Genomic DNA, 129742 nt, shown 5'->3' with positions numbered 1-129742 from the left:
TCTACATGTCTGCATCAGCATCTGCTCGGTATACAGAAGAACTACTCTGGTCCTTCAACTCTGACATTAACACTAGACACACACACACACACACACACACACAAAATCCTTATGATCAGCATGTTCTTGCTATGTGATCACATTCATTTGTATCCCTTTCATCAAAAAACCTCCTCACACTCATGTATGCAGACACACCCGTGCATCTCACTGTCACACACACACACACACACACACACACACACACGTACAGTACATGCACAACTAACCCTAACTGTTGCTAAGTAAACCTGCAATCAGAGGCCTCTGCAGGGCTCCTGTTAGAGAGTAATGTCTCATTTGATTGGGCACTCTATTCACACAGGACCTTCATGCTGTGTGTCCAGCCAGCTCTCAAGGTTAACCGCAGAGATTCATAAGCAAATTATTGCACCCTATTTACCAACAAATCAGCAGTAACTTTACTGCAGTGGCAATTAAACAAGTAGTATGTCTAATTAAGAGTATAATTAGAGGAAATGGATGTAGATAATCCTGTCCCCCCCCCAAAGCCTCAAAGCCCACTGTCTTCTGATTGGCCAAGACCTGAAACATATTACCAGGCTGTTGTCGCTGAGCGGTAAGACAGACTGAGCATAGCTGTGGAGAGCAAATGACCATATATGGAATAGGCTCCATCTAGCTCCCTGTTTCGTCAAACGGAGATGTTGGTAGAAAAAGCTGTTGAAAACAGACCATTCAGAACAGGAGGAAATCTGAGGTTTTGGCTCACAGGGGTTTATTTTAAATACTTTTACCTCATTATTTGAATCTTTGGTCATGTTTAACATGAACATCCAACATTGTAACATTGTAGATAAGTCAAAGCATAATAGGTCTTCTTTAACTTGCACTGTGCACCTAGTGACAAATATTGAAAGTGCAAAACAGTATGTTTATACATAAAGATAAATGTGTGATAGAGTTTTGTTTGGCTAAAAGTAGGAATAAAACACCACAGGGCCATTGTGAAATGCCATTTTATGCTCTGTATTGCTTAATTTGTAGCACTTGGTATTTGTTTACTTAACATCAAAACAATTCCTACTCATTAAGCATTTCATTTTTTCTTTAGCATTGTGTTTGTGAAAGTTCACCAGTTTAGAAGCTCAGAGCTGTAAAACATCAGTCCCTGTAATTATTTTAACACATTTCAACACAGTGAATTAAATGCTACACACGTTCCAGAAAATTGTTGTGCAACTTAATGATAAAATAGAATTCAGCAGGCAGACCACACTGAGCTCAGGATACAGCGGAAGAAAGACGGAGTCTGTGAGTGACCTTGGAGTCAGGCAGGAGGAGCGGTTGCAGAGGTCATTGATATGCACAGCCATCGCACGGACGCTCACTGTGTGTGGTGGTGTGTGTGGTGATGCGTTTCATCCTGTTCTCCGCTGTGACTTGCATTAGAGATGTAATTGATTATCATATGAATTCCATTCCAGTCATCAAATCCCAAGATGATTTAGTTCTCTAATATTATATATCCACAAAATCCTCACAAAGTACCACATTCCCCATCTTGTGTCCCTCTGTCTAATCTGTAAAATCTGCCTCAAGATAGCAGCACCGCAAGAGCAAATTTGGATCAATCTCAGGACTCAATTATCCCACCATTTGGTGCTTCACGACCCGAATAAACATTTTGTCACCAATCCATATGTTATTATCATCTACCAAGACTATCATAGACGCAAGTAAACACACACATACACACACAGCAACACAAAACAGCAACAGCAGCTTCTAATTGTTCGACTGTAGACTTGACAATGGCCTGCAGGCAAAATGTACGCATGTGTGCCAACTGTCAGCTCAGAGAGAGAAAGTAAGGATGTGACAGTAGTCTCTGTCACGATGCCATCAGATACACTGTATGATGTTTATAACTGTGTCGATCAAATGAAATTCATCCTATGAGAAAGCACGTTTGAGGATGACAAAGTATTTCAACCTCAATAGCATGAATGACTTATATACAGGTCAACATGTCTGCATGAACATGCAGTATGTACTGAAAATGTTTGGGTTGAATCAGATTTCATTCGTTTGGGCTCAAATTGAGCAGGAACTCCATAATATCACTGGAAAGTTTCATAATCAGGCCAGACTTTATTCATATTTGGGCCCAGAGAAAGCCATTGGCCCTCGAGCGAGGTTGAGGCTATAGTCTGAATGAACAGTGACTTGCAATTTTACCATCATATATTGATATTGATCAATGAATTTCAGCACTGACATTAGTTATATATTATCATGGCTCAAGGAAATATAAGAGAACATCTCACTATTTCAGATATTGCAAATTGGATTACAGTATATTCTTTGGCGGGGACGAAGAGCAAAAGTGAGAGGATGAAATCATATTAAGAAGTAATGATAAGAAGAGAAGAAGAAACTACCTTGTGCCTTCAAAAGTCCAAGTTCACAATTTAAACAGTAAGAGTTGGACTTGTTGATGAATATTTAGACACATTTCATGTCATTAATCCCCAAAAAATATCAATCTACATGGTCAAACTTGCACTGCTTATACCATATTCAACTTAAAATCATGCTGTTTTCCATACAAATTTAAGTGTCTTGACACACAAACACCAGCATTTCCACATACACGACATACTGTTAAGCAGTGACTGTAATCTTTATGAATTGTGTAAATCAGATTTTGAAGGAGGAGCATCGAGGGAGGGACATGAGGTAAAGATACTGGGGGAGGTGAAAGGGACAGGTGTGTCAAAAATTGTACTCCTTTTCAGACTGATAATTCTAAGTCTACTGTATGTGAATAAAGGTCGATAAAGCCTCTTAGAAATCAGAGAATTTCAACTCAGAATTTGCCAGAACTTGCCTGTGAATTATCACGTTTCTACGTTTTCTTTAGGATCAAAGTAATCCAGTGATAGTTTTCTACACAACCATGGGTATATTGCAAACAGGAACTCCTAATAGCTTGGCATACTTTTAAAGCTGTGATCCTTAAGATTTTAGTCCCGGTTGATTTAGCAACTCCTGTGGTTACTGCTGGTAGGTCTAACAGCAAGTACGGTTTCATACTACAGGTTACAGAATTCTTGGGCCAGCAAAAGAACTACTGTCATAAAGGAGTCAGGCAATAATTGGATTTTTTCCATCATTCTGTAAGCAACCATTATCTGATTTTATGCTGCACACGACATGAGTCTGCGAAACAGTTGGTTACCTCACTGAGAAGTTGAAGGTGTATAGTCCATCACCTGTAGCTCTTCATCTAACCCCTAAAATCCCCTGACTCCGGCTACAGCCCTTGCCGGAACTAATTGCGGCCATTATAGTCAATGCTTTTGAGTAAGCCAGATGCGGCCGTAGCGCGTCCCAGAAATGTCCCAGAAGCGGCTCTCCACTCCGCTCCACAGAGAATAGGTAGCAGGACTACTTTTACCGCTAGCCGCGTCAAGCAGCACAGAGCAGATCAAACCAGGCAGGAAGTCTGACACAGAATGGCATGGACAATAAATTTTCAAAATAATTACCCTGTAGGGTGTATAAACACCTTGTGGAGACTCCCGATCGTAAAACAACAATAAACATGGTTAAAACACACACAAAAGGAAATCCTTTTACTATGTAGCCTACTTAATCACAGAAGCACAAAATGCAAATACTGATTACCAAATCAGCAAAATCTAAACATGTCAGCAAAATCAGGCAGGCATAATGCTCTGATTCTGGAATGCAGCCTGAAGTTGACGGAACGAAACAGGGTCACAGAGAGCTGTGAAGAAGGTAGTAGAAGCACAAAAATGTCAAATTAATAACAAGTAAATTATGTGGGGCAGGCTACACGGTCCACTGCTGAAACGCTTCTTAGACACCTCCAGTGGTCCATACCGGGGTATGGACGCATCAAATCTGTGGCGCAGCCGTAATTCCTGGCGTAACAGTTCACTGTTGCTGCACCTTTTTGTTCCATTACTCCCTGGAAACTGGTCCGCTGTCAAAAAATGTTGACCATTGTCTTGATTACTACATGCATTTTTTAACAACAAAATGCATTGTGTTTGTCAGTTCTAAGGTCACTAACAAACACGTTACATTTCCTCTGAATACTTCATAAGAAAGGTCAACGCCTGTTTTGCCAGTTAAATGCTTTTAATGTTAAGCTGCAGCAGTAGGAAATGTTTGGTTTGCATTAGCGGTAACTTGGTACAGCATTTTTTCCAGGAATGTCTCCATCGACACCCAGTTCGTAGTACTGTATAAAGTATGAAGATTGCAATACTTAACATATGTGTACATAATGCATTTAAATACATTAATTTAAATTAAAATATTTGTCTTAGTTTGAAAACACTTGGTGTAGATAGAACAACACATTATATTATGTTAAAATTTATTTAATTAACAAATCTGAATGTAGTGTGAAGTGATAATTCAAAGTTTAATTAATCAAGTACAAATAATTGATAATTGCTCACAACCACTGTTCAATTTGTGTTCCCTTTTATAAAATTGTTGACACAGCAAAGCTCTGTGTAGACCAAACAATAGATTATATTGTCATTGCTTAAACTCAAAATGCATTTGACCAACAAAATAACTGTATCTATTCTATCTTCTATCTATCTATCTTGCTCCAGTTCAACCACCAGCAAAAAGGTATCTCCACATAGTCTTATCTTAGGTATCTTATGAATCTTTCTAAAAACCCTAACACACGAAATTCCAGACGATATCGGCTTGCTGATGAACAAATCCTCTCAGGAGTCTCCCCAGAAAGCCTCAAAATGTATATTATATGAGATTATGTAGCCACCTTGAAAGTAGAATGATGGGGCTGCAACAGAGTATGATGGTGCAGTCAGTGCCATTAAAACACTGTCTATCAAACTGCTTTCAAAGCCCTATAAACTTTATATTCTTTGGGTTTGGGGCTGTAAGTAGGATAAAATATTATTTTAAAGATTTCAGCATGGGATTTAGGAAATTATAATGGACATTTTATTGACCAACTGATTAATAGAGAAAATATCTGCCAGATTAATCGCGAATAAAAATAATCCTAGCTGAAAACCTTAAAATGCAAGTGCAACTCTGAGTGTGTGCACTTCTACAGACTGTGACAGAGCATAATAAAGCCTTTCGTTTGTGCCTTTGTTAACAAAAGAGCTTTTCTTTTCATAGCTCATTTTAAGGTTTGGCATGTTTTTTGTTCACAAAGCGTCAAGTGTGTACGTGACTGTGAAAAACTAGATAAAACAAGAGACAAAAGAGTTGGAGACAGAGGCAAAGTCAAGTAAGGGAAACAAATCCAGCTTCAAACAAGCTGGGAAACAAAGCTTCGGCAGCTGCCCAAACCAGGCATCTAGTAGCCAATCAGCCTGCCAGGCCTCTCTCCTCTCAGTCTGAGGCTGGCAGCAGGAACTGGCCAAGCAGAGAGATAGAGAAAGAATGAGAGACAGACAAAGAGAGAAAGAGAGATGGAGTTTTCATTACACAAAAACACTTCTCCTCCCTCTCTTGTTTTATCCCACCACAGAGCGATACTGTGGGTAAAGGTGACAGACATAGATAACTGTATCTCAGGCAGACTGCACAATTACTCTGAATTGTATTATTGCTACTGACAGCCACATATTTGTAGGAGGAGATACAAAGCAAACGCATCAGCTATCACCACTGTGTGTCGTGTGTGTGTGTATGTGTGTGTGTGTGTGTGTGTGTGTGCATGTAGGTGGGTGGGTGCTATCCATCTGAAATTACAGGAAGATTAAAATTAAAGCTTGTCTCCCTCTAGCCAGCAAGCTCTCTGTGTCTCTTTTATGCTCTGTCATACGCACACACACATACACACACACACACACACACACACACACACACAATGACAGCACTAATCAGCCCTCTGTCAAGCCCATTAGGTCCCACCCTTAATGGGGAGATTGCCCAGCTTGTGCCCTGAGTCGGGCCAACCAAGTGAGCTAATGGTGTGCATGAATGTTTGTGTGTTGTTTCCCTCCTCTGCGTTGTGCTGCATTGAAATGACAAATGTCAGACTTCCCAATGTCTCTACTTAAAAAATGTTTCTATTATGTTCTCAGGGTTCAGTCAGCTGTGCTCTACACTCATCAGAAAGCAGTGGGCTTCCCTGACAATCTGCTATTCACTGGAGCCCCACTGTATCTTTTTGGGGGGGATTGGCAGATGAGTCACCACTCCACAAACACTTCTCTTTAAAATGTCTCTCTCTCTGTGTGTGTGTGTGTGTGAGTGTGTGCATGTGCGTGTGTGTGTGTGTGTGCGTGTGTGTGAGTGTGTGCGTGTGCGTGTGTGTGTGTGTGTGAGTGTGTGCGTGTGCGTGTGTGTGTGTGTGTGTGTGTGTGCGTGTGTGTGCGTGTGTGTGTGTACTTTCATATTAAACATTATATTCTCACTTATGACCGAATGAGTGGTATATTTAACTTGTGAAATTGCTTTTCAGGATTTCTTAAAAGTGATGTTAATTGGGCCTCCTCTTTGCCACGCACGTGCACGCACATGTGCGCATTTATGCACAGAAAGAAGAAGCTGCCAGTGAGATTGGCGCTCCCCTGTGAACACAAACAGGCAAGGTCATTGTAGTAAAACTTAATACCGTTTCTCACCACAAAACAGTGTCAGTGTGATAGTTAACAGCAAGGTGTTTGTTATTATCTTGTCTACTCCTCCACCGGGAGAGCCACCCTCTCCCTTAGTGCAGTCAAAATATCCTGCCATTGGCAGGCGCCTCATTCTATCACGCCAATGTGACCACGCACACAAGCGCGCGCGCTCAAGCTATATGTGCCCAATGGGGTGAAAGTTTTGTACCAAAAAAGCACAATTGTCAACTTTTTCCCTAACAATCACATTCTCACACGCTCTCTTTCTATTTCCCTCTCTCACACGCAAACTGGCACGCGCTCAGCAACAACACCACCCTCGCGCAGGTAAGTCCCACAAACTGCAGTGCGGCAGCGGTTCGCTATTTTAAGAATCATTTTTACATGAAGTGGATAAATATTTAATTCCCGTTCCTTTCCCGGCCCCCAGAGCGAATAAACGACGGATGGTAAGTTGTTACAGCGGGACCAACAGTCTACTCAGCGACTCCATTTAGCAAAAAAAAAAAAAAAAAAGACTCCAAGATTTTTTACCAACTCACATACACACACACGTCGACACCAATAAACAGCTCAGTCACACGCGCTCCATGCCATCAGCAACAAAAACAAGTGAATCCCTCTTTCTCTTACCTCGCCTAAACATATTGGCAGCGGCTGTTTGGACAGTCTAGTAGTGTCTGTGCTGAAGTAGCATCCTTGTGAGGATCCAATCCTGTGCTGCTGTTGACTAAATTGTTATTTTGATTCCCTTTGACCGCTGGCAGGCAAGCTGTCGTCTTGTCTCCTCGTCGGCTGTTGTTTTATCAAGTGAAGACGGCTGGAGGAGGAAAAGGAGGTGGTGGAGGAGGAAGAGGAGGAGGCGGAGGAGAAGGAGAAGGGGGTCGGATATGAGGATGAAAATAGAAGGTCCGCCACCGGTAGAAACGAAGTTTTCTCGTCCGCAGTTGTTAAGAAAAAGGTGAGGAAAAAACACCTTGTCCCGTCCCAACACACTCAGATGTGTTTTAGTGATATTTCAACTCACCGCCATCTGGCGTTGGTGAATAAATAACATGCATTCTGACTTTATCTGATGCCCAAATATTAAGAGAAATATGCTGCCAAGAGAGGATTCAAAACAACCAATAAACCAGTTGAAAGTTCCTTTATGTCTTCATCATCATCCTCCTGTCAGGTTGCAGGTCAGGGAGAGTCTAAAATGTGCTGTGTGTGGACCGTCAGTATGAGTCAGTGCCGTCTACTGTCTCTGTTACCGGAGAGCTCCGAGGCAGTCGCTTCAATCCCCCTCCCACAGCGAGATGTGACTGATGAAAGCAAAGCCAGAGCATCTCTCTCTCTCTCTCTCTCTCTCTCTCTCTCTCTCTCTATCTATCTATCTCTCTCTCTTTTCAAAATCAAATAGGCTATGCTGTATTGGTATAACAGGCAATTCGCCTATATGTTGATGAAGCAGTTAAAGGTTCCCATTAAAATCCTCCTTGTTTCATTTCTGGCACCCTCTCGCTCTTCCACTCATGTCCAAGTCTCTACCGCTCTTTTATCTCCCTCATTCAATTTAACTTCAACAATTCAGCATGCCTTAGGAGCGTGAGTGTTGCATAAACAATATTACCAAAGCCTCAGTTACAATTCAATTACTCCCCTTCCATTCTGATCCCTCTTCTCCTCCCTCTTGCTTTCACTCATTTACCTTTACTCTCTCCCTCACTGGCTCTCAAATTCTAAATTGCTTTATTTGGCATGGCCATAATTAGATTAAGTACAGTATTTCCAAAGCATGTGTACAAGGTTTACAATGTAAGTATAATAGTTAAGAATTAGAGAGCAAGATGGTAGCTTTCACCATAATGAAAGAAAAGAATTTGCTGCAAAGAAATCATACCAAAAAAGGAGATTGAAGTATTTGAAAATATAATGGTGCCATCTTAGAATAAACGAGATATAAAAATCAAAACGAGGAATTTTGAAGAAGATCAGTACAGTATTGTGTAACATTAATTACATTTACTCAAGTTCTTGTGAGTTTACCCATTTGATGCTACTCTATACCTCTACTTCACCACATTTCACAGAGAAATATTGTACTTTTTACCCCACAACATTTATCTTATAGCTATAGCTTGCAGATTAAGATTTTACATACAAAACCTTTATGATCATCTTAAAAAAATACTTTGTATTGTTATGGATTGAACTACAAGGCACAATATAAAATAGTTAAAATGAGCCCCACCTCTGCCAGATGCAACATTAAAATGTTACCGTAGTTGGTGTTAAGCTAAAATGTTATATAGCTCTCTGAAAGGGCACATTCTTAATTTCACTTTTTGGGGTTTTAGTTTGGTAAACTCAGTAAAGTTGTGTCTTTATTGGGTGTAGTAAAGCAAGAAAAGTTGCTTGGTCTCTACTTCTTATTGTTGACAGCACTGATGCCGGCTGTTGTCTCTTGGTTGCCAGGTTTGTCTGTGGCCACCAGTCTCAATGGCCAGGTTGTGGTCACTCATTCTGAATTTACTTCATGTCTTTCTCAGTTTCCGGTCGCTCACCGTGGGCAGATGGTATTGTCACTGCCATTCTGTATTGTCTATTTAGTGCTAAATAACACTGAAGTTTATTTTGAATTTCAGCAGGACTGGCTGATATACTTTTCTTTTATCTTTGGCTATAATTTGGTTGGTTCAGATTGCGCGAGGCTTGTGTTTTCTCATTCTATCATATCCAACGCTTCCATCTGTTCTCCAGTTTTCATCCTAAGTTTAAAATTTAATGAACTTTACTATGAAACTGCCACAGCAATTACCCGCTGTCAACTCATATTTCAGTGATGTTGACACCTTGTATCAGGGAGTGCTCCTGATTGTGTGTTTGTGTGCATTTGAATGTGTAACAGAACAGTATAACAAAATTGTTGCAATCATGTGAGGAGTCATGAAAACGAAAACAAACAGGTTGATGTTGATCAGAGTAATTAGAGTTTTTATGTGTTTCTCAAATGGTTTCCCCTTTGGTTGTGGCACGCACTGATAAATTTAGCTGTCTCTGGGGAGGCTTTTTTCTCCAAGGAGGCATTGCATTTTGATTTGGTTGGAAGAGGGATCATTCTCTTTAAATTTCAATTTTATTTTTGTGAAGAATTTGGTCCCTTTCTGTATCATATTTGCTACACTGGAGCAGAAAATGTTTGTCATCTCATTTTGAGGGCAGAACTGACACATCCTGCCTCCTCTCAGCTGCCAGCTTTGTCTTTGTGTCGTCCAGTCTTTATGCCCCCTGTCTGCTTGCTCTCTCTCACTTTTTGTTTGTCTCTTGATGAGTGGTTTTATTGTGTTTAAGTTGGGACAATAAAGGTTTTAGAGTCCAGCATCTATTCTGTTCTCTCCCTCTCTTTACTTCTGTTGTCCCACTCTGTTTTCCCTTTTCTCTGTTTCTTCAAAAGTGTTCACATATTAATACTGATGTTTTAACTGATGTGCCGTTGCTGGAGTTCATCAGTTAATGTCCATTTCCTCATAAATTGACACTTTTACCTGGCTGTAATCCTGACGTTCATGCCTTCTTTGGACCATCCATCAAGTCTTCTTGACCACTTAATATTTATATATGTCTTTTCACAGAATGTATGCAGACATGAAACATGAAAGCAGAAAAGCAAGAACAATAATGAAAAAAACACTGAGACTATTGGTCTAGGACATGTGTACCTTTTATGTACTGCCCAGACAAGGGGTTTAGGAGTAAAAGACACCTACAGTTACCTATATGATTGTCTTTGAATCATACCTTGTGTTCAGCATCAGATCTGAAGTGAACTGTAAGAGATGAGAGAAAATCTCACAAAATATGATGAAACTGTCCCCTCTACACATTGTATCTGTTTTTATGGAGCGAATAATTGAACTGAAATCAAATGTTTTCAAAGATTCATTATAGCTCATAGTGTTACTGGCTAATGTCAAATCAACCGCAACTTACATTTAATGAAGCAGGCTGATAACATATATTCATCTATCAGACTGAGCCTTGAACCCTAGTACCTATAAACTATCTGGCTCCTCATCATGCAAACAAGCAGAGAGAGCATGCCTTGTAAACTCATGTTACAGCAGAGAGCTAACATAATAATAATAATAATAATAATAATAATAATAATAATAATAATAATAATAATGATATAATGCGAAGTTAGCAAGTTACCATTGTGACTAAAGTGTACTGGATAGTCAAATCTGTGCTGTAAGGTGCTTTAGTGTCACATTCTGTCTCTCTGTCTCTCTCTCCAGCCAGACTCCCACTTCTATTCATGGCAGTTCTTTACCTGTCCCCCAGATGCCCTCAGACTTTTCCACCCGCCCCAGTCACCTGACTCCCTCATCCTCCTGCTAACCTGTTTTCACTTTCCCTTGTCAGCCCTGCAGTACATACTCTGGTTTTCACCAATTCCCTGCCAGGTTGTTCCCAGTCACACAAGTTTCTATGTTGCAAAGTTGCCATGTTTCTCATGTTGCCTTCACCATACCTGCATGTACATATCTTCATTGTGGCAATAAATCACTGAATGGGGCCAGTCTGCCCAGTTGTCTGCATTTGGGTCCTCCTTACTTTGTTGCAGAATATCACTGCCCATGCCAAATGGTCTTTGGCTGTGGTCAAAAAGTAAAAAAAAACTTCCTTTCCTAACCACTTTTCCTTGACCTCGAAGAAAAACTTCACATATAGGGCACATAGGGTTCATTTAACCATCAATTACTGTATAGGAATAAACAACAAAATAGATGGTTGTTAAAAATGAAAACAAAACAAATAGGGTTGAAATGTTAAAAAGAATAATGAAAAAAATCAATATACAGGAAGAAGAAGTTGAGCCATTTAAATAATAATTAAATAAAAATAAGGAATTGAGCAAGGAGTTTCCTGGTATGGTTGCTTTGACCTTTTTTATACATTTGTGAAGTAGAGAAAAAAAAAATTCATTCCAAAACGTTGGGGGTTCAGTGAAACAACATTTATGTAGCCCTATATAGTAGTTTGTTATGATGCTGATATTGTTAACTAGAAATTCAATATTCTTTTTTTTTCATGATTCCTCCTAACTGGATGGATTTGACAGAGAAGAAATCTCTATTTGTGGTTTTGGAGCTCAGCTAATCATACAAGGATTTCCATACTTTATTGGATAGTGTCACATGTATAAAATAAGTGCTCTGTTATTTCTACATTTAAGTGGATCTGCTGTGGTGAAACTGCAATGGTGCGTTGCTTTAAATGTTGCTGCTGCAAGGAACTGTGGGATGGCCTTACCTCCTTTTCTTTGATAAAGGACAAGGGGGTAAGCCAGATATTGAGCAGTGAAGCCAACCAAAGCCAAAAAAAACCCTGCGACACCCTGTCGTACATGAGAGATGTAACCGTATTGCTTAGATTATAGCTCTCTATGAATCTAAAAAAAACTATTCGGCCATCAGTGACAGAGCGTTGGTGTTTTGCAGGTGAGCCTTGTAGGTGGGCTGATTAAACAGTGATGATCCGTGTCAGATAAACACACTGAGCCAGAAGACTTTTGTTTGTGCAGCCGTGCAGCGACCAGGACTATGTTTTTTTTGCCTGTGCTTTACATCATTTAATGATGCATCATCATTTAATGATGTAGAGCACAGGCAAAAAAAACATAGTCCCGGTCGCTGCACGGCTAACCATGGTTATTAACCATGGTTATTAACCATGGTTAGTAATATACTGTCTATGGTAAAGGATGATCTAGTGTACCCTATGCTAGGTAAGAAAGACACATTGGAGAACCTTTCCTTAGCTTTTAGAGAATTCGACCAGCTCTTATCATGGCTGCCACTTAAATGCTTCCGAGTCACTTCACTCAGTTAGGAACCTTGCTAAGCAAAAAAACTATTGGTCTGGTGATAGCTGTAAATGTATTTAAAAACAACAAAAAGGGCATGGTCCCCATGTAAAAACACTAATAACAACAATGTACTGGATCAAAAACTATAGATAAAGCATCTGCTTTCGTTCACCAGGACAAGAGAAAACTTGAATGAACCTTTACACTGACCAGTACTATTAAACTGTAGCTAACCATACAAATAATTGTTCAGAATACAAACATGTTATTATTAAAATCAGTACAATTGTTCCCTTGTAAATGTGAGTGGTTGATTTCTTAAAGGCTATGCACACATCCATCGACCCAGGTGTTTTCAGTTACCCTGAATGATTAGACCTCTAGTCAGGTGGAGGTTGGATGGAGCTTAAAGATCAAATAACGATAATTATATCTCAGATGGGAATTACGTGATGTCTGTCAACTTTGTGTCCCAATAAGAATGATAACAGCGTAGGCTGGTCTGCCTTAACAACCACTCCCTAGGTGCAACAAAACCAATTGGAAAGTGAGGGAGATGTCAATCAACCACACTCACACACAGTCTTGGGAAGAGAGCTAATCAGGCAACATGAAGATCTGTGTGGGTGGGCGTGTGGGTGTGTGTCAGAGCCCCATGCTCTCTATTCTACCCCTCCCATCCCCTCTTTCCCTTCTTTCTTTAAAGAATGATTTTGGTATTTTTAAACCTATGCACTATTTTCACATATTTTGGTGTCAAAATGGCTAGTAGGTGCAAAATGTTCTGGAATCTGTGCAGTAGATAGTAGCAGTAGCATCTGCAAACCAGCTGAACTGGCTGCAACAAATTCCTTCAGGGCAATAGTGCCCATCAAAATTACATCCACAAAAAGGACTTTTTGCCACTGAAAGGCTCAGACTGTTATACGAGATGTACAACGTCAAGGATCCCTACGACTCTCAGTGACAACCTTTGTTTTTAACAAGAAACTGAAATCAGGTGAGTTGTGCCAGGAAGACACTGGTGGAGACATGAGGCAGAGTTGAAAAGAGGATTTTGTTGTGTTAGAGTAACGTTTTAAAGTCTTGCTAGCATCTCCTCTATGTACACAACAAACTCCTTCTAGCCATCTTCTGCAGGGATTCCAAAACTTTTTGTAGTATGCAGGTTAAAAAATGCAGAAATTATCCTTTCATCATTCATTTCATTCCTCTGTATCTCACCTGTTTCCCACCCCCCTCATTCTGAGACTGGAAATCATTTTTCTATGTGTGGAAAGAGTTGAGCTTCATTGGTAACAGCAGTTGGATGTTTGTGTCCCAAATACTTCATTCGGAGTGATTTGGCCTCAATGAACATGAAGTTTCTCAATATGGCAGCATGATACTATAGCCAATTTTAAACATAGATCTTTATAAACTCAGTGTGAACTGGCACATGAAAACAGTCTGCTCCTAAATGGAAATCATGAGTGTTAATTCAACTCTGAGATATAAAAATAAACACTTATGCTGTGCTTGTATCAGTCCATGCCATCAGATTTAATTTAACTTTGCCCTAGAGTCAAATCATCTCTAAATGGACAAACAACTCTGCAATCAACAAAAAAAATATTGTTACAGGAAGAAATTATACTAGCAAATTTACTGTTTTGGAGCATAACTGCGTTTTGTTTTATTCTCGTTTGAGCTCACCGCAGAGTTAATTGATTGCGTTTATTAGAACAACCTTAAAATTTTAGGGGAAATTAATCTTGAGTTTAGGTCAAGAGACCCTCAGCTTTTCATATTTTAAGATTAAAATATCAAGTATTTATTAGTGTACAAGAAGAGGAATATACTTCATGTAATTTTTGTGTAGTGCTGCAGCCAATTCTCCAGTGCTCCAGTCAATTCTCAAACCTCATTAAGTCGGGGCTCTGTTTATTTTATAGCTCTCATGATTTGTTGTTTCTTTGGACATTATAAATGTAACACTATTGTAAACGGCAAGTTAAAGCATGCAAGAGTATTATAAGCACTCTCGAATAAACATGGGTCAAACATGTAAAGCTAAGATCCATGTGATACATTTATTTTGATTTTCCTATAGTGAAATAAACATGTATATTGATTGTATAAGTGACCTAATAAAATATGTTCTGTGTTCCCCTAATTATAATACATCTCTGGAATCATTTTCAGCATTATACAGCCATAAAAAGACTGACTGTGTGTAAAACCTAAATTCCATGTGTCCAGGTTATAATGTTATACAAGTTCGGCAGCTCATCATGAGCCAATGGGGAAGTGAAAGTGATTTGTATGGGTACTGAATACTTGGCTTAATACATCAATTTTATACTTGAAAGTAATGTGCTTTTGGGTCCTATTAGAATAAATATGCATATTTTAATGAAATTAAGATGATGACAGAATTGAATATTTACTTGAGTAATGTAATATCTAATGTCTGATATATAGTTTTCAATACTTTATTCATATAGTCCAGTACATTGATACTGATACTGATATTGCTTAAACACATTTCTTGAAATTATGCCTCTTTTTCTCGAAGCTCTAAACACAAATCCACAACTTTTCACCCAATTCCCCAAACATCCTATTCACAGGTTAAAATGAAGCTCTCCACTCAAAACCATTCAATCTTGCAGAAAAAACAAACTTTTCCCTCAGACAAAGTACACACTAGCCCTCAAAAACACACACTACAACATAGTCTTACACACTGGTGAGATAAATTCAAAACAATACTACAAAAACTGGTTATTAGTAATGTTGCTTGTGATTCTCCCCCTCAAAAACCTTTTCACATGATGAACACAAAATAAATATGCAAATGCATACATTTGTATTATTTTTATTCCTTAGTGTTCTGTACAGTACAACACACTAAACAACAAATTATTCTTTGGTCTGGGACAGGCCAGAGATTCTTGTTCTCCACCTACTGCTCATCTTCCTCCTATCCCATCTCCTCCTCCAACTCCTACTGTTCCTCTTCCTTCACCTCTTACTCCTCTCCATACTGCACTTCCTCCTCCTTCTCCTCTCTGGTATTCTCTGCTCTTCCTTCAGATTTCTCTGGATCCATTGTTTCAAAACGGAATGAACTGACTCTGGCCCTTTTATCTATCTATTGAAGGTTCAGATTGGTGTGTTATCAATTTTGACTATTTGTGTTCCTACCTGGGTAGCTCTGTGCTAACTGAGCTCAAGATTACTGACTTGAGTGAACAATATTATTCTCAATGACCACATGGTGCAGGCAATGAGAAATGAAGGGATTTGTGTGTAGAGTTTATGGAAATGGATGTGCAATTGGAAAAATGAAGTTTTGATAGTTTCGATATTTTAGTTCAAAAGTCAGGTTATAGTGTTTAAGTAATTCAGAAAAACTGTAATGAACTGTAATATACTATTAAAAAGTGTAATAATTGTTCAACAATGTTTTTAATTGTGTGAAAAGTTGTCCATGCACGTTTGAGATCGGGATAGGATACATTGGAGGACTGAAATATCAGAAATGTAGTCTGGGTTAGAGTTGCATAGTAAATTTATAAAACAAATGACTGAATTTGAAATGAACTATGAATATAGTAGAAAGAATTATTTGTTATGTAAATACCTATGAAGCGCAGAATTTTACACTTAAAGGGGACTTTAAGTGTAAAATACTGCGCACTGAACATACACTAAACATATGAAAAAAGTTGCATAAAAACAGTATTCGGCTCCAGAGGGAGACGCATGAACTCTGAGATATTGCCTCAAGTCAGCATTGGTTGGGGCTGCAGACTACAAGTTTGAAAATGCAGTTTAGTTAGAAAGATGTGAGGTTTACCAGACCTCTGTAGCCTGATCCTCGTCTGTGAAAGGCTACATTAACTGCTACTAGCATAACAGACCCGAAACTCTCAAACTGTCAGCGGTCGAATTGCATTGTGGGTAATATATACGCCAGGTGTTCACAAGGAAGAAGAATGCATGGAATAAAAAATACTATATCCCTAGTTTAGCTGATTGAAGGTTTCTCTGTGCTCAGGTTAAATCTCAGTTTAACACGTATGAGCATGTATTTGTAATTAGTTTTGAAGGCTATCCTTGTCCAATATGCAACTTACAGTGGTGGAAACTTGAAACCTCCACTGCACAAACACTCAGAATAGACGTTTCAGTGAAGTAGGAGACAAAATTTGAAAAGAACAGTATTAGTGTTATTAATAGATTCTGGATTTTTCAATGATGGAGAAGGAGTAGATGTAATATTAAGAAGTTTCACCATATTACACACTAATTGTAATTCAAAGCATAGTGTTTTTAAATTTCTTAAAACATATCTGGAGGGGATCTTTAAACATCCACTTCTTGGTACCTGACAGTTAAGCATCAGTCTGTCAATAAAGTACTTCTCATATAAAAACAAAGAGATCATCAACATCCACACCTCCTGTCGACAGCTATTTTCTATCAAAATCAAATCTGCAGTTATGCAACATTATAAAGTGAATAAATTATCTCCGAACCAGGTCTCACTCCTGTGTGTGAAATCTTCTGGCCAAATGTGGTCTTTTTCCTGGGTTTGATGTCAACACCGGTCACCCACCATCTGTCCATCCAGTTCAACTCATCTGCCAAATGTTGTTTAGTTTATCTACTTAGTGGTAACTCTGGCAGGTAACCAACCATTGTTTGGGGATTGTATCCATGATTAAAACGGGTTGGTGGATAGAACAATCAAAATCTTAAGTAAATACCAGGAAATATCATATCCTGATCATACAAGGCTTTTTATATATTCTCTGTCAGAGAAATGTGGCCTTTTGCTCATTAACTGTAGCAGTTGCTTGTAGCGCTGTATTATAGAGGTGAAAAGGCTCATCTTGGATCCTGTTTCAGATTACAATCAAAGTCCACAAGCCTCTCAGTTTGTCAGTCTCATACACAGCTTCATCTTCAATCCAGTTCTACTAACAGGCAGTTTGTTATGCTCCTGTTCATCTTTCCTGAAAAAGTTAATATTAGATAATGTGTCTGTCTGAACTCAGATAACATGCTGGGCAAAAAAGGACTGAGCAGGGCAGTCATTTTTTCCCAGCATGTTATCTGAGTTCAGACTGTCTTCTTGATTTGTTTAATTGCAAACATATTTTCCTTTTGCCCTCCCATGCGTCTTTCCAGCATCCCTGCATTGCTGCTATAAATGACTTGATTCCCTTCTTGTTATCTGCTCTTGTGAGGCTAATTTCTTTCTTGACCAGATGAGCTGTGCCTATTTTCGGTAAGTGGAGTGTAAGTCTCTCCTAAGCGAAATGTATGCAACACAGAGACATTAATAACTCCTCTCTGTCTCTCTCTCTTACTCACCTTGCAAGGATAGGTCATTCACAGAGATGATGGACAGGTGATCTGTGCAGGGCTGCTGTGACCTCTATAACCTTTTAGTGACCTTTCACGACCTTCTGACCATCCGATTAGTGTCCACCCCGTCCCTCTCTGATTAGCCTGAAAATTGGAGCTATTTGGACGACCTTTTCAGCTGAAAGGTCCACTCCCTACTCTGCTTTCCCTCTACACTCGTAGTCCTTTTCCACTACCTTCATTTGCAGCAGTCCCCCCCCCCCCGACACACACACACACAAACACACACTCCACCTCAAGCAGCCCATCTCCCATCTCCCCTTTTTGCTTTTGAAGGGTAACATGATGAGACTTATCGACCACCAAGTTGTTAACCACAGCAAATTTGTAGCTGCGTTCTCCTACATTTCACTGTGTCCTCACTGTGGACTCCATCCTGAGCATGTCCTGCAATTAATTTTCAGTTCCCGTTGCTGCTGTCACTTCATACAAACACCGTCATGTCTTTCTTTGTTTAAAAACCACAATTCCATCATAAAACTGTCACTAATTCCAGAGACCGCAAAGAGGCAGTGAGTCACTTTTGCTCACTAAATGACTCACTGCTAAAGGGGGAAATAGAGTCTGACGATTTTTATCAAACAATGATGAATAGAAAGGGTGGTCAGACAATATTAAAAGACCACCAAGGGAGCTCACAATGCAGCTTAGTCCTCTGTGGTCAATCGACAGCTCAGTTGGACTTAATTTCAGGTGGGAACAATGCCGCAGCAGCAGACAGAAATGTTCAATAGATTATATAAAGCTGTTACTATAGGCTAGATTGTAAACCGTCAGCAGTGCCTGCCCACACACTGCATTTATTCCTCTGAGACTCACCCCAAATGAAGGAGTTATTTTATCTCCCCAATCCATATCTTTCACTTGTCCTATCGTTTATCTTTCTCTCCCTGTTGTATTTTATCTCTGTCTATCTTGTTTTACAGGGTTAGGGGAAATGAGATACAGAGAGAGAGAGTGTGAGAGGGAGAGAGGAAGACAAAGTGGTGTGTTTACTGTGGAGCTTCGCATATAGCCTCCACCTTGAGGTGTGCACATACAGACAAACATGCTGGTGCTTACACAGTAAGTGAAATACATGTGTATGTGCATGACTGATTTAAATTCAGTCATACACATTGTACACTTCAATCTAGAAGGGCTATTGTTACTTAAAGCGGGTGTAATCAATATTTATATAATGACAATGTGAAAACAATGTGACAATCTGAAAAGGGTCCTCTGTAGTGATGAACCTACTGAGAATTATCACCTGAATCTGCAGCTCACCTCGTCTTTATGGACCTTTATTGCTAAGTTTCAGCTCATTGTTTAGCTGTCCGGCCCACACCTGTACTCTTATGGTTCGCTCTCACCGCACTCCATGTCACTTATGACACTAAGCAGACAACTTTTTTTAGAGAAAAAGTTATCCCTGACATTTGCTGTTACCACCAGTAACTAGGTGTCGCCAAATCAAATTGAGGACCGAAAATCTTATGCATCACCACTTTAACTATGTGTCTACTTTTACAAAGTCACCTGAGAGTTATGAGTTAACATTTTAAAAGGATTGATGATGCAATCCAAAAATTTCCCATATAAAACCTTTATTACCTACAAAAGGAGGGTATGTTTTCAGTGCTGTTTGTTTGTTTGCTGTCTCTCAGGAGGATTACAGAAAAAACTATTGCTTGATTTTCATGAAACTTGGTGGATGGCTGTAGCATGGGCCAATCCAGAACCCTTTAACTTTTGGAGTAGAATCACAGGGTGGATACACAAATTATTTTTCACATTTGTTAACGTTGTGAGATAGGTCAACTGTAACACCCCAGTCTATGACAAAAGTAACTGAATTCGTCATGTATGCGCAAACCCATCCTAATTAGAGTGAAGGTTGTGAAGCGACCAGACATACAACATCTCCCTCCTAAAACAACACTGTAGAAACAAATGCAGTCGGTATGTAAGAAATAACCTATAAGGGATGTGATTTTTGAAATCGGAATTCTGACAAAATACATAATAATTGCACAGGAGAGATGAGACATACTGTCATTCTAATAGTTTTAGAAATACATCCAATCCTACAAAGTGGCTGTGCTTATAGATTTGCATATCATAGAAGAATGCACTATTGGCTTCAGAGTGCCATTCTAGTTTAAGCAAAATTTAGCTTATTCCATTTGAATGTTACAATCATTTAAAGGGTAAGGCTGGCATATACTGTAATTTTGTTGTGTCACCAAATTACACAAGTCCATTTGTTCCTACTAAAAATGTTGGTTTTGAAAAAAGGGGTCACTAAGTTTAATTTTTAAAAAAAAGTTTCCTAAAACAACCGGGCACTCTAGTGTTTTTGCTAAATGCTGAATTTGTTGGGGACAATTTTTTCACCTGCAACATGAATATATGTACTGCCAAGGTGTGACTTACTGATATGTTTTTAATAGTTTTTGGACTATAACTTTGTTGGGGCTTGCTAGACATAATGTAGTCCCATGTATACATAATGGAATACGTTCTTTGTTGCCCTTGTTTTTTTTAATGGGAGTTGTTCACCAGACGTACCATTTGAATATTTTTTTAGGATTTTTTTAAAGCTTCCTTTTATTAAATTGATTATATCTTATCCATTGTATTTTCATGTGTCTTGGAGCAACGTTGGAGGCAAAGATGAAGCTCATGCAGATTCATTTTGACTTTATATCTGTAATTTCACCACCCTTCCTCTTTTATGTGTACATTCTGTCTACTTTTGTTCTATCCTTTCTGGAGCACCTGGTAAAAACACTGCTTGAAGGCCAACAGTGTCACCATTAAAGAGGAAGCTGAAACCAGTGTGCTGGACGCAGTTATCTAACTGGTATTAAAACTGCAAGAAAACATTTGTGAGCTGAGTACATCACCTGTCACAGAGCGCAGGGCTTTCCTTGCCAAGCGAACATTCTGCTCCTCAATGCGCCACACATTTATTCTACTCATAAACAGAAAAATATCACAGACCAGAGCAAACAGCTATAATTCACATAACTCCCATCTCCCTCCAGTAATTAGCCATCCTCACCATTCCCTCCTCTGCAAGTACTCAATATTTCGAGAATGCAAGGCTGTCTCACAAATTGTTTTAAATAGTGCATCTCATCCTCAACATTTTGAGCTTTTAAATGTCATTTTCACGATTCCTAAATAATAAGATAATAGTCTTCACTCAAACATTTTAGTAATAATAAGCTTTATGAATAATTGAAAAGCAGAGAGATATATAAATAATGTTTAATTGAATCTCACGGGGAGAATTACAAACCAACAATACCAAACAAAACACGTAATAATCTCCTTGATAATTTCTATGTTTTCATTGCACATTCTTTTGTTCTTTTGTCATAATTTTGTAAAACCAATGAACTGATACTTTTGATAAACAGTCATATACAGACATGGCCTTTTTAAAACAGAATAATTATACCAAAATGTATTCCCAAAATGTCAGTACATGTTTTGGTGGTGCACCAAATATGTTTGGTACAAGCATTAGCTAATCAAATTTGCATATTTCCTTGTGGATAAGCTGTTAAAATATCCCATGCTCTTTTTTGGTGTATTAAGCAGTGCTTTGTTCCAGCTTTGATCCATGTTATTTGTTTAAGGGGTAAGCGCTGGAGAGGGTGGTTGTTAGGAAAATCATTAGAGATCTGATAGTGATAGACAAGCGAACATGGAGCTATTCATGAGAGAGATCTGAAATGTTAACATAAATGTAATGTTCCATTCAGCCGTCAAAACAATAGTTTGACAGTTTTGTGTCAATTAGCTGAGCATAAAGACTGGAAATGTTTTGAGATTTTCTTATCTGTGGACAGAGCTAGCAGCCTCCCCCTGCATCCAGTCTTAATGTAAAACTAAGCTAACAATCTCCTGGCTGTACAGACAGAGTGGTATTGACTTTCTCATCTAACTGTTGGCCAGAAATCAAAGAATCGTATTTCCTAAAATGTCTCAGCCATTTAATTTAACTTGATCCATCATATTCTTGACTGCTGAGGACATACTATGTTTGTCTGTCACTCTGATTGTCATTAAGGACATCAATATCAAGATGACCCTGTAAAGCGGTGAAAATGCAAAAGTCACATTTCTGGCAATTAATCAATAGGTGAAAGGACAATATGGAAAAGGGCACATATTAAAAGAGTCGCAGTGAGAAGTACAGTGGTAAGAGAAGTGTGGGGACTAAATATCAGGTGTAATAAGGTGTATGGAGACCCCAAGGAAGAGAGAAAAGTGCTGGGCAAGCTAAAAACGCAGTTGTATTGACCCAGTGGCACCGGCACCAGATCTGTATCAAATTCAATGTAATCAACACCGTGTTTTCTGTACAGTGCATTTTGAATACAGATAGACACCAAAATCACTCTGGTGGAACCCAGAGATGGTGGTGGAGTAGAGCTAAAACTTCCAGCAGCGAAACTATACAAGTCCCTCCTGGCTGAGGAGCGAGTCCTTTGTGTTTCATCTCCTCATTGTCATCCCATACTTTTACTTATTTATGTTTTAAAGTGAACTGCATTGGCCCTCGTGAAAGAATAAAGTTCACTCAGACCAGGGGAAGAGCCTGTGGGGAGCACTGCAAATGTTTTGACTCATGGCTTTCTGCCCAAAAATGCCATTGGACTGTCTTTAGGTTCAAAAATATACAAGAGATGGTTTTAAGTCTTCATTTCAAGGGTCAAGTAATTTAACACAAGTCCAAATTAAGTCACAAGCCAAGAATAACCATTTTTATTTTTCTGAATGTGACATGTCGGAGGACTTGAAAGGCGCTATAAAAGTGCAGTCCATTTACCATTCACTATTTGTCTCACCCTGTCTAAATATGTTTTCTGCCCTGGATAAAGTGAAAATTAGTCATGAACACCAAGTCAGCAACATCTCCATTGCATGTAGTCATATAATGAATGGCCACTCCAAACTTTGCTGCAACAGCAGCGCTGGACAACACAATACAGGAAATATGAACATGTGAGCCTTCCTGTTTTCTAGAGTCAACAAACTTTAGAAAACACTTCTCTCGCCAAAAAATCAAATAAAACCTGAATCACCGTTAATTTTCTTTCTTGTCTGCTTTTGGATCCATTGAACTGAAACCTCACACTGGCTCTTCAAGGGAATCAAATATGTCAATGCGTCATACACATTACCACAGGGAATCAGCAAAACATTTGATGGAATATTAGAAGCTACTAGCTTCATCTTGCACATGCATGTTCAACATTTGGTAGTCAGTCAGTCAGCAGGGACATCTATTCTTCATGGCCCGGCTATTTGGTGGTCTGGCAAAACTTTTAAGAAAATTAAAAATATAAAATGATGTGTAATAGTAAAATGAGCAGTAGCTTTTGTAATGTTGTGAGTGAGATGGTGCAGTACTGGTTAGGGAGCCTGTCTGGTTACTGAGGTTGTACTCGAATAATAACATTTTATGGTAATTTATAATTAAGTAACTACAACAGTTATTAATAGTTTTGTGGTAACTGCGACAGTTGTGGCTTATTGGTTCAACCAGAGGCACTCGAGTGCTTACTACTTAACGGATATTTATGGTTTATCTGATCTTATTTTCAGTGTTTTATCCACCATTACCTGCAAGAACAGCTCATCAACTTACTTACTGAGATCTGAGAACCCAGCGACATTGCTAAAGAGAAGTTAATTTACGGTTGTACTATGTATTTTTATTCAAGGACCCCTCCCTGTAATGATTATTTTTACAGCCTGTTAACTCTACTTTTAGATATAAAAGCATCTGAGTACCTCTTCCAACACTTGATTTAACAGACACACTTGTCATTGTGTACTGTGTCTGTGTGTCTCTGGTATGAGCGGTGAAAGAAAAAGTAGGTAGGAATATGCTCTATGCATTTCTCTCAGTCTCTCTCTCTCTCTCTCTCTCTCTCTTGTTTTATAACCATCTAACCCAATCTGATAGCAACTAATGAGTGTGATTACTTTAGAAGCTGCTAATAGCTGTGGCTAATCCCCCCTCTGCCCCCTTTCATTTCATCTCACTCTGCTCCTCCTGCATCACTCCACACATCTCTCAGCTTTCTAACATTGCATGCCAACATTATTAGATGTGTGGCCCCAGAATTTCCCCCCTCCTCATCATCACCTATTATTCATCACTAATGACAGGAGGTAATGTTGTAAATGTTCTACTTGAAGTTGAATTAGTTGGTGTGTGTGTGTGTGTTTGGGGGGGGGGGGCAACAGGAAGCGCGTTAATGTCATCCTGTTCTGTAAATGGGAGTAGTACACATGAACCACACCTGAGTGGGAGTCCGAATGGCCAACCTGTAAATGACAATTTGTCCTGCCACCGCAGCACTGAAAGTGTAGTCTCACTCTGTGGGAACTAGTTCACCTTTTTTGTCAAACTTGAGGAGAAGTCTGTCTTCCTTTTCATGGTTGGCATTTACATCCTCTCTCTTAACTGCAAACAAGCAAAATGGGTCTAGGACACAGAGTTGAAATCACATTGCCTACATTCCTTGCTACAAGTTTTCGATGAGGTTTTCAAAATGAAGGTGAAAAGGTGGTGCTGACAAGACGTCCCCAGAGCAGCCCGTGTAAATGAGTTGCTATAGAGTTATGTACACTAAAAATGTAAATGTTCTGTCACAGTGGAAGATCGATTGATCTCATGGTTCTTGGTATTCTCATTAATTGAGATCAGTAGGAGAGTCCCATCTGTGTACACTGATACCAATATTTCTTTTTGAAATATAGTCTATATTATTTTGTGTTAATTAAAATCTTGGAAATGCCATAAGCTCTCATGGTGCAACATACTTGAAGCTCATATATATCAATCTACCCCATAGCAAACCAGTGGGTATACTGTACATAAATACATTAGTATGTATGTATGTGTGTGTTTGTTGGGGGAGTTAAATGAGACACGTGTTGGTGTGTGAATGAATGTGATAAGGGTGTGAGAGAGGGGATGCAGAGAAATACTTCAAATAGGAAAAGCACGGAGAGTCACATTAAGAAACCTTCCCTCAAGGTTATCACTCTTTCCACGCCTTCTTCCCTTTCTCTCAGTGCATGTTGCGCTGTGATAAGGTTAATTAAAGCCAAGTAATGAGCAACGGATACATGTGCACACAACTGTACTGATGCATGTAAAGCGCAGACTTAACCTGCACCTACTGTACTAGCTGAACTTGTCAGACAGGAAATACCACAGAGAAGAGCTGCAGCTCTCACTCTCAAATAAAAAAAAGTATGTCAAAGTGAGATGCTCAAATAAAGTTTCCATTTTTATTCTGGACCTTTATTCAGAATTATAAAGTGACTCGTTCTCAAATGCAAGACACAGAGTTTAGTCATCAATGCAAAAATCCATAAAGAAGACTATTTACAGCACAGAAGTAAAGCAAAGAAATCCCATGCATTTAAACATCCTGACGTGTTGTTACTTCATTTCCTTACGCATGGGTGCGTATATGCACAAGGACACACACTAATATCAAATGCATACAGAAGTGGTGTGTAGGTGCATATTGTAGATCAGGAGCAGCATGTGTCCACTTCTTGTTTTGATATAGTTTCCTTTCTGGTGTTGGCTTGTATCAGTTTTGACCCTTTGCCTGACTTGTTTTTCTTAGACACACACATAGACACACTTTAAACCTCCCTACCTTCCTCCCTTCTTGCTGCCATTTCTCTGATTCGCGGCAGGAATATTATAATACCTTTGTTCCTCATAAATCACTCTGACAGGGAAGGGCCACATTACGCATGAGTATAGGAACTCCCCACTTTCTTACTTCTTCCCTACCTTTTTATCATACCCCCTCTTATTTGCACTTGCTTCTTCTCTCTGCCTCCATTGGGGATCAGCACATGGCTCCTCATCAACGCAGGAGAGTGTCAACACAAGCCTTGTCCCCTGGGTGTGTTTTTTAACTCTTCCTAATTGGCATGTGCATCACGACGCAACAGTAGTAGACCTGTGTGTGCTTTCACAGCAACAAAAGAACTTTAGTAAGCCTAACTAGCACAGCCCATATGTGACACATATCCAAAACTAGTGTCATATCCTTAAAGATAAAAAAATAAATTGAAATAGAAAAAACACTTAGAGAAACTGAGAGGAGACAGAGGAAGTGGGGAAAAAACTCTCATTTAGAGCTGCCTCCTCTTGAAGCAGGTCCATAGCTACCAGGTCCCAGTGGGGCTCTTTGATAAACTGTAGATGCTAACAAGCCTCTGGGTACCTGAAAGATGCACCTGGCTGGTCAGTGATGTATCTCTTACAACATACAAGCATTAATTAATCATTCTTACCATTTGAAGCCTGTTGACAATACATATAAACATATATACATTTGAATAATATAGAGACATACACTGAACAAAATTATAAACGCAACACTTTTGTTTTTTCCCCCATTCATCATGAGCTGAACTCAAAGATCTTAGACTTTCTCTATGTTCTCAAATATTGTTCAATACCCATGCTGTCTGATCAGCAACTTGATATGCCACACCTGTGAGGATGGATTATCTTGGCAAAGGAGAAGTGCTCACTAACACAGATTTTGACAGATTTGGGAGCAATATTTGAGAGATACTGTATATGCCTTTTGTGTAGATAGAGAAAATCTTAGATCTTTGAGTTCAGCTCATGATGAAGAACACAAAACAAAAGTGTTATGTTTATAATTTTGTTCAGTATAGTATGTAATACAAACAGCGTTGAAAATCATTGCAACAGTAGTGTTACAGACTTTTCCCCCACATCTATATGCTGTATTTACAAAACACATTCTCTAAGTAGGCCTAAATATGTACATATCAGGTGCTAAGTTATAATATTGTTTGAGTTCTGATTCTATTTCTGTGAAGACGGTAGAAATCATTTTAGAAATTAATGTTTTGCTCTGGAAAATGGTCTACAGTTGTTTAAAATATATGTGGTTTGTAGTTAATGGGCTATGACTGTAAAATCACAGGTCCTTCAGTTCTGTGAATCTACAAGTGGGATTCAAGTTGACATTTGCCTTTTCTTTCTAACTCAGAGCTGCCGAAGGTAAAAAACTCTGTGGGTTGTTAAGGAGCTCTGATAAGGTTCCAAGACAATGTGAGAAAGTATGTAACATTTTAGTGCCTCTTCTGTGAGCCTCCATTAAGTTTCCCATTTACTCGAGGCAATTGAAATACCAGAAGACCTTCCACCAGAAGTTAGACGGGGATGTCTTTCTCCATTGTCTCGCTGAGAGCACTGATACAGTACCTCTGTGTTCATCTTTTCAATCTTCATCTTCAGTGTCCACCGTGTCTACCCGTCTTCCTCCCACAGGACACTTACCCTGCTGCAGGCTCTGTTACAAAATAGGGAAAATTCTCTGCACAACCCAAATGCTCTAAAATACAATTCTGTCATTTGTCTCTCTGAATGTTGGGGCCTTTGTCCAAAAACAACAGATACATTTTTTTTTCGAGAAGATCAGCAACACTGTGCTCAAATCATTCCTTTTTTGCTGACAGAGGAGTGGTACTGGGTTAATGTTTTATAATATATGCAGTGGTTGGATTTCAATTACTTGATCTTGAAATGTGTAACATAAAATTAAATAATTAAGCCGCATGTGAAGCAGATGATGGTGTGAGGGTAAAGAGTGGGATTTCCTATGTTCAGTGTTTGATTCCCACGCGTCTGATCATAAAATTTAATTTCTGGTGGCGACATGGTTTATTCCCTACTTCTAGACTTTTATCAATTTGATCTCTTTGATCTATTTCTTAATGAAAGCCTGCAGCCAAAAGCATCGGGACCATTTGCAATGCACTGAAGTTCTGCTAGCTCTGAAGCAGGCAATGGACTGTAAATTTGAACAGTGATGCATCAGTGCATCATTTTGAAACGCACACCAGAGAATATTGCCAGACAACTTTCTACAAGGGAAAAAAAAATAGAGAAGAAAAAAGCTAGAGATTTTCTAGCTCCCACATGTGAGGAAGAATAATGTGAGGCTCAAGTTTTTCTTTTTTCTGACTCTCTTAAAGCATAAGTTAACATGTTCTCAAGTCTTTCTTAATTCAATACTCGTATGCCCGAATGTACATATGCCCAAATGTACATTCAGTCGAGAACAATTCCTTTACAAGCATGATTCCTATGTTAAAGTAACGCAAAATCCAATGTTGTCATTCGCTATAAAAATGTTTTCTAAAGTATAGTGTGGTGGTAAAACTGCTTAGATCCTTTACTTTAAGGGAGAGTCTTCATGATCCTGGCCTGAGTTGTTCTGTGCATTGAATGTTGTTTCAGTGGGATTCCTGTCTTGTTTCGTATTGGTCTGCTTGTAATTAGTTTTACTTGTCTTTGTGTCTGTGTTTTGGGTTTATATCCTGTTTGTTTCTTGTCTTGTGTTCAGTCTGCCTGTTTGTTGTTCTCTGTTTCTCTCTAGCGTATTTTAGTCATGTCTGGTGATTGTTCGTTACTTCTGCCTGCCTTATTGTATTTTTGGTTATGGTCTGTGTCTGCTTGTGTTTATGATTATTTTGGTATATTCATTATTCTGACCTGTTCCATTTTAGTTTCACGGTTTGTCTTGCTGTTCCAGTTTTGTTGGACTTGTTTGAACTCTGCCAATCTCAGTAAGTGTGTATGCTTTTTGTTGTTAATAAATATCTGGAACTGTTCCTGCTCATCTCCTGTGTCCTGCATTTGGGTCCTCAACCTTTCATCCACATCCCCAATCCTGACAAGAGTAAGTGATTCTACAGGATTCTTAATTTTTTTAATCAACTGACAAACAAATACACCCCTACCTTCAGTGCTCCCTCAGAATCTCTGCCCCCCAGATTCCAAATTTTGGATTGAAACGTCTTCGCTCTTGCCTGGTCATATAACTTTTGTCTATATTTATAATCTTCAGACCTTTTCCCCTTTGTTTCTCGTCCATCTCTACTTCTTCACAGTGCCTGGAGTCCAGCACGTTCAAATGCACATAAGTATTATTAGTAAAACATACTAAAAGTATCACAAAAATACTTATTATGCAGAAAATTGCCCCTTTAAGTATTATATTACATTATTTTGGGATTCTTAATACGGAGCAGTATTTTACTGTTTATTTATTATTATGTATGCACTGTTGGTAAGCTTAATATATAACAATGCATCATCTTTTAGAAGCTAAGCAAATTTTTAATAGGCTAAGCTAATTTATAGAAACATGTTTATTCTGAAGGTTGGAACTATAGCTATCAAATGTATAATGAAGCAAAAAGTACAATATTTTCCAGTGAAATAGAGGAGTAGCTGTACCTCAAAATCTTTAGTGTACAGTATAGTAGTAGTAATAGGCTTCAGCAAAACCTATCCTTTAACTTGACCAGCTCTTTCGCTCTTACTGAGTGAAATATGTGCCTGTGATTCCTACTAGTTGAGTCATATAGTCCAATTTGTTCCGAGATATTACCATCTGAGCTCACAAGAAGTCCCTCCTGTATGAGTCAATCAGAATCATACTCAATGCTTAAAATAAACACTAGTAGCTCTTAGATTTCAAGGCTGCTAAGACGAAATAGTCAGTGGGTAAACTCAAGTATCATCTTGTATCAGCAAGGTGTGAGCTTGCTCATTCAGAGCACTGAACACATCATCTACTGGAAAGGATAAGAGGCTCTGTAACAGACCGTACTGTGACTCAATGGAGCTGAGAGCAACATCAAATATTCCAGAGATTTTACTGGAAGGCACTACAGATCAGCTCTAGTCCATCCATTATCTCGCATTGACCTGGGCAGATTTAATGAAACCTAAGGAAATGATGCGTCCTCTCTGCATTTTTGACTTGCAATTTCCTTTGAAAATTGCACCGATTAGCCTAAGTGGAGCACTACAATAACTGTTTACTTGCATTTTGCCAAAACTATAGTCTCATGCCGATGAGCCCAGCTGGAAAGCCCAGTGTCGTTTTGTTGCTCACATGTGTCATGCCGGATATCCCAGACACCAGCAATTCAACAAAAGGTGAATTCATGAATGGGAACGTGTGGTCAAAGTACATGGATCAAAATGTGTTTGATTTTGACAAAGGAAGGGAAATAAGGTTTCCGCAAACAGGATTCTGCCTCAGAAACACATAATAACAAATGAAACTTTTCAGGAGGGATGGAAAGATTGCTGTACAATGGACGCACAAATTAAAATAATGCTTTCACACATTGTGTAACACTGACATTTGTGGTTACAAGTCTCCAACTTCTGCTGCCTCACCTGTCATCAGTGTCCCACCCCGTGATAACATCTGTCAGCTGTCAAAAATATAACAACAAAACAGCCTTTTATCAAACTGTTTTTGCACTACGATCTTCTTGATAAGAATCATAGTGGTGTCTCCCTGAATAAAACGTAACACTTCAAGAGACACACTCTCAATAAGAATAAAGATGCATTTTCCCCTTGTCTATCTGCTTTTCTTCGAGGGCACTCACATTGTGTATGGCCTACATTGCCAACCCCAGCGAGGATCCAGAGCAGACAAGACATTCGTCATACTCTTCTCTGTCCTCCTTTAAGTGCACACAGACTTCACAGATTGTATGGCAGAATGACAGGGTCTCTAATAATGTCGCTGCAGAGGACTGCAGCACAGATCTTGCACCTGAGGATGCAACCTGCAGGCCATTCTGACCTCTCTAAACATGACCGCTCCCACTATTTTGGTTCTTGGCTCTGGCTGTGAAGCTTAACCTGTGTGTCCTCATAATCTGTGCAGATCCTGCTGTGCCATCACAGTCAGCAGCTGGCTTTATAGTGAGAATAACTATAAGATTGTTTTATAATAGATCTTGTAAATCTCAATCTGTAGGTTGGATTTGCTGTTTTTAATTTGAATGGTTTCATTTTGAATCGCAGTGTTTTCTGAATTTCATAATTACAATATTATGCATGACTCCACTCTTGATCATTATTCTGTGCAATTACTTGCTGTGGATTTGCTTTCTCGTAAACTCAGGTATGTTCAGCTTGCTAGTAGTATTTTGCTGCCTGCTCTTTTACAACAATAAATCTTGAGCTTATGGTGCACCACTGCCCCCTTGTGGACTGCAGTAAAACTTTCATCCTACAGCCATATACTACCTACCTACTATACTATACTTTTACAAGTTGTCTTCTGGTTTCAGTATCTTGACATACATTATGGCCTCATGTTATATTTATAGACTATGCACGTTATGATAATATGTTCATTATGTTACCATTAATGGTTGTTTATTATATCATGCTACAATAAGATAATTAACATCATGGGTGGTTCATGATTAGATGCTCATTTTGATATGTTAGTTATTTTTATATATATATTATGATTTGAAGCTGCAAATTATGATATGTTTTATGATCCACATGAATGCTCAGGATACTATTTATTGGAGCATTGGATAACAGGAAATGTCTAAGTGTGGAGCTGGGAGTGCAAGGGATAATAAGCTGCAGTAGCCAATTCTAGAAGGAAGTTCTGGAAGGAAAAATGAAACGGGATCAGTTTGCCTACACCAGCAAAGGTGTCTTTCTCTGTCTCTGTCTCTGTCTCTCTCTCTCTCTCTCTCTCTCTCTCTCTGCCTCCCTTAGGATCGACACATGGCTCCTCACCAGTGCTGGAGAGCATCAACAGCAGCCTTGTCCCATGGGTGTTTTTTTTTCTTTCAGTCTCCCTAATTAGCATGTGCGTCATGGCAAGGCAACACGTGCGCTTTCTCAGCAACAAAAGACCTGAACTAAATCCAGTTGACAGAGCCTGTATGAGACCAATCTAAAAACTAGAGTAACATCATCACAGAATTGACAGAGACCTTGAGGGGAGACAGAAGTAGTAGAAACCTTGCCTTGAGGCCACACCTGTGAAACAGTCAGTGTCCTCCTTGCTGAATTACAAAGTCTCATCTGGGTAAACCCTGACCCAGAGCTCATATATAACACATAAATGCTCATAAGACATCTCAGTAAAAATCTAAGTAGGTAAGCCACATGAAGTATTTTTTTTAATCAGTGAAAATTAAATATGTTCAAGATGAGAACAGAAAAATGACATGCTAATACTAAACACACTACGTGTGCATATTGGATGCACAGGGATTATAGAAGAGGATGGCCAGTGCAATAATGTGTTCATAGAACTCAAACCTGGTTAAACTTTTTACCTTTTGTCCCCATCCTTAATTTTCCCTTTTTTGAGCACTAGGCTTTTATGGCTGTCACTCCTTTGGGCCATCCCCAAACCCTTAGGAGGACTGGTTAAATGCCAACTCCTGCACATCACTCTGAAGTGAGAATATGGTGTTTGGGATATTGCCTTCATATGTTCGTCAAAAGAGAATCTCGATCAAAGATAATGTCTATATTTTTGACGGAGTCTTTTGGGAGAACTGTGCTTCCACTGAAGTTGAAAGAGAGTCTGATAAGTGAGTTCCTGTGGCCTAGAATTAGCATTTAACTTTTATCTGTGGTGAAAATAAAGTTCTTTGTTGGTTTTGTGTGTGTGTGTGTGTGTGTGTGTGTGTGTGTGTGTGTGTGTGTGTGTGTATGTGTGTTGTGCACAGAGATGAAAGATTTGGGTACTCAATGATTTCATGATCACCTGGCTTGTCTGAGGTGTCACAGCAAGAGACATTCTCATCAGTGTCTTTAGGAGTCAGCCTCCCACCAGCTAGCAATGATTCCATTGTTGTGGCCCAGAAATGCAAGCTCACACTGTAACCATTAGTACAGCATCAGACAGTGAAATTAATCTGCTATAAATGGAAGGGAATTTGTTGTTGTTTGCTCATTATTTTCCCATTTCGCGGAAACATATGTTAAAGATCACTAGAGCCAACTAAGTTTTGGCTCTATTAATCAACAGGGAACCATTAAACTGGGTATTACTATGAGTGCTGATAAATGCAGGTGAGTTCTGTCTAGCTCTGGGCTTTCTGTACGTTTAGCTCATTTTTTCTAGGAAATGCATGTTGCAAAAAGCTTTCTGATGTCTTCAAATAAAGTATCAAAACGTCCACCAACTTGTACTTCTCTACAGAATGTGTAAAGTTATATCATGCAATAGCCACACAATTAATTTAAATTAACAAAAAAGTAATGGATTAACTGTCAGTTAATCAATCAATCAATCATTTAATTTAGTAGACATTTTAGAGAAGAATCCAGTGCTGAATAACTAATAATTCAACTTAATGCAGCATTAATCTACTTAATTAATCTGACTTAATCTAAGTCTAACCCTGTGTGTTATGAAATGGGATGTAAATGTCCAAGATTGCAGCATGTAATGTAACTGGTGTGAATGGCTGCAGTGTCATCAGTATGAGCCATATGTTTAGTAGGCTGATAATCGGAGCTACTGCTTAAGGAAAGAAGAGCAGGGAGGCAGTGAAGAAGTTTGATGTGAAGGACTGTCAAAACTCGGTGGAATGGAAAATGACTGATGATGTACTTTTCCTGTACTTAAAGTGTGATTTAACTGGACGACTAGATGTGCTTAAGCTTAGTATATCGATAGTTTTAGGCTAAGAAAAACCTTCTTTCCTCAGGCCATCAGGATGTTGAACTCTGTGCTCTGACCTCTTATTATCCACAGCCTACACGTGCATTTCTGTAATACATATATTTATATAGTTCTATCTTTGATTTTTTATTTATTTTTCCTAATTCTGATTTTACCCTTATTCCAAGTCTTATTATTCATTGTACCCTAGTATCTTAGCACAGCCTTGAAAAAAAACTTTGAATCATGGAATCAAAGAACGATCTGAAAATAAGTGATATCTGATATTTTAATAAACTGTTGCATTAAAATTTTTTTCCTCTTTACAGGAGTGCCATGTTTTGGGGGAAGCTCAGGAAGGGTACAAGTGAATCAGATTTATTTATTGTAACCATTAGTACAGCATCAGACATTGACATTAATCTGCTATAAATGGAAGGGAATTTGTTGTTGTTTGCTCATTATTTTCCCATTTCGTAGAAACATATGTTAAAGATCACTAGAGCCAACTAAGTTTTGGCTCTATTAATCAACAGGGAACCATTAAACTGGGTATTACTATGAGTGCTGATAAATGCAGGTGAGTTCTGTCTAGCTCTGGGCTTTCTGTACGTTTAGCTCATTATTTCTAGGAAATGCATGTTGCAAAAAGCTTTCTGATGTCTTCAAATGAAGTATCAAAACGTCCAAAAATAAAACGTTAAAAATGCGTTCTGCAAGTGTTTATTTTGATTTACTGTATATTCTCCTTTAAATGTATTCTTTATTGTTACATTGGTACATAAAGAGAAATATTACAGTCTTCAAGGATTTTACTTTGAAAAGAATAAACGGAACGGAAGTAGTTTTCATTCATTCCGGCTGACCTCAAGAGTAAAATTCGTCTGTCTCCTACATTTGCTGAATTTTCGTTATATTAATAGCAAAGTAACTCTTTCTCGTCGTCCAGATATCCGGCTGTGTATTTAATCTGACCCATTAAAGTGGTGTTCTATTTGACAACGACCTGTTATTCTTACATATTAACTTTAATATCCTCCGATCTGTAAGTGAAACTAACGTTAACTTCTCTGGCTAATTTTGCTAGGCTAACTTCTGCATGGCACCTCTCCGGGTCCTGTGCATTCATGGTTACCGTCAAAACGGCAACTCGTTCCGTGACAAGACGGGAGCTCTGCGGAAACTGTTGAAGAAACAAGTGGAGCTTGTTTACCTCAGTGCACCGCTCAGTGTGCAGCAAGCCAGCAGTGAAGGTGGGTCACCGTCCACGCCTGCCTCCGAACACAACACACCGAAGGGGAGATCAACAAGTTTCATGTTATTGAAAGTATGAGGCGGAAATAAGAAGCTTGCTTTCACTTTGTAGATGGCTTTGGCTTTATTCTACAATTACTTCTCAATAAGGAATATGGATGTTGTTACACATGCACAATAAAACTAGATGAAGTAAAGAAAGTAAATAGGCTAGCTAATTGACTACTTGAATGGATAAAAACAAATTTAGTAAAGTTGGTAAAAGAAAACTCAAATATGATATTTTTCTAATTCTTTAGTGTCTTTTAATTAAACTTATATGACACAACAGTATTATATTCTTCAACTTGATCACCTGTCATACATTAAGTACATGACATGAAAAATAATGATGCAGATATATATAAAATTATGACTACCACAATTACTGTAATGTGTCCTTACATGAGTAGGCTGCATTATAACATGGGAGGCACAAAAGGTGAAAATTACTATTTGGGCTCAACCTGTCAACTTAAAGATACTAATGTAACATATTATAGTTTGATATAATTTTGTTTCCATAGCAGCTAAACTTTTTTAACCTTAAAAGATTATGGGAACAGCAAGATAATTTATTAACTGAATATCAATTTCCTTACCTTAAATTGTCTGTGGTCTGAAAAGTCATTAGGTTGAAAACAGGAAACTGCACTTGCACAGATTTACATTCTACGAAATATTAAGAATACTGAATATTAAAACTACAAATAATTATGGGAAAAAAATTGACCTGCTTTCATGCACTATTAAAAAAATCCAGATTGTAATATATACAGTAAATATTTGTATTTATGTCCTAATGTAAATATTAATTTTCAGAGTCCTCCCTTTTGAATTTAGCACAGTAGAATTACCACTTTCTTTTTCTGTCCGTTCAGAAGCTCTAGAGAAGGAGAATGGTTCAGGTCCTGGACCTGGAGGTGACGAGGAGCCCAAGGGTTGGTGGTTTTCTGACGTCCAAGCTCGGAGTTTCAGCGCTCACCAGCAGTGTGAGGAAAGCCTGGGGCTCAGCGAGAGCGTGACAGTTGTGAGAGAAGCAGTGAAGGTTCAAGGTCCGTTTGACGGGATTCTGGGCTTTAGTCAGGGAGCAGCTTTTGTGGCCATGCTGTGCTGGCTTCAGGAGCAAAAACTGGAGCCAGAGTTCAGCTTCCGCTTTGCCATCCTTGTTGCTGGTTTCCGCAGCGCGTGTAAAGAACATGAAAAATTCTACAGCGCTCCCCTACAGATCCCCTCTCTGCATGTGTTTGGACTGGAGGACAGAGTCATCCCTGACAACATGAGCCGGGAGCTCCTGCCCTCCTTCCAAGACCCTCAGGTCCTGATGCATCCTGGTGGCCATTTTGTTCCTGCCGCGTCTGCTCACAGACAAACCTACCAGGACTTTCTCAAGAGGTTCCAGTGAGAACGAACGTCAGGTGCTGGATAAGTGAAGAGATACAATCCGTGAATAAGGCTCACGTGCTGAAATATGGCCTGGGAATTATGTTTATTTAATGTTCAAAAAAATATTGTGGTAACATCATTGATTCCAGAGTCATGGCCTTTGTGCTCTGGAAGATGTTTTTTCCCATCCAAAACAGTACAGTGACTGCTGTCCTTCTCAGGGAAGATGTCTTGTAACAGACAATAAATCAAGTGACAGTTGTATATTTAATGTGTTCTGGTCTCTGTTTCTTTTCTTTTTTGAGCTGTGTAATAGCTTTAACGCTACTATAATGTGTAATTAATAACATTCTTTAGTGGCAGACCAAGATGGGTTTTTCAATGTTCGAGGCCAATGGCAATATTTAAAGAGCAGGGCGGCCGATGTTCAATAAATAATGCTGATATTAAAACAAAGAAGTCAAGTATAATTCCATTATTCGATGCAGAGTACAATCTAATATACATTAACAGTAATGTGTTGCTTTAGATATAATTTTATTAATTAATGAAAAGGAAAAATACACTGGGTTATGTTGTAGATCTCACTGACTGGTGGTCAGTAAAGTGTTATTTACATCTGTGCTTTTCCCACACATCTGTTGTGAAAATGACAAATTTAAACCAAACCTTTTAACCCTTGCATCTTCTCCCACATGGGCTTGGGGATTAATAACTAAATAACTGATAGTGTCATGAAGGTTTCAGCTCCAGCTGGTATATGAATTCTATATATATATATATATATAGTGGAATATTTTTCTGAACAGAGAATCGATCGAGATAATGAGATAAAGGCCTCAGTATGCTTCCAACAAAGTGTCTCTACCTGTGTCTGAACGCTCCCGCTGGAAGGCAGGACTGAAAGCCTGCTGTCATAGCCTCCTCCCGGCTGCATCCCTCTGTAACTCGCTCTCTCTTTCTTTTGCGTTCCTCTCTGCCCTCGCACAAGAAATCGTACAAATCTCCTTGAAGGCATTCATGGTGTTTCACACAATTGTTCTGCCCTGTGTGAAGATACGGAAAAGGAGAGCTGCCTAAAGTTATCCTCCTGTCAGAAAGGGCATTTCAGACACTGTAATACGATCCAACCAGCGCTTTGTTTGAAGTGTACTGAGGCCTTAAGACAGACTGGCAGATGGGAACAATCAGGATATTTATTTCATTTGTTTGGAAAGTAGATGAACATTAAGAATGATCATAAATCGCCATTTTACAGGATGCAAATGTATTTACAGTTCTATCCCTGCAGTAATCTCAGTAGTCAAAGCTAGTAAGTGTTGTCCCTTTTATAAAAACAACACTATGCCAGGCGCAGACTGACATTTTTAGGTTCTGGGAACATTCCGCCATGATTGTGGAATGTTATGACAAAAATTTTATATCAGAGCCACAGTGGAAACCTTGATCTAATAAGTTTTTTAGTAACAAAGAGTTACTCAAATTGTCTGCCCCAAAGTGTATACAAATGAAGGTACATGAGGGGGGGGGGGAATCAAACTTAAACATGATAATAATAATGATAATAAACAATAGTTGAGTCATCTTTACCATCATTATGTGGTTGCTGAGTTATTTTTCGCCATTATATTTGCGTTTGAAATTATGGCAGCATCAGCTGTGAGGAGTAATGAAGGGTTGCTCTGCCCTTCTGAGGTGGTGTATCTCAGTGACCGGTTTAATGTGTTCCCTCATATGCGGTTTGCATAGACAGGTTTACACACGCTCAAATGCACAGGGTTCAAGGACATGTTGTTCTTTTATAGTTGAAAGCATGTGCACGTCGGACTGCACTGTTTCGATTGTTTCCAGATGTGGGCTCTCTCCTCTCTACCTCTCTCTCTCCCTTTTTGCTTTCATCTCCCACTGGCCTCTACCATCCTCCTCCCTTCCACATCCTGTGTGTCATCAGCTTTTGGGTGCAACATACCCTATCAAATGTCTGCTACATTAATGACATGGACAAGAGTAGTTTTGTTTATCTGCACATCTCAAAATCCAAACTACATACATGCATACATACTGTGTGCTGTTGTGGGTGGTTATTTGCCCTGCTGAGATGAAATTCCACAGTGAAACAGCTTCTATTCAGCTTATATCAATTTCCTGTCTTGTAAACGCACAGTCTCGCTTACCTAAACAATCCTGTCATAATGTTTATAACATGTCACCTGTTTCGACGTCTAAGTGAGCTGCAGCTGCCGCTCACATATCATGGCTATGTGGCCTTGTTTCGCCATCATGGGCTCTCAAATTCATTCTCTCCTGTGCTCCCCCGTGGCCCTTGTGTCCCTCCAAGACCTCACAGCAGACACACACAACACATGGTTTTGATAACGACTAGAGACAAACGGAGCAAGTGAGTGAGCGAGGGAAACAGTGAAAGAAAAACACAGAGGGTCACTCTTGCCAGTAAGTTTTACAACAGAGCCGTGACTCTCTTCTCAGGAATCCGTTCCCCCTGTTGCACAACAACCGGGAAATAATGGAATCAGAGACAGGGACAGATGAGGGTGGAGTTATCTTCCCACCCTCCCTCACTCGCTGCCTCTCTCCCACCCTGCCTCTCTCTGGCTGCTGCGGTTAAAGAGGGAGAGTGAGGGCACATTGAAGTTTTTGCCGCGTTTGAATGATCACTTTTTCCCTCCCCCTCCCCCCCCCGGTGGAGTGTGGGGAATGGAGCAGGGGGCAGAGGGGTGTGTCGGAGCACAGATGGACTCTATTTTGATTATGGAGCGTTTGTTGTTATGGGAGACAGAAGGAGGGGAGGGGCCACGTGGTGCTGTGTCTATATAAGACTTGCACTTAAACTCCAAAGAGCCTGGTCATCCCATGGCCCGGGCTCGTCCAGACACTGACAAACTTGACCAACCCTGCCTTGTTACTCCAGCTTCCACTGCTGAGAGCTCTCACTGGAATACTTGGAAGACTTGAGATTACCTGGCCTTCAACTTTTGGATTAACATACTTCTTTTGTTGTTGCAACTATTCACCATTATTTCGATGTTTGCCATCATTGTAACCTGCAATGTTCTGATCCCAACAAAGAGGCGATGCTGAAGACAGAGGGGCTGTTGCGTAGTTTGGATATTTAACCTGATCTTTCACAATTCTGTGAAAAGATGGCTACTGACCTGATATTATCAATTAATTTAAGCCTGCGCATGTCTGCATGTGTTCATGTGTACTTGCACTGTTAAACTGGTGTGCTGGTGCGGGTGGATGTGATGTAACTTCACAGTGGATGTTTTCCAGAGGTATGGCCTGTGTCCAGTGTATCATGGGATTTAGCCATGCCTCTCTGCTTCCTGTGTTTGTTTGTGTGCGTGTTTGTGGGTTGGTTTGTGTCTGTGACTAGGTGTGAACGTGCGCTTGCATACTTTGCATAGAAAAAGACAGCAACCTCATGTTACGAGAGCTGGTAATATACACAGTGTGTTTGACGCGTGTGTGATGTGTGTTGACATGTCAGCGAGGGAACAGAGGGAGTATATTTAGAGTTGTCAGTCAAATTGCTATTTAAAGAAACGGAAAAGGCAGGGAAAGTGAGTTGATGTCAGATAAAGGCATGAAACCACACAGTGAAGAGCTCTATTCTGCAGTTTAAGCGTGGCATCCAGGCCCAAACATCGGGCTGTGGGTGTGCATGTGTGTGCTGTGCGTGGGTATGTGTCTGCATATTTTTTCCTCCATATGGGTGTGATTTGGTCATTTCTTATTCCGTGCTTGCGGACTAACACACTTCTGATTTTCTTCTACCCTACTTTGTGGTTTTCTTGTTTGTGTGGACTAAGTGTACTTTGGCTGGGGCCAAAACCTGGTCTGGTTTTTTCCCCCGCCCAGCCATCAAATGTAGCATTCTTTCAATCTATCCCTCTCACTGTTTTCAGATATGCGACATATTGTCATTTATTTGTTTAATGGCTAGATGCCGTAAACAAACTGTAACAGATTTGGTCATCCTGTCTGTGTTTGGCCACTCAACCTGTTCAGTGTAGGAGTGCCTGGTTAAAACTGTCCCTTTAATACCAGATGTAAATATGTCCAAAGGTTGTGTGGATTGTTGACTGAGGAGGTACAAAGGTGAACTGAGGACAGAGCTGAAGCAGTCTGAAGTTGATGTCATCTGCAGTCGCTGGTCTGTGCTTTACTGGACTGTTTTAGAGGCCGTGCCTGGGCCCTGGCAAGGAGAGCTGTGGTTTGGCTGTCCTTATAGGTGCCTTACTGACACTACTGGGGTAAATATTAGTCATCGTGACTTTGGAGGAGGACTGTGGTAGAGTGTGGATGAAACAGGCCGAGAGAGAGAGAGAGGCATGTCTTGGCTAACATATCTAAAAAATGTGAACACTGTTGCACAATCTTGTTTGGTTTCAGACAGTTATTAAGAGGTTTGGAGGGTGAAAAACAGGCTTTGCAGTAATTCCATCAAGAGCCTTTGCCGTGTATCTGTAGCTCAATGATCATTCAAAATTTTATTAACAATAGCAAAATAACTACTGAAAGTAATGACCATAATAAAAGTCAAGCAGCTTTGATGGGTGTTCAGTAAAGCCACTGGGACCTAATGTGGGAAGGTGGTGTGGTAGGACTCGAGACCGGTGTTAACATCTTTACTTTGATTGGATGTAAAACTTATTGGTTTAAATGCAACCAATAACGCTATTTAAAAATGTGTTGTTCCCGTTAACAACTGGCACCCCTCCCCACAAAGCTTACGTGGATTGTATGTGGGTGTTTTAATGGGAATGTGGATCTTTCAGATCAGTTTGAGAAGTACCTATGATCTCGTTCCACATTTTATTGTGTGTCATGTAATGTGGGGAGCTGGTTTTGGTCTTGAATCGGTCTCGCCCTCCATCGGTCTTGGTCTGAGTTTGGGTGATCTAGACTACAGCACTATGGGAAGGTTTATTTAAGTTAATTTTGATAAATAGTAGAGCTCTACAGTGGCTAATCAGTGGAATGGTCTCTTAAATTGTACTGGACCTGTTGTGATGCTTTACTTCTCAGCCCCGAACAGTAAGAGTTTATGTGCTGCTGTTTTTCTGTCAGCACATGAGCTTTTACGGTGCAGGGAGGAAGAGGATAAACAACTGTTCATCCAGCTGATCTTAGAGTAAAATACTTTTCTCTCCATAAACTTCTGTAAATCCTCAGTATCCACTAATTTCTCCATGGTGCAGCCACACTCTATGTGCTGTGCACTCTTTTTGCCTGCATCACTATACTTTTTACTCTACTTCTTTTTACTAACTTTGAAAAACTCCAATCATCTATGATATCTGAGAGTTTGAACAGCTGCCACGCATGAGAAGTCTACCTTTTTTGTCATGCTGGAATCTCGAGTTGCTCCAATAGGTATTTGTCTTGTTTTAAAACACGTTTTCTACTCAGACCTCAAATAACACCCCTATCTGTTGCGTCAGTTACAAACTGTAACTACAAACAAAAGGCAGCTATCTTAACAAGGATCCACAAAACATGTTTTCATTTATTTAATTTATTTGATTAAATCAGGCAAGTTTTGCTCCAAAATGTTTCAGCTTTGAAAAAGTTTACTACCTCTGTTATAAGCAATTCTCACCTGTAGAGGGCAGAATAACTATGGTTATGATTGAGTGCTAGAGGACGCATGGCACAAGGACTAGTCCGTTCTGTGTGTGTGTGTTTGTGTGTGTGTGTGTGTGTGTGTGTGTGTGTGTTTGTGTGTTGTGAGCATACTCTATGTGTATATCTGTGCATGCATACATGTGGATTAGCCCACCTCTGTAGGTCCCAGTGTGTGGTTTGTGTTTGTGCCTGCAGGTTATAGCGCTACCTACTGGGAATTCCTGGCTGTGCTGCTTTGAAGTGAGGCCGCTCTTGTCTGATAAACAGAGAGCGGAACAGGTGTTGGAGCTGGCTGACTCATCCGTTCAGCATGTGCTATTTGCATTCATTACCGTAGTCAGTGCTCAAACCATAAAGAAACACATTACACCTAATAAAATGAAAGAAAGTGAAAAGCAACATGTGTCTGAATGTGTCATTGCATTCTTGATTGTTAAACTTTGGGTGGCTCATCAGATAAATTACGTTATGTGTGTTATTGTAATATTACAAAGAAATACAACACTATATAAAATACATTTTAGCATCTTATAAAGGAACTCACACAGATATTTGCAGCCATGAAAAAGTCAAACTGACAACTCTGCAGGTATGAGTGTACAACCTCTGACCTACTTTCCAAGAGAATTTCAACAGATACATCTAATGCACACTTAATTATGAGCTACAACTCAACTTTTCCCTTTCTTTTTTTCTTTTCCTAGCGACACCTGCCCCTAACGACCATGGCTGTAGACTGTTACCATGGTGCTGCTGCTAGAGTAACAATCTAAAGCCACGGTCGCCATGGAGACAGCAGGGGGGATGAGGAGGAGCTGGAGTTGGCATGGGAACAGGAATTGGCGAGGTCTCATTGGTGTTAGTGTGGATGTTACGCACATACAAGGTGTGGGACTCCCCCAATGCAAGCCCACACAGGTCCTTTCTGAGCAGGAGAAAAGAGACAGAGAGAGAGAAAAAGAGACATCTCTAACATACATCATCACATCAACTATTTCAAAAGTACCGAACAGTATTTCCATGGTGTTTTTGTTTCCTTGACATCGACACGGCATGGTCTCTTCATGTCCATGTTGCCTTCACTGTAGTGTGTTTGGTGCATTGCCAGGCTTCAGTAGCCATGACTGTAGACTGTTACTGTACTGTGACACTGTATAAGCAGTAAGCAGTCTAAAGCCAAGGTGCTGATGCTCTGGCCAGGTTAGGAGGATAGGGAAGAGATGGTAAGAAGGACAACCAACACCTCTTTTGGAGACCTGCATCAGCAAAAAAAAAAAAAAAAAGAGGGGATATAGATATTAAATTACTGGAAACACAATTTCCAGGAGGAGGATGCTGATTAGTGCAGTGCTTGTTGACTAGGGGCATCCCAGTGACTTAAAAAGTTCTAATGGGAAACCTTTGCTGCAACGGTAAGATGCTGCTACTACTTTAACCATCATGGTAATGTTTTCTTCAGTTAGGGCTTTAGGTGTAGTTCTAGCACCATCTCTGCACCATTATCTGTGACAACATCGTGTTGCTGACTTGTCCAGAAATGTTTGACTACAAACTGACTTTTTTTTATATAAAAAAGAAACAATGTATCCAGGTGATCAATTAATCATCTATGCATTTGACTGATCAGCCAGTCAATCAGTCAAGCAAATGTTAAAAACTGTAAGGTAAAATTAATGAAATGTCTACAGATATCATGTGTCATCCAGCTCATATTTTTATCTGAGAGCTTAGAAAACTTTTTACAAAAAAAAAAAATCTTGGCAAGATTGGCACAAGGCATCATCCACCCACTGTTTTTCCTGCCCCTGACCTAGTTAGTGTTTATATGCATGCAAGTGTGTGCGAGATAGTGAGAGAGAGCATAGAGCAAGTGAGGCAGAGGGACAACTAGAGAGAAGGAGAGACAGATCTAGTAAGCTGTGTTTGACTATTTTGATGTAATGAAACTGTCACATCTCCCAGAGGAGAATAAGAATCTTTTGGGGGGGTGTCCTCCAATACTGTACACCAACAACTCTTCCATCAGGTTGTTGGTTTATTGAATATCTGAATGATTATTGCTTTGGCTGCCATATCTTTATGCAGTCCCAAACAAGGCATTGTTGAATATTTCATTTTTCAGGATATTGACCATTGAGCACCTAATTTGCTAGAACTTTAAACAACTTCAAAACTAGAAAAATAAACTTTCTCTCCCCTTCTTACCCTCAAAAACCTTAAGCTGTTGTGCTTTTGGCCCTTTAACTTGGACATTTAAGTTGTACAAATTCAGGGGAAATTTAACAGCTATGCAATCATGTTAGTATGCTATAGGCGACTAAAACCAGTCAAACTTTAAGAACTATGAAAATGATACAACAACTGCAAAGCCTGTGTAGCAAGGTGATATATATAGTGTATTTCTTTGCATAAGCAAAGCCGCTCTTGTTAGTGAGTTTGTCTCTGCAACAGGTTCCGTTTCATCCCGGTTTCAGCACTAAGGCGCTGGGACAGCGACACAGCAGCGCTGTGGCTCGGCGCTGTCCGCGGTGCTGAACTGGACGACGGTGACAGCAGAGAGGACACATTGTAAAGAGTCAAACGTCCAGAATCTTAGTCTACTGAGACATCCTAAGGATACTTTAAAAATCTAACTCTAAACGTCTATCTAGCTTCCTTTATGCCTACTTTACTATAGCACCCTAGTTTCAACGTAACCATGTCTGACGTGGACCACAGTCTCTGCAGTCTCCGCTCTCATTACCGAATAGATGTTGGTCAGGTGACGAGCACCGTCACGCCTCTCAGTGCTCTACAAGTCACATGCCCGAGGGTACGGCCATGTGACGTCACGTCGCGAGCCAACCAATAGGCTCTCGCTTCATTCTGCCGCCTGGCTTATCAGAGCGCGTGGGCAGTGGCTTGGTCTGGCTCGGTTTCCATGGCACCGGGGAGAAACTGCTTCGACCGTGTAGGTTGACTTGACGTGCACGCGGGTCCCTCCAGTGACATATGCACGGAATCATAAAAAGTGAGCCGTGAACCTGAGCTTGGACTTCACTCTTGACTTTGTATGACTTCTAAAGATTTAAGCATTAGACTGCTGCACCACAGCATTCAGTACAATGATTAACTAGATTGATTGCTTTATCATACACAATTCAGTTGTAGCCTACATAGGCTATATCTACATATCTATGATAATATTACAAGGTAGTGTAATAATATTTCAGGTGGCTTTGCTTTACTAACTCATTAACATTGTCTGATCATGACAAGTTGTGAATGAACAAGGGGTTTCATTGACTCCCTACACCCACTCCTCCCTCGTGTTGCCCGTGCACGAGCCTCTCACATTGCGCATTCACGCCCCCGCACGCCAGAGGATCACACTGCAGTGTGCGCGCGCGTGTGCTCGCGATGCCTTTAAAAGGGTTATAGTAGGTGAATGCGTATCATCTGCAATGTGCGCAAGAATGACGCATGTCTGACTTCACTGGCTGACGACGTCACAAAACTGAGAAAGGGGGGGAGAAAAAAGTTAAAGGAAACGCCGGCCGGAAGTGCATAGAGGGAGGAGGAGGAGGGGGAGAGGCGGAGGCGAGGAGTGTATCGCCACACCGGAAGAAAGTGATGCCTATAATGTCATCACTATCACCGGAAACCTCCCGGTGCCACGCGCTCCCGAGAATGTAGAGGGGTTCGTGAGGAACACACCCACACCTCCACACTCCCTGTCTCCCCCTCGACACGCACACACACTCATACAAAAATCTGCGTACACACACACACACACACACACACACACACACACACACACACACACACATACACACACACAGGAGACGTGTCTGTGCACCTGTCAGTGTACATTGCACGGTGGCATTTGCACATTTTAGATGGACAACACAGAATCCGGTGCTGCCTGAGTGGCAACCAAAACAGCGTCTACCTGTTTCCTTCTGAAGCAGTTGCGACCTGCCTGACAGGTGAACATAAATAACTAACATGGTGATTTGTAGCCTATGTGTTTAAATTGATAATTGGAATAGAGTGACCCAGACTCTGAAAGAAAAGACACATTTCGAAGGCGATTTGTGTCTGCAGTTTGTATTTATCTGTGACATATCAGAGCTTCAGGTTGCAGGCTGAATGCTGCCCACATGGGATAGAAAATGAGTCACACTGCAGCAACTTCCAACCGGAGAGTCAAGATGAGAATAGTGTCAGTTAAAGCAGACTACGGGGCTTCTTAAGGGGGGTGGCCCGCCCAATACACACCAGGTTGGATTTCTTTTCTCTCGCGATTCAGATAAAATAACACAAAATCTGGTATGTAGAGATAGCAGTTTAACTTACCTCAGTCAAAGTCCCCCTGTGCGACCATGGCTGCGGCTCCTTGCGGTAGAAATATGTCTTTCATATCTCTAAACTCGCTGTCTTCGTCAACATGAAACTGTCAGGGCAAATCTGTGCCATGCTGTCTTCGATCACAGACGCTGTCGTCCCTCTTCTCCAAAGTCGCTTCCCATACAGACCGGGCTCTCCCATCAACCGTAGGCTTTTTATAGAGATCCCGTAGTAACTAGTAGAGGGGAGGGGGTGAGGGAGGAAAAGGGAGAGCTCATTCAAAGATTCACCTACACATGTACGTGCGTATCCCACGTCATTGAACGGAGTGCAGCTATTTATAAAGGGGAGGAAAAGTATAGCCTGAATCACTGTGCACGAGGATGAAAATAGCATGCTTGTTGTTTGTGCGCTCTTTACACCGAGACGTCAAATATTAAAAGCTCTAGCGGGAAAATTCCTGTAATATAAAGACATTTAGATTCTCCGAGGTACTCATTAGTGAGTTGTATCATATTTCCATCTCCACATATTCCTATAATAGCCCATTTACTATACATAGGCCTAATTATCTGTTGTTAAATTTCGCAAAGTATGCATTTTAGATTCTCACTGTCTTTTTTTGGCAAGAAAACATGATGTCAGAGGATTTAGCCTATTGTTGCTTCAGTGATAATATTGTGTTTAGTTCAAGTGGACACTTTGAGGCATCAATAAATATGTAAGTATGTATGTACGAAAGTATGTTCAAAAATCAATCTGATCATCCTAAAACGAGTCTACAGTTTCAGCTCTCTCGATGCAGTATATTTATTGGAGAATATTAAAAGCGACTTATTGTTTCGAGAGAGAAAAAAATAGCTGAACGCAAGCATCCAAATCTGACACCTGTAGTCGCATATGTTCAAAAAGTGTTTTACCAAGTGATCATAGCGATGAGCAAATCGTGATGTATAGATTAGGTGATGAATCACTGCAGCTGCCTGCATGGAGTGACTGAGAATGTTTGCTGCAGTGCACTGCTTTTTGTGGCTTATATTGATGTAATTTAAAAATATAAAGGCTATATAAAATGATCCAAATATTGAACAACATATCTGTAGAAACCTCAGGAGAGATGTGACAGGAGTCGTGCGTAGATCCATCTCGACACTGTTGAACTCATTCGGGGAGATTTGGGGGGAGACCCTCGTGCGTAAAGAAGTGTGTCAGACATACGTGGGCGTGCGCGGTGAGAGACTCCTGTATATTAGACGCACTGTGGACACCAGACAAGCCCGTTTTTCTGTTTTTTTGTAAAGTTTCTTTATGTTCTCTTAAGTTGAGAAAGCACTGATTCACGCCACACAACAGTGGAAGAGAGAAACGTGTATGCCCCTGCACTCTCCCGAACACTGGAGGGTAGGCCAGGTGTGGATTATGATCTGTCGCTTCCATAACCCACCTCCATTTTTCAGCAGCGACTGAATACACTGGAGATGATTCCCGGCTGACCAACTGTGGATTACAAAAGAAAATTCTCTTCAATGATAATTCTACTCACAATTTAAAGTAAAGTCCAAAACAAATCAATATATATTTTAAATGTAGCCACTGCAATCTGGAGGGAAACTTTCTGCTGTGCCTCTTTTCATGCTTTATGATTCAAATGTAGCCAGATGCTACAGGTGAAGGTAAAGACCTACAGCAACAAATGTAGAATAATAAAGGTGTAATTTTAAACATTTTCAAATGAATACCCCTGTTATTACATTCATAGTGTAATTCTTTAATATTTCTGAACTTTCCATTGAATAACACAAACCCATTGCAGCACTCATAAAGGGAAGATACACCCTAAAATCAAATTGTGTCAGTTTGTGAATTTGAATGAACTCCCAATTGAGCTGAACAGCAGGGGGACAGCCTGTAGTGGTGATGTGCTGTTTGAGATCATCCTCCTTTGATCACCACCGCTACTTTGTCCTTTCCCTCTCTCTGTTTCTCAAGGTCTCAACTGTACTTGCCAGTACTCCAAATCCAAAGAATTCCCTGTGCATGGAGATTGATTTTTAACATTGAGAACAAACATATGTGCTAAAATATTAAAAACTCAAGGTCCATTTAGTTCTAGTTTTACCAGAATTTCAAGCGTATCACACAGCATTTCTTTAGTGAATGTACGCAGATGAATACAGGTGTCAAAGTCATCAACCAGGTGTCAATGAAAGGCTGGAAAAAAAGGTCAAGGAGGCCATCTCAACACCAGAGATCATCCTCCACCAGACCAGCGTTACAATCTCCTCCCATGCACCTGTTATTATGTTCTGTATTTAAGTCACGTGGTGACAGTTGAGAAGGTTTCTTTCACTTAAGACGATCATGGTCTATGGTCAAAAGCTAAACTTTGAGAATGTATTTCACCACAGAGTTTCTGATTTCAATCGGCTCTGCTGCTGATTTTCCTGAAATTTTTTGATTCATGCGGGGAACCTTGCAATCAAATAAAAGAGAAGTAATATCTTAATCAAAATCTATAATCCCACATGGTAAGTCTGTAAATTAAATATCAGTGAACTTACCCCAAAAAGGTACACCTAATGACAGGAGACAGTGGTCTGTGTTTGTCATTGTGGTTCAAGGACAAAGCGTTGCAGCATGAAGACATATAATCGTAACGTCCCCCATTTCATTTCTACCAGTGACCTTCGTTGTATGTCTTACCCCTCTTTCTTCCATTGTTTCCTCACTGTATGTTGAGAAAGAAAACACCACATGGCCATCTGTGGATAGGTCCAACCTTTTTGAGGTTGGACCTATGAACCTTTTTTTTTTCTTTAATGGTTTGGTTTAGATGTTTCAAACGTTTGAGAATTGGTTGGAAATGTCACATAACTGACACCTGGTTCACTTTGTAATGCAAAGTATCACACGGATGAGGTCAAGAATACAGCGGTTTGTCCAAAGTAATGACATATAATAGACTTGTTTGTTATAAAGCATATGAAGTGTGCCTCTAACCGAGTAGATCTATGATCCCTTTGCTTGTATTGATGTTTGAAGGATGTCACAATATGAATAGATGTGTCGACTGTTGCTCATGCCAACAATGACTTTAAAATCCACATTCATATCCCCACTAGAAGCAGCCCACTGGGACGTATGCTTATCAGCTAACAGGCAGCATGATAAGAAATCAGTACAACAGTACACCCACCAAGGCAAGTACAACTTTTGATTTTGTTCACTCTGTTTTGGTCAGGGCCTGTGCTCTATTTTCTTCTTCTTTTAGTTTGAATAATGTGAATGAGGTTGTTCCACTTACTCCCTCCTTAATCTTCTTAATCTTACACTCCCTCTCATTACTGGGCCATAAACACACGCATGAAATCACACACGTGCACACACACACACACACACACACACACACACACACACACACACACTGCTACAGTGTAATGTTCTTTTTTTAACATTTTCTTTTTTTTAATTTGATGATTCTGGATGATATATTCAGTTTGTAAACCTTTTGCGTCTTGCTTTGACACCAAGTCATCAGCCTGCAGGCAGTCCGCCTTCGACTTACATTCAACATTCACCTTGCATACAGTATATACATCGAGGTTTGATTGTGAATCAGGATGCAGATTTATTTCCTGTTCATATCTCTTATCTGTCTGTCATGCCCAGTTGTTGGCTCTCTTTTTATCTCCTCATCTGTATTCCAAACAGAGAATGCAGTCAGACAGTCAGAGAGAAAGAAAGAGAGGGAAAAAAAGAAACACATCCCTCCCATACACTCTCCTCTCTCCTCACAACCGCCTACCTTGCCTTCCCACCTCCCCTTCTCCCATTCTGACTCATACTGAAATCCCAGTGAGCCCCCACCCCACCCCCACCCCTTCGCGCTCATTTGTGTTTTTTCTCTCCCTTTGATTGCCAAGCTGGCTCGAACACAACGAGCAGGGCAAGAGAGAATGTGCAAATGAAAAAGACAGAAAGGGAGAGAGGAGCAGAGGGATGGAGACCAGGAGGGAGAGGAGGAGGAGGAGGAGGAGGAGGAGGAAGACTCAGTGCTGCCAAACGTGCCCATAATGAGGATTCTGTCAAAGGAGAGCCGAGGAGGAGAGAGAAGTGTGTGTGTGTGTGTGTGTGTGTGTGTGTGTGTGTGTCGGAATGAGATGGAAAGAGTGGGTGTATATTAGTGAAAACCCTCTTGCCCCCACGTCGTTCCCTCCACTGACTCTGTGCTCTTCTTGCCTACAAGATTTGTGATGTCGCAAACCCACACTCACACACAGTAGCGACTCCACATCCACCCCCACACACACACGCACATACCTAAGCAGAGACAGTTATTGTGAACCCATCTCTTCAGAAACTTTGAATATGTGTGTTTTTAATGTTGTGTGGTGAAGGGGGGAGGAGGAGGAGGAGGAGGAGGAAGAAGAAGAAACGTGTGTAATGGAGCATGTACTTTCTCAGTGACATGTGTTTCTCGGCCAATTAAATGGCTCCAGCAAAAATGGACTCACCTGAGATGGCATGACAAGATTATTCCCGTGATGTCATTACATTTAAAGAGCATCTGTGGCAGAGGATGCCTAGACGGGCTGTCCTTTTGCAAAGTCATATGCCGTCTCTGCTGTAACTCCAACAGTGAGTCACCCAAAACTTCACAACATTATGCCAAAGTCATATGCTGAATGTAATTAACGTGCAATGCCAGCTGTATGTGTGTGTGTGTTTGTGTTTATACAAGCGTGGGCAATCGTTTGTGCATGTGCGCATGTGTTGGATAGGGGGGTGTCAGTGTCGGAGTGAGTGAGTGCATCTGTTTGTACGAGTTCAGCATGGGGAACGTTGGAATTTCCAGTGCGGCTCACCGGGAATATTTTAATATTAATATATTAATTTAATATCATGTATACTGCACATCCATCTGGTGGACATGAAGCAGGCGTTTCCAAGTATGTCTCAAAATCAGCTGTAAAGAGTTAACTCCTTTAAACTCACTGACATGCCAGTGTTCCAGTCATTATGAACTCATGCTGTACAATCAATTTCAATTTAGTATATTTTGGTATTAACACTGCTTTCCAGGGAGTCTTTGGATATATATATATATTAAAGTATTGTCAGTTAAAACACAACAATTACATTCTTGTAGACTAGATTGTTCCCATACAGGCCAACTGGTTCCAGATAGTGGCACCATGATCCTGAACGCAGCATTCTTAGCTTAGCCAAACATTGTTCAAAGTTTCCTAAAGGCACTAAATGTGTCAGGTTGAATTCTAGCACAAGAAATACATGATGTTTCTGTTTGAGGGAAAAGTGCAGCTTCACTGAAGAGTTGGAAGCTAATACAAAGGATACTGTACTGGATACTGTCAGACAGTGTGGAATAAAATGATATTAACAATCCTGATGCTACTTAAGGGGAAACTGTATAAGTTTAAGAAGTGACATTGTTTGCACACTGCATATTCAGTAGTAATGTCGATATAGTTTTGGTCTTTGATTCATGTCTTTAATGAAACTTTAATCGGATGAGGTCTTGAAATGCAGTCAATAGCTTCCACTGCTACAATCTGTGTTACATTCTGCCTTGGACTTCTTTGTTTAAAATTCTCTATCTTCTGTTTGGCTCCTCTGCATTGACACATCACTCCATGTACTCCATCTCATATTGTCTTTTCGCTCACTCCTCCCTTGTCACTCCCTCCATCTCTTTTTGTGAATTATACATTAAAGCCAGTTGCAATGGATAAATTCCAAACATTGAGTGCCAGCAAATATGCGTCACACAAGCCTCTGGCCTCAGTCTCTCTTTCTCTGTGTCTTTCTGTCTGTCTCTCCTACACACACACGTTCGTTCATTTCTGCCTCTGTCATACTTGCGGTGTGGATCCCATTTCAGCAATCTCACTTTCATCTCCCTGCCATTTTCGTTTTCTTTCATTTGTTACCCATTTTTTGTTTCAACCCCAGCAGTATTTTCATTCGGCTCCATCCTCAACCACAGTGTCCCACTCTTGTCTCATCTCTTTCTCTGCTGACTGTATTCTCCCATCTGTCCTCCTCCTCCACTCCAGTTATCTCTAAAAGTCATCTCCTCCCACCTCCCGGTGTCCCAGTGGGGGGAGACAGAGAGAGATAGACAGAAAGAGAGAGGGAAAATAAGATGGGGGCAGGAGAGATCAGGATTTGATTGGGCTGGAGAAACCCCCTGGTGTCAAAAATTCACCTGCAAAAGCTCCCTGCTTCCCCCGCTTTTCTCATCTGTATTCATACTCTCTCCTCGTGTTCTCTCCTCTCCTCCTGCATCATGTCTCCTCACCTCTCTCCCTCGCCTCCTCTTTCTCTCCATCTCCCTCCTTCCCTGCCTACCCCCCTCTGTCCTTCGGTGTCTCTTATCATCCTGCATTGCTCCACCTGCACTGTGGTGCAGCACTGACAATCAGAACTCTGCACACATACACACGCGCACGGAGGCACACAAGCACACACGCTTACAGACTCACACACACACACACACACACACACAGGGAGACACACGCCCACCACTTCCGGCAGCCCCCCTCCCTCTCTCACACTTCTCCACTGCAGACACAAAACATTCTACAACCTCTGGTGTGCCAGTGTTTCATCAAGAGACACTGCCAGCACTACATCAAAACAGTATTCTGCACTCACACACAATGTGGCTTATTGTTTATACAACTAAAAATAACTGCAATAACAAAATGAAAAACAGAGAGTGAGTTAATGACTGGAATAAGAGGATAATAATCATCATCAGCATGTCATATTAATTTAACTTTAAAAGAAATTTTTACAAACATGCTAAAAGACAACAATAATAAAATAAGACAGTCCCATGAAAGTAAAACTGTAACAAATTAATAAATGGTCTATGAAAATGTGTATTTGAGTATATTAGCTTTATTCTTGCTGCTTGCATTTTCTTTTTTTCTGTCTGCCTGATTTGTGATTTGGGCATGTACTGTAGCAACTAAGTTAGATAAAAGTAACTTCTATAACAATAAGAAGTAGCCTTATTTCTTCACACACATAAGTTTGTGTGGACATTCCTGATTATATGCCAAAGGAGAGCCAAGCACCTTGGATAAATAATTTAGTGACATAATCAAGGAAAGTGAACAAAAAAAGAGTGTGTGGGAGATTAATAGGAAGGACAAGAGACTCTGGCCCTTTAATTTGGTGTTGCTAGGGAAATGAAGCTGTTTACTCTAGTATCAGCCACACCGATGATGTCTGCAGGAACTCTCCACATACACCAACTCATATGTGCATACACGCACTACCCAGTCTTTCTGTGTGCCATTTTTTTCTGCAGTCCCACAATTCCCCTCCACACTTTGTCAGTGCACATTAAAGTCATAAGTGGCAGACAGGAGAGAAATGATGTGTCAAAGAGTAGATGTTGCAGTATATTAATATAAATTAGATGGGAAACAAAAGTAGATGGGGGGGAAAGTTTGTTGATGGGGCCAATCCAAAGGGTTGGACAATGGGCAGATAGGCTAAAAATGAGAATAAGTAATCAATCCTGACATCTAGTGGAAATTGTCTGGAATTGAGGGTGTGTTTATATGTAGGATATCTGTCTATTTCTTTGTATAATGTGCAGACCTTTTCAGCCCCCTTCCCCCCATGTAGGTCAAGGCCTACATAAGAATTACATCGCTACACATTTTAGAATGACACACATTTTGTAAAATAGTAACATAAAATGAAAAAATACAATTATATAATTATCAAACACCCTTTTATCAAGTAATATGTCTGCATAAGCAGAAGTAGGGAAAAGCTGTTGTGCCTATTTGTTAATCAGAGATCTATAATAATGAAGGGATTTTGATTTAAAAACGTTAAATTATATTGAATGCACTAGGCTGATACATAGGATACGAATAACTAGATCTTCACATAACACAAAACCAGGAATTACTACAAAAGACCATATAGTTGAATGACATAAAAGAAAATACACATTAAAAGGCACAATAAGTATACATACATGTATAAATATAAATAAAATAAAACTGCCTATGGAAATATTAGCCTAGATATATTAAGGGTTAACATGAGAATTTTATGTGTATCAAGGCAGAAATAATAAATTAATAATATTAAAACATTCGTGGTTCTTCATTTGGCTTAAAAAGTGAATTTAGTAGTAGTAATATAGTAATAAAAAGATCTGATAAACCGTGAGCAGAGACTAAATTGTGAGGGGACCATAGGAAGTCGGTTTGCAGGTATGCGAAGGCTGCTTTCGCTTAAACGTCAGCTGGTGAACATGTTTGATCCCGCTTGGCCACCATACTTGTTGTGTTTGTTTTCAAGTATATCAAGCAAAGATGGCGAACGAGCTGGACCGAGTGAGAATCTCAGCTGCGGAACTCCGAGCTCAAACTTCGAATTCAATCAATATTTCTGACTGTCAGAAAGGCGAGAGGAATCGAACTGGATACATGGAAGGTATACATTCGTGAAAAAGTCGATATATTCAAGCGAAGAAAGTTGAAACAAAAGCTGAAAGTTAGTCTACGGAGTTGCTAAGTTTGTAACAAGCTAATGTTGTTAGCTAGTGTTAGCTAGCTGTTCTGCCTGACCATTATTTGGTCCCGCGCGGTCAGTTTTGAACGCCCCTTTCAACCACAGTTACACCAGATAATTTATGGCACAAATGAACCCCGTTAGTAATTGTCTTCGTACCGTTTCTTATATTTACTCCCTATATTTAAGTAACGTTAATGTCACATTTGTAGAAGAAATGTGTCCTCAGTATTTGAATGTAACGTTAAGGTTAACGTTTGACCTTATTAAACGTTAGTTAACGTTAGAGAATTAGCTAACGTCTACTAAACTATCAGCCAACAGTTACATTTTCTGTAGAAGAGACCGAAAGGTTTATGTGATTACTGAATATAACAATTAGTCAGTAACGTGTGTTTCTCATATTGTGGGACGTGTTGCAGGTTAAGTTAGCACGCTGTGAATATGTAACTTTCCCATTCGTAATTACTTTAGTGTTTAGTGGGTAGCATTAGTTGGTGAAAATGCACACGTGTAAAATGTTGAATCTCCAGTGACTTGGTTACGAGCAGGCAGAACTTCAGCTGTTGTGTCTTTAGAGGATATGGCTGGTGTGAGACACTATTTGTGTTATTATCAACAAATCCCATAAAAAGAGCGTGATGTAGCTTATCCCTCCAGTTGTCCAAAACCTGGCACATCAATGAGACACTACATTGACTGGGTGACATGTTTCTTTACTATGATGAACAGGAGGACTGTAATTTATTTTTAGTCAATCTAACATACACCATTTGGCTGCCATCAGTACTTACTAGAGTAAATGGTCCCCAGCAGTTTTTACTCCTATTTAAGTATCGTTTGCTAAAAACTACAGTTCACATCTGATTAAGTAAATTACTGAGCCCTTTTTAGAAATTAAACTATGCATTTGAAACCTATTCTAAATATTTAGGTCTTTAGTGGGAATGAATGGGCTTGGAGCTAAGCACAAAACAGAATATACTAATCACATTCTTTTATACCTGTAGTCCATCTGCTGTGATGATTGATGACTGATTTTGTCTTTCAGCATCTTAATTTCTTCTGTCTGTGTGTTTTTATTTCTGCAGAAGAACATGAGCATCACGTACACAAGCAGCAAAGGAGGCGGGAAGGAAAGCGTCCGGATCAGCAGCGCTTCCAGACGGTAGCTGGACATGTACGCCGTCCCCATGACAGTGAGGAAGGAGAAAGTGGTCAAGGTTATCCCATGGCCGCTGATTCACATAAGCATGATCAGCCATCACAGAGTGAGACAAAGGGTGTCTCTGAAAAAGTTTTAGAGAGACATGGGTGCACAGACGGTTGGACGATTACCGACAAAAGGGACTTAGACGGGATGAAAGGTGACTGCAGTAACACTCCGAACTGTAGAAAGAGCAGCCACTTACGTGCTAAAACGGAAGCAAGTCAAGCAAAAGGCTTTGTTGAAAATGACAGAGAACACCAGGAACCGTCTGGAGCTGCTAAGCCGACAAGGAAAGCCCGCAAACCAGACAGAGAATTTTATCAACCTGGGAGCCGGAGGAACATTCAGGGAAAGGACTGTGGAGTTGGAAGAGAGCAGGATAAGCCTCCCCCTAAGAAGCATGAACAGAAAACTGAATCTGAATCCCAGTTAAGTACAGGGGGAAAAGAGGGGAACAAAAAAGCATATACACAGAAGCAAGGTGGGAAAGATAAAGAAGTAAAAGGTATACAGGAAAATTTAAAACTGTCTAAATCTGGTGAGCCAGACAGAAAGCAACAAAGCCGCGAGGTGGAAAATCCTCCATTACTCTCTGATGCTTCGGTGGAGAAAATTACTTGCAAAGTAGAAAAGCTCAGTGTGAAAGAAAAGAGTAAATTGGGATGTGAAGGCCAAGATGTTGAAGAGTTAAGTTGCAAGAGAGGGGAAACGACTGAAAGGAGAGGCCAAGGGGGAGGAACAAAAGAGGAGGAAGAAAAGGTACAGAAGAAGAGGGAAAAGGGAAATCGCAGAAGAAGAGGTGGGGAGAAGGAAAAAGAGAGGAATCCAGATTCCAGAAGAGGAGGTGATGAAGTCGGTGGTGGAGGAAAGAGTGACCGGGGGAAAGCTGAGAAGGGTAGAGATAGGAGAGCTGCAGAATCAGATAGGGATAACAAACCAGTTAAGACAGGAGAGACACACCAAAGCAAAGGAAGAGAGAATCGTGCAGAAAGCAGAAAAGGTGACAACAATAACAACCGGTCCAGAGATACTGAGAAAGATGCCAACACACAAAGAAATGGAGAGAGGGCTATTGAAAGAAGCGATAGAAACAAATACAATGCAAACACCGGTGTCACAACACCGACCTCAAAACGCTATTCCAAATCAGATATTCGGCGCTCAAGGAATCGGACTTACAGCAGTAGCTCAGCCAGCAGTGTGACCAGCCTGGATGGTCCTGGACTAAGAATGGATATGGAGAGTACCAAGTGGTCCCGCTTGGAGCCTAGGCACAATAACAAAGGGGGGATTGCTAATAGTGGAGAAGGACGAAGGAGTCATTTACAAAGCTGGACAACCAATGGGGAATCATCAACAGAATCACTGGAAGGGAGTGAGATGAGTGACATAGCAGAAGATAGAGGTAGGAGAAGAAGAGGTGGGGAGGAAGAGCTCAGTACAGAGAGGCAGAGGGAAGAAAGGAACAGATCAAAGGGAAACAAGGGTGGAGGTCGGGGAATCCTAAAGGTTTCTCTAGAACAGTCAGGTATCTTGTCACCTAGTGGGGTTGCACAATATCACAAGCAAGGCTTGGTTCCTCGTGGCAGAGGTGGAGGTATTTTGGTGCTTCCCGCCCGTACAGAGATCTCCAATTCACCTGAGGTTGGGCAAAGGCTTCTTTTTGGTGGAATTAGGGGAGGAGCAGCTTGCAGGAGTAGAGGGGGCAGAGGAGGAGGAATGAGACGACTCTGGGATCCAAATAACCCAGACCAGAAACCTGCTCTTACCAGCACCCAATCCTCACAGCATTCATCTCTCCAACAGCCTATATATCTTCAGACGGGGACTGGGTATGGACAACTTCACTTTCTGGACACAGATGATGAGATAGCAGGCAGTCCTCCAGTCCCGCAGGGTGAGCACTTTCGATCCAAGCAGGCTGCTGCCATGGCCTACTACAAATTCCAAAACTCTGACAACCCCTACAGTTACCCCATGTCCACCAGCAACCCTCATAATCCTGGCACCACCACAAGCCAGCGCTATCCATATCCCTATCATATGGGGCCCTACCAAATGGGTCCTCCTAATGGAATATACCCCAGCCCTGGTGTGGGTCAGTTCTGTGGGAATTACCGGGGAGCAGGTTATTCCCAGCCAGGTGCAGGCGGTTTGACATATGAAGAGGTGGAGCAACAAGCTAGAGGGGAGCTGGGGAGGTTGCTGAGGGCTGCAGATGCACAGGAGCTCCAGCTCAGTAACCTGCTGTCGAGGGATAGAGTGAGTGCTGATGGACTGGATCGCATGGCCCAGCTCAGGTAAGGATTTGGGGAGGGAAAGATGGAAGTGTTATGTCTTACTCTTTTTTTTTTTTGTCAAACTACTTGTTGGGCTGTTGGTTTCCCTTGGGACTATATTTACTTATTCATAATAACAGAAGTGAGCCATGTGGCATATTGAAAAAGTACTATCCTGTTTATGCCCTTGTGTTTTCTAGAGCTGACCTTTTGGGGCTGTATGAGCAGGTCATCCTGACAGACATCGAGTTCTCAGACTCTCAGAGCGCAGATCAGGCTTTGTGGAAGAACGTCTTTTACCAGGTCATTGAGCGCTTCCGGCAGTTACTCAAAGACCCCACCTACGACAACGCACCTCATATCAGAAACATGCTGCTCACGCTACTTGACGAGGTAAGGAATGTGTGGGAACAGGGCACAGCTCCACCAAAAATAGGTTATTGCATTGGCAATGCGTGTCAAGCATCGGAGATCTGTGTGCCCGATTCATATTGCTTGTGGATACATCAAGACATATGCCTAGTAACAGTGTCTTTAGGCAGTCTGTTGGATATGCAGTTGTGACCTTGCTTAGTATTTGGGTAAGCACTGGGATAAATAAACCCAAAGCATTTATATGTTGCCTATAAATCTTGGAAATATTTGTGTCTAAAACCATTTTAAAACTTTTATTTCTTGTAGTGGTAACATAATAAATTCTGAATTCTTATTACTCACTCACTCACTCAATTAATAGTAAAGCCTGTAAAGTTTGTATGTGTGCAGGCATACATTAAAGATGACTACTGAGAAAAAAATCAGTCTTTTTTTCACCGTAACTTCACTTGTCTGTTGTGGTCATTGTGTTTTACAGGGAACAGTATTCTTTGATGCGCTGCTTCAGAAGCTGCAGGCAGTGTACCAGTTCAAGTTAGAGGATTACATGGATGGCATGGCTATCAGGGCTCGGCCATTACGAAAAACGGTACAGCAATACTCCCTTTAGTCTGTTTGTGTGTGCAATTTTAATGTGTTCAAATATTCATCAAATAATAAATCTTACAGATAATTGGAAATATATATACGATATATATCCTTGCATTAAGCAATAAAAATGCAACTTGAAGCTTTGATATAGTGGCAGACCACTTCTGTTTAGAGATGAAACCGTATGAAAATTTCATATCACGATTATAGTGACCAAAATTATCACGGTTATCAGTATTATCACGGTATTGTAAAAATGTCCCAAAAAATATTAAAATGTACTGATGCACACACTGAAACCATTTCAACAAGTTTTATATTGAAAACTACAAATACAATTGCCATTTTGTTTGCATAAAAAATAAAATAACAGCAAATACCTTTTGTAAACAAATGAAAATTATGCGTGCATTATCAAGATTTTATATTTTATAGGTAATAAGATGACCCCGTGAACAATTACATGAAAACAAATAACTCTTTAGAAGGCAGTGATAGTAACTGCAATGAGCACAAAAACTGACATAAATACAGAGGAGTCTGTAGCGTTTCTAGATATGCTGGTTGGTTGACTAAACAGCATAATGTGTTATGTGCAGTGGACGAATAGACTCTGCCGACACACGACCCACACAGCAACAGAACAACGTGTAGTGTTTTTACAAGAGCAGCTAACACTGAGAACTTCAGTTTACACGCTGTTAGCAAGTCAGAGAGACAAACTAAAGCTAAAAGTTAACTCACCCTGTGTTCACTATAAGGTTATTTTCTTCAATCAAGTTTCCCTCAGCACTCTCAAAAAAACTAAAATACAACCGGACTTCAGAGTGACTGAAAAATCTCTGCAGTGTTGTCTTCCGCCCTGTTGTCATTGACCCAAACAAACCGATGTTGCATTCTGCGCATGTGCGCCTGCTTCTGGGAGACACTGGACAGTGTTTGCCGTGAGATTATAACAGCACGGTTAACTGTACCCAGTTATCATGGTAATTAAAATTAAAACGGTAATAATAACCATCGGGAATTTTACCATGGTTTACCATTAAACCGGTAATCGTTTCATCCCTACTTCTGTTTAAATGTTAAATTTAAGGAGCCTGTCAATTATCAGATTACCATGTTACTAGCAATATACTATCAATGTTTAACCAAGGATTTCTTTCAGGGGTGGGTGGTAGACACTACTAATGTCGCGTAGCGGGCGTGTTACAGGTACTAGGGGTGGAACTCTCCGGGCACCTCACGATTCGATTTCGATTCAGAGGGCTGCGATGCAATTATTAAACAATTATCGATAAATTTATTTCTATGCAGGATCTCTGGATAATTACTAAGCATTTAATTTGTGCATTAAAATAATAATAAAAAAAACATCTCCTAATTAGTTTAAAAGGGCTAATTTGCATCCTTAATTTACATCATTAACCTCAGCTACATGGTCACCACCTTCATTTCTTTAACAACCAGTTGTCAGATAAATATTATAAAAATAATTATCAGGTTGTACAGTATGTACACAGGACAGAGCTGTAAACCAGTTTAGTCTAAGCTTTTACCTGATGTTCTCAACCCAAGTAGGTAAGTTACTACTAATGGCATACAACTGTGCTAATTAATATGACTTTGTTACTAATTTAACTAATGTTATAAACGGCCAAAAACTTGCTGTACAGGGGAGATGTTAGCTAGTGCTAACAGCCTTCACTTTTCCACCAGTTGAGGAAACTACTGACTTTTATTAACGGACACAAAGTGACCTACACTGCACAATTACTGCCAGGCTGAAACATACTGCTAATATTTTTCATCGCAAACTTTCACCGTCTCCCTCTCTCTCATTCGCTCGGCCTCACTCTTAGGATAAATAGAGATCTGCCAAGCGTTGAGTGTCACCATGCCCGCACACTGTAATTTGCATTTGCAAAAATTCTTTAAGAAATATCACTTATTGATTCAATATTAATGAATTTTAAGTATCATGCAACATGGAAATACTCAGTTGTATGTGCAGTTATTTATGGGGACAATTCACATTAAATGTATTGCAACAGTAGGATATTAAAATACTATTATACTATTTAATAGGGACAATTCACAATGAATGCATTGCTGCAACACCTGTATTGTGAATTGTCCAATATCAAACATTACTTGAAAGCCTCCACATGCTGCTGAACACAGTTGGTGTGGTTTGGAGGCTACTCTCACTACTCTCAGGGCATCGCTCCTCCTTGTTTACAAAGCCTGACCGGACTTAGCTATTAATTCTTTCTAACAGAATATCTCCAGTGGTAGGGGAAACACTGACTGCAGTTGCTTACTACTTGTTAACTGGGTTTAGAATTATGTCCTAACTCAACTTTTTATGTAGTGAATTGTTAAAAATGTTTCTGTCTTTTTTTAGGTAAAGTATGCACTTATCAGTGCTCAGCGCTGTATGATTTGTCAGGGAGATATAGCACGTTACCGGGAACAAGCCAGTGACTCGGCCAACTACGGCAAGGCTCGCAGGTAGGCTTAGCGTTCTCTGGGTATCGTATAATGTCTTTCATACTTCCAAGAGCACGTGTATTGGCATTAAACACTTTTTTTCAAGAACAACTAGACGTGGGATGATTTTTACACCTGTTTAATTTCTCACAGACAACTGTGTTTCATTTTGTCCTGATTATTTATGAGAACTGCTTAACAATCATACTAGGTTTCGAGCAGCTTGTAATTTGAAATACTTAATCTTCCACAAAGTTTCTCTGATAGTATCTCAGGACTACATATTTCTGCCTTTTTCTTAGCTGGTACCTGAAAGCCCAGCAGATTGCCCCCAAAAATGGACGACCATATAACCAGCTGGCCCTGCTGGCAGTCTATACAGTAAGTCATATGTTGTTTAGGTAGGGATGGAAGGTTGGAGTTGGATATTCAGCTGAAAAAGGTCTGTGCCAGTATAAATAGATAATTTGCATTAAGTTACTGGATTTTGACTCTCTTGGCACTGGCACTGGCATGTCAAGGAGATGAAAAATGCAACTGTATTTTGAGTAATGGTGCGTTTGCACACACATAGTTGCGTTCTTTTGTAGATATGTCCCTCCTCTTACTCTCTTCCCGACTCTCACACTTACAGAAGCGGAAGTTGGATGCTGTGTATTATTACATGCGCAGCTTGGCAGCTTCCAACCCCATCCTGACTGCAAAGGAAAGCCTGATGAGTCTGTTTGAGGAAGCCAAGCGTAAGGTGAGACACACACTTCGCTCATTCACCTGATGTCAGATGATTGACGTTTTTATGATGATAAATGATTGGCTAAAATGAGTACACTGCCTTGGCTTCTGGAACTTTGGAAATGAACCGTCATTGTTTGTTAGCAGTAATTTTAGAGGATGTTGATTGTATTACTATGGCAATGTTGATTCATACCTGCACAAGATACAATAACCTATTTTATCATATAGATATTAACATGTATTATATAAAACAATTATAATGACTTGGGTATATTAGTGTGTTAATTCAATAATTAGCTTATTAGAAGTAATTACCATATTATCATAACTGGTCAAGTTTCCTATAATCTGGTGATAATGCTGAGACTTTACAGACTCTGTTCTTGAAGGCAGAGCAGCTTGAGCGAAGGAGGAGACAGGAGCATGAGGGAGGCTCCAGGGGTCCAGCAGTAAGAGGAAGAGGAAGAGGGGAAGATGGAGCACGTGTGGAGATTTGGATTCGCCCCAGCGGACAAGCAGCAAACTCATCCTCACAGAGAGGAGGCAGTGAATCCAGCAGAGACTCTGAACAGGATGGAGAGCTGGGCAGTCTCAGCGCTAGTGATGTAAGATCCTATTCATTCTTTTGCTGTCTCTCATACACACACGCACATCGAGTCCTGTGCGTCATAAGCCTTTACATGTCTCCACTCAAAGATGATGGTCTGTGTGCGCATATTTTTTACCAGGTATTTTTGATGTTAGTTCTAGAGAGATTTTTTATTCATTTCAAAACACTAAGAGACACTTGTGCCTGCAGACGTCTCCCACACGGATTTATAGAGTTTTATTTCCCCTCTCTTTTTTGTAATCTAACTTATATTATCCTTTTTGCTCTTGTTTTTCCTCTCATTCAGTATGTCCTCTGTCATCATTTCATTTTTATTTTTATATTTCCTGCACCTTCATTTCTGTTTCCTAATGTTTTTAAGGCTGTTCTGTGTTCAAAGATGTTTCTAACCCCTTCATTCATCTGTTGTTATTTGGCAGTTTTTCAGGTTATCATTTTTGCTTGAATGATTCATCAGTGGAACGGTTGTATTCTCAAGTATGTTACAGAGTAGTTGGGCATCCATCCATCCATTTGTCTGCCGTGTATTCTGTCAGTTGTCACAGTGACATTTGGGTGAACAGGATGCATTATATATATTTTCCTGGTAATCATCTGTCAGCAGCTTCTAAGTGATGTTGATGCAGATAGAGATCTGAGAGCAGAAAGCTGGCAGATGTCCTAGGTCCTTCCGGGAATGTCTTCCCAGGTGTGTGCGTCTAGTACCCCACCCATGGGAGGTACTCAGGTCAAACATGCATCCAACCATATCAGCCGGTTTGGTTTCTGTGCTAGAGTTATAGTTTAAGATGTGGTTGCTGTGATCTGATTCATGATTGAACACTGAATAATGTGTTACTCTCAGGAGGGTTTTTTTTCTAGTGAAAGATCACAGTTTTTCACACCGCTGTCTGTCCTTCCTGATTACTGTTTGACTTTATTTCTTATGCTGTGTGCTTTAAAAATGGTACCAGTTTTTTAACATACTGTATCTCAGTCCCAATGATTTTACTAATAGTCACTTTAAATATCCTATTACAATGTGATAAGCAGCTTTGTGCCATTTCCATTTTACTTTCTTTACTTTGGTCTCTCTCCAAAGTACTCTTGTCAACTATTTGTCAGTGTATCCTGTTGGAAGAGGGATCTGTATGTGTATCTTCTTTGTTCTGTACGGCCACAGTAGCCTTTCAGTCTATTTCCTTCCACCGCTATTGTTCAAATTCCCGGGTGCATTGAAATGGTGACATCAGCTCCTATCCTCTCCTTGTGCTTTATCACTGGATGAAGACATGTGTTTTCTTGTCATGTGCTGTGCTGAAGGGTTTATAGCTAAGTGAAACGGGTGCCCAAACAGAGTTTTTCCCGGATTTATTTGAGACAAAGTTGCCAAGCTCTATGGCACATATACATATATTTATGGCACTATCAACCGATAATGTTCCGTTTGTAACTTCAATCACAATATTTTAGAAATGTGTCTAAATATGAAATATGTAGCCTGTATTTTAAGAAGTCAGAAACTATCTGTAGTGTTATAAAGAACACTGTAAATGAATTTATTAGCTTTTGTTAATGTTCAAGTCCAGTGTCTAGTGCGCTTTATTATGAGGAGTGAATTATGACTATACCTTCTTACTGTAACTTAAAAATACATGCCTTTTTTGCTATCTATTTAAAAATATAAATATTTAAAAAACATTGTATAGCCACCTTCTCATTGTCTAAAATCGAATGGATTAAATGGGGATGTAATCCTTCTTTCCTTCATGTCCTTCCCATCCTTCACTTTTACATTTTAAGATGGTAAAAGACATAAATTAATCGACATAGATCAATTCATCAAACATGCTGTTGTTGGTGATGCTTCATTTAAAAGGAATCTTACCAGTGACCCTACCCTTCCAGAGATTAGTAATACTTTCCTTTTGTTCTTTCGACCTTGTTTTTTCTTCAGCTAAATAAGAGGTTCATCTTGAGTTTCCTGCATGCACATGGAAAGCTCTTCACTAAAGTGGGGTGAGTGATGTCTCATGTATTCCAGCTCATAAATTCATCATCTAAAAAATTTATTTTTGAGGGTGCTTTTGTGTCTGTTTTTTTGTGTTGATGTTATCAATGTGTGTGTCTTGTCTACACAGCATGGAATCCTTCCCAGGAGTGGCTAGCCGTGTGTTGCAGGAGTTCAGGACGCTGCTCCAGCATGGCCCTTCCTTACTGGGCAGCACGCACTTGCTGCAGATCATTACCATCGACATGTTCACCATTCACAATGCTCACAACCGAGGTAATACTGCACCACACCATATTAACATCAAACAACAAATATTGCTTTAAAGCTACATACATTGTGTTTATCAGCAAAATCCATAAAAATCCATATCCTTTGAAAAACTTTTTTTATTATTAGGCAGGTGATTAACATGGATTTTATTTAAGTTGTTGTGTAAACTGTGATTCAGTTTATTGCAGAATTGATAATTGCTCTTTGACACATGTTTAATCTCATCTTCTAACATGTAAGTTCTTTATTATGCAATTGAGCATGTAGTTCTTTTCCCAACATGACTACAATTAGAAAATTAACATGCATGCTGGGGCTGCGCACAATTGGTAATATTGATACAAAGAAATGCTTGTCTCTATTTGTCAGGTGAAGAAGGAGAAGTGCGGCACGTTTTACAAGAGCAAAGCACTGCCCTGGGTATCGGCATGTTTGCACTGCTGGTGCAGCGCTGCACAGAGCTGCTCAGGGACACTCCTGCAGGTACACACTCAGCAAGTATTTGAAGAATTTATTAAAGATAAATTTCTGGAAAAATCTTAAGATATTTTGTTATGAGTAGGGGTGTGACGAGACGAGACACTGTATTGGGTTGACGAGATCGAGACATGAAGAGATTTTTAGACTATTATTAAGAAATCTTCAATTATGTGAAATCCATTTTCTGCATTCTGATAATTATTTCTGCACCAATTTATGGTGGAAATGTTTTTATTAATGTAAAGAGAAACAAAGTGTATGTGAAAATTCAACATATAAAGATATAATAGAATATAATACTTTTAGATGTGTTTTCTCCTGTTCAACTTTTCTCATTAAATATCATGTCCTGCTGAGTCAGGACACATGCAGGCATGATTTAGCCTCCTCTTTTGTTCCTTTGTTTGGGAAAGTAACCTCATGTAACCTAAATGTGCACGTGCCACCTTTTCACCTCAATGAGAAATTTATTAACTTTAGTAAAAATAATTATAGTTATAAACTCCTGGGCTTTAATAGCTCCTGTGTTTCAGCACATTTTCTGCTCATATTCAAAACTTTCTGGACATTAAAAACCACATATCTGTGTTCTCTGACATGTTAAGGAAAAAAAAGATGTAATATCACAAGACTAACGTTATCATTTATTGAGAATTCACAATATTTTTTAAGTCTTCCTGCCCTATACTCTGCTGTGCATTATGTTATTGCTCTGCTGGCACCGAAATAAAAAGTCTTGGCTGAAGCCGAAACCGAATATAATGAAAAATGTTCCCAAATACCGAACAAGGTTTTTCACATTTCTTTTCCATTTATTTAGCCTTTTATTACCATTGCACTTACTCAGTGAATAAATTACATTTACTCAGTATTCAGTCGACGTTATCAGTTATACATTTGTTTTTCACTGCGTGAGAAAATGTTGATTTCGTGAGTTTCACGAGACATCTTTTACCTGACGAGAATTCTCCTCACATTTTAATCTCACAAGATCTCATGGCACGAAATCTTGTCACTCCCCTAGTTATGAATAAAATAATTTTAAAAATAGCCATTACAATTTCTGTATGCAAAGGGGAGCGTAACTTCAGTTGAACTTGACATCTTGGATTATAAACTTATCCTTCTTTATTTAGAGAGCTGTGATAACAAACTGTGAATTTTATGCCAGACTAAAAAAAATCCTTTGTTAGAATTGTTAGCTTGTTTAGTATGAAGTGTGGTGTTTTAAAAATGTCTCATTTGTTTTCAGAACCAGTCCCCGTGGCAGATGGAGAGGAGAGGGGTAAAGGGGAGGAGCTGGAGGGTATGGTGAGGGTCTCTGCCTTCCCACTGGACCTTAGAGAACTACTGCCAAGCATCAAGGTCTGGTCTGACTGGATGTTAGGTCATCCCGAACTGTGGAACCCACCACCATGCAATATAGAGTGAGTACTTGAAACCTGCAGTAACAGATCATTTTGGCCACTTGTGGGCAGTGGAAACAAGTTGAGAACACAACATTGGCATATCATCACTTTTTAAGTTGATATGGTAAACTTGTTGTCAAACAGTTGCTTATTTACACATCCAGCAGTTATGGAGCAAAATAGCATTCATTTTGAACCGTGTGTGACCACCTGGAAACGGTTAGTCCAGTATTCACTCTCTTGTAACTCCAGTGGGAAATATCTAGCTATTTTTAACTGATAAATGCTTCTTCAGTTCTGACTAGTAGGGAATAGTTGAGTTTCCCCACTAGTCAGTCAGAACTGAAGAAATGTTTTGGATGAGGGACAAAACGTCTTCTAGGATATGCAACCAAGTCCAGTTGCCCTTGACTTTAACCTCCTTTGGATAACTATGACCTGGATGACTAAGAACCTTCACATAAGCTTCACTATGCTAACTGTGTCTGTCTGCTCTTTGGTGCTCAGCAGGTAGTGTGCAGTGGGTTTTTAACTGCAAACAACTGCCTGCTCTAGCTGAAAGTAAGGCTGCAACTAGTGATTATTTTAGTAGTCGACTAATCTGTTGATTATATTTTTGATTAGTCAACAATTATTTTTGTACTATACCTTTTGTATCAATACGAGGAAAAAATAAGAAGATGAAACAGGGTAGGCTACTGCTTTAATACGCTGATTTGCTATTGCACTTAACGTGTTTGCTAACACAACTGAAATAGCATTCTTTTAGCCAGCACCATCCATGAGACCTTGTTTTCCAACAGGTAAACTAACAAACATTATGACACTAACATTATAGCCAGTTGGCTAAAGCCCAAAATGGTTGCTAAAACTTACCCATCCGGAGAAGCTCCAGGGTGCTTGCGTTTAAGATGCCAATGCCGTAGTGTTGCTGTGAAATGTCAACTCTGCTTTACAATGTTTGCACTGAACTTAATTTGCTGGTTTGTTTTCGGTGAAATGCTCCCATACTGCTTAAAGCTTCGGTCTCTTTCTCTGTGGCTCCATCATTCATAGTTCTCATTCTTCATGAGTAGCCTTACAGTAATGCCATCATGGCAGAAAATGGAAGCGATACTGCTCCCAGCACTTCCTGTAGTGCATTGCAGTTACAAATGAACAACCAGAAAAGCGCTAAGATTGCTGTCTCCCCATCTCTGGAACGATGCGTCGACATTAAAATTCCACGTTGACGAATTTTTATAATCGACATAATCGTTGAAGCCCAGCTGAAAGCAACACAATGAGCAGTGAGAGTTAACCAGCACAGTAAAGTTGCAGGCTGGACAGCTAAACAATGAACTGAGACTCTATAAAGCTTCAGAAAGTAGTTCTTTATTATATTCATCTCTCACCATCACTTGTGGCTTTTCCTCTCTATCAAGTTGCTGCCCTGATGTCTGGCAGTGCCTTGCAGACCTGTGTAATATGCTGGCACGCGTGGACCATGAGGAAGTGCCGCTGTACAAAGCTGACACTGAAGAAAGCGAGGGAGATGAGGAGTTGACTGTGCTGCAGTTGAAGGAGGACAAGCTTCTTGCTGGCTTTGTACCACTGCTGGCTGCACCACAGGAGCCCTGTTACACAGACAGGCACACTGACATGGTGAGTGGAAAGTAAAGGTGTATTTCATTATACACTGCTCAAAAAAATAAAGGGAACACTTAAACAACACAATGTAACTCCAAGTCAATCACACTCCTGTGAAATCAAACTGTCCACTTAGGAAGCAACACTGATTGACAATCAATTTCACATACTGTTGTGCAAATTGAATCGACAACAGGTGGAAATTATAGGCAATTAGCAAGACACCCCCAATAAAGGAGTGGTTCTGCAGGTGGTGACCACAGACCACTTCTCAGTTCCTATGCTTCCTGGCTGATGTTTTGATCACTTTTGAATGCTGCCGGTGCTTTCACTCTAGTGGTAGCATGAGACGGAGTCTACAACCCACACAAGTAGCTCAGGTAGTGCAGCTCATCCAGGATGGCACATCAATGCGAGCTGTGGCAAGAAGGTTTGCTGTTTCTGTCAGCGTAGTGTCCAGAGCATTGAGGCGCTACCAGGAGACAGGCCAGTACATCAGGAGACGTGGAGGAGGCCGTAGGAGGGCTACAACCCAGCAGCCGGACCGCTACCTCCGCCTTTGTGCAAGGAGGAGCAGGAGGAGCAGGCCACAAATGTGCATGTGTCTGCTCAAACGGTCAGAAACAGACTCCATGAGGGTGGTACGAGGGCCCGATGTTCACAGGTGGGGGTTGTGTTTACAGCCCAACACCGTGCAGGACGTTTGGCATTTGCCAGAGAACACCAAGATTGGCAAATTCGCCACTGGCGCCCTGTGCTCTTCACAGATGAAAGCAGGTTCACGCTGAGCACATGTGACAGACGTGACAGAGTCTGGAGACGCCGTGGAGAACGTTATGCTGCCCGCAACATCCTCCAGCATGACCGGTTTGGCGGTGGGTCAGTAATGGTGTGGGGTGGCATTTCTTTGGGGGGGCCGCACAGCCCTCCATGTGCTCGCCAGAGGTAGCCTGACTGCCATTAGGTACCGAGATGAGTTCCTCAGACCCCTTGTGAGACCATATGCTGGTGCGGTTGGCCCTGGGTTCCTCCTAATGCAAGACAATGCCAGACCTCATGTGGCTGGAGTGTGTCAGCAGTTCCTGCAAGAGGAAGGCATTGATGCTATGGACTGGCCCCCCCGTTCTCCAGACCTGAATCCAATTGAGCACATATGGGACATCATGTCTCGCTCCATCCACCAACGCCACGTTGCACCACAGACTGTCCGGGAGTTGGCGGATGCTTTAGTCCAGGTCTGGGAGGAGATCCCTCAGGAGACCATCCGCCACCTCATCAGGAGCATGCCCAGGCATTGTAGGGAGGTCAAACAGGCACGTGGAGGCCACACACACTACTGAGCCTCATTTTGTTTTAAGGACATTACATCAAAGTTGGATCGGCCTGTAGTGTGGTTTTCCACTTTGATTTTGAGTGTGACTCCAAATCCAGACCTCTGTGGGTTGATAAATTTGATTTCCATTGATGATTTTTGTGTGATTTTGTTGTCAGCACATTCAACTATGTAAAGAAATGAATATTTAATGAGATTATTTCATTCATTCAGATCTAGAATGTGTTATTTAGGTGTTCCCTTTATTTGAGCAGTGTATTTTAACATTGCAGCCCTGGTACATACATCCACTCCTGTAGAATTACTGAATGTTCTACTGATTATTCTTCTGTCACCTGGATTTTACATGCAACCCTAATCACCCTCTCATGCACATATACCTTCATCCTCTTTCCTCAGGCAATAGCAGCAGATTGTAAGAGAGTGACAGTGCTGAAGTACTTTCTGGAGGCTTTGTGTGGACAGGAAGAGCCTCTGTTGGCCTTCAAGGGAGGCAAATACATCTCTGTGGCAACTTCTCCTCCACCTAGCTGCTCAATGGATACAAGGAGCAGGCAGGATTCTCTAACAGAGAAAGAGGTGAATGTCTTTCTCTTACTTTCCCTCTAATAACCTCTTGTCTTCACTTATCCCACTCTGTTCTTTTCATCTCTGAATGCATTCCTTTCTTTCAAACTATGAGCCACACAAAATTATGGAAATGTTAAAATTACATTTGTATTGCAGTTCAACTGAGGCTGTCAATAGAAGTAGAAGCCAAATTGCTAAAAAATTGGTCTTATCCTTGTCTGTGTATGTATGGCAGGCTGATGATGTCATAGTCGAGGCAGAGTCCTCTCTCTCCGCATCAGAAGAGGAGGAGGATCCCGAGGAGGCGGGAGAGAGTGAGAATGACATCAGACAGCTGAAGGCGCGCCGCCACGCCCTCACCAACAAACTGGCACAGCAGCAAAAGCGAAGGGATAAAATACAGGTAAAACAGGCATATACATGCATAACAATAAATATATTGAAATTGGGAATTACATTTAGGTTGGCATATATGTCTGTACATCTGACACCTAGTTTTATATATATATAAAATCATTCATTGTCTGTTCAAATGAAAGTCACTTTGGATAAAAGCATCTGCTAAATGAGTAAAAGTAAAATTGCATTAAGAAAAAGTTACACTCAGATCCTGCATTGTGTGAAGGCAAAAGCATTCCAGGTGATGCGGAAATAATTGGTTTTATTTCTGGTCATGCCTGTGTCTAATAGTACAGTAAAGGCCTTTTCTGGCACAACTGGAAAACGGCACCACTGCATTCTGAAAGCCATTATTTCCACTGACTGGCAGAGTGCACTGTGCCCAGCCGTGAGCTCAGGTCAAAGCGTGTTGTGTCTGAAAGGGCCTTAATTGAAAAGGGCAGGTGTCTGCAGTTATACCATGTTGTGGCAGAGTTGAATTTCACATCAAATTTCATGTGTGTGTTGCAGGCGGTGCTGCAGACAGGTGGGCAGTTGGAGCTGGAAGTGAGGCCTCTCTTTTTGGTTCCAGATACCAATGGATTCATTGATCACTTGGGAGGGCTGAAGAAACTCCTTCAGTGTGGGACATACATAATAGTTGTGCCACTCATCGGTAAGACAAGAAACAAAGTTAAAGGATGACCACGCTCTGTAGTAAGAGGGATGAAGGAGCATTTAATTGTGGTGTTGTGACATGTTTAAAATTATTAGAATACCCCATGTGTCTGATTTTTAGCGTTTAAAAGGAAATACCCATGGTGTGATGTGTGTTCTGTTTCTCAGTGATTACAGAGTTAGACGGCTTGGCTAAAGGCCAGGACAACTTTGGTGGCGGAGTGGGGTCAGGAGGGCGCGGCACCGGCAGTCGTGGCAACTATAATGTTACTGCGGCCCATGTGCGGGCCGTGCAGGAGAAGGCCCGGTTGGCAGTGGCTTTCCTAGAAAAAGGATTCGAAGCCAGGGAACCGTACCTCAGAGCACTGACAAGCAGAGGAAATCAGCTAGAGTCTATTGCCTTCCGCAGTGAAGACACCTCTGGACAGCAGGTGAGAGCCCAAATATTTCTTTGGTTTCAGCAATGAAATAAGGATGTTTCATTTTGCTGAGAAGCAGCTTTTGATGAAACATGACCACTTATATCAAATCTTTGTACTGTTTTTCATTGACTTGGTTTTCTATTCTTCTTCAGGGTAACAATGATGATGTGATTCTGTCCTGCTGTCTCCACTACTGCAAAGACAAGGCAAAAGATTTCATGCCCGATCAGAGAAGTATGTAATATTGACCGTCATTAATTGTCATTGTCAGTGTTCATATTTCCTCACACGTGCAAACACTTTGCATAATTTGATGTGAATAAAGTCTTATTTACTACTCATTGGCTCTTCCCCAACACACAGATGGGACAGTGAAGCTCCAGAGGGAGGTGGTACTCCTTACAGATGACCGTAACCTGCGCGTCAAAGCTTTGACCCGCAACGTCCCAGTCCGAGACATCCCTTCTTTCCTCAGCTGGGCCAAAGTGGGCTGAACCAGACTAAGCTGGAATCAAAGGAACCCAACTGCTGAAGCCTGCTTGCCACTCAGCCAGGAGAGGAGACACACTTAAGCAGAGGAAGAAGAGGAGGAGAAAACAGGGGCGAGGAAATGATTAAGAAAGCAAAGCACCACTTCATATGAATTACAAGCAAATGTAGTGAGAGCAGGGTGGTTTCAGTGAGCTTTTTCCCCCTTGTGATGGGGTGTGTGTGTGTGTGTGTGTGTGTGTGTGTGTGGGTGTTAAGATCAGCGAGCTTCCCCAGAAAGAGACAGGGAGACATGAAAAGTCTCAGGAAGGCTGGACTGGAAGGGAGTAAGGAGGTACAAATGGAGCAATTTGATTTGTAAGTTGTCTGGTCCAGCCTTGAGCCTCTGCGCCTAGTCAGTGAGTGTGTACTCTGCAAGCAGTATTCAAATATGGAGCTAATTGTAGAATGAGGCAGAGCGAGGGAGAGTGTTTATGGTCATTTAATTGATTAAAGACAGCAGTAATGAAGGCCATAACTGGCACTTCCACACTGCTCTGAGGGCCCAGTCATATAGACTGCTTTGGCCTCTGCAGTAAAGCAGAAAGAAAGGTAGGTGGAGAGAGGCACAGCTGGAGGGTCATTGTGACTACATTAAAAAGTGGCTAATTATAGTAAGGGTTAATTAAGACCCCTCATCCAACCTCAGTACCTCCAAGGAATCGCGGAAGTGATCGATGCCTGTTTGGTAACTTGGGTTGTTCTTCCAGCTTGATGCTGAGATTAAGTTTTGTTATTGAAGGAAAATGTCGTCAACAACAACAACAACATTGGTTTATTATTTATTTTCCTAGTTTTAACGCAACTTTTTGAGCTCATACCAGTAAAAAGTTTCCTTTCCTTACAGAACATTTCTCCATTTTGTAGACTGATCACTCTTAAAGTTTTCCCCAAAACAGTGTGAACAATAATCTTTTGAATCCATTATTTATCAGATCTGGTGGCAAATGTATTTGTGAATTACTAATTTCTGTTCATGAGAAGCATAAAAAAATCTGAGATTTATTATATTAAGACTACTTAATTGGTTTGTGGTGATGGATTTCACCTCCAGAAATTGATGTTGAATTTTATGGGATTTTGATTGAAATTCTACCAATCTGTCACTTAAAAAATGAAACTAAAATTTGCAAACACACTTACACCCAGGTCTGCTTCAGACAACCACAATGTTAGGATATGGTTTTTTCCTTAACAGTGACTTTGCATATACCTTGTTATTGAGTACCTTTGCTGACTATTTCATTTTATTTTCTATTCACACTCATATCAGTCTTTTTGTGCTTTTCAGTTAATACCACCACAGCAGTTTACACTTTCATAAAATGTTTGTTTGAAATATTTAATATCTGTTTTCCTCTTCAGTGTGACTTTGTCTATTTTTTTCAAGGTCGCATATCCCCTTTTTTTTAATTGAAAAAATATACATGAAGTATAACAATTACATAAATGAAAATATAGCCTATAAAATTTCCATTGAATTTGAGCTTTTGACTGTCAACATTTAACAAAAAGGTGGTATTTGTGTTTTTGTTGCTCTACGTTGCTTTTGGAGACTATGTTTCTGTGTGTGTTTCAGCCAGTAGCTGGATGCTCAAAATAGATGTAATGTATACCTATGTCCTCTGTTATGTTACATGATACATAATTAATTCACTCATCACAGTTTGGGTATATGGATTTAAAGTAATATGGTGTGTAGATGTGGCTTACTTCCTATTTGTCTTGTACTTTTTCAGCTAGGCTCGTACAACGTCCACCAGTAGTTGATATTTCTGTATTTGTGTGAAACGTCTGACAGGTTTATGCATTTTTTCCAGCCCCTCTGTTCTGGTGCTACTGTAGTGTTCAGTGCAGTCTACTGTGTTAAGTGTTTCAATTTCGGCGCAAATGTTGTAAATACATAATCACTTTAACTCAAATTCCCATTTCATCTTCCATCATTAAAATGTTTTGAAGGCAGTGTTCTTTACCTTATTAATGTGCAAATGAAGAATGATATTGTAAGAATAGGCCTTTTTCATAGCAGACATTTTGACTTGTCAAACAGTTAAGGCACAGGTGATACTAATAACATTAACTATACCTCTGTTATATTCAGGTGTTACAGTAACTTGTGACAGTGAGTCAGCATGCACAATACCAGGATCTGGAATCTGAAGTAGAAACGAACAGAGCCAGACCATCAAAACTTGCCATTTTCACTTAAAAAAACAAAAACAAAAAAAACTGGATATATAGTTTTTGTGTAAATTTAGATCACTAAATGAAAAATTGTGTTAAAACAATAATAATTAAACCCAGATAATCAAAATTATTACAAGAAACAACATGCATCTATAAATTAACAAATGATCTGCTGAAAGTTATATCTAAGTCACTGACATACCAACACCTTCACATGTGGTTCCCTCTTTATATACAGTCTATGGTGTGCCCTCGTGGTAGCTGAAGATGGCACAGCGATGAAACCAAGGAGCTAGTAAAGAGTTTTTGGGTGTAGGACTTCAATAGAGGGAATGTCTTCATAAATTTATGACATGGACAAACGGAAATATATAGGTCAACTAAACTAGTTTAAAGGTTTAATGACTTCCTGATATTCTTTTCTCAGAGCTGATACATTGTCGGTGCACTCCTACCAACGGCTTAAGACCCGTGCTTAGAGGCTTCTTACCACTCATTGTTACAAGAAATACACTTCTATAACAAGCAGGAGTGGAACAATATGCTCCTTCAGCATGTTAACAACTGCAGACAAGCACAACCATTACAAATGTGTTATTCTAGTTTGAATACACATCTATGGTTATACTCAAGGGGATTAATTTATCGACATTATATATACACACATAAATGTGTGTGTTACAGGGACGGAAAGTTCAACAGCCTATCCATCCATATCATTTGCTTCAGTATACTTCTGTGCCTGGATACAGACCACACAGGCAGGACCTGATTCCCATCATCATGACAACAGGGCTACCAAACAACCAATCAAAGCCCTCTGAGCCTCGTTCTGCAAGCTGATTGGTCTCTCAGCCTGCAGCCTGTTGTGGAATGCCCATCTTTAACCTCTCTGCTGCCATGCACATTGCATACGTGCTTTATTTTCTAGATTGAGATTACAGCCACATAATTTAATCCTATGAGATTTGGTGTCACGTTTCTACTGATGCGATAAGATGTCTTTTTCATGCCAGAGCAACAACATCTTAATGAAATGTATTTCTGTGAATGTAGAAATAACAGAGGCTTCAGCTACACAAATGGCCACTTTTATGCTTCCCTGATGTAAACATAACGTGACGTAAAAAGTGACACTGTCAGAAATGGAAACGTCAATGCACTGGTGTCAATTTGCCAAGCTCTTTGGGGACAGAGTGCAGAGGTTTTGAGATCCATTGAAAGAACAGGGAAGCTCACCTGGCATCTGTAGTTGTTCATTTTACTGTTAAACCGTATTCATATTATATAACCATGTAATACCTAGTCATATCACTCCATTTCATGGACACATGCTTTCATAGGTTTCACCTTACAGGTCCATCGGATGACTTAATCATAGTTTTATAGTTATATTTTAGTACACAATTAGACTATTGTTTAGTCTGCACAATATCTGTTTACCAGAATAAATGATGGACTTTTAATGTAAAACACCATCTGTCATCATTTTAGAAACAAGGTCTGATGCGCAGTGGGGTCCTTGGTTGGGCCATCTTTCCTGAGATGATCTGTTATTGTTCTAGGATATATAAAACAGTTTTTTTTAACATTGTCTGTGCATTAACAACAAGCTTTTTATAGTAGAGGCCACATTAACACTGAAACAGTTAATCAGGTTAGAAGCTCAGTGACTGAAAGTGCATGAGACCAAATATACATACACGGGGAAGAAATGTCCAGTACTTGGTTATCGCCCCTGCATTCATATGAAGTAGGATGTTGTGTTGACAGTCATGTAACGTTAAATGGCTTTCTCCACGCAGACCACACACCTACACTTACAGTTGTTGGATGGCACAGCAGTATCAAACTCTGGGAGGGGGCAACATATACTCTGTAGGGGTAACATTACTGCTGGACAGCATCAACAAGACTCTTCAAAACCGCCACACAGGTTCACTTAAAGCAGACTGTAAGTTACCACTCCGACTCTGTGATTTCGATTTATTTGCTCCCTGATTCCTTCACGATGACGAAGGGAGGTGATTCTCCTCGCCGCCATTTTTAGGGAACTGCCTATCGATGAGAGGAGAAACTTTGCTAGCTACTGCCTAATAGCTAGCTAGTTGGCCAGTGCTGCCTGTCTGTACGTTATGACAGTTAACGCTTGACAGTCGTTAGCCAGGTCAGCTTGCCTCACGTTGATGTAAATTACTCCTGCAGCCGGGGCCAGTGTACCTGACAAAAACAACGGTTATTCCTATGAACAATTTAGCTCGACTTAAGTCAGCGTGACAGTAACGTTAGATATTGGTAAGGCAATTGTGCGGCTAGATTAGCGAGTTAGCTTGGCTAACTTATTAGCTAGCGAATTCACACTTTGATTTCCCTGGACTGCATTGCCTCGTCTGTGATTTGGCGTTGGCCACTCACTCTGCCGTGTTCAGGGTGACTGGATTAATCAGCCGTTTATAACGTTACCGCACTCAACCTTTGTGGATTAATTTTGACCAGGTGAGTTGGTCGCTAACTTTAGCTTTCTACTAACTAACAATGTGTAACGTATATATGCTAGATTTGTTCTCCAGCGCTACATGCTGCAGTGGAGCTTGATTTGAACATTGGTTAGCTCACGAGTTAGCCACCTAGATAGGTAGCTATTCGCCAGCTAACCAAAAGTTGCTGTCACAAACTTGGTCTGTCGCATCGACAGATTTTAGTCTGCTTTACTGGGCAACTTCAGTGATCCCTTGTTAGCACAGGGGCGTTTGTTTTGAATCCCAATGTAGCACATCAGCAAACAATGTAAATGTACATAGATCAGTGCTAGCAAGCTAAATTGTGAGTGGTTTGGTTTGTTGTAAATAATGGTAACGAATTGCTTTACCTAAGAAGCATTAACGTTAGCTAGCTGCATTAGCTTGCTAATCCGCTTTATGCATCTATGGTTGCAAGCAGTGCCACTCCCTCGTTTTTGTTTTTGTCCACTGTGGCTGTAACTCCCGTTAAGTGAAACTCGGTTTTGAATGTGTCTGTTTTGGAAGTTTGCTCATCTGTAAGGGACATCATGAGTCACATAACGTTACTGTCTGAATCGCTAGCGGTGTGTGACTGTAGGTGACATTGGTCAAAGCTCCTTCCATGTCTCTCGCACGTAAGTTATACTGCATGTCCCGGTATTGTGTTTACAAGCAGCATGAGCCAGGGGAGTCTAACAAATCATTGTGATTGTCATTGTGTAAGTGACAAGCAGAGCTCGCATCCATCTGCCGCCGATGCCTTGTTTTTGTGCACTGACGTGAGTCGCATTCCTCCGTTTTCTGTGTTGATATTGCGTAACACTGGCGATCACTCAGCAAGCTGCTCTTCTGCTTATCTGCGACTTCGCCGCTTAACCTCTGCACGACACACAGATTTGACATAACACTTTGAATATGCTCAAATCACGCATAACGTCAGTGGTTGTGACAGTGAAAGTTTACCATTCGCCTAACCAAGACGTTGCGCTCTGTTGGATCTGTCAAAGCTGATGTCCAGGGTTTGATGTCTGAAATACCCAAACACCCACGCATGCTTTATGTTTTGTGTGCTGTCTATTGTTACTGGCTTTGTCTGTCAAATAAGCACTGCAGTAGGAGCAGCCAACCTATCTTTGTTGGTGTCTTAAGGCTGTCCATGCTAGGCAGGTACCACTTGTCCTCTGACTCTGTTATCACAGATTTCAGCTAGGCTTGTTGTTCCCTGCTTTCCTATGTTCTCTGTAACCTGTGCTGATCTGCACACCTGTCATTTAGTCACTGATGTATCTGCACGCTTGTCAGAACAGCAGTGCTTTCACAGGCTGGTACTGCTCCCCTTCTTTACTTTCAAAGACTTTGCTGCTGGCCGCTGGTGAGAGGTACGCAGCTGTTATTGACAATGAACATCTCAAGGCATGAGAAGCCTTTGCAAAGTTGTGTTGTCTTGTGTGTCAGTGTTTGTATCAGGGGGCTCTGAATATGGGCGCACTGCAAAATAGATTTAAGTGTCTCCCAGGAAAAATGTATTGGACACTGGAACAAAGCCTACCCTGCTTTATAAAGTCTGGATCTAAGTCAGTCACAGTAAGCCACTGCAGAACTAGTACTGGTCCCACAGTATGAGCCACTGCAGTACTGCCACCATAATGTCATTTTTAAATATGTAATCTACATATGAATGACATAGTATGAGCCTTATTTAGCTTATTGATTGTAATGCTACAGCGATTTTATTCTGCTGCTGAACAGTTGGAAACCAATTGTGGATGAGTCAGACTGAGAGCCACCACATCCACTGAGATGACTTTGTAAACTCGGGTGTTTTTGGATGCCTGTTGGTCTTGTTGTTAAAGGCGCCACAGGGAGATTGTCTTCTTTTTCCTTGAGTGTCTCTTGTTTAGAGGAAAGTTGGTGTGTTGTTGATGTTCATGACATTTACATTTATTCATTTAGCTGACGCTTTTATCTAAAAGCGACTTACAATTGCTATACACGTCAGAGGTCGCACGCCTCTGGAGCAACTAGGGGTGTCTTTCTCAGGGACACAATGGTGGATATCTCACAGTGAGAATTGAACCCTCCCACACCAAAGGCAAGCATCTTGTCTATGCACCATCACCACCCCCATTTATCCCTACAAGACGAGTGTAAATGGAGCTCTGTGAGTGAAAAGGGATGGGTCAAATCCTCTTAGTGTTTGCTCACTCCATTCCTCTCCTCTGTCATGTCATCATCTCTCTAGCACCACAAATCGGGATGTGTTGTTGTTGATATTGGGTAACTAGAGAGCTTTCACTTCCTCCACTCAGTGAAAGCCACAATCTGTAATCAGTCTGGGAAGCAGAAGCATGGACACCCCACCCTCCATCTTTGAGAAATGTAGTGTGTAATGCGGCGTTCAGACCAAACGCTGATTCTGCCGTACCTAAAAAAACAAACAAAAAAAACAAAACAAAACCCAACATGGTGTAAATTGTCCTGCCTTAACAGGTGCAACAAAAACTAGGAGAGTGCGGGGGATGTCAGTCAAGCACAGTATGCACAGGAGAGGCATAATCAGTCAAAATAGCTATAAAAACACCCACATATGTAGGTATACCATGGAAGTTTAGGGGTTCTAAGTAATGTAATCTGACAATCTGTTAAATGTGGTGGCTATAGAACTCTGTAATTTGACAGGAATGATAACCTTTCAAATATATCTCAAGATTGCGTTTAACCTAATATTATGATTGTATTGGAAATCATTATCGGCGTAATTGTAGCTAGCCAAAATAAGACCTGGGACAATCAGTGTTACATTGGACTCATGACATGACAGTAATTGAATGAGTGTGTACATTACATGTACTTGTTATGGATTTTAAACAGCACAAAATGTGCTGTACTACTAATTGATATTTTAGGCTGGGCTTTAATCAGTGTTTCATGAAATTCTTTTGTATCTTTCCCATCCTGTCCATGTTTTCTCCACATTTTAGCAGAATGCAGGATTACTCCTCTGTAGCTGACCCTGTGCAGCTAAGAGAATTTTGCTATCGGGATCAATGATGTATTTGATTATTTATTAGCCTCCTCCATTTCTTTCTCTCTCTCTCTCTCTCTCTCTCCCCCCCTCCCTCCGTCTTTGTGACACCCCTTGCTCCGCGGCTTTGAGTATTGGTTGCCTCTTCATTAGGTGTCTTGGTGATTTTACAGTGCAGAGGAAATCAATTCACATAATACAGTCAGAGAGAATCCATTTTCCCTATCGGTAAAGCCAAACAACTTTGGGTGCAGTTCTTGAACACGCTGTTCTTTGTGATACAGTGTGTGTGCATGTCTTGCAGTCCAGTCCATCTCCTCCAGTTTCAGTTTGTGTGTGTGTGTGTGTGTGTGTGTGTGTGTGTGTGAGAGATACAGATTTCTGATTGTGTATTTGCTTTTCTTTCTTCATACTATATTATCTAGTCTGTTAGAATGTAAAATATATATATATATATATATATATATATATATATAGTAGGATTTCCAATATCTTCCTCTCCATGTGTGTACCATTGACTCATCCAGTTTCAACAGAAAATCTAATTTAAGCTGGGGTAGTCGATGGTTATTTCAGAAGCATTTTTAGTTATATTTGTTGAAATTCTCTTTACATCCCGACAGCAATCAATAAATGAAATGCACGGACACAAAGATGTGACACCTCTTGCTACTCAGCGTTGTGAACTGATAGGAGATGTCAGATGACATTTACCTTCCGCAGATTCTTACCTGCTTGCACTCTGCCTGTGCACCCCCAATGCAGGAAAATGTGTTATGGGAAAGTGGCTTTGGGAGGGAGGCTTGAAGGGTTGGGGAGGTTATATTTTTTTTATTTTTTTGGTTTTTTTTTCCTCTTCGGTTTAATATTATCAATATCTAGCTGTCTCGTCCTGGCTCTCCAGTGTTGCTTTCCCCAGCTTTAAGGAACCAAGATGCTCTAACATACAGTTTCCTTGTTCCTAAGGAAGTGTGGCCATCTTTTTGGGCTGGACACACCCAGGACTAAAGGTCCACAGGGCACGCTTTCCAGTCCACCAAGCCACCAATGGATTGTTTATACTGGTGTGACTTAATCCAACCTAAAAAAATGTAAATATTCATAATTACTATTGGTTTAAAAAACAGTGAAGATTGGCCAACAATGTCTAAAAAATCACACAGTAGAAACAAGAATAATCAATGAATGAAGGTGTGAGGGCCGAATCATTGTAAATAAAGTAATCAACCATGGTTCTTTTTTTGTTGTTGTTGTTGTTTTTTGTGATGCAGTGGTTGCTGGGTGCAGAGCCATTACAGGGGCAACACATGACCGGGGGGGGGGGAAACAGAGTCAAAGTAGAGTTGGACAAATCTTTTTCAAACACGGGTGTAAATAATGTTATTATTTATTGCTGAAATTGCTGGAAGTGAGCCATTGTTTATGTTCGTTCCACCTGTGCATTTCTTGCTATGACAGGTCAAGAAAAAGGTCTATGAAGATTACACTATTTGGGAACAATAAAGAAACAAGAGCACTTTGATGCTCATGAGGCTACCAAGATTTGGGTTAGCAAGATTTATTAAGAAAACAAAACGGTGTGTGCGGTATAAGATGGAAGACTTTTGACAGTCAAAGAAAAACAGGTTGTTTTTGTCAAGATAACACATTGAATCCAAATGATGCTTATCTTGATCTCAAGATACTTTTGTGTGCAGAGTTAAACCGGAAATGCAAAACATTCTTTAAAAGAAACCCACACTGTCAGCATACTGTTATTTCACTGAAATTAAATGTGGGTCCTTTTTGTTGCCAGTTTCCCCCTGTATTATTGATCACTAAACTGTCTCCACACTGGAAAAGCCCCCTCCTCACAGCTGTCTTAGAAGCACAGATGTCCAACAATACACGGAACATTTTTGCATCAGAAAAGCATTACTATTAGAACAATAGAAAATAGTCCAGTTTTTGGGAAATAAAATTCTTATGGATCGAGGACCAGAATGTCTTAATTAAGAGTAATTAATTATACCATTGTCATAAGGAGGATAGCAGTTATCGCTACACACCTTTTATCTGTTAAATGTAATTGCACTTAAGCGTCACATTTTAATTGATTTATGATGATTCTGTGTATGACTGTCTTAATACTGCCTACAGTAGAAAAATGATACCTGTTTGCAATGTAGCTTGTGATTTTATGTTCTCCTGTTGTGGCCACGAGTGAAATCGGTGTGCACTGAATCAAGCAAAGTGTTCATGGGGAAGTACAATCACATGTTGTGGGAAAAATGTTTCTAGTTCTTAAAAAAAGACAAGACAGCTTAGACAGCAGAGTGTTAATAACATTGTTTTGTTGTTGCTGCTTTTTTCAGTATGCCACGCTTATTTGGTGGGTGAGAGGGGGTGAGGCAGTCAGTATTGTCAATGCTAGGAAATTAATCACTTGGGAGTGCAGCAGTGATTTTACTTTGTCAACAGAGCTTCTAAGCCTTTCTGCTTTTCACCAAAAATCTAACAAAACATCAGCTCATTTTACAATTAGGCTACTATCCTCTCTCTCTTACACATAGACACAGGGGTCTGTCTGTTAATATACTACTGTCAAATATCTTTTAATATTGTATCTTAAATCTCATCTGCAGGGTTTAGGATGGAAAAGGTAGCACATTTGTGTAGTAGTACTGTGTAGATCAAAGTCTGTTGCTGCTGAGAAATATCAATTGGCTTGTCGTGTTTCTCTCGTGTATTCCCGACACTGGAGCACAGTTCACTGCAACACAAACAGTTTGATTGTTTATATGTGTGATTTTTGCACACAGTACATTTTTGTGTAGTTTCACTTTTTCTTTTTTTCAAATGTTCTCAAAGATGTTCAGTGTATTTGTAGCCTACTAACTGTGGAGGGAAAGCCATGCAAACCAGCACTCCTTGCTTCTCCTTTTGATTTTCTATAAATCCGACATATTCACAGTACATACTTAAGTGCATTGGCATTGCTAGAAAATGAATAAATGAAAATCATTTCGCCCATCGTCATTTCAGGTGTAGCACCCCTAAACCTGAATATTCAGCGTTTTATGCACAGTTGCATTAACATGTTCAGCTTCCTGAATTTAAATGAATAATAAACTTTTTGATTTATAGAGCTTCTTTCAGCCTTTAACAGTCAAAGTGTTGGTGGCGTTGGGACACATTTAGCAGCCAAGCAATATATATTACAATGTTTGTCTATAGTGCTGCAAGCAGAATGACAGGATTAGACAAAATGTGAATGTTTCGTGTTACTAAAGTTTCTTCCCAGCAGCAGTTTTTAGCTTCTCTCCACGAAGATATCTATCCTTAAGGGCTGTGTGTCTTGCTATAAGAATTTCACTCTTGTTTTCTTCTGTCAGCTGGATTCAGCAGGACAAACCTTGTGACTTGGTTTTGGTACAGCAGGTTGTGCTGACAACTCTAGCTGGCTAGGGTTAGCGGTGCTGCCAACTCAAAGTCAAACCAAAAGGGTAAAAATAGCAGTTTTCCCACTGAGTGTTTCTGTAATGATATATGTGTGGTGTTTTGGTATGCAGGGGGTTGTTGCCAGTTTTGGATTGGCTCAAGACAAGACAAGGGGTTGAGGTTGAAAAGTTGGAGGGATTCTTTAAGGCTCCCCCCTGCTCCATTTTCTAAATCAGCAGTATGTTTTATAAAAGACTGAAAACTTATCTGTTTTCCGTATATTTCCACCCGCTATCTGTTATCACGGCAACAGGTGAGCCGCACGTTCGGTTTATTAATGATGCAGCCTATCAAACAACTGAAACCAACATCTGCACCCTGTGTGTTCACCGTTGCTTTACCTGGTCCGTGCGTAAAATATCCACCGCGACTTGTAACATAAGTTAATAGTCTACCAATATTTTTATACTGTGAAGTCTGTGCGAGAACACAAGGATACTGCTGCCCCCTGCGCGGGTGTGCGAGCCCATGCACCCGATGACATCATCAATCCCGATGTTTCATTGTAGACATCGCCCAACCCTAGTGGTCAATATTATAAACCCTGGAACAAAGTGCTGGGCAATAATTCAGTATTATCGTTTAGTGACTTTCAATCAGAATGTATATTCATTAGGGGTCATATCATTCATTAAATATATCTCAATATATTTAAAATCGCAATAAAATGGAATCGCAACATAAATATTGTGATAATATCGTATCGTGGGGCCTCTGGTGATTCCCACCCCCAATATTCATGTTTAAATTATTCAATTTAAATAAATATTAAAACAAAGTGTAATATTAAAAACGAATCAAATGTCCCTTAACCCCCAACTTGTCGTGGAGCTGCTCGGTAACAAACAGATCAGACTGGTTACACTGGGCAGCGTACATGCATGAATGTGCACAATCTGTATGTGATAAACAACAGATGAGTTTATATGTAAGGTAGGGATGGACAATAAAACAATAATGATAATTATTGTGATATAATTTTCCTCAATAACATTTTTAAATGTTTTATTTAATTAATTTGAATCACAAATAAATTGGCACTTAATTTTTCTATTATATTTATTTGGTTTGGGAAAAGGGACCGATAAAAGATTTTACTTAATTTTAATCATGCATATTTATTGAAATTTTTTTTTTTCATAATTGTTTTGAATGTTCTAGGCTGCCTTAGATCTGTGAAGTGATCCACTGTTTGACCGTAAAGAATAAAACCACAATAATCATCTGGTTTCTTCAACTTTCACTCAGCCTTTATACTTGAAAGAAATAATGATTTGCATTTATTGTGATAATTATCAATATCGAATGGTATGACATTTTTATTGTGATACCTAGTGCTGGGAAACAATTAAAAATTTTAATCACAATTAATCATTTTTATGCTCAAAATTGAATAATGAATTCTAAAGTAGTGTATTGCACACTTTTAATTTAATGTACTGCTATATACACAAGTGCAATAACATGGTTTGCAAACACTTTAAACAAATAAATAAAATTTTACCAGCGGTATTCCCTTTATACAGTAGCAATAAAATATTTCTTGAACCTCTCAACTTAAACATTAATGTAATCAAAAAAAATTTAATCGTTGCCCAGCACTACTAAATAGTTATCAGGACATCAACAGGAGGGAATTCGTATGGCAGAGCATCCCTGCAAAACTAGATGTAGGCCTATCAGGTAAGTTAAAATTATAGGCTACATAACTTTATGTTAAATAGGCTACAGCTGTGGAGCGCACAGAAGCCATCGCCATGGTTTACTATTCATAGAGTGGCTGCCGTTTACTCACAATGCGCTTGTCTTACTTCTCCCACACGCTGTATCCAACGTAGTTTGCCGAAGCCTCCCTCCGCTGCTTGTTTTGATTTGCAGACCCACCCCTCCTGTGACCCATGGTGACCCACGGACTGTATGTGTATTCAGAGCCAGTGAGCAACGGACTTTCAAAATAATAATAATAAAAACTGCGTTAACATGAGATAAAATAATTGTCAGTGTTAATAAATTAATGCATTAATGCGATAATAACGCGTTAACCTGCCCTGCCCTAGTGATAACTTTGTTGGCCATATCTAACTTAAGAAACGCTTAACATCAAGTCATAATTTCACATAAGTCAAATTCCAGTTTATGAAGCAGATAGATACTGTCTGAGACAAAGGGTAGAAGTATATTAACCTCGTCCTGGACCTGATATATCTCTTCCTGTTAAGGCAAAAGTGTTTATTCAGAGAATACAGTATGCTTTGGCCTGCAAGCTTAATTATGTAACTGTCAGTCACTTTTAGACGTTGAACATTAAAAGTCACAACCTGGAAATAATATCCGAAATAATCTTTTGTATCTTTAAAAAAGCTGATGTGACAAAAAAAGTACAAAACCCCCAATCAAAAGCCTTTAAACGAAACACTGACAACAAACAGCACATGTACTGTACATCAGAGCAGTGTCACAACAGTATGTAGGGCATGAAAGCTAACCCTGTCGGTTTCTTAGTTTTTGGTGTTTTCTGCTCTATATCCTAAGGAAAGACCTTTTTTAGAAGTTTGCAACACTTATTAAAGCCATGTGAACTTGCACCAATGATGAAATTATGACACACACAAACACAGTAGAATTTGCAAGATACAAAATACACAATATGCATATACATTCACTGAGCATTATGAGTATGTGGTACAAAACATGAGCACACAATTGTGATCTTACAGGCATGGTACTTGAATTAACTAGAGCAAAATTGATGCGTCCAGTTTAGAGTACACAGTAAGAATTTGACCCCAGGTCCTCTAATTGATCACCGATGCTGCTCACCCCTCATTACAGTTAGGCCACCTCCATAGCCAGTGGACATGAAATCAATCCTTGAGCTGGGATATTTGTGTTGCCCAGTCGTTCCAGTAGCTTACAGATGTACAATAACTGCTGAAGCAATCTGAACTGATGCACTGTTGATGACTCTGCAGTTAGTAGATTATATTCGGGTCAGCACTTGAAGATGTGATCAGCGGCTAAAATCACTGTGTTTTAAAGTTCTTACCCTGACCTTTCTGAAGAAACTGTGTGTGCGCTGTTTAGCCAGTGTTGTGTTGAATGCCACCAAGTGAGGCATGAGATGTATGGAGCCCTGCCCGTGTCTTTTTACCAATTGTTTCATATCCGTGGGATAGGGATACTTATCTGCCAGTCACAATTCGGGATGTTTGCTGGGCAGGTTTGTGTAATGAATAAGGGACATAAGATATTGTTACCAGACCTGGGTCACCCTTAAGTTAACATTTATAAAATCCCCTCATACACCATACAAAGTTAGTTCAGAAGTGATTTCATGAAAACTGGGAGCGTTATGTAGCCCAATACCTTTTTTGTGTGTGTGTGTGTGTGTGTGTGTGTGTTTTGGATATGGCTACGTTTTGTGCATGAACACATGAAATCACTGAAGTAAAAAATTACCGGCTGGCTCAGGTCCTGCCAATGCAGAGTTACTGTGGAGCATTGCAGCCTTTTTCCAAGCTACGTATCAAAGCATTTTATTTTTAGCTCCTTTTGTAATTTATATTTGGTGTGTTGCAGTTGAAATAAAGAGCAGACTTTGATAAAATGTGACTCTAATTGTCTATACTATAATAAAACATGATAGATTATTTTCATTGTCGATTTAATCTGTTGAGATTCTCAATTAATCGATTAGTTGTTTGGTCTGTAAAATGGTGGAAAATCCCAAAGTCCGAGATGACGTCCTCAAATGACTTGTTTTCTTCAACACAAAAAGATATTGTTTATTGTCATAGAGGAGCAAAGAAACCAGAAAATATTCACATTTTAGAAGCTTAAAAAATGACTCATTGATTATCAGAATAGTTGGTGATTAATTTAATAGCTGACAAATAATCGTTGCAGCTGTATTTAAGATTTGAATTTGTGTCGCAAGCTCAAAGCTGTGCTGAGATTTCCTCTTCTCTTTTCAAAGTCTGACCATGAATGTTTACTGGTATTTTCAAACTCACATCAGCTGAGCAGATAGACTCTTCCTCGTACCTTGATGGATCACGCTGTTTCATCTTGTCCTTGCTAACACCTCTGTCTTTCTCTTTGTCTTCGCCTCACCCCTTCTGTTCATCTAGGTGCCCATGTGCTGGTTCCTTAGGCCCATCCATTACTGCAGATGAATCTTCAGCTGCTTTGGCGTAGCTCAGCACCCAGATAGTCCCGTCCCCTTTGCGTGGGCGATAAGGGACTACATTAACCAGGATGCCCTCCTCTGTAAGGGCAGGCAGCCTGAAGGATCCGGAGGTGGCTGAGCTTTTCTTCAAAGAAGACCCGGAGAAGCTGTTCTCTGACCTTCGAGAGATTGGCCATGGCAGCTTTGGCGCTGTCTACTTTGTACGGCAACTACATCTTTAAACTAACTCATACAGAAGAGAAATACACTTAACAGAAATTATAGTTAATCAGAGATATGATATCAGTTTAACACAGGGAAACAGTAAGTTCAGAGTCAACTTTGTTCAGTATATAGATTCATTAGCTGCTTTATTCCTTTCTGTAAATAATACAGTAACTCAAGGCTTACGATGTGCCATAGTTTGTCGGACAATTATAAAAAGTGAAGCTATTTGATTCTCCATAAAGCACAGAAACAATTTGAACAGGGGTTTACCAGGGGTTTAATAGCGCCAAGGTACAGCAGTGATGTGATGTGATGTGACTCCCAGCTTTCTGATCTGACTTTTTGTTCTTGAATGCTGCACCAGCGTGGTTAAAAAGAGAGAATGAGAGAAAATGTACAGATAATTAAATGTACTGTATGTTATGGTTAAAATTTGCGCTGAAAATGTTCTGTTCCTCACATTTTGTGTTTTCCAGGCACGGGATGTGCGCACGAATGAGGTGGTGGCGATAAAAAAGATGTCCTACAGCGGCAAACAGTCTAATGAGGTGAGACAGGATTGATTATATTTGTGTAATAGTTCAGACCTTGACCATAAACATTTTCACACTACACAGGAAGGATTCTACTTTAAATCAGTCACTGTTAACTTCTTAAGCTTGTGCTCACGGTCATGTGACGTGACCTTGAGCACAAATAAATGGAAATGTGAAATATGGATTGCTTAATATTAGTTTGGCTTGTTTGATCAATGTAGAGAATAAAGAACCGGCCATGAAGTAGGCAATTTAGAGAACCGACTATGTTTACTCAGCAGCACTGCAGCAGACTGTGGTAAAAACACCACTTTTATTATGACACGCTCACATGTTTTTAAAGAAACATTTAATAAATGATTTGATTTATTTTGATTTGTATCAAACCATGGCTTCTGTGCACTTCAGTACGCCTCTTGGCGTTGTCGTTTCTGTGCCACATTCTAACAGTACAAGATCTTGATATCTTCATATGATGTTTGCAGCAAATCCTAAACGCAGATATCATCAATGATTATTATGTTACCAGTTATCTTTTATCAGCGAGTGAACTACTTTGCTAAATGTGAATCCCTCATGGTTCATCCCTCCACCCTTTGGTTATCTTCTAAGTATTTTCAGGTAGCCCAAAGCCAGATCACAAGCTGCAGGACTACAGTATTCATGTTGGTATCATTGTGATTCTGATATAAAATCACTGAACCTTACTGTCTCACCAAAGTCACTCCTGTAGAGCTGCACCTAACCATTATTTTTTTAATAGATTCAAATCAGAAAACTTTATTACAGGTTCAGCACCCAGATCTTACCCTCAAAAATACACTGTTTACAATGTTTTTGGATCAGTCCATTAATCCAATGACTAATTTATCGACTATGCCAAAGATTTTTCATTACTTGATTAATATAACAATTAATTTATCTAGAATTAATTTTTATATTATTAAATATCAAAAACATTAATTTTTAATATTTCAATCATCATCCTGAAAAAGAGACACAAAGCAAATTAGAATAATGATAATAGTAGCATATTTTAAAATCAGCCTTTCTTATATATCATGCTTGTGTAGGGACATATAATAAACAGGATATGTCGGGCTGTCTTGCTGCTGTCTTGACAGAGTGCCCGGGGATGCTTTTTCTTCAGATGTTCGTGCCACTTACAGTTTACAGAGCTACAGGGTACCACATTTTTTTGCCTCTGTCTAAAATACTCCCTAACTTTAGATGATCATACTCGTAGGTGAATTTTTTTAAACTGTAGCTTGTTCTCCGGGGGGATGCCCTGCTGAATTGCCCCAGCCCTACACTCCTGTGTGCTTCCTTTTCAGTGTTGTCGACCCAGATACAGTTCATTCTGTTCATGATTTCTGATTAGCTATAATCAAATTAATCTGTGAAGAGAACCACTTTACCCCAATTTGCACTGAAAGACAATCTTATGCAAATACAGATCTAGTCAATTCTAGTGCAGAAAGCCAACCAATGCATTGCCTGTTTTATTTTGAAAACCTTCTTTACACCCAACAGAAATGGCAAGACATTATAAAGGAGGTGAAGTTTCTTCAGAGGATCCGGCACCCTAACAGTATAGAATACAAAGGTTGTTACCTCCGTGAGCACACAGCATGGGTAAGTCACCTGTTTACATGCAATATATGAGGGCCTGTATGTCTATTCATTGTTATTCTTGACTTTATCGCTTGTTTCTAGCTGGTGATGGAGTACTGTCTTGGCTCAGCCTCTGATCTGCTGGAAGGTGAGCAGGTGTTCTGTGTAATTTTATTTTATTTTTTTGTATGTGTGTCACAGCATGGACAATGATGTGTCTAAATCAGCTGGTGTTGCTCTGTTTTCCCTCCTTCAGTTCATAAAAAACCTTTACAGGAAGTAGAGATTGCTGCCATTACACATGGTGCTCTGCAGGGGCTTGCCTACCTTCATTCCCACAATATGATCCACAGGTGAGTGAGTTTTACATTTTTACATGTATTATTTTTTTTTTTTTAAGAAGCTTCTGTAAACACTTTACACCTCTCATATTCCCCAGCTTTCAGTCACACATATGTGTTTCTCTCTCTCAGGGATGTGAAGGCAGGTAACATTCTGCTGACTGAGCCTGGGCTGGTCAAACTGGCAGACTTTGGCTCTGCCTCCATTGCCTCACCTGCCAACTCCTTTGTGGGAACGCCATATTGGTAAATGGGAAACTGAAAGAAAAGTACTTGTCTGTGTATTTGTTAAATGTGGTGCTGACTAAAATATTGACTCTGTGAGCAGTATCTAACAGAGTGTGTGCTTAAGAAAGCATTGATTCATGAAATGGGTTTGACTGTGAAAAGTATTTGCCTCTATTTGCATGTATAAATATATAAGTGAAAAGCTTCCTGCTGATTGAAATGATTTCGTGCTGTGATTTATGGGGATAATCTATGCTCAGGATTTAGACTTCACCTCAACATGATATACTCCTCTTACAGAAAATGGAAGAAGATATAGCTAGGGGTGTGGCGCTAGATTTTATTTAGGGCTGCACAATTAATTTAATCACAATCGCGATGTCGTCATGTGCAATTACATATCCGCAAAAGTATGCGAATTAATAAAACAGTAAAAGTGTGTGTGGCGCTCTGTTCTTTGTGAAGTCACTGACTTCTCATTATCTCTGCCTACACCGGGCTCTCCTCATGTGCCCCTAAAAACAGATAAGCCAACGTACAATGAGAGAAATTATTTATGAGCAGTTAAGATAACCCCCCCCCGGGTCACTCTGTGACTGAGACAGAGAGGCGTCGTCAGCAGCTGAAGACAGACAGAACAAAACTGGGAGAAGATAAAGAAGGTTTGAGTTTGGCTCACTGCCCAATTAACGTTAGCTGTATCGCTGCATTTAGTTGTTCAACATGTTCAACTTTTACCAGAGCCGACATGCTAGTCAGTCACTTTTCGTCAACTGACCAATCACAGCGGGACATTAAAAAAAGTTTGACGTGCTACAGCAAGTCATTAAATGTTGATTATTGACCAGTTCGTACTTAGCATTAAAAAATTAGCACAAATTAGAGACCAATGTGTAGAGCCTTTTGCTTGCACAAGAATTTAATGAATAAAAACAACCCACAGAAATGTAACTGCTGAAACTGGATTTAATATTCGTATAGTGGTAAAATAGTATACTACTATTATATGAAATTATATTATATAGTATATTATTTGTTATACCGTATACAATTCCTCCTCCAGGTTGTGGATAGAGACTCTGCATTAGACAGATGTATGTTGAGCCGGTGCCAGTGTCCCAATATGTGCTACTTCAAGCTGCCTTCTCTGTAGAGCAACACGCTCCCCATGTTCTGTTTTGTTATAAATATTGTTTAACTTTGTTCAAGTTGAGAAATACACATTTCAAAATGTCAGTGTTTCACACATTCTTTGATAATTAAGCAAGTAGACTCATAGTACCATTTGTTCCAAAATAATCAAATGGCAATATTGTTCACAATAATCGCAACATGACTTTTACTCCAAATCGTACAGCCCTAATTTTATTTTAGTATTTATTACGAGCGTCAACGCAATATGCGCAATCAATCACCATTTGTCTTGTAAAGTGATTGAACAGTGCAGTGCTGTGGTTGATGAGTTCACCTGCCATCTGTTTTGTCACTACATCTTTGCTATTTATGCCGCTGAGAAACTTAGATGAGTAATGAAAAACACCATTATTTAATTCCTAAGAATAAAGTGGCAGTGCCTTTTAGATTGGAGATTTGTAGTAAAACAAAGGTACTTTTTTTTTGTTTTTTTTTGTTTTTTTAAATTACTTTTAACCTCCTTTTTATTTGTCCACCCACTTTATCCTTCTCCACCACTTCATCCAGGATGGCCCCGGAGGTGATTCTAGCTATGGACGAGGGCCAGTATGATGGGAAGGTGGATATCTGGTCCTTAGGGATCACCTGTATAGAATTAGGTAGGTGACAGTATGTGTGTGTTGTCTATATTTAAATTACCTGCAGCAGAAACAACAGTTTTTCCTAAAAACGACTGTAAACTTAACGGTCACTGACAAAATGATTGACAGGTTGTTGAGTATAAGGACTACAGCAGTAACAACATCTACTTTAGAAATGTTGTCTAAAATTTGTTTGATGGATATGATTTAAGGTTCGGTTAAATCAGTTGTGTGTGAACTCGGCAGTAAAACAAATTTAAAACTTTAATCCATTGCTATTTTCTGTTCCAGCGGAGAGGAAGCCTCCCTTGTTTAACATGAATGCAATGAGTGCCTTATATCACATAGCACAGAATGAGAGCCCAACACTGCAATCAAGTGAATGGTGAGGAGCCACACGCACACACACGACATGGGGAAGCTTGTGCAGTAGCCAGTTGTTTAAAACCTAGAAAAAGCACTCTCTACAAGTGGGATACATCTATAGTATCTCACAAAAGTGAGTACACCCCTCACAATTTTGTAAATATTTGATTATATCTTTGCATGTGACAACACTGAAGAAATGACACTTTGCTACAAGGTAAAGTAGTGAGTGTACAGCTTATATAACAGAGTAAATTTGCTGTCCCCTCAAAATAACACATAACACAACCATTAATATGTAAACCGCTGGCAACAAAAGTGAGTACACCCTAAGTGAAAATGTCCAAATTGGGGCCAAGTGTCAATATTTTGTTTGACCACCATTAATTTCCAGGACTGCCTTAACCCTCTTGGGCATAGAATTCCCTAGAGCTTCACAGGTTGGCACTGGAGTCCTCTTCCACTCCTTCATGATGACATCACAAAGCTGGTGGATGTTAGAGACCCTGCGCTCCTCCACCTTCCGTTTGAGGATGCCCCACAGATGCTCAATAGGGTTCAGGTCTGGAGGCATGCTTGGCCAGTCCATCACCTTTACCCTCAGCTTCTTTAGCAAGGCAGTGGTCGTTTTGGAGGTTTACTTGGGGTCGTTATCATATTGGAATATTGCCCTGCGGCCCAGTCTCCGAAGGGAGGGGATCATTCTCTGCTTCAGTATGTCACAGTACATGTTGGCATTCATGGTTCCTCAATGAACTGTAGCTCCCCAGTGCCGGCAGCACTCATGCAGCCCCAGACTATGACACTCCACCACCATGCTTAAATGTAGGCAAGACACACTTGTCTTTGTACCACTCACCTGGTTGCCGCCACACACGGTTGACACCATCTGAACCAAATAAGTTTGTTTTGGTCTCATCAGACCACAAAACATGGTTCCAGTAATCCATGGCCTTAGTCTGCTTGTCTTCACCAAACTGTTTGCGGGCTTTCTTGTGCAACATCTTTAGAAGAAGCTTCCTTCTGGGACGACAGCCATGCAGACCAATTTGATGCAGTGTGCAGCGTATGGACACTTTTGTTGCCAGCAGTTTAGACATTAATGGCTGTGTGATATGAAAAGATATAATTAAATATTTACAAAAATGTGAGGGGTGTACTCACTTTTGTGAGATACTATATGTTGATTTCTGCATGTGGAAATACAAACATGGTCTGAAAGACTTTGCATCCAGAAGAATTGATAAGAATTTGTGTTATAAGGGGTCAAGGTCACTGTGACCTCACGCCAGTCCCATTCTTGTGAACGTGATATCTCAGGAACACTTTGAGGCAAATTCTTCAAATACAAACATCCATTTGAATGTTGGATGAACTGTTTAGAATTGTAAGTGCATGTGTACGTGTATAATTCTTCATTAATCAGTTCAACAATGTATGTTCACTGAAATCGTCATTATGATCATCATCATCATTATAGTGCCAAAAAATAAACTTTTTTTATTTAGTTCCTTCAAAGTTTTCACTACATGTATTATCAGTCTGGACAGACGTGGCTGTAAACTGCAACTTGGCTGGTTGGGGGAGGCATACAACTGCGGGGCGGTAATTCTAGTTTTGTGTGGCCATTATTGTAATTATGATGTACAGTATGTTTTGTAGCTAAAAGGATGATGCTTACTTTTTGTTAAATCAGTATAGGTGTATGTTTTTGTACTGAATCTCTATCTTGTCATCTTTGTTGCAGGACGGAATATTTTAGAAACTTTATCGATTCTTGCCTTCAGAAAATCCCCCAGGACAGACCACACTCTGACGACATGCTGGGTGTAAGTGCGCGCACATTCTGTACAGTACTACACAAAAACAGACAGCAGGCTCAGTGTGTTCAGATTGGAGATTGAAAAAGCCCCGTGGTGATAAATCTCTGTTGTTTGAGCTCTTTTCTGTCTCCCATAAGCTTCTATTTTAATTCACTAATCCTCTACTTCCGGATGCACGCACACACGCACACACACACACACACACACACACACACACACACACACACACACACACACACAACCAAAACATGTACAGAAACACACTTGGTTTTGTGGAAAGAACACAGATGCAATTACTGTAGAAATGTGACTTCTGCATCCATCATTAAGTAACTGAGCAGCTGTCACTTAGACCACTAATGGACTCACTACTGCTAATGGAAGCTGTCCTTGGGGTATGTGAGCACAGCACACACTGCCTTTCTTTTTTAAATGTTTAAAAGTTCCGAAACCGCACTTGTTCTTACACGAAATGAAAAGTTTAAACTTCTTCTTAATGTGATCATCTTCAGTTGGACTTCTGACCCCAGCGTTATCTTCTGTGTAGAGAATGAAAGTAACCTTTAAAAAAAAACCCTGTGTTTGTCAGCCTGTGTTTTATTCGCATATTTTTGTCGCTAATCTCAACAACCCAGTATATTCTAACTTTGGACAGGTTTGTACAGCGGTGTTCATGAGAGGGGGAGAGAAAGAGGGAGCCAGCTAGCGAGAGGAGGTGCTGCACGAATATATGCTCCTCAATACAACTCAATCAAATACGATTTTAAATACACTTGGTATAAAAAAACAAATTAATATTTTATATTTAACTAATATATTCATAACAGCCGCAAGGAGTGTGTTTTTTACAAAGCATATAGCCTAGGCCTAACGTTTCTTAACTCCACCGGCTGAAAAAAATAAATAAAGCAAGAAAATCCCGACTTTTGAACAGCTGTTTTTCTGCACATGTAGACTATTTATAAGAGCAGTATTCAGGATTTTTACAAAACGTTACATTAACGCCAATCTCACCCGACGAGTCCAGGCATCAGTGGCAGCAGCTGCCAAAGTTTCTTTATGTAAGTTTCACGTTGCTGCGCTGCTTCTGCAGATGCTTCCATAAATTAAATGTAGAATTGTTCGTGGTTGAAAGCTTTTTGCCGGTCACAGAAAGTTTACAATAGACGGCAATATTGTTTGCATCTTAGACTGTGACACAATAATGGCAGTAGCTACTTACAGCTGTGGAAAGAACGCCTCTCTCCTCGTTCTCCTTTCTTCCTTTAGTTTTTGGCTATCAGCTGACATGAACAACAAAGTCCAGTGCTGCTGAGCTGCCGCACAGTCGTGCATTCACATCAAGGATGTTACGTGCAGTAACGCAGCGTTACTTGGATTAGTTTTAGAAAAGTAACTGGTTACACTACTCTTTACTGGGAAAAGTAATAATATTACAGTAATGCGTTACTGCCCAACACTGAATAAGACCCATGTTGACAAAAAAGGAATTTTCGGTTTACAAACAAAGAATGAAGGATGTGTGCGCAGCAGGTCTGATGATAGCTTTTATAGCTGAAACTAGTTATTTTTCTTGTCTATTAATCGATTAGTTGTTTGGTCTATAAAATGTCAGAATGTCTTGTTTTGTTCACAACCCAAAGATATTCAGTTTACTGTCATAGAGGAGTAAAGAAACCAGAAAAAGTCAGATAATTTAGACTTTTTATTGTATATTACTCCAACAGATTAATCAAATATTAAAATAGTTGCCGATTAATTTAAAGGAGACCTATTATGCTTTTCCATATTTTATCACTAATCTACAATGTTACAATGTTGGAAGGTCATGTTAAACACGGTCAAAGCTTCAAATAATGAGGTAAAAGTTTTTAAAAGAAATCCCTGTGAGCCAAAACCTCAGATTTCCTCTTGTTCTGAACACTCTGTTTTGAACACCTTTTTCTACCAACGGCTCCATTCTATGACACGGAGATAGACGGAGCCGGTATTCCATATATGGTCATTTGCTCTGCACAGCTACGCAGGGGTAGAAGAAGTACTCAATTTTCATACCACATGAAACATGTTACTGAAGTAAAAGTCATCCAGTATAAACCTACTCTAGTAAAAGTAAGAAAGTACCTGGTTTTAAAAATACTTAGTAAGTAGTCAAATCAAAAATAAATGTACTACACATCAAAATCTATTGATCTTACAAAACGCAATCTATCATTTTAATTTCACTCAAGACAGGTTTGAATACAGCATTATAAGTTATAGTTAATCACAATAAGGAAAACTGAGTCGCAAGAGGACAAGTGGATATTTCCTATATGTGGGGAGGATAAGTCTGCGTTATTGCTCTGTTGGTGTGGTAGGGGATCCCCTTCAGACCGTTTGACAGACACAGAACCCCATTTGGGACTTTGGGTGAGATGTTAAGATGAGACGAGGAGGCGGAAACCAAAACTAACTCAAACACTATGAACTACAGTTCATAATCTCACCAAAAATCCACACACATGTTAACTTCAGCACCTCTCATAAAGTGCAGCTCACAGTCCCAAACAGAGCAAAGCTGGCTTCAGTTTTCAGATGTTTATATTGCAAAACTCTACCAGCTACGTTACCACTCGGTCACAAACTGGCTACAACTGGCCGGTATGCTGCACAGTCACGCCTGACACCACAATGCTCTCACTACAATCCTCCCTCTGTAAGAAGCCTGAATGGGAACCTCTTCTAGAAAAGTCCAGTGCTGGTTTGAACAGACCTCTGCGCACTAACTCAGACCTAATGAAGTCAGATAAGACTGGGGGCCAATCTGCTGGGTCATTTGGTGGAGCAGCAACTGTTCCATTGGGGTCTGAGGTGCTCGTATCTGATGCTGGCTGTACATCTGTGGCTGTGCTCGTACTGGCTGAGGCTGGGTCTATGTGACCTGCTAAAGACGTCTGGACTGGGTCTGTGTGACCTTCTTAAGAATTCTGGACTGGGTCTGTGCTGGTACTGGATGTGGATCAACTGTCAGCACAGCTCCTGTGAATTCTAGATATTTTCTATATATTATGTTATCTACTGCAGCAGGCCCATTCAAACTGGCTCCTCCAGGTTTCCTGCAATACATTTTCAAATGTAAAATACTATTTATAGAATGACTGGGCTGGATATTTGATGCTTTTTATTTACTGAGATGTGCATCCATATTGCCCAGTCTGACCCGCTAATCAACATTTTAATATTCAATGTGAATCCACTGCTTCCCATCTTGAATTAGTCCAGAGTTGTAACTAAACTTCACTGTCTTGTTTTAAAATGATGCATGAGCAGTGCCCTCACATCCTGTCTGGACTGGTCCCACAGATGTTTCTTGCTCGAATGCGTGAGTTTTAAGACACGACAGACGAGCTCTGCTGCTTAGCTGGTTGGCAATACAGGCATACAGACGGACAGACAGATTCACTGCAGCTGCACATTAGGCTAAGTGTGATCTGCTGACATCAGACTTGGAGAGGAGAGAACACAAGTAGTTTACCCTACTGCTGTTCCCGCTCTTCACTCTCATTGAGTTTCTCTTCTCGTGCCTAGAAGGATAGACCCTCTTCATCCTCTCATGAAAGTTTTAAACCTTTCACCTTTGATAGGGAAATGAGGCGGAGCCATCCAGCTCTGCCGGTGTCATCAGCTGGCTGAAGTTCATTTGAGCCAAGTCGGCTTTATCAGTTTTTGTTTTTCAGTGCTGGTCCACTCAGGTGCGCTGCATAGGCTACTAATACCAATGTAACGAGGTCTTGTACAGAATGTAACAGAGTAAAAAGTCGATATTTGGCTTTGACATATAGCAAAGTGAAAGTGAAAGGTTGCAACAACTACAAATACTCAAGTAAAGTACAGATACTAAAAAAAAACAAAAAACCACAAAGTATTTGTACTTTGTTACTTTCCACCACTGCAGCTACGCTCAGTCTGTCTGTACCGCACAACAGCCTGGTAACATGCTTCAGGTCTTGGCCAATCTGAATACAGTAGGCTTTGAGGGGGGGGGCCTTAAAGACACAGGAGCATCTACAGCTTGTTTCATACAGGTTGGCTGAAATGAAGGCCTACATGACGAGCAAGTATAAGATAGAAAATTATTTTTTTTTTAACTTTGACTCATGCAAAGCTGCCATACAGGAGTCACAGAACAACAATTCCCACCAAGAGCAAGCACTAGGCGACAGAGGCAAGGAAAAACTTCCTTTTAAGAGGCAGAAACCTCGAGCAGAACCATGGCTCAGGGTGGACGGCCATCTGCCTCGACCGGTTGGGGGGAGAGAGAGAGCGAGCGAGAGAGAGAGAGAGAGAGAGAGACGACAGGAGAGGGAGAGGGCAAGAGAGGAACAGAGAGAAAAAGAGAGGGATGGAAGGAGAGAGAGGGGAGGGAGGCGGCCTACACAATATATACACACACAGAGGTACAGACAGTAAAGGTGATGTTGCTATCAACAGTAGCATATGTTAAGAGCACAGAAGCTCCCTCATTCTGAATATTGTTAGTAACAGCATGTACCAGACCAAATATACTAGACACTAGATACAGTATACTGTATACAAGATATGTTACCTTAACTTCATATTAGAGGACTGTAGTGGAAAACATCATCAAGAAAAGAGAATCTGCTCGCTTGTTTGGTGTTTCCTCGGAAAGATTATATGGGATAGGTTTTCCGTCCAAAGCCGTCAGTCTGCACCTTTTATCAGCTGCCACCAAATCACACTCTGAAACTCTAAACATTGGTCATAGAGTCTGACAAATGTTAGCAATATTAAATAAATGGCCATGGACATTAAGTAACAGTGAGAGGTGTCCTACCTCAAATCAGGCCATTTTTCTGCAGTTTTGGTGCAAAACCGTACACTGCCTCCATGGCTCTGGACAGATAGCAGATGCTAAAAGCTAATTCAGCACTCTGAGCTAAGTGGGAGGGTTCCTTGCGATTTTGTGTAGTTTATGCCACAAAGACAACTTCACATGTTTTTGCAGAAACCGGTCTATTAAAGCCTTATTATATTTCAGTAACACTCTAGTTAATTTGATTGTGTTTTCCTCATGGTCAGTCCCCTTCGCCGTTTGACTTCTCGATTCATGATCTTTTTGTGTTTCCTTCCCTGTCTCCCTCCCCTCCAGCATGCGTTTCTGCAGCGTGAACGTCCAGACTCTGTGCTGATGGATCTTATTCAGAGGACCAAGGATGCAGTGCGGGAGCTGGACAACTTGCAGTACCGTAAGATGAAGAAGATCCTCCTTCAGGAGGCCCACAACGGACCCACAGCAGAAGCCCAGGATGGAGACGAGGTGTGTGGAAACTAAAGCAATGGTGGTAGAATAAGTGTTTGTGTGGCGGGTGGTTTGAGCACAGAAGTACATTTGCCACATTCATGGTGTTCCACCGTGCAGAGAAAATAACCAAGCATGCGTCGTTTTGTATGCTTGTCTGTCTGTCTGTGTATTTCTCGTTTTCCCTCTCTGGCTCTTTCTCTCTGCCTTGCTGTCTCTCTCTCTGTCTTTGCACTGTTTTGTCTCCAGGAGCTGGAGCCGGGTGGTGGTCGGACAGGAACGGTGAACAGTGTCGGCAGTAATCAGTCCATCCCCAGCATGTCCATCAGCGCCAGCTCCCAGAGCAGCTCTGTCAACAGTCTGAACGAAGCGGCCCAGGACAGCCGCAGTGAGCTGGACCTGATGGAGGGAGACCACACAGTCATGTCCAACAGCTCCGTCATACACCTCAAACCGGTGGGTAAAGTGACACAGGAAGTACGTATTTAATTATTGAGTAAAGAGCTCATGTTATGCTTTCGGCTTTTTCCCTTTACGTTATTGTGTTCTATATCTTTTTTGTGCATGTAATAGGTTTGCAAAGTGAAAAAGTCCACCCCAAAGGGAGGTACCATCTCCCACAGAAAACACTGCTCCTGAACTGCCTGAAAACGGCTCGTTTGTAGTCCAGCCTTTGCTTCCATAAACTATCTGCCTCTCTATGTAACACACGTCATAGTGCTTGCCTAGCAGCCGGTGTGGCACACCCCCAAAAACACAGGTGGAGAAACATGTCAAGTTAATGAGGAGCTTTTTCACAGCAGTCTGAGACGATTCAGAGTTAGACAACACTTTGTGATAATAATGTTTATGTGACACTTGTGTACAAATTTGTTTCTGAATCTCCTCTGTTCTGTCTTGATCTCTTTCTCGCTTTATCCCAAGCCTTCCCATGCCCCTTATGCCTCCTATTCTCTGTGTGTGTACTGTTAAATACAATAACAACTAATATTTATTCCGCTGCCTTATGTCTCCAGGAAGAAGAGGAGAGTTTCTCTGGGGAGCAGGCAGCCACCAGTCAACCCTCTGAGCCGCAGCCAACAGCAGCTCAGGCCCCAAGGAAGCACTACCGCAACAGGGAGCACTTTGCTACCATACGCACAGCGTCACTCGTGAGAACACACTTGCTTTCTCCTCCATGCATCTCACTCACTAAAGTCATTTATCAGTGTCTGTGTAGCAGAAAGAGGCAGGTATTTTCTGGTTTATGTTTGACAAAAGGGACTCTGTTAAATGTAGAGCACTTATAATTTTAACATTGCTGTTATACCTACACACTTGAGTAAGATGTGTTTATCCCTCTCTACAAACACCAAGTCACATTTCTGTATTTTATCATACTTTTTAAATAAGCTAAATCTAAATGGACTCTGCTGAATCTCTCCTGCATCCACGTCTTGTAGGTGACCCGTGAGATGCAGGAGCATGAGCAGGACTCGGAGCTACGGGAGCAGATGTCGGGATACAAACGCATGAGACGGCAACATCAGAAGCACCTGATGGCCCTGGAGAACAAGCTGAAAGGGGAGATGGATGAGCACAGGCTGAGGCTGGACAAAGAGCTGGAGAGTCAGAGGAACAACTTCACCCAGGAGATGGAGAAGCTGCTCAAAAAACACCAGGCAGCCCTGGACAAAGACGTATGTGGACAAACGATTCAAGAAAAACACACCTGCTGATACTTTACATGCTTTATGTCTGTGCTGAAAACTATTCCTGTTCTCAAAGCATGTTCCTGCAAGCTGAAGCAAGTAATTTTTTGTCTCACACTCAACGTTTTTGTTTGGTGTAGCTAAAGACGTTTACCAACGATGAGAAGAAGTTTCAGCAGCACATCCAGGTGCAGCAGAAGAAGGAGCTCAGCAGCTTCCTGGAGTCACAGAAGCGGGAGTATAAACTACGCAAGGAGCAGCTCAAAGAGGTAACACACTTCAAACGCACACATCTCCATCGCAACAATACAACTGAAGATACACTTGGACTTCTTTTGGTGTGTATTGAGGTAAACACCTAATGCACTGTATATATGAAAGGCTCAAATTGTCTGTAGGCAAACAGAACTCTGCTCTATATACTACAGATGTATATCGATTATTGGTCTATTGTTTTGTTTTTTGGTTAAGATTGTTTATTTCAGTGTTCTTGTGAAGATTGTGATGGGCCCGATTGACTATTGATGGGCAGAGATTGTTGTCACTATCAGTTGATCTTTTGTGTTAAGGTTAATCTAATCTTTTGGTCCATAGTATGCAGGGCTCCAGACTAACTCTTTCCACTGGTAGCACTGGTGCTCCTAACCGAAAATTTTAGAAGCACCAGCACAAAATTTTGGAGCACCACTTAAATTGCCTTGAAACTCCCTGGAGCTCTAAGCAAAATTCTGCAAATGTGCTGTCCTACCTGATCTGTGAGCCATGTAATCCATGCCATTACCACACAGTCACACCTGACACAGTGCTTCAGCTACAATCCTTCAAAACTTTTGGCTCCATCTGTCGGTCTATGAATAAGTCGACCTCTACAGAATAGAACATACAGGATAGTTTTCCGAGCTGAAGTTTATAAACACTGTTGCCGGTAATCAAACGTAATAAGTGGTTGAATTTCACTCTCACTTTTGTCAGGCACAAAGTCAGAGGACGCAGCCCTGGAAGTCAGACAAGCAAGACAGACAATGGATGTGCTGCCCAGCTAACAGACTAGATTTTCTAGTCTGTGTGTCTTGCAAGCTAGCACATCAACTTAACGTTACTGTTTGCTGACATCAAACTTGGAGAGGAGAGGACACACGTTTACCTGATTGTTGTTGTAACTCATTGTGGGTTTTATTTCTTCTTTCATGACCAGAGGGATTGTTGAGCTTCAGTGAGGGACACACACACACACACACACAAAAATGGTTGCAAAATCTGACTAAATTACCCTGGTATGTTTAGTAAATTGTGAAAATATTCATCTCTGTTTCTCAAAGCCCACATTAATGTCGTCTCGTATGACAATCAGTCAAAAACCTAATTATATTGAGTTTATTAGAACCCAAGATAAATAAATGCTGAAACACTCACAACTGAGTGGCTAGAACCAGATCATTTTTTATTGAAAAATGAATAATTAAATTATTATCAAATTAGTTGCAGCAAAACCAACACCAATTAGTTTCCAACACACACGAGGAATACAGAGCTTGAAGCATCTGTTTGTTTATTTGGACTGTTGAAAAAAATCCATCAAGAACATTTGTGGGCGCGCTCTCTACCCGTTGCTAAATGATGACAAACTGTAATAGCCATAAAGCCCACTAGTGACAATGCCTTGACATACTGAAAACAAACCAAATAACACCTATGTGGCAGGAACTGAGCGAGAACCAGTCGACTCCCAAGAAAGAGAAGCAGGAGTGGCTGTCCAAGCAGAAAGAGAACATCCAGCACTTCCAGGTCAGGATCTCTCAGACATCATGTACACTTGCCAAGCCAAAGACCAGATGATGATTTTACACAGGCCTGGCAATGAATTTACACAGTCAATATAATCTGTGACATTAACAAAATGTGATTTACCAGCCAAGTACTAACGCTGCCTGACCCTGCTTAGCTTTCAAGATCAGTGTCCCATAACTTTATTACCCATATACATTTACTTTTAATTTGTATACATTACAGTACAGCATTGTAATGCTTATGTCACTTCCCAGGCCGAGGAGGAGGCCAACCTGCTGAGGAGACAGAGGCAGTACCTGGAGCTAGAGTGTCGGCGGTTCAAACGCAGGATCCTCATTGCCAGACACAATGTGGAGCAGGATCTGGCCAGAGAGGTATTTAGTTGCACAGAGAGAATCAGCAACCACCCCCTCCACTCTTCCTATGTTGTTTGATTTTTATTTATTTGACTTCTGTCACCCACACTTTTCTCCTATTATTATTATTATTATTATTATTATATATATTTTTTTTTTTTTTCCCAGGAGCTGAACAAACGGCAGACACAGAAGGACCTGGAGCACGCCATGCTGCTCAGGCATCACGAGTCAATGCAGGAGCTGGAGTTCAGGCACCTGGGTTCAATCCAAAAGGCACGGGCAGAGCTGATCCGGACCCAGCACCAGACAGAGCTCACCAACCAGCTGGAATACAATAAGAGGAGGGAGAGAGAGCTGAGGCGCAAGCATGTCATGGAGGTCCGACAGCAGCCCAAGAGCCTCAAGGTAGAAACTCTCTTGGTTGCAGCTCTGTTACTGAAACTACAGCAAACCAAACGCACTCACTCAATATCATCATTTCTTTCCCTTCTGTCGACTTTAGTCTAAGGAGCTTCAGATTAAGAAGCAGTTCCAGGAGACTTGTAAAACCCAGACCAGGCAGTACAAGGCTCTCAGGAACCATCTTTTGGAGACCACGCCCAAGTGTGACCACAAGGCCGTGCTCAAGAGGCTGAAGGAGGAGCAGACCAGGAAGCTGGCCATCCTGGCCGAGCAGTACGACCACTCCATCAATGAAATGCTCTCTACGCAGGCTGTGAGTACCCGAAGAGGAGGCCTAAAAAGTTTATGAAACATAAATACGAAAATGTCCTCATTTAGTCACGTCGTTTTAAACTCAGTTTTGATCTGGGCTGGGCATCGTTTGATATTCTCAGTACCAGTTCCAATACTATAACCAATACCAAAACGTACATTGTCAATACCTCACATCAACAAACTGAAAAATGTTTTTCTACTAGAGATGAAAGGATATGAAAATTTCTTATCATGATTATAGTAACCCAAATTATCAAGGTTATCAGTATTATCACGGTACACACACTGAAACCATTTCAACAACTCTTATTTTGAAAACTACAAATAAAATTGCCATTTAGTTTGCATAAACATTAAAATAACAGCAAATACATTTTGTAAACATATGAAAACCATCTAAGTGTGCATTATCATTATCAAGATTTTATATTATATAGGTAATGCAATGACCCCATGCACCATTACATGAAAACAAAAGTCTTTAGAAGACAGTGATAGTTAAGTGCAATGAGCCCAACAGCTGCCATAAATACAGAGGAGTCTATAGCGTTTCTGCTGTTCTGACACTTTTATAACTAATTTGATAGCTGCTGGATTTAAAATGAACAGGATATGTTAGTTGGTTGACTAAACTGCATAATGTGTTATCATAAGCAGTGGGCAAATAGAGTCTGCAGACACACAACGGCCGCACACAGTCAGAGTCAAATCAAAGATAAAAGTTAACTCACCCTGCTTCACTATAAGGTCATTTTCTTCAATCAAGTTTCCCTTAGCGCTGTCATAAAAACTAATATACGACCAGACTTCAGAGTGACTGAAAAATCTCTGCAGCGCTGTCTTCCACCGTGTTGTCATTGACCCAACACAGTAACCGAGCCCAGTTATCATGGTAATTACAATGTGTGCAGTAATAATAAATGTCGGGAAGTTGACCATGGTTTATCGTTAAACTAGTAATCGTTTCATCCCTGTTTTCTACAAAACGTTTGTTTTTTTCTAAAATAAATACAACACTTCTCAAAACTTATCAACACCTGAGCAGTTGTGCGAGAACATTATAAAATGTCTAAATGAGCAAAATAGTTATTTAAATCTGGAAGTATCTAATTTAAGAACATTTTAAACAAGACTAAGAACCATACAATGCATTTGATGGCATATAGCGACGCCTGACATTTTTCAAAACCCTGTGCTCCACACATTGTGGTCCATATACGGGTACGGTAAGTATCTGTCCTGTCTGGCTTCAGCACATCCCAAAGTAAAGTCATTGAATTTAACAAAATGAGTCCTGAAAAGTCACTAAAATCCTTAAATTTGAGAGAGAGCCTTTTAAATGTATGAATTTGTTACTTGTTGTCAGTAGGTCCTACATGACAATCAAATTATTAGTATTTATGGCTTCCTCAAAGATCTCTCTTCCTGTATGTCACTGAAGTTTGGTCTAAAACATATATCATGGTGCATCATCTTTCTCTCTGTATAATGGCTTTCTTTCTTGTTCCCTTTCCTGCCCTCAGCTGCGGTTAGACGAGGCTCAAGAGGGGGAGTGTCAGGTCCTAAGGATGCAGCTGCAGCAGGAGCTAGAGCTGCTCAACGCCTACCAGAGCAAGATCAAGATGCAAACAGACGCTCAGCACGACAAGGAGAGGAGGGAGCTGGAGCAGAGGGTCTCTCTGCGGAGGGCTCTGCTGGAGCAGAAAGTACGAGAGGCCCCTGACTTTGTGTTGTGGTGTTTGGTGTCAGAATGTGTGTCAATACATTTGGGAGTAACAGTAGACACTAATTCTGTGTTTTGGGCTGCACGATTATAGCCAAAATGATAATCACAATTATTTTGATCTATATTGAGATCACGATTATTCATTGATTGTAGGGACAACATATTTTTTTTGCACTTTCAAAAGTCCACTGAGTCCGGCTACTGCTGAGCCACGGCTTTATCCCGTTCTCTGCACTGTTAACTTCCACTGGAAGCGTCTCAGACGCATTTCAGGAGCTGAGGCGATGCTTGTTGTTATTTTGTCCTATTTGTGTTTCTACCTATGGCTTCTACTCTGCTTACCAGCAACGGCTCTCTGCGACTCATTTTTTTTCCCGGTTGTCTGCAAGGCTGCATATCCCACAGGGAGCATTTCAGAATCAGAGCGTTTTGCCTGCCTGATTTGGCTGACTTTTAGATTTTGTTGATTTGGTAATCGGTGCTTGATTTTTGTGCTTCTTCTATGATTAAGTAGGTTGTGTTTTATTTTGAAAATTGACCGGATTCTCTATACCATTCGTGTCAGATTTCCTGCCCATTTGTAACTGCTCTGTGCAGCTTGACATGGCTTCTGTCAAAAATAAACTTTTTCGTTGCGTAGCCGAGAGCTGCATCTGATGGTCTCCCAAGCATTGACCGCGACCAGCTCAGGCAGCCGCGGCGCAGCGGACATATGCAAACTAGCGGACTACTCTGGACTGTAGCAGCAGGAGAGTGCACACACAGCCAAATCGGCCCCTTGGCTATAAGTTAAGGAAGCGCTCTCCGATTTGATATGCAGCAGAGTTTTCCATGAGTGGAGCACGCTCTTTAAACGGTGATATTGCCATCGATCATGTTCATTTAATTATGGGAAGCTAAAATCGTAATCATGATCAGTATTTGATTAATTGTGAAACCCTACTAGGGGCAGGGGTGGGCAATGTGGCCCAGAAATAGTGTCACGATATTTCAGGGTATTTCTGCGATCATGATATTCTTGATGATGTGACAAAATACTGATAAATGTGTTTTGTTTAGAACTCACAATAGCTGTTAGTCTTTTCCCTTGAGTGATTTTAAGAGTGGTTATAAATAGTACAGTATCAAGTGTGAATTGTTTTTGTTATTTGTTTTGCTATATTGTGTTTTCTAATTATACTTTTATTATTCTGGGAGAAAATGTTCCTTTTATTTCTCAATAATATGAAGAAAGTAGTATTCTTCATATTATTAGTTTTTATTCAAACAAAACCTTAACTTGTTGTCCTTTCAAATCAGAAAAATTTGTCTTTGTGCACTATTAATTATAATTTATTTTGAACTCATTTGTTCACTGTATTTATCTCCCTAGATTGAGGAAGAAATGCTTGCCCTGCAGAACGAGCGCCTGGAGCGAATCCGCTCCCTGCTGGAGCGCCAGGCCCGAGAGATCGAGGCTTTTGACTCGGAGTCCATGAGGCTGGGCTTCAGCAACATGGTGCTCACTAACCTGGCTCCCGATTCCCAGGGGGGCTGGGGGGGAGGAGGTGGAGGAAGCCAGGGGGCTCAGGGGGGAGGCCACTGGCCTGGAGGAGGTGGAGGAGGCAGCCACCATAGTCATCATCACCAGGGGGGCTCCAGCTCACAGCAGCCCTGGGGTCACCCCATGCTGGCTGGGGGCCCGCCGCCCTGGAGCCTCCACCACCCCGGAGGAGGGAGTCAGAGGGGGAGCGGGGGAGGCGCAGGAGGGGTGAGGAACAGCCCGCAGGCTATGAGGAGGACGTCATCAGGGGGGAGGAATGAACAGGGCATGAGCAGGAGCGCGAGCATCACCTCTCAGATCTCCAACGGATCCCACCTGTCGTACACCTAGAACACAAGCAACACAATAATTGTCTTAAAGTTAAATCCTTGTACACCGAGGTAACACTGTACACAGCCACACTCCATGCATGCACCACACATGCTTCACATACACTTCATCTGTACGTCTGAAACACACACAGACTGCAGTACTGAGACTGGGTTTACCTCAGCCCAGTTCCTCTCTCATCACCACTGCTCGCTTACATCAGTGTACTGCTAGCAGCAGTCTGTGGAAACCCAAAAGTCTCGAGACTAAATGACGTGACTAAATGAGGCCATATACAGTACGCCACATTGCAATAGTGTCATTTTCACTGTAGCTCACAGTGCTGTTTTATGTGTTTATATTTGCCATGTTAGTCTCTATTGCCATAGACGCAAAGTAGTATATTCATATTGTCTACCATGGAGTTTATTATCGTATAGTCGTTTGCAGTATGCTGTTTTATACATGTGGGGTTAATCTAATACTCCCAGATGTTGTGGTAGCACAATAAGGTGCTTTATGGGGAAATTTGCAGTCAGTGTGCAATTGTGACAATTTTATTTAAAAATGTGTTCTTTTTTTCCTTCAAACCACACACAGCTGAAGATTTCAGCACATACATCTTACTGATAGAAAGTTAAATGAGATTATTGTTTATGTGCAATGTTGCAAGCAAATGAGAAGGCAGGAGGTAATGTAGGGGTCTGAATTCAGAGTTATTACAGAACAGACAGTTTCATAACAGACAGGACTAGAGTGGAAAATGAAAAGAGTTGTACGTGAGCACCAGTGGGTATCTGACTTTATATTAGTGTCACAGGGATGGCTAAGATGTGATAGCTAAAAGTAAGCAATATTTCATTCCAGCCTGAGTGACTATTGAGAAGTTTATCCTCCACCAGAGTGAAAATTTGATCACCTGTGCAGTGTTTGATTAAAATGAAAAATCGCATACTCGCAGATCTTAATGCCACATGGCTTCGAAGTTCCCTGGAGTTTGGTGTTATTGTGTTCTGTGAGCAGGGCTGCAAAGATGCCAAAGGGTGAGAGTGTGGAGTCAGATTTGTCATTAGAATAATTCATGCCAACATACTGTTATGTATTTAACTGGGTTTGTGCCAGAGATGTCAGTGTAAGATCAGTATAATACTATGTGGCCAAGTAGACGCATGTGTTGCTGGACTGGAGGAGAGAGAAGCGAGTGCTCGGCCTCATTGGCTCGGCTCTTGGGTTTCCACAGACCGTCACTCACACCTGCCCAGTGGGCTGCCGGGATGCAGGGGATGCTGCAGCTGTGTAAGTGCACAGCCCTCATGACAGGGATGGGTTTTCAGCAGCACCTTACCTCCTGCTTTATTAGTTTCAAAACTGGTGTTCAGTCTGGGCTTGTTTGCAGTAATTTTCTGGTCTAATTTGACAAGTGTGTATGTCACTGAAAACGATGCGCTACGCAGTTTAAAAGAAAAAAAAAAAACTTTCTTTGACAAGTCGAACCGTGCCTGTTGACCTACCTCAAGTACAGCTTCACCACAAGGTGTCGTGACTTGACAATGATTTGCACTTTGGCACAGGCCTTCTACCCCACACTTATGTTAATCAGACATATTTACACACACATACATACAAAAGAAATTGATTTTTTTTTTCTCCCCCCATCAATATCAGTATGTCCCTTTGCACACTTGGCTGCTGAATGCATGTACAGGGGGACATTTTGTGAAAATGGGATTCGGACATTTATGTGTTAAAAAACAGAAGTTTTGAAAACTAACGGCTAACTTATCAGTTGGCCGTGTATCAGGGCAACTCTGGGCAACTATATCCATCTCAGTTGCCTAAGAACATCCCTGTGTGTTATTTTTGACTTTTAAAATAAGATCACTTTAAGGAGCTGGAGTTCTAGTGAACGAGCAGGGAGCGTGAAAGAGGAGCTTCAGTAGCCCTCTGCTGGTTAGTGACTGCTGAATGTCTCTCTGGGTTGATGGGCGGTGATGCTGTGATCTCCGCTGCCATGCCCCTGCAACCTTCCCCAGTCTGACACCCCGCTCTGTCTCACCCCTGGTGACCCCGATGTCATGTTCTGACCACCGATGTCCCCTCCTTCCCTCCACCTCTGTTTCCTCTGCTCCTGAGCCCAGTGTGGTCTTCACCCCCTCCCTGATCTACTTGGGAAGAGCTCTTCAAGTGAAAAAAAAGAAGAAGAAGGCGGGGAAAAAATACATCTAAATAAATCTAGAAAAAAGAAGGATTATAGACAAATTGAGATGAAGGTGGATGTCTTATTGTGAAATGCAGAGATTATGCATTGTATGTATTTCAGAGGTGGAATGTACAGGAAACCTGTTAATATTGTATATTTTGAATTTGAAAATATGGAAATCTAATTGACAAATCAAAGACAAATTTGTGAGGCGGACACAGCAATGTGTTTAGAGAGCAGCGGCTTACAGTTGCAGAATTTTCACTGTCCTACATGCAACTGTGAGTTCTGAGACATGTTACAGATATTCTGTTGTGAATGATAACCACACAACTCTAGGTCAGTACATGGCAACAGTTTGTTTAATGCTAAATGAGGATGATTTTGCACATAATTTGAAATCTACTTAGTATAGCAATGGCTATATTTTACTGACAATTCTACCCAATATAGAAGATTTTTTAGGTTTGGATTTTTAGAAAAAGAAAGAATTGTCTTTCAGAGATCTATACAATCTGAGGAGAAACTGCTGAATTCTAAAACAGTTGGCTGCCTAAACAACTTTTAGTGAACACGACAACTTGAAATTGTTTCCATATTCCTGCACAAGTCAGTGAAAATATATCTGTTTGAGATCTCCAAAGGGGATTTGTGGGGTCCACTGATATTATTTGGACTTTCATTTCTGATTTATGAAACACCCACCCTCTTTAGTTTGGTTTATACTCAAAGCATTTTCATAATCCATTTAAGTATTTGCCTTTTTTTAAATTGTTGCCACTGTGGATTCAGAATTTAAAACCCTGCTGTTTTCTAAAAAGAGAAAAAAGACCCAGAAGTGGTGGCCCCACTTCTCTTTTCAGCCAGTATGCCATGTACTCAACATATTTTATCAACCATTTTTTCTCAGCTCCATGCAGATTTATTTCCTTTTTATGCCAGAAAGGGTCGTTTTATTTTCCAGATGATGTCCGCAGAGGGTCAAATGAGTGACAGACTTTTAGACCTTGGCTTGTGTTTACCAGAACTCCCAGGTGTTTTGCGAGGCAGTCGGGGCAGAGTTTAGCTTTAGACCTTGGTCACTCTGAACTGGATCAGTTGCACTGATTGCACAAGTGATTTACCAGATCAAAGAGTCTACTGTGATGCAGCTGCCATTGGCTGAAAGTAGGCGGGAGGCAGGGTTGCGTCTCTGTACAGTCTGTTTATCAGTATTCCCTTTATTTCTCCTGTCATTTGGTGGATCTTGCTGTTTTATTCTCCGTAGTCCAGAGACCTGTATTAAACTGTATTAAATTGTATAGATTGTGCAAAAAGCTGAATGTTGCATAGCAGAAGAGAAAAGCTATTCCATACAAGTGATAAAGTGATTTAAAATGTATAAAAGAAATTCAGAAACAAAGTTTAGGGGATAAATGTAATATTTTGTTTGTAATTACTATTTTTTGTTGGAAGAGGGCTACTGGATAAAGAATCATCTGTAATAAAGTAATTTTAATATTTCTTTGTCCCATAGTGTTTTTATGTGGGAGGAGTGTGACCTTGAATGTCAGCGTACATATTTGAATTATGTATACTGTTTTTATAAATGCCTGCGGTCTTGTAATACAATTTTAATTCATACTACACTTATCTCTAAAGCCCAGCCAAAAAAAGACTTCAAAATCCTTGATTCATTACAAAATGATGATTTTTTTTTTTTTTTTTTTACATTTTCAAAGAATTATTGTTGGAGTTTCAAACAAGGGAAGCCATGTTGTTTTTACCAATTGTCATGTGACATCTTGATCAGTTTTACTCATTTCACTCAGTAAAGAAAAATAGATATTTTAATTTTGTTTCAGAAATCAAAAAATGATGTCCAGTCCAAAAACAGTTGTCCACTGCCCCTGTTTTCTTCTTGTCTAAAGGACTGTCCTATCATTATTTTAAAACTCCAGCTAAATAAAACATTTCTCTGTAGAGCTCATCCTTCACCATCTCCTCCTCAGCGTGTGTAGGACCTCTTCCAGGTGAAGTTATCTTCCTCTGCATACACACTGATCTGCTCAGGTGCCTGCAGTCTTGGTCTCCTCACCATGTTGGCTCTCCTCCTGCGAGTTGGAGCCATGTTGCTGCTCCTGCTCCTCTGCCCAGCCTGACTGTATTCTCCCTGTGGACCAGCACAGCTCACCCTGTCCCTCTCCTCGCCTTTCAGGAAATCGGCCACTACTCTGAAGTACTCCAGAACTGCAATGTGACTCCAGTTGCCCTCCTCTACCTCCTCGTTTCCAGTCCTTTCTCCCTTCATCTCTTCTCGGCCCTCCAGAGTGAAGCCACAGTGCCCTCCTCTGTTTGTCAATGCCAGGAGGAAGTAAGGATTGCTCTGGAAAAGAGAGAGGGGTAGAGTGGAAGCTGGTGGAAGGAGAGGGTCGTCGCGGCTGCAGATACAGAGCACAGGGACCGCCACCTCATCTGCATCTCTTAGTGGTTCATTTCGCTCCCAGTAGCTGTCCCAGTTCTTGGATGGGAAAGCCCTCTCGCCCAGTGCCCAGAGAACTGAAGGTGCCAGACCCTGCGGGGAATGAGATCCTGAGCCCAGTCCTGAATTTAGAGAGCTTACAGGAGGTCTAGGGTTCCTCTGCTGAAGCTGGGCGGAAGAGCAGGAAATAGTTTCCTCAAAGTCTCTGAGGGATGAACAGCTGAGGGCCCGATCCACATCCAGGACTGCTCTAAAGGAACTCAAGTATCTTATGACAGTACCATGTGAATAAACAAAAACAAGATTTTTTTTTTTTTATGATCTTAGTGATCATTTATACGTATTGATTTCATGTTGTAACTGCTATTAATACATTTTGATTTTGATTTTTCTCACCTGCTGAGCTGCCGTTTCCGGTGAAACAAAATCCCCCAGCGATAAATGGGAGGCATGGCGGTTTCAAACCACAGTTGGCCCAGGAGTACAGGTGAGATGGCAGCAGCCGCTGTCAGGTATGAACTCGATCCACACTCCCCCAAGTAGGAAAGAAGAATACCTGAGCCTGAACCCTCACTCACTGCAACCAGCACAGAGGACGGGTGCCGGCTGTGGATATAAGCCACTGCCTGAAAATGGAAAATGTTAAAGATTTCTTTAGGCCTACTGTCAGGTAAAGAAGACAAAAACAAATTGAATGAACAACATGTCAGTTTTAGCCATGCTCACACTGAAATAGATAATAGAAGTAAGTAAATAAATCGAACTATCTGATGGATTGCAATGAAATTGTTTACAGACATTCATGGTCCCCAGAGGATGAACCCTAAAAACTTTGGTGACCTCTTGAATATTCATGTAGTGCCATCATGAGGTCAAAATTGACTAAATAAACTTATATGAGCAAATACCTGCAATACTAATTACATTTTCATCACCCTCAGCTGTACTTAACTATCCATCGTCAACCGCTTATCCTGCATACAGGGTCGCGGTGGGCTGGAGCCAATCCCAGCTGCCATCGGGCGAAAGGCAGGGTACACCACGCCAATCCATCGCAGGGCCACACATTGACAAACAACCAGTCACACTCACACCTAAGGACAATTTAGGGTCACCAATCAACCTAGTGTGCATGTCTTTGGACGGTGGGAGGAAGCAGGAGCACCCGGAGAGAATCCATGCAAACTCCACACAGAAAGGCCTGAACGACCAAGGTTCAAACCCATGCCCTTCTTGCTTACGAGGCGACAGTGCTAACCACTGTACTACCTCGCTGCCCCAAAGATGGAGTAAGATCATTAAATATATTAATATATTATTTTTGCTTACTAAATTACAAACTAATGATTGGACATTCATATTCTGTCCTTCAATTAATCGGCTACTTGTTGGATTTTTAATTTATTTATTTTATTATTGGACAGTAACACAAATAAATGCATTAAAAAAATGTAAATTATGGTGATAATATACATTCATCAGAACAGACAAGGATAAAAAGTTAAAAACTTATTTCAATTGTGGTCTTCGTTGTCGTCTGATAAAGATAGCATGGCAAGCTATGGATGACTGGAGGTACCCTGTACAATCAACCCTTACAATATTCAAATAAAAAAACCCTAACACATCCTGATACAAATGAAACAACAACAACAAACAAATACATTCATTTAAACCTGGGGTTCTCACACAAGGAGCAACACATTATTACATTAATAAAAAATACTCCTACAACCATTCATCACATGCGGGATTAAAACAGCAATCTGACTGACTTGTTTTTCTTTCGTCTGGACGTTTGTTCCATTCCAGTGCCGCCGTGTACAAAAAGGTATTTTACCCGGAACAGGCACTGCCTCCAGTTGAGTAGCTATGAGAGTTCCTAACAGCTTAAAATATTCTATAAAATACCTTGGCTCATTCCTCTGCGAAATCTTTTGTCTCAGTTTCAGCTGCCTCACCCTGTTTTCAACCATCAAGCATTTTAATTCCTTGAGTTCAAAAGAGCAGGCATGAGTCCTGTTGTTGAGATTTAAGACCAACCAGACTAGTGGTTTGGGCTGGTGATGGCGCAACGGATAAGACTACGCCTTTGGTGTGAGAGGCCTGCGTTCAACTCCACGTTGTAACCCTTCCACCATTGTGTCCCTGAGCAAGACACTTAACCTCTTGTTGCTCTAGAGGCATGCGACCTCTGACATATGTGGCAATTGTAAGTTGCTTTGGATAAAAGCGTCAGGTAAATTAGTTGAGTTTTTATCCTCTTGGGGGTGCTACTGTATGATGAAGTACAGTACGGGCATAGTCAAAGTGAGGCTGAATTAAAGCTATTATTTCTCTGGCCTCAGACAGAGTGCTTTTTAAACTCTTTCAAAACTCTTTGACGCCTCCCAGGCAAGTATGATCGAATCCATTCACGTGCCATACTATTAAAACCTAGGGATTTTAGTTTAATTAGCAAAATCTGATGGGCAGAGGTGTCAAAGGCTTTCTGGAGGGTCTATCAGTACCATGCCACAGAATTTACCCAAGTTGATCTCTTTTCTGATAAAGTCTGATAGAAATAATAAACACGTAGCTGTTGAGTACACTCCGAAATCAGATTCATAAAAAAAAAAGTCTGAATTGCTCATTTAGTTATTTATTTATTTATTAATTTGCTCTCCTTTTTTTATATAGCGGAATAACCCTTGCAAGCTTCAGATCTTTTGGAACTCTACATGATTAAAGATTAAAAATATGAGATATGGAGTAATGTATTCTGTAGCATCTTCTAGAAATCTGGCAGGTATTTCATCTTGACCAGTTGCTTTAGAACACTTAAGATCATTCAATAACCTTAAGACGTTATCCTGTGTTAGGCCAAAAGAGTCTACAACCACTCCAAGCTGAGAATAATACATAAGCATGATATCACTGTCATATAACCCAGGTTTTATTGAGGTTAAGGGAGATATGAAATATCACCATTCATCCATGGATCAGATCTCGGTCACCAATAATTTTTCATAGGAGCAACTTTTTCTACTGCCTTTAGGAACATATATTTAAACTGCTCCCATGATTCTTCATCCAAACGTAGCACTTCTGACCAATTTATTGAATTTTAACATTCAATAAAGACCATAGGACTATAATTTTGTAATGACCTGATCTTGATAGTATTTTACATTTATTCAGATGACGCTTTTATCCAAAGCAACTTACAATTGCTATATATGTCAGAGGTTGCACACCTCTGGAGCAACTAGGAGTTAAGTGTCTTGCTCAGGGACACATTGGATGTGTCACAGTGGAGAATGGAAACCGGGTCTCTTACACCAAAGGCATGTGTCTTATCCACTGTACCATCACCACCCCATTTTGTTCCTTAAAGGCAACTTTCTGCTTTTTCCTTGTACAATAGACTAATGACTCATGGTACAATTTACAACAACTCTGAGAAATCATTGAGAGATCAGACACCAAGATCAGATCAATGACAGTTTGACTCATGTTAGCCACTCGTGTGGGCTCTTGTACTAATTGCTGTAAATCCAAAACATGGCAAAACATTTTTAACACCTTGTACATCCCATGATCCATATTTGAAACATCTGTATTTGTATTTAAGTCGCCGATTATTATAACCTCACCCTTACAATCAGGAGACAAAAGGTTATTCCACCAACTGATCAAATTTACTTTGATCAGGGGATCTATACTAAGCACCAATTAGTAAAGGCTTGCTTCTGGTTTCACCACAAATTTACAATGGTCTCACCATTGTACCAAAACCACTATCTCAAAAAAAAATCTACTTTCCCCTTAACAATATAATAAAGCTGTGCACACTTGCCATCTGATGTAAGTAACTGACATTTTCTTCCTATACCTGCTCAAAATCAGCTGGGTCTCCAAACTCCGTTAGACGTGCTGTGGTCAGTGGGCACCCCGCTGTGCCTCGAGCATGAAACACCACCACGTAAAAGCCCTGATGCACTGCCTGATGGCACAGCGCCTTTACGTGGGGGGTCATCCCTCCCCAGGACTGAGGAATGAGGAGAAGGACAGGAGGTGTTGTGGTGAAGCAGCCTAGCGCCTTTCCCCCTGGCTGATGCTCCTTCCTCCCCTCCCACCTCTTCCTCCTGACCGCCTCACCCAGTCTTGTTCTCACAGCCCAGTCCAGAGCTACAAGACCCCCGTCTCTCAATAACAGATGGTCTCTAGTAAACTGTAACGTGTCCTCATGTTGTCCACACAACAGGCTGGACAGAGTCTGGAGGTGGGGGTCTCCCATGGGCCAGGAGGGAAGTCTCGGCCTGGCGAGAGAGCCACAGTGCTGAAGCAGATATTTGGCCAGCGCAGTGGGTTTGCAGATGAGCATGGGACCATCTGAGGCTTGACCTGACCCAGACAAAACATCTGTCCCTGGTGATCCAGCTTCCTTGGTCCATGTTCTTGTATTCCTGTCAAGTGGCAGCTCCAGGATCAGGCAAATAATGACCCAGAGTCTCCAACCTGCAGCCGTGACACTCAGCCTTGCCCAATAACTTACCCTGGGCCAGCGGAGAGCCAGAGACAGCAGCAGAAGTAGCAGGGAAGGCAGCAAACAGAACAAACAATCCCATACAAATGATGCCATTGACAAATACAGGAGGTTGTAGTTTAAATCAAAATCCAGTGATTTCTCCGGGAAGTTTTGCTGTTTCAATTAGTAACATCTGACCTCCATATTTTACAAACTGCTGCGTTGTTGCTTCATACACCAGTGTGAAAGTCTCCTCTAAGTTCACTGACGTTGTGAATAGTGGTCTCCTTTCTCTAGTTTGCTAAAACGAGTAAAGGAAAGAAAAATAAATAAATAAAACTCATACTCCTGCTGCATGTCCTCCCCCTGCCCTTTCTGCTTCCTCCATAAATCATTTACTGCAAGCAAACACTGGCCACACAAATCTGTTCCATTAATGTTAACATGATTATAGTCCCTGACCTTGAGTTTGCAGTACTTCTTTTGCATTCTTACCCCAGTTTTCCTGTGAATATTTGGGGGATTGTTGATACAGCAGTCCTTGTAAATTTTCCTTTGATGATTTTATTCTAACTCTAAGTTAATAAAGAGAGAGAGAAATACATAATTACTGACAAATAGTACAATGACACTGAGGGAAGCAGTGATGTGGTTTATCAGCATAGCCTCATTGTGTGGCCTCATACTGGACAAAAACATCTTTAACCCTTTCTGGGTATCCTGGTCAGTCCCTGGTTTGCGTCTGGTCAGGGATCATCGGCGTGTCAGGTCATTTTCTTTAGCCCCGTATGTTTTGACTGTAGCCCCGAATGTAACTCAACAACATCAAAAATATTTTAATATGCATTAATCCTCACGACGCAGGCCTTGGAAGAACGGAGTCTACTCGTAATAATATTGCTACATATTATACAAGTTCATGTGACGTGATCCCCCACCGTTACTCGGCAGGCCTGCATTTAGAGAGAGAGTAAGAGGGAGAGAGAGACACGTTTATTGTTTGTTTTTTTATGTAACACATGTGTTTACTGTTTTATTTATCTTATTTATTTAATTGCATGAATTGAACTTTTGTATTTTCATTGAAGCTTGGGCAATACTGTTCTATTAACATTGAATAGAGAGAGAGAGAGAGAGAGAGAGAGAGAGAGAGAGAGAGAGAGAGAGAGAGAGAGAGAGAGAGAATTGGTTACAGCTTCAGGGCTTCAGTCAGCAACTAATGAATTGCCCCCAGCAACATTGTAATCAAAACATTTTGAAATAAGTGTTGTCAGTCAGTGTAGTCAATTTGCTACACAAACACCTGACCTCGACACAGACACCTGTTGGCGAGAGGTCCTGTATTAATTGCAGTGGCGGTTCTAGACCAATTGTTTTAAGGGGGCCAGGCTGGGGCCAGTTGTTTTGAGTTGGGGCCCATTCAATCCAGGACAAAAGAGACAAAGGCAATGTTCAAGCTTTCAAAATGTCTTGTTTAGTATATAATGTAATGTTTTAGTAACTTAGTTATTTGTTTCAGTAACAGGATCTTTTCAGTAACTTAGTTATAGTTTTATTAAATTATATTATACAAAATAAAAACATTCCTTTTAACTTTAGCTCAAGCTACAGTACATTCTTTGATGCAACACTTCTTTGTAAGGCTTAATGAACAGTGGAAGCTCTAGTGTACTAGACATTCTTTGTATCCCAGTTTGTATTTTGTATCCCACTATAACTTTTGTTAAGAAACAACACTTCAACAACTTCTCCATATTCACCCATTATTAGTCCTGATGTGAAATAAATACAAAATTAAATACTTAGGCCATCATCTGTGCTTTATAAAGGGGGATACATTTTTAGGCCGACTGCATGTCCAGCCTGGTAGGACCTGTAGGCTACTGTATCACTTTTTGTGTATGAAAAGTTCTATTTAAATGCAATGCATTATTGAATTGTTATGATAATAATTTACCCTTTAAGGAGGGGGACTCCTTAATTTTCAATTTCCAGCAATATCCAAAGGCTATCCATGCAATGGAAACATGGATTACAAGGACAAAATATTGTCTACAATGCTGCATACAGTTTAATTTCATCGCAAGGAAGATACAGTATATTACTATGATCACTGTAGACCAGGGCTATTCAATTACAGATTCGATTGGGCCAGATTTTAAAACCAGGACACAGAGATGGGCCGGACATTTTCTCACGAGTTGGGATCATTAGGATTTTATTGACTCACTTGTATTGGTAATCCTTATGGGTTCAGTTCTTTATTGATGCTCTTTTCAGTCCTATTTATTACTAAATAATTGCATATATTCTATAATTTATCATTTTTATTAACTAAATGTTGTTTCTAGAGCAGCAACATGATTTACTACAGCAAAGTCACTAATAGCTCACTGGAAACAAATCTAACATGTCAGTAAAATAAATCATATTCCTGACATCAACAATGACTGAAGTTTAGAATGAATGAACAGCTCAGTCCCTCCTCTCTCCTCCTCTCTGCTGCTGCTGGCAGAGAGGAGGGTCTGTCTCAGCCACCAGCTGAGTTCATAATGTGCCATATTTTAATGTAAGTGGCAAAGTAAGCTGAATAGTTACTAAAGACAGAGAGCTTTCACTTTAGCTTGTTTGTAACAATAAGGTATTAGCTGAACTAGCGCTCTGTTTATGTAAAACCTGTGGCGGTTTTGCACTGTAAAACCTGATGAGTTAGTTCAACTCAAACCGTTTGAGGAAACGGATTGCCTTAAATCATTTAAATTTATTAACAAACAATTTAAGCATAAAAAAATATTTGATTTGTGTCCAAGTAACTCAATTATTTATTGTTAAAGTACAGTGGGTACGGAAAGTATTCAGACCCCTTTAAATTCTCTTCAGGCAGTTCCTTTGACCTCATGATTCTCATTTGCTCTGACATGCACTGTGAGCTGTAAGGTCTTATATAGACAGGTGTGTGGCTTTCCTAATCAAGTCCAATCAATATAATCAAACACAGCTGGACTCAAATGAAGGTGTAGAACCATCTCAAGGATGATCAGAAGAAATAGACAGCACCTGAGTTAAATATGAGTGTCACGGCAAAGGGTCTGAATACTTATGACCATGTGATATTTCAGTTTTTCTTTTTTAATAAATTTGCAAAACTTTCTACATTTCTGTTTTTTTTCTGTCAAGATGAGGTGCTGAGTGTACATTACTGAGAAATAAAATTAACTTTTTTGATTTTTGGAAAATGGCTGCAATGAAACAAAGAGTGAAAAATTTAAAGAGGTCTGAATACTTTCCGTACCCACTGTAACTTGGGTAAATAAAGCTAATAGGACCAGTCCCATTCAGTTCATATAACTTAAATCTATGAAGAATATTTCACTCAAATGTTGCGTTTCTCCAAATGTATTAAAAATGTGTTACTATAATTTATCTGATTTAAGTAAGAGTAACTTAAATCCATCTTCTTTACACAAATGTTAACACTTAAACTTAATTTACTCAGTTTATTTCCACTAAAGAAAATTATTATGCATTAGTTGTGACAACTTTAAACTCTGTTGTGGCTACTCAATTAATTTGAGGAAACTGATTGCCTTAAACCTTTTAAGTGGCATTAACACGTTATAAACACACGTCTGACACAACTCCAACTATTTATTTAGTTGAATGTTGAATAACATATCACTGTTAAAACATTTCAATGCCCACAGCTCTCAAAAACACTATGATAAAGTGTCAGAAACAGTATGAAATTAAGATTTGCATAAAAATAATATAATATATAATGAATGCTATTCCCATGTGGCAATGAAGAGTGTGAAGACACCACAGAGACAATGCAGACACACATTGTAGTGAAAAGAAAAAAAGAAAACTTGAACCCAGGCTCTTTCAAGTTATAACTATCAAGTTATTTGCAACTGTATGGACAGTTTGGCACATATTGAGAGCTACTGTATACTAATATGTTTCAATTCAATCAAAAAGTTTGAGTTTATCATTAACAAAAAATTACAACTCAAGATTGTTAAAGAAAAAAGAATATTTTATCTCAGTGATGACCATCTTACCATATTTCAAACAACTGGAATACACTCTTCTTGCAAAGGGTTTGTACCAAATACTGTCATTTGTGAGGCAACATTTAAAAGAAAGAACATTTACCTCACAATATTTAAAAGGAATATAGAGAAACTCTTTAGAGCATTTTTGTTGTTACTAAAAGCAGATGAAAACTTGTGTACAGTGAGATTTAATTCTCAGATTTTGACAGACATTTACACAGCTTGACTCAAAATGTTCTGTAGTGTAAAAATGTGTATGTCATACCAATTGATCATAATTTTAGTACTGGCACAAAAATACCTTTAAACTTAACATTATTAATTAGTGCCCGTGTTTCTCACTACAAGTAGAAACCAACCCCGTTGTAATTATATAAACAAGCATCTGTTTCAACACACAGAAATCTTAACAGAAACAGTTTTGACATGCAAGGCAAAAGATAATTTTCAGAACCCCACTGACCTTTAACAAAAGAATGTTAACACCTTTATTCTAGCTCATTTCTCAAGGCTTGTAGGTTTGAACTGCTTTCTTCCATCATCAAGATTTAAGAGGATAACCTGGATGACCTCAAAGAAGCCACTTAGCTTCTCAGGATAGCTCAAATGAAGAGCATAGATCAGTCCAAACAAAATCACCAGTGAATCAGTCCGAGATCTGTGAGACATTACAACCTGATCCTCAAGGACAATTGACACGTGATGACTTTCAAAGGGAACTCCAGCAGGCACCTCCTCTTCATTCACCACTGCCACCAGAGCCACTGCTCCATCCTGGATTGCCTCCAACTCATCCTGAAAAAGGAATACATGTTCAGTACAAAATGTACAAATCATTAAGAAAATCATTACAAAAAGCCTAATGGTGTAAAAGAAAACATCATTATTACACCATTGCTTTCACATTTTTACATGCAGGTAGAAGCAATATCAAAAAAGGCCAACATGCAAATTTAACCAAATATATTCGGATCCATAATTCCATGTATTATTTCACAGGGTACCCCCAGGATCCTCAAAGATAAATTTAAGACCTTTATAATACCACCTAGGATGAAATTTAATATCAACTTCACGGCTGTATAATGGAAAATTTGCATGAATTTTAAGCCTGAGAAAATGATTTACAAAGTTACATGAATTTAATAAAACATTTTATATAATACATTCATTTTTAACACACTATAGCTTTTTGGGGTGTGTTTGTACTTTGATATGAATCAAGGACGTCACTTTGTGTTGAAAAGTGGTGGGGACATAGGGGTTCAAATTAGGAGTGTGACGATACACTTAGCTCACATGCATGATATACAATATTGGGTTTAAGAGAACAAGACAAGATATTTTAACACTATTTGATGAAATGTTTTATGCTGAAATATATAAATGGGGGTCCCCTAGAAAATTCTGAGTACTAAACACTTAATTTCCTGCATTCTGGAGACATTTTCTGCACCAATTTATGGTAGAATTGTCTTTATATAAAGTGATTCAGATGACAATTCAAACAGAATATAATGCAGTACCTAGCAGCTTCTTTTTTTAGTTTAAACGTTTTGAAAAATGCACATTTGTTTCTTCTATATTTAAATGGCATTGCATGTTTTCTTATTGTGCAAATAAACCTTTCTCTCTTTTTTTTAACGTTTATTGTTGCAAGCCATTTTTCAGAACATATTTAACAAATGCTTTAACAAAAAGCGATGGAGACATGTCAGTAAATGACACCTATGAAATTAAACCAATATTTGTGCACTAAGAACTCTTAAGGGGGAAAATCAAAAATACAAACAAATTGTTCAAAATGAGTTTTTACAATTAGTTACACCTTGGCTAGATAAGGTAATGTAATGTAATACACCAATTGCTTCAGTGATTCATCCTGTTCGGTTTTTGCATCTTAAAGGGGCATTATGTAGTTTCCAGCGACCACTAGCGGTGCGGTTTTAAGATTGCTACCAGGCGTCTGCTTGTACGCGTGCTCGCTTGAACTCATGAGCGAGCATAATCCGAAACACAACCGCTTTCATACAGAAATCCTGCAATAAATACAGCATGCAGGCTGTGGCTTTTCACTCAGACATGTTCAGGCTCTGTTACTTCGATGTTCCCGTCTCAGAGGCAGATCAACACCGGCGCCGTACCTTTCAGCACAGCGAGACACCGGCATATTGGCACAGTACTCCCGAAAAAAGGCAAAGTGAGAGCGGCTATAGACAGACAGGGAGACAGCTTCACACAACATGCTGGAAACTCCCGATGCAGTTTACAGTAATTTTTATCAGCTTGATGTTAAACTAATCTATGCTCGTTACATGATAAAGTTACACTGCGTTTAGCCGACGTGCTACATCGTTTGCTCGCCTGCTGCTTTTCAGTAACCATCTTTACTATCTGTGAATCTGTCACCTGAGGCTTAGCATAGCTACATGTTTTGGATGATAATGAATATTATAAGGAGATTGTGTCTTTATAAGAGTTTGACCGCAGTAAGTAAATTTACTGTAGTGTTAGTGGATGGCTCTTCCACTGGATTGTATATTATGTGGGTCATGTTAGTTACAGGGACTGAGAGGTGGAGAAGCTGTGTACCTGAGTATCTTAAAAGACAATAAATCTAAATTGAACGTTATGAAGCAAACAGCGGCGAGCTACAGTAGCGTTAGCTGGCTGCATCATTATGGGATAGTAAATAAATCGCTCCACATTAGCTTTTTACAATTACATCATTTCTTGCAGGCTTTCACACTTTCACATAACAGTGGTACAGAGGAAAGTAACATGGGTTGCATTAACATTAGTTGATGAAGTAATGTGAAAGCGATATAACTTTGCACCAGACAACATTAACAACTGCTCGCGTTAGCCGGCGAGCTAACGCTATCTAACTTGAGCCAACTGAAGCACAAAATCAAAATGTGTTTTACATGCTTTGTAGTAATGTTAGCTTACCTGTCCAATAGGATGAAAGCCAACTCCGGGTCTGTTTTTATACCCAAAACTCCATGATTCAAAAGCCCTGCCGATGTTGATCCCTGTTTTCGTCCGAAGTCGATCCGATTCACATTTGGCCTGATGAGCTTCAGCAGATAAAACTTTTTTTGTTTTTTATCCTTATGTGGAGATTGCGTTAGAGTCTGTGTTGTGCTGGGTGCAGGTAGTTTCTTTGTGTTAGCAGACTTCATGTCCTAAGTTGCAGTGTCGTCGCTGCTGAGTGCAAAGTCAGTAGAACAACTACATATAGTCCCTTTAAGCCTGTTTGAAATATAGTATTGGCTTGAAAGCAGAGTTGGGCTCCGGCTTGTTTATTCCTCGTTTCCGTGATCGACAGATCTGGGTGATGGTTTAAGTTTAATGTGCGTTAGCACGTCGGATGTTTCCATTCACATAATGACTACAACAGCAGCGCAATGCCGACACACAGTCACGGTCCTCATACACCACTGTCTCTCCGTTGCTGTGGTAACATTCACCGACCAGTAACCTGCCGACTGGCCTTCCAGCTCCGCTGTTCCATTAGCGCTCGCCATAGTGTGAGCGCCACCGTCCTCGGCCTCAACCGCCACTTGTCCGTGTCTCTGGCTTCCTGAATTTCAGACACTTTCCCATTCTCAGGCAACAAGCTAGCGTTAGCTTGTTAATAGCCCGTCAGAGACGTTTTGTTTTCTTTCCTAACTGACTGATTCGCGCAGAGCTGGATGCCAGAGCTCGTGCACCGCGAACACTCCACAGTCCAGAGCATAAAGCTGAACACTGACGTAAACAGTAACATTACCGTTACTGACGTATAACATCAGTCACACCAAATGGGGAAATTATAGTCACACACATAAAAAGTGTTTATTTATGACGTTACGGCATTTTTTAATCCTACGAAAGGACAAGAACAAATTTAAGACCTTGGTAAACGAAATTTAATACTTTTAAGGCCTTATTTTTGGAATATGAAATTTAAGACTTTTTTAACACTTTAAAGACCCCGCAATGTGGTGTTTCTCTACTAATATCTTATTGCAAACTGAGACTACAATATTATTTAAGTGGCTTCATACCCTAAATGTTCCTGCCCATATAATCAGGGAAGAGTTCTAGTCTGGGTCTTCACTTGTTACCAAGGTTTAGCTCATAATATCTGATAAAGTGACAGATAAGGTTTCTTCTTTTTTAACTGCTTCAAGACATCATCAAGGCTACCCTGATTTTATTTTAAAACCCATTGATCTGGACTTAATGTAGAAGCTGTCTGAGTTTAGAAGAGCACAAACAAAATACAAAGAGAGATGAGTAGGAGGTCTATGGTGTTCAGTTTTTTTTATAAACTTTTAACTTCAGTTACAAATTTGGGAACAGATAATGTGTTAAATGTGTCTATGTCCGTGATGAGACCTGATTTTTAGGCACATTTTAAACATTTGTTTTACCTGAACACCACTTAAAGTATAGTCTTTAAAAATCCAAAATTGACCAACTTTTATAGAAGACTCACATGTGTGTGTATATAACTGACTTGGCTGTAAATTATCTAGTGTTGATGAACAACTTTGGCCAGCTTTAATAAAACAGAGCCATCCACAATAAAACCAGAGGGCTCATATAAACTAAACTTAACTATTTAATTAATTCTTTTGTCCCATCTCATTCTTATAGTTTACTTAAGGCTACTTCAGAATAAAGACAAGCACCATTTCATTAAGTGGAAGACCCTAGCATCTTTTTAATGCTCTGTCGCACTACACAGCAAAAATTAAGTAATGCTGAGAATTTCTCTGAAGGCAGCCAACAGGGTACACAACGCAACAGAAGGCGGTTTCTAATTTTTATGTTCAATGATTTCTCTTGCAAAATAGATGAAGGTATTGAGCTATGAAAACAGGAAAAGGAGAATACAAAAATACCTTGCAGGTTTTGAAGACCTCTGATGAATCCTCCTTTAAGTACAACGGTAGGCCGGCCAGTTACCGGCCAGCTGTTGTTCGAGCTGCTGTGATGTTGTTCTTGTCCTGTTGCACAAAGACAAGGTATGCATGTTAGGGTCTGCAGTTCTGTTCACTTTCAACATCAATGTAATGCAGTAATGCTGTAAAAATGTATTTACCTGTTCCTCATATGCCATCAAAGCGTCCTCCATCCTCACGACAAAACTTCCTGTCTTCCTCTTTTTGTAGAGCTTCAACAGCTGAGGTGTGTACTTGTCAAGTGCAGCAAAGAAGGAATACGGTAGGTTTTGATTGGTGATCCTGTGGAATTCACTGTAGAGCTGCATAGAAAACAAAAGCACAAGTTTTTTTTAAATCAACTCGCATCATTCATTAACTTTAAGCCATATAAGACTGTATGGGAAAATACTTTAGAAATATAGACAAAACCATATTAACACTAATATATTTTTTAAGCTCTTTATCCAGATCAAACAGTGCTGCAATCATGATTTTGACAATGTGTGTCTTGTCAATTTTTTAAGTTTTTACTCACTTGGGCTTCACAAAAGAGTGCAGGCCATCATTCTTTCAGTTCAGCAATGGGAGGAGTTGAATTCACAATTTCTTCACGCCTGAGAGCAAAGGTGCGCTGCATATATTGATGGATGATAATCATATCTCTATCAGTCACGGTCTTCTTGAACTGCTCCACCATCTCAAGCCTCTGGTTCTCCAGTGTGTCCTTAAGTTTCTCCTTGGGGATAATTGGGCAGGAAGGTTATTTTTCCTTCCTTTTGATGTTGGCCCTGGATGCTGCACCTTCTGGATAGGTCCTGCTGCGCTTTCCCACATTCACAGCCACAACCTTTATGCCAGTCACACCAAATGGAAAATTGCTCAGTTTGGTCCTGTAGTTGCCCATCTTGAAGCACAGGCTGTTCTTCCAACTCTCATACCCTGTTTTGGAACCTTTTTCTTTTAGACAGGGGTGTTTGCTCACCAGAGCCTCTGCAGCCATGGCAATATTTTTGGTACTGGGATATGCTTTATGCTTATATATTTTAGCAGCCATTCCTTCCAGTATGTTGTATTTTTGATCCCTAGTCAAGCTTACAGTTTTCCCCTCTTTGACAAATGCAGAGTTGCCCTCTCTTAGAGCATGCTCCACCTTGTAGGAGAATGTTGGAATAACAAAAACCTCTGGCTATCGGCAAAGACGCTCTGGTGAATCTGTGTTATCAGACAGTAGCACTGTATCGTGTGTGCTGGTTGAACTAAGATCTGGCTCAAGATATGTAACTATCTTAATGGTTGCCTTGGATGGTAGGTCCTCGATGTTGACTGAATTGCATAGGGCATTGTCAAATTCTGGGTCTTGAAACTGAAGACGAAGGTCATAATCAAGGTTCATCTTATTTTATTTCTCAATTATGAGGGCATTTACACTCTCAGGACGAGAGGGCAAAATAAGCCTCTCAGCGTTGATATCATCAAGGATGACCCTTAGTTTCAGGACATCAGTCGCTTCCATTTACACTGTGTTAGGGAAACCTGTAACATAAAACAGACACCGCTACTCTAGGTGCTGCTGCTATTTTTCACTAGCTGCCTGGACCAACCACACTCTGTAGCTTCATTAACCATTCAGACAAGAGAGTGGTAACAATCTAAACATCACGCTCTCCCAAAGTAAGTATTGGTTAAACATTTTAAAACAGAATATGGTATTATTGGGATATCCCAAGTGTACTCACAGACAGTTAACCACTACATTGCATGTATATTACCCCTCAGGTCCCTGAGAAGAAGGCTGGGGATGTGCTGCTCTCTTACTCGGACACTGGAATGAAATGCTTAGTTGTGAGAATTAGCTTGCTTGAAACCCTGTAGGCAAACAGCGGCATTCGGTCAGTTAGCTGACATACAGATTTCACTGTATGGCCCTTGCTTTTATGATCTGTTAGCTCATATGACCGCAAATGCTCAACATACCAGGCCTCATAGTCCTTAAGTAGAAAGAAGATGTCATTTCTGATAAGTAATATGTTTCTGATCTCACACACAGGCATGGCAGCATGTGCCCCAGTGCAAACAAACATGCCAGCCACAAAAGTTGTGCCTTCAATGGTTACCTGTTTTGTGCCATATACACTTCTGCTGTCTGTGATGCTCGATATTAACAGATGTGTATCAGTAGGCAATGACTCAACATAGACAGACTCCACTTTTGAAGTCTGTACTGGTGGCTTGAAAAATCTTGGTGATGACAAATAGAATGCCATCATGTTTTGGTGTCTCTGCCAAAGTTTTCAACACATTTTTGTTTATGAGTGCCACGAGCAACTGCCTTGAAGACTTTCTGCCCATGGGCAGCAAGGTTATCAGCCGCAACAGAGTACACTGTGCCTTTGAGACAGTGACCAAATGTCTGTAGTTAAAGGTGAAATTGTGGAATACTGGCCATGATAGAATCTGTAATGTCTCAAGAACTATTTTTAAGGCACTAGAAAAAACACACAATTTACATTTCCACCAGTCACTAACAACAAAAAATACAGTTTGCCCAGGTTTGTCTACACAGTAGCCTAACTGTTAAACTTGCTATTTGCTTTGATCTAAAGTTATATTTTTTCACCAATGTATTTCAATGTATTAACGTTAATTCCTGAGAGTGGAGAACGTGACTGAAAGCGCCAAATCCAGCCCAGTAGTGATGGCAAGTTCGAGTCTTTTGACAGACTCGTTCATTCAAATCTCGTTCATTAAAATGAACTAATCTTTTTTTGAGTCATTTCGTTCATTTCATTCATTTGAACTAGGCTGGTTATTGTGGTGCTGCAGCCCTCTAGTGGGTGATTAAAAAATAAAGCTGTTCTCAAACTCGGAAGGCTGCCTGGCTTGCTTTATTTGACAAAGTATAATGCAGAAATTCACCTCTTGATTACTGTATCATCATTATATAAAGCCCCCTGGGCCCACAACCAGATTCAAACCATGTAAAAACCACAGAAATATGTTGTCTATATGCAATCACCACTACTCCGGCTAGATCCTTCCATTTTCACAATCTTTCCTGAGTATACAACCTGACCAGCTATATAAAGGCTTATGTATATAATTACTATCATTATCTCTGAAGTGCTCATTCATACAGTAGCCTAACGTCCCTATCCATGAGTAAAATATTAATATCA

At 40.3% G+C, this 129742-nt stretch overlaps 4 protein-coding genes and 2 long non-coding RNA genes across 9 annotated transcripts; 4 read left to right on the top strand and 2 right to left on the bottom strand.

Moving 5' to 3' along the window:
• The first annotated feature begins 7588 nt into the window (after positions 1-7588).
• On the top strand, positions 7589-11245 carry LOC123962660. Its single transcript, XR_006823034.1, has 2 exons — positions 7589-7620; positions 10943-11245. It is a non-coding gene; the product is annotated as an uncharacterized LOC123962660 (long non-coding RNA).
• Positions 11246-34342: 23097 nt separating this feature from the next.
• ovca2 (OVCA2 serine hydrolase domain containing) lies at positions 34343-36435 on the top strand. Of its 2 annotated transcripts, none has more exons than XM_046040274.1 (3): positions 34343-34358; positions 34573-34738; positions 35660-36435. In XM_046040274.1, the coding sequence occupies exons 2-3, from the start codon at positions 34585-34587 to the stop codon at positions 36181-36183; spliced, it is 678 nt and encodes a 225-aa protein (XP_045896230.1). In that variant the 5' UTR covers positions 34343-34358; positions 34573-34584; the 3' UTR covers positions 36184-36435. The 2 variants fall into 2 exon arrangements, with proteins under 2 accessions (XP_045896230.1, XP_045896229.1); XM_046040273.1 differs by having other exon boundaries at positions 34358-34412.
• Positions 36436-54485: 18050 nt separating this feature from the next.
• Positions 54486-74655, top strand: smg6 (SMG6 nonsense mediated mRNA decay factor). 2 transcript variants are annotated; one of them, XM_046039795.1, is made up of 19 exons: positions 54486-54635; positions 55805-58223; positions 58403-58595; positions 59056-59166; positions 61573-61679; positions 61961-62039; positions 62293-62403; positions 62783-62998; positions 64940-65001; positions 65124-65269; positions 65636-65749; positions 66999-67173; positions 68580-68799; positions 70517-70696; positions 70923-71090; positions 71597-71741; positions 71912-72174; positions 72318-72399; positions 72529-74655. In XM_046039795.1, the coding sequence occupies exons 1-19, from the start codon at positions 54515-54517 to the stop codon at positions 72657-72659; spliced, it is 5043 nt and encodes a 1680-aa protein (XP_045895751.1). In that variant the 5' UTR covers positions 54486-54514; the 3' UTR covers positions 72660-74655. The 2 variants fall into 2 exon arrangements, with proteins under 2 accessions (XP_045895751.1, XP_045895750.1); XM_046039794.1 differs by having other exon boundaries at positions 62768-62998.
• A 2003-nt stretch (positions 74656-76658) lies between these two features.
• On the top strand, positions 76659-112103 carry taok1b (TAO kinase 1b). Of its 2 annotated transcripts, none has more exons than XM_046039409.1 (21): positions 76659-76834; positions 88017-88275; positions 88759-88830; positions 90352-90453; positions 90535-90580; positions 90689-90785; positions 90906-91019; positions 92703-92794; positions 93068-93161; positions 94890-94971; positions 100118-100285; positions 100517-100723; positions 101284-101418; positions 101710-101946; positions 102099-102227; positions 103660-103743; positions 104001-104120; positions 104271-104510; positions 104608-104820; positions 106346-106528; positions 107921-112103. In XM_046039409.1, exons 2-21 carry the CDS (start codon positions 88144-88146, stop codon positions 108419-108421), a joined length of 3048 nt encoding a protein of 1015 aa, XP_045895365.1. In that variant the 5' UTR covers positions 76659-76834; positions 88017-88143; the 3' UTR covers positions 108422-112103. The 2 variants fall into 2 exon arrangements, with proteins under 2 accessions (XP_045895365.1, XP_045895364.1); XM_046039408.1 differs by lacking the exon at positions 76659-76834 and adding an exon at positions 76924-77376.
• Positions 112104-112497: 394 nt separating this feature from the next.
• On the bottom strand, positions 112498-117685 carry LOC123963679 (protein ABHD15). Its single transcript, XM_046040687.1, has 3 exons — positions 116936-117685; positions 113458-113687; positions 112498-113329 (listed from the first exon to the last, which is right to left on the bottom strand). Exons 1-3 carry the CDS (start codon positions 117683-117685, stop codon positions 112588-112590), a joined length of 1722 nt encoding a protein of 573 aa, XP_045896643.1. The 3' UTR covers positions 112498-112587.
• A 3520-nt stretch (positions 117686-121205) lies between these two features.
• LOC123963521 lies at positions 121206-125298 on the bottom strand. Its single transcript, XR_006823199.1, has 2 exons — positions 124582-125298; positions 121206-122424 (listed from the first exon to the last, which is right to left on the bottom strand). It is a non-coding gene; the product is annotated as an uncharacterized LOC123963521 (long non-coding RNA).
• Positions 125299-129742: the final 4444 nt, after the last annotated feature.

Source organism: Micropterus dolomieu, linkage group LG23 (genome assembly GCF_021292245.1).
Source record: "Micropterus dolomieu isolate WLL.071019.BEF.003 ecotype Adirondacks linkage group LG23, ASM2129224v1, whole genome shotgun sequence".
Lineage (NCBI taxonomy): Eukaryota > Metazoa > Chordata > Actinopteri > Centrarchiformes > Centrarchidae > Micropterus > Micropterus dolomieu.
This window is presented reverse-complemented; position numbering and strand designations above follow the sequence as displayed.

What these genes read in the sequence shown, in the direction of transcription:
- LOC123963679 (XM_046040687.1), bottom strand. Translation starts at nt 117,685, where the DNA reads ATGGCATCATTTGTATGGGATTGTTTGTTCTGTTTGCTGCCTTCCCTG. An exon ending in ACCCAGCTGATTTTGAGCAG is followed by an intron (nt 113,688 to 116,935) that starts GTATAGGAAGAA and finishes TTCCATTTTCAG; the next exon opens with GCAGTGGCTTATATCCACAG. An exon ending in CGGAAACGGCAGCTCAGCAG is followed by an intron (nt 113,330 to 113,457) that starts GTGAGAAAAATC and finishes TACTGTCATAAG; the next exon opens with ATACTTGAGTTCCTTTAGAG.
- taok1b (XM_046039409.1), top strand. Translation starts at nt 88,144, where the DNA reads ATGCCCTCCTCTGTAAGGGCAGGCAGCCTGAAGGATCCGGAGGTGGCT. An exon ending in ACTCTGACGACATGCTGGGT is followed by an intron (nt 94,972 to 100,117) that starts GTAAGTGCGCGC and finishes CCTCCCCTCCAG; the next exon opens with CATGCGTTTCTGCAGCGTGA. An exon ending in CCATACGCACAGCGTCACTC is followed by an intron (nt 101,419 to 101,709) that starts GTGAGAACACAC and finishes CACGTCTTGTAG; the next exon opens with GTGACCCGTGAGATGCAGGA.
- smg6 (XM_046039794.1), top strand. Translation starts at nt 54,515, where the DNA reads ATGGCGAACGAGCTGGACCGAGTGAGAATCTCAGCTGCGGAACTCCGA. An exon ending in AACTACGGCAAGGCTCGCAG is followed by an intron (nt 61,680 to 61,960) that starts GTAGGCTTAGCG and finishes CCTTTTTCTTAG; the next exon opens with CTGGTACCTGAAAGCCCAGC. An exon ending in GCTCAGGGACACTCCTGCAG is followed by an intron (nt 65,750 to 66,998) that starts GTACACACTCAG and finishes ATTTGTTTTCAG; the next exon opens with AACCAGTCCCCGTGGCAGAT.
- ovca2 (XM_046040274.1), top strand. Translation starts at nt 34,585, where the DNA reads ATGGCACCTCTCCGGGTCCTGTGCATTCATGGTTACCGTCAAAACGGC. An exon ending in GCAGCAAGCCAGCAGTGAAG is followed by an intron (nt 34,739 to 35,659) that starts GTGGGTCACCGT and finishes CTGTCCGTTCAG; the next exon opens with AAGCTCTAGAGAAGGAGAAT.